At 42.4% G+C, this 104,906-nt stretch overlaps 1 protein-coding gene across 2 annotated transcripts; it reads right to left on the bottom strand.

Moving 5' to 3' along the window:
• Positions 1-18,280: 18,280 nt before the first annotated feature.
• LOC147894233 (pfkB-like carbohydrate kinase family protein) lies at positions 18,281-102,089 on the bottom strand. 2 transcript variants are annotated; one of them, XM_087384783.1, is made up of 12 exons: positions 102,000-102,089; positions 101,257-101,555; positions 101,011-101,087; positions 85,415-85,560; positions 85,063-85,174; positions 52,228-52,290; positions 51,906-52,099; positions 23,128-23,189; positions 22,814-22,880; positions 22,525-22,605; positions 22,306-22,437; positions 18,281-18,657 (listed from the first exon to the last, which is right to left on the bottom strand). In XM_087384783.1, exons 1-12 carry the CDS (start codon positions 102,023-102,025, stop codon positions 18,633-18,635), a joined length of 1,284 nt encoding a protein of 427 aa, XP_087240909.1. In that variant the 5' UTR covers positions 102,026-102,089; the 3' UTR covers positions 18,281-18,632. The 2 variants fall into 2 exon arrangements, with proteins under 2 accessions (XP_087240909.1, XP_087240910.1); XM_087384784.1 differs by having other exon boundaries at positions 18,282-18,657; positions 85,451-85,560.
• Between the last annotated feature and the right edge of the window lie 2,817 nt (positions 102,090-104,906).

Genomic DNA, 104,906 nt, shown 5'->3' with positions numbered 1-104,906 from the left:
TGTTGCTCTCCATGGTTCAAGCTACAAGGATTTCTAGCAGTTGTAAGTAGTCTTGGTCTTCGACAGAATTGAGAACATAATTTTTTGATGTTGTCTAACGTATTTGAATTTGCAGAATATTACTTTCGAAATCCTCATCACGTGATCACTTCCCTCCATGCTCTCTCTAGAGAAATTTGATCCTCCCTATCTAGTGGATATTTCCTCTATTTCACATTCACACCAAGCCTTGACTTTTAAAAGTTAGCCCTCTACGTTTCCCCCCGCCCTGTCCTCTTCTTCTTCTCACCATGAGAACATGACCTTGCACAACACATTGAATTACACATCACATTGAATTGCTTAATTGGAGCTCTAGTAACCCGTTTGATGTGAAATGAGTCATGTCAGACAACTCTCACAATTTGCCTCCCTTTGGACTCTGTGTTACAAACCACCTTGACAGCCTCTCGCATTATGTTACTACAACGCGTAAACCACCCCAAAAAGCGATGAAATGATTTTATGCATAACTTTTTCTCGCAGTACCAAAGTACACCAATGCATGCTTAGCAGTTGCATGTGGCTCGCCCTCCCAAGAAGGGCCAATCAACCTAAATTTAAAACAAAATGTGCAAAGTTGCCATCCCTTTGTAACAAAACTGAGCTAGAGAATCAAACCTTACTAGTTGTCGCATGCATGTTGCTTGCCATGAATGATAGTCGAAACATCAAGATCTAAACACAAACATTGCTATGTGGTGCATCAATCCATGCCACACAATGCCTTTTCCAACATATATTGCCACAAGAGAATCCCCAAACAAGAGTATTTTGCATTGTCCCGACATCCACACTACACTGTGAATAATTCATAACCACATGACCATGCATAACATCCAACAAGTCATCACCCATGCCAAGACACCGCATAACTCCACTGGTCATTGGGCACTACAACTTTATCACCATGAGGTTGGCTCATCTTGACAAGCCACAACATTTGAGGCCACCTCCACAAACATAGATTCCTCGGACTAACCTAGCCCATGATCAATAATGGAAGACACCTCAACAAGCTCCAATTTTGCTACAAGTTGCAATAGCCTTAGATACATCAGCTAAGTGCAAACAACATCCTCCCCATGTGAATAATGCTCATAGAAAAGATCTAAAAGGCACCCAACCTCCAGCATATCATCTCATTGACTAGTATGCATTATGTGCTTGATGAGAGCTTTGCCCTCGCTCACATCATTTGTCAAAGCATTTGGGACTTCAATCGCCTCATAATGCAAACTAGAGTGCCCTCTTGGACACCCACCATCTCCTTCGTTTTCTCACATACAATCACACCATCAACCTCCTTTTCCTCCTCTAGTAAAGCGTGAGGGCAACATAGCATCAACACAATTTGCCACTAGAAAAAAAGGTTTGCATATCCTCATCTTTCTTGCCATACCACATTGCTCAGCCACATTCTACAACTTCCATTTTGTCTTTTAGCAAAATACACTGTTGCATCAAAAGATGCCTTCCCCCTCTTCAAAACATCGAAACTATGGTAACAATGCATTCACAAAGCAAATTCACCTTAAAGTGTTCCAAGCCACCATCATTTGAACAACTGCATCCAAATATTGTGCCCACCCTTGAACTGTAGTGTCTTAGATTACCCTTTAGAGCATTCCCTATTGCCCATTACTTTTAAGCACTCATTCAACTAGTTCACCACATCCCATAATCATGTATGTTTGGACCTTAAAACCCATTCACACATGTTAGCTTATGGATTTCAATAATGGATACTTTGTTCATGTTCATAAGAATTCTTCATATATTTACCTTGCTCTTTAAAAGGATGATACTATTACGTGAAAATTAATTCATGGATTTTTGGGGTGGCCTGTGGGTTTAGTGACACTAGTATGGGATGATACTATTATGTGACAATTTATTCGTGGATTTTTGGGGTGGCTTGTGGGTTTAGAAGCTACACTTGTTGGCAATACCTTGAATCTAGGTGTCGCGGGTTAGGGAGTTTCTGATTTTGAATCTTTGGCTACTTGTGATGTGCTTATTAGATGAATTTGATTTATTTACGTTTTGAATCTTTTTCTTGTTGTCTTACATTCATGTAGAGCCAGCTTGAAAAAAGGAACTTAAGCCCTCATAATCCCCCCATCTCGAAAGAAGAATATGAAACAAGTGAGTACATAATTGTTCAATTATTTCAAAGTTTTAAGAAGGATTTTGAAATGCTTAGCTAAATGAAATTTGAACTCCTTGAATGGCTCATTTATAGATGCAAGAAGAAGCATATGGACTCTACATAGGTGGCTCCACATAGGTGACCATGATAGTTTGGAATAACTAATGGTCAAAGTGTGGGCTTGGTAGAATGACCGATGAATTGAAGCTTCATTGCCTTTGGTCAGAATCCTAGTCGCATAGTGAGTAAGGTGTATGATTTGCTAGTAGCTTAAGTCTCATGTGATGTGATAAGAATTATCATAATTAAATACCTTGGTACACCAGTCATAGTAGACTCCAAAGATTTTCTACAAAGATGTGGAAAACAACTAAGAGAGGTTAATTGTGATCCATCTACATGATGCCACTAATCAATACTTATCAACATGTGAAACTCTTAGACTCATAGCCACTAGTCATGACAATCCCAATGCTCGCAATCCATGTAGACATCGTTGTAGGGTATAGGCAATAGGCAATCAATTGTAGACATCATGTAGACATCATTGTAGGCTATAGGCTATAGGCAATAGGCAATCTCAATGCTTGCAATCCATGTAGACATCATTGTAGGCTATAGGCAATCAATTGTGCTAGCAAAAGAGCTAAGGCTTCAATGTTGTGCTTGTTTATTTGCACAAGAGAAGAGAATGCACAATGTGTTATGAACTTACGAACCAAGGATTAACATAATATTTTGTGGTGCTCAGCTCATTTAGACGTAAGGCTTGAAATAAGAAGATCATCCAAAGCATCAACTAGGGTTCACCATTACTAAAATGTTCCATAGCTATTTTAGTGTGGCCCACTTTGGTATTGGTGGATTTCTTGGCACATACCATGGTTGGGTTAGTAACGGGGGTGAAGTCATAACATTGTAGTCATTTTAAGGCATAGGAAGGGTGTTGCAATCTGTGTTGTGTTAGAGTGAGTTCTTGTTGCCAGAGAGGATGTTTGAGGTGGGTAGAATTATTGGTGAGCAAAGTATGTCGAAGTGTGGATGAAGAGTGCGAGGGTGCTCATGGGAGGGAAGGGTGTCAAAATGTGGAGCAAAGAGGGGTGTGCGAGTATGACAACAACCACTTGTACTCCATTATGTAGAGGGTAAAGCAATGGATGAAGTTCTCTTCCTTCTTGAATGGGTCTTAGCATGGGAAGGTCATAAGAAAAGCATAGTCCGAGACAATGTGCTTTTAGCATGTATTCTAAGCACAAAATAAATGAAAACATAATGTTTAAATATTAAGGATAATTTGAAAGTTAGTTACATGATTATGCTAGGATGACAATACTACTGCCATTCCTATTTTCTTGAACACATCTCTGTTCTGTTTGCTTGAACCCACCCCCCCTCCCTCGAGCTAAGCATGCTATGCTCTAGAAAAGTGCTTGTATGTCTCCCGAATCCAGTTTCTCTTTTGCTCGAAGTCAAGAAAGGATGAAATGCAACCGCGACAACAACACACACCAACACACACCAACACAAAAGAAGCAGCAACTGCTACAGTATACTTTTTGCTCCAAGGTTGCTTCATGTCACTTAATGTAGGAAGACATGAAAGAACTAGAGCTGCATGGAGAGGAGAGTTTAAGAGCTATGAACTAGCTTGCAATTTTTGCGACCTGGTTCACGTCTACTACCACCAGTTTAGGCACAATTTCCTCTATCTATTGTGGAAATGACCACGTTCATTAGGGGAGAAATGGGCTCTCCAAAGGGCCTCCAATTAGTGTTTCCTAATTTCAAGGGATTAGAGAGAGATTTGACGTGTACCAATGAGAGTGCTCCTTTTTGTGGGGCAATGGTATGTTAATGTGTACGAAAGGCCATGTTGAGCATTTATGGGTGGGGAGACCTCTCACCCATGGTTTAGACACATGGTCCTCACTCCATTTACTTTGTCTATTATGGAATCGACCATTTTTTAGCACGAGTTCGACCTACCATTCATGCCAGAAGTATCTGATGAAGATATGGAGGGTCTTGGGAAAGCTGTGGCTAGAGCTTTGGGCCTACAAACTAACGGATTCCTAGTTTCCCCATGAGTTTGAGCTTGCATTTAGGCAAGATGCTATTGATGAAGGTATGGAAGATCCTAGGCAAGCCATGAACTTGAGCTTTCTTAGAGCAATGGATTTACAAATTATGGGATTCAATATGAGAGTATTTCTCTTGAAAATCATGCAAGCTGAGGACAGGGAGGTACAATGTTGTGATAATGACATCTTTTAGCTCCCCAGAAAAGAAGACTATAAGGGCTTGGGAAGTAACAATGAAGAGGGATTAGAGAAGAAAAATGAAACACAAGTTAAATGAAGAAGATGAGTGTAATGAAATAGCTAAGAGTACAATCACATAAGATATTATGTTATTTAGATAAAGAAAATTAGCATCCTCTTCAAAGAAGATGGGTTTTGAGGTAATAGAGCAAGTGCTACGTGATCCATGCCTCACAAGGTATACGGGGGTGCAAAATGCAAGCACAAAACTTCTTTCATGTCTAAAATAATCACTGTAAATCCTAAAGAACCCCAAATCTAAAGATGAATATTTTGTCAAAAGAAGTACTCTCAATTGCTTGTTCAATGCATTGTTAAGAGATGGTGAAATATCCATTGGCTAGGTCTCTAAACTTTTAGATATACATCGAAGAAATTTCATCATGCCCAAGATATCCTCTCATGCAATGAAGTTGGAGAGAAGCTTCCGTTGGATTTATGTAGACATTAGGCTCTAAGGAGCATTTTTGATGGGAAAGTGGAGGAACTTATTATCAAGTTTTGGATAGAGAACACTTGCGTGTCTCCAAACAAAAAGGATTTAGTTTGGCAACATGTTGGTGGAAAGCAATACATTGATCATCCAACTCATTAGCTTGAGGATTTGTAGGCAAGTAATTCATTTCTATACTGTGCCAATATTTTCAAAATATTGTGCTTTCAAAAATTCTCAAGTGCTTGTATGTGCTTTCTATTGTGCTTTCAAGCACTTCTTATGCACTTACACATGCTTTCTATTGTGCTTTCAAATAGTATTATGTGCTATCACTCCCTAGTTGTTGCTGATGTTTGCTTTATGGTCTGCTTTCAAAAAATCCTAATGTGCTTTACATGTGCTTTTAAATAGTCTTCTGTACTTATGCATCTAGTCCATATGCTTTCAACAAGTTATCATGTGCTTCTATGTGCTTTTATGTGCTCTTTGTTCTACTTCCCATTGTGCTTTTAAGTGCTTCTATGTGCTTTTATATGCTTGTATGTTGTGCTTTTATGTGCTACTATGTGCTTTCTATTGTGCTTTTATGTTCTTTCTTTAGTTCTTTTAAGGAGTCCTCCTGTACTTTTTGCATTGTGCTTTCATGTGATTCTATGTGCTTTTACTTGCTTTTGTGTGCTCTCTATTGTGCTTTAATATGTTTTCTATTTAGCTTTCATGTGCTTCAATGTAATTATATGGGCTTTGAATGGTGCTTCTATGTGCTCTCCTTAGTCCTTATGTGCTTTAATGTGCTTTCTATGTAGCTTTTACGTGCTTGAATGTGCTTCTATATGCTTTCTATGTGCTTTAATGTGCTTTATTGCTCTCTTTAGTGTTTTAAGCAGTTCGTATGTGTTTTATGTGCTTTCTATTGTGCTTTAATGTGCTTTCTATTGTGCTTTTATATGCTCCCTTTAGTGCTTTTAAGCAATCCTCATGTGCTTTTATGCGCTCTCTTTATGCTTTTAAGTAGTCGTTACGTGCTTTTATGTCTTTCTATTGTGCTTTTATGTGCTCCTATGTTCTTTTATATACGTTTGTGTGCTTTCTATTTTTCTTTGATGTGCCCTTCTATTGTGCTTTTGTGTGCATTCTATTTGCTGTAACGTGCTTTATAATGTGCATTAATGTGCTTGTATGCACTTTCTGTTGTGCGTCTATGTGCTTTCTATTGTGCTTTTAAGTGATTCAAGGTACTTTCTATTGTGCTTTTATGTGCTCTCTTTTGTGTGCATTCTATTTGCTATAACGTGCTTTATAATGCGCTTTAATGTGCTTTTATGAACTTTTCGTTGTGCTTTCATCTGCTTTTTATTGTGCTTTTATGTGCTCTCTTTAGTGCTTTGAATCAGTCCTAAAGTCCTTTTAAAATTCCTCATGCATAGTTTGAACTACAGACATAGTTCTTCTTGAAGTTCAAATCAATCTTGATGTCATTACCAGGCAACATAGTTTTGACAAGTTCAAACCATATTTTGTGTGGTTGGAAGATCAAGGCTTGTAGTTTAAAAGACATTGGGTGTGGTCTGATAGATCTGCAGGTCAATTCAAGTCTACTAGGCCATTTTAATTTGTTGAAGGTTCCATGCCCTCACAAACTTGGAGATGACATGAAACTTTTTTGCTTCTGGATTCGAAAAAAGTGAGCATGATGGTGTAGGTGCAGTTATAAAAAGATCCCTCACTCAAGAATAGCTCAAGGAAGATGATGTTGTGTCAAAGAAAGCCTTTGATGTTGTTTTTTTTCTTAGGCTCTCACTAATTCTCCAAGCACTACCTTCAACAAGAAGGGAAACATAATTCAATGATTCTATTGGGAGACAAACGTTAGCGATGTAAACATGTCCAAGTAGTACAGTTGTGAATGATTTCCTGGTTCTCGATTGCTTCACAATGTATGTGACTATAGTAAGAATGATCAAACTCAAATCAAATCGAGAAAATTAACTTGCTTTTGTGATGCTTATATGTGCAATGCATGCCGAAGGTGTATTAATAAGACTTATGTGATGAAATGGAAGTATGTACTCCTAAATCTAGTAGAGGATGATGCATCCAATGTTGAAGTCATAGAAGATGAGCCCCTTTTTTAGGGCCTCCTTAGTCATTTGTTGAGAGAAGATGACAAATTTGTTGTTCTTGCAAGGGCTGATAATTGATGAAGGTATAGACTTTTACATTTTGAAATGTACTGAGATAAGGCAAATTACCACACATATTATGAAAAAAAAATGGGGAGAAGAGTGCACGAGAGGCTTTTGCTGTGTTGTTGGTGTGTACGTTGGTGTGTACTTCAAAAGCCATGACTCACATTATTACCATCTCACGGTTGAAGGTCTAACAACAATCATTCTTTCACATCTAGAAGGGCCATTAAATTGTAACGGCCATTCATGAGTCATATACGAAGGGTAAATCTACCCAATGTAGAAGAGCCAGATTCTGGTGCATAGGAATAGTAGTAGCTATCTCACCTAGAGTAACCATTGAAGTCCATTGAGGACATGTAGAGATGTAGGAGCGGTCTAGAACTATTACATTAGCAAATAAAGTTTGTACCTCAGTGTATGTTTCTAGATCAATATTTTTTGCTATATTTTATACTTGGACATCAGTCTATGAATTTTGTTGGGTTGAATATCTATATATTCTATCCATATATGAAGTGTTTCCTCTCTATACTTACATGCACAAAGTTAATTAGGCATTTAAAGTTTTCATTGTCAGATCTCAATACTTGTACTATTCCAATAAGGGTTGGGTGTGGGTGTAGCAAGAAATCCTGGCTAACATTTATGCTACTCTTAATGAGCAAACTTGTTGGTTATGGGAGTGACTCTTGTTGTTAGTGGTGTTGAGTTCGATCTCCACGATGGACGTTCAATGACCCATGAGGGCCCTGCCTTATGGCGTGATGTAAACAAATTTCTCTTCTTCTTTTTCTAGCAAATTTTGGGTATAGAGAAATCGAGCATTGCTTTCTAAGTAAGAAAATTAATTTTGCATCATTATAGGAAGCGGCACATAAGTGTTTCCTTTAGTTTTTATTGTTTTAAATAGTTCATTCATTGTGTCATTCTTTCTTTCATTAATACATGAGAGAGAGAGAGAGAGAGAGAGAGAGAGAGAGAGAGATTTTATTCCTTTTTTTGGTCTCTTTTGTTTCTTAATTTGTTCATTTATTTTTCTTAGTCACTTCCTTCCTTTCTTCTTCATTTCTTGTTTCTTTCTCTTGTGTTTAATTGGCATATTTTAGTAAGCACTAGGTTTGCCCAAGAGACTTTGTGGGCCTTTAGAAACCTAATATGGCTACTTATGCTTGGGCATTGATGATGACATAAACATTACTTTTCTTGCTAGTTGTCTACCTTGGTTTTATTTATTTATTTCTTAGCTCCTTTTTCTTCTCTTTCGTTTTCATTGTAAGATTTTGGACTTTAGAATAACAAAAATATGAATTTGTATGATTAGATATATTCTAGTCTTACAAGGGTATATACAAAAGTGGGTCTAATCTACAAATATCTCCCTAAATTTGGGCTCCCTAATTTTGCCCCCATGCCATAAGTTTTCCTTTATGGACATAGTTTTTGGCATGGTGTCCCCCCAAGTATATGGAGCCTTCTGGCCAATGCCAATCTATTGGTTGAGTAGAGCCATTCATATAACCACACTCCAAGATTGGTGATTTAGAATGTGTGAATATCTTCAAAATTTATGCAAAACTGAATATGTGCCCTTCTTGTTCATTTGGCATTTGTATAGGCTGTCTTCAATTAATAGTGTGTTTGATTCATTATATTGTGGGAACAAAATGTCAGTAGGTTCTTGAAGTAGATAGGCTTTCCATTGTTGAACTTGAAATTTGCTTCATGATAGAGGTCTTGGAACAACTAGCTTGCTAATGTGCTCTTTACTTCACTAAAACATAGTTCTACTCTCCTTTATACATTATGTCCCGTTGCACGACTCCATATCCAAACATCATAGAGCTCATGAGCCAACACTATGAATTGTTGTGCATCCTTTCTGTCGTACAAAATTTTTGCACTTTCCATCTTCTGTGACACTTTTGAATCGACATGTGCACATTGGATTAGGCTCATGACTCCTAGAATCATAGTCGGCATTAGCATGTTAAGAATTAGTGGAGGGCGCCGTTGATCTCCCATAGTCCAGTCTATCATAATTTCTTCAACATCTCCTCAAGAGCCTCAATGCCAGCAGGCACTTGTTGTTCATTTTCCTTTACCTCTTCTTTTTTCTTTTTTGCATTTTCATTTTCACTCTCAGCCTTTTCCTTTTTTTTCTTTTCTAATTCTACCTTGAATTCTTTAAGAACCTCCACAACTGGATCATTGCTAAGCACTTTTTGTGGATTTGTCTTTTGGCCTTTCAGCTTTCCTTTTTTTTCTTCTACGTTTTCTTTTGCTTCCTTTTTATTATGTTAACTTTGTGGTAGCAAGGGCCAGGTGCACAGTCTAAAGAAATGAATATGAGATCATTGTGTGTATAGAGTAGCGGCAAAGCTCTGCGTGTAATATCTTGAGCTTGGAAGATTGTATGATGAATCTAAAAGGATGAGGATAGCCAAACTCCTCTCTAGAAAAGATCCAATGATACTTGCAAAATCAAGATCTAGAGAGAGAAATACTAAAAGCCTACGATTTTTAAGGTTCCTTGAAAAAATGTAGAGACTCAAGAGGTCTCCTACAAAAGAGGTCCCACCCTTGGGGTTCCTACAAAAAGTGGAGAGACTCTTCCCCAAGGAGTTTCCTAGAAAAGAGGTCCCACCCTTGAGGCTCCTACAAAAAGTGGAGAGAAGAGGTCTCCTACAAAAGAGCTCCCACCAAGGTCTCCTACAAAAGAGCTCCCACAAAAGAGACTCTTACCTTGAGGTCTCCTACCACTAAGAAGTCTCCTACGAATTGTGTAGAGACCAACATGTATAAATGTCCCTCAATGGAATGAAGCTCCCACTCTTTGGGGTTCATTGTTCATTGCAATTTGGTGTTCATGGGCTTGATCTCCTTGGGTCCATGCTCCCTTAACACTATCGTGTAATAACATGCTTTAACCTTGCAATCTCGCATCCTTCCTCCTTCCCCCTGTCCTCCTCCCTCCTCCTCTTTCCTCCTCCCTCCTCCTCATCCTCCCTCCTCGTCCTCCCTCCTCCTCGTCCTCCTTGTCCTCTCTTGACCCTCCTTCACAAACCTTTACCCCTTGAAGTCATGAAGGATCTTTGAACCTTGGAACTCCTAGTTAGCCTTCTCAACCCTATCTCCCTTCTAAACCTTGCAACCCCCTTCTAAACCTTTGAACTCCCATGGAGGTGAGAGCCTAAATTCATCATTGTGATCAAGTCTTCTTTCTCATCTAAGTGCGCACGAGACTTGCTTTCCATGGTTTAGCCTACATCTCTCATCAGAATATGACCCAAGGACCTATGCTACACTTGTGAGCACCTATGCTACAACGTGCATGAGACAATTGTAGGTGACCAACACCCTCAGAACCTGGACTTGGAAGGGTCATCGATAACATCATTTCCTTCCTTCCCTCTTGGATCCCTTTCCTTCTCTCCCTTTCTTCTCTTTGTATTTTCCAATTCGTCCTTTTCTCGCTTTGCCTTCCTCTTCTCTGCCTTTTTCCTTTCTGCATGTTTCTTCTCTTCTTTTTCCTTCTCTGCCATTTTCATCTCTTCCCTTCTCCTTGTTTCCTTTTCCTTTTTTGCTTTTTCTTTCTCAGCCTTTTCAATTTCTTCCTTTTGCTTATGTGCCTTTCCATTTTTGCGATCTCCATTTCTATCTTTTTCTTTCCCCTTGTAGCCCTTTGCTTCTCAAGCATTTTCCTGTCTGGATTTTTCATTTGTTCCCTTTTCTTCTCTGCCTTGTTCCTCTCTCCCTTTCTCCTCTTTGCACTTTCCCATTCGTCCTTTTCCTGTTGTGCCTTTCTCTTCCCTGCCTTTTCTCTTTCTGCCTGTTTCCTCTCTTCCTTTTCTCTATTTTTCTTCTCTTCCTTTTCTTCCTTTTACTTTTTTGCCTTCTCTTTTTCGGCCTATTTCTTGTTTGCATTTTTCCTTTCTGTTTTTTCGTCCTCTTCCTTGTGCCTTTCTGCACTTTCCTTTTTTGCCTTTTCCCTTTCTTCACCTTCCCTCTCTACCTTTTCCCTTTCTGCAATTTCCTATTTCTTCTTTTTATTTTGCATTTTTGTTCTGTGCATTTTTCCTTTCTAATATTTAATTCTCTGCATTTTTACTTTTTGCATTTTCCATCCTCTTGCTTTTTCTTATGTGCATTTTCAATTTCTGCCTTTTTCTTAGTTGCATTTTCCATTTTTTTTGTTGTATTCTCTTCCTTTTCTACAAGTTGTGCATTTGCATGTGCCATTCCATTTGGCTCTTTTGCCGCATCATCATCAAACTTTACTCAATCTACTGCATTAAAAGCAAAGCATGTGACTAAGCACGCAGCCAAGGGATACATTTAGCATAAAAACTACCACCGTGTACATATGACATAAAAGAGTAGGAAACACATATTTGGAACGACAGAGAGACTGAACCTATATTTCTAGAATCGTGTTACAATGTGGCTAAATCATTAACTCACACACATTGTTACAAGACTCTCTTTCTCTTCTTGAGCATACTTAATGCCTCATCTGGGCAGCCCCTTTCTCTTTTTGGAAGTACAAGAGATGATAGAGAGATTTTATCCTCATCATCTTTATCAAATACATCATGTCCTTTAACATCTCCTCTAACATTGTAGATGGCTTCCTAGGTGACCTTCGAGGTGTCTTCTTCGGTGAGACATCCTCTTTGGCACCTTCTTTCTTTCTTTGAGGGTGTCCCCTCTGGTGAGTTCTGAGAGATTTCCTTCTTTGGTGAGGCCATAGAACCTACGCTACTTAATTTTGCTGTGCAACATCAGCACCTAGGAAATTGCTTAGAAAAAGCATGTCAAGTAGATAATAGTTACAAGCAACTTGCAATCTATGAATTTAGTTTGTTTAGTGGACCTCATGCTCAACATTATACATTCTAGCATTTTGGACTGTTGCATTGGAAAATTCTTTTGGAAAGAAACACCATTAGGAAATATTTGACAAATTAGTTTTTGGAACTGAGCATCTCGCAGGCAGAATGTTCTGAAACAAATATAAATAATAGAAAACTACAAAAAACAGATAGTACCTTTGTTGAGTACTAACACCCCAAGCATCTTGAGTACCCTTGCAGGTATGGTTTGCATGCAATCGCTTTGTAGGCATTTTCCTTTCACCAAAGAAACATGTAGAAGTGGTACATGTGGTGTCAAGGCAGAGAAAAAACTTGCAATCATGACCCATCAAATGCAAAACCACATGCACATATGAGGTCCAACTAAAATTGTATCATACACGGTGACTGTTAGGAGGTGGATAAGTTCTAAGTTGGCTATTACGTTCAACCCACTCCTTTAGCTGGATGCAATAGTGAAGGTGTTGCAAGTCCTTGTCATACTTCTGTTGTGTTGCTGCCACTTAACTTTCTCCTACAAGAATCAAAATAGTGTACACACTTATTAATAAGGGTATTTAGCTATGCAAATTGTCCCATCAAGTTGTCTCATCGGGTCAAAACTTGTGTTATAATAGCCTTTTTAGTTATTTGAGCACGTAGCACATCTCACATGCCTCTCACATGTAAGATAGGCACATGGAATCAAAAAAATTCTTGGCATCAACTTTTTGAGATTTTTTTGTTGTCTCCTCCCACATTACATCACATTAATATGCCGTCATCAAGGACTCCTTGCACATTCACTCTTCCAGTATTCAAATCCATTTTATGATGAAACAAATCTAAATATCCATGAAACCTAGGCAACTTAGATTTGAAAATTCCAATTTTCACATCCTTTAATATTCCAAAATGGACAAATAATTCTCTTTTATTGCACCAACTAAGCTTATGCACCCTTCTACCCACTAAAAAGGGGGGCGACCCAAAGTCCTAGCGTACTCCATGCAAAGATGGGTGTTTGCTCTAATTGACTATTCTTAATGTTGGTACTATATTTCTCTTTTGAGCAACAAAGTTTGTTACACCCTTCTACAAACTAGAAAGGGGTGTGACCCAAAGTCCTAGAGTACTCCATGCAAAGATGGACATTTACTCTAATTGACTATTCTTAATGCTAGTACTATATTGCTTTTTGAGCAATAAAGATTGTTACTTAATAATGCAGAGCTACATTGCCAACATGTTGGAATAATTGAATGATGCCTTCTCTTTCTAGTTTCTTTTACTTGCCATTCGTTCTTACCAAAGTGATTGGCCTCTTGGGAGCCATATTGTACATGTGACAATATTTCATTGGAGAACAAAGGTAACCCAAGATGAAATGGTATCGAAAGTGTAAGTTGAGTTACTAAGATACACTGTACTCAATCCACTACGTCATGAGCCCTACTACAACACCTACTATTGTAATATAGTCAGCTACGTGGTCCATTGATGCATGTGTGTGTATGAGTGCCTCGATATAGGTAACCCAAGATGAAATGGTATCGAAAGTGTAGGTTGAGTTACTAAGATACACTATACTCAATCCACTGTGTCATGAGCCCTACTACAACACCTACTATTGTAATACAGTCAGCTACATGGACCTAGGACTCGAACGCACACATTGAGGCACTCGTACACACACACACATACACACAGAGGCACTCTTACTTGCACCCGCACCCGCACTCGCACTTTATCTCACGCTCACACTCACATCAAACTCACACTTGCGCTCATGCATACGCACACAAAAAAATGAGCACATAACTAACTAGTAAAGTCGAGCACACATTTACTCTGATTGTTTTCCACTTTTCAGATGCTCTAGGTATTCGTAGTTCTTTGAGTCACATGTATCTCATTATTAAAATCATAGGCTTCTTTACCTTTTTTAAGACATCAATAAGCTTCCCTTTCTTTGGGTTACAACCCTTATGCATGAGGACAAACTATGATGTGAAGATACCTTGTCTACTTGTCCAATGAGTGACCACACACATGGAGTAGTGACGTCTGATAATGTCCACCGCATGTGATCCACTATGGCTCACAATTTGAGACTTGTAAATAGTTTCTACAAAAACGAGCAAATAACTAACTAGCAAAGTCGAGCACACATTTAATCTGTTGCAATTTTTTAGATGCACTAGGTATTCGTAGTTCCTTGAATCACATGCTGTATCTCATTATTGAAATCATAGGCTTATTTGCCTTTTTTTTTACATCAATAAAATTCCCTTTCTTTGGGTTATAACCCTTACACATGAGGACAAACTACGATGTGAAGAGACCTTGTCTACATGTCCAATGAGTGACCACACACATGTAGTTGTGGCATCTGTTATACCTCCACCATATGTGATCCACTATGGCTCACAATATGATACTTTCTACAATATATTGTCTCGGGTACATACCCATTTGGTGATTTGTCATCGTTATAGTTTTCTTTTTCTACATCTTGAATTAATGAAAAGTTTGTCTGACCCCTTTCCTCTCTCTCTCTCTCTCTCTCTCTCTCTCTCACCATGTTCATACTTTAAATTCGAGCATTCCATTTGAAGGTCCTATTTGCATGGGATGCTCTCACTACAAACACACCAAACCCGTCAAGACTTTTAAGAATATAAACTAGCTTTCTTTCCCTAAGTACTACATATCTATATGACTAGTTGTTGTTTTGTCGTACGTATAGGACATGATTTACTTTGTTGTCATTCCACCTAGAACATGTCCATTGATGAATATAGTCCACTGCTATCAAATGTAATAAGATATTTCCATGACTCTTAATTACGACAATCATGCATGTATGTATGCATGCATACTCTCACGCGTACATGTTGTGCACGTGTCTGCACAGGTATACAAATATGAGTGCTTGCATGGATGCACATGTAGAGATGGATTATGTTTGTGTATATGCTGATGAATGCATCGATACCACCAAGGCATAGATGAAGATATGGATGTAGACGTATTGATAGACGTGCACAAAAGTACACTTTTTTTCGGGGAGTGAATCCATGTGTGTTTATATTACAGGAATCAGTCCCCAAAGAGGGGACATGCAATTACAATATCAAAAGATTTCATTGTAAGATAAGGAAACAAAGTAATCTATTTGACAAACCACACAAATAATCATAGAAAGATTGCCTTAGTGACATCTAAAAATAGTAAAATAGAATCTCCAAGGACTCTATGATTTTTGTCTTTCCATAGAGCCTCAGTATCAAACCCATGTGAAAAAAAGATCAAACTGGTGCCTCCGTGGGTAAATTCCGAAAAGCCAACAAGACTTGCCAAAGTAAGCAGTAGAAAACCGAGCTTGGAGACGCTGTTATAGAAAAAGCAAAAAGTAAGGAGTCATAGGGCAATGCCAAAAAAGGTGGAACAAAGATTCCCTTGGAGCTAAACGTCTGTGACAAACAATAGAAGCAAAATATGTCCACATGCTAGGAGTTGGCCAAATGGAATAACCCCAAGCATCACTCAACATAGAAAAAATTGTTGACAAAGAGGAAGTTTGCAGGATCAAAGTTGCTGCAATATTTTACACCACCACTTGACATTATGATTCATAGACCAAATCTAGTTTCCTCGATCTGAAATCCAAGGTAAAGGCATCAAAACCTTGTATAATTTGACCACTGTGACATCATCAATTACTGCGCACGGGCACGCACGCGCGCACACACACATACACAGAGAGAGAGAGAGAGAGAGAGAGAGAGTTGTACAATGATAAACATTGAGATAAAAACAACTACAAATGCATACAAACATACATATAGCACCCATGTGTGCATCAACACCCATGTACTATAGTTTGTAAAAAATGGTTAATATTATTGTGTTTAATAAAATGTGTGCACAGGCAGGAATAATATAGAAGAGGAAGGCATAGGGCTCCATGGTTGAGGTGAAAAGAGATCTCTTTTGCCAACCCTTTCATATGGATGGACCTATTTGTGCATTAACTGGGGCGAGTGTGCATAGTCCATAAGGTAATATTATAGAATGGGGTAAGTAGGATGAGGTAGCAAGCATCTTTGTACTAATCCTCCACTTGGCCGAATAGATTTCTGTGTGCGCATTTTCATACTAGGAAAGGGTCAAATAATCTAGCACTTAATAACTATTATCAAGGTCAATTGGCCAACTTCATGGAGCTAGCGGATTGGTATAATGAAGGTTGTTAGCATATGGGTTTTGTAACCCTTCTAGTCATGAATGTGTATCATCAAATTGTCATTGTGCATTTAATTGGAGGACATGGGGATAGGACATTGATATCACATATTGTGTTTGACGATGACAATCCTTTTCAAAGTAGCCACCATCAGTTTGAGTTCTATCATGTAAACTCATATAAACTAAGTTTGTTGGGAAAGTAGAGGTTATGATCAATTGTAGCCTAGCAAGTGGAATGCAGATGCTTTTTGAACTAGAAGGCGGCCACCATTAGTTTGAGTTCTATCATGTAAACTCATATAAACTAAGTTTGTTGGGAAAGTAGAGGTTATGGTCAATTGTAGCCCAGCAAGTGGAATGCAGATGCTTTTTGGTATGGATTTCAGTCAAGTAGTATATGTAGGAAGTGCAGATGCTAGTGTGAAACACTTATCTTGGATGGTCTTTGAGGAGTTGGACAACTCTTGTGGCAGCCTAGTTAAGGCTCTAGCAATCCACGAGGAGCCATGTAGGTAGTGTGAAATGGCAGCCTATTACGAGTTCACTAGGCAAGATGATCCAAATGTAGGGAAGCATCTTCAAGAGCTTAGGGAATTGACCCAGGTGGCATGGAAATGCTACACATTCTACTTGTAGGGAGAAAAAGTAATCGGTGAAAAATGACTAATGTTATTGCATTTAATACAAATGTGTGCAACATGTTCTTTTTAACCAAAAAAAGGAAGCTTCTCTTGATGCTTGAAAAACATCGTACAACTAAGTTGCCAAAAGGAGCTAAGGAAGAAAAACAACTGACTGTTAGAAATAACCAACCCGTTTCTTGGAGAACCCAGGGGTGGAGGTCTATACACCCAACAGATATCCCTTGTGAAAAGGGTGTAGAAGATGCTTGCAAGCCACGCCTTGCAAAACCGCTCCCGCCGTCTTTCGTATGTAGAAGGAACAATATAGAATAGGAAAGTACGGGTCCCTCTTATGCCAATCTTATGCCAACCGTTCCGTGTGGATTGTCCCATGTGTGCATTAACTAGAGTGGTATGCATAGTCCATAGGATAACTAATTACAGAATGGAGAAAGTAGGATGAGATGCAAGCATCTTTGTATCAACCCTCCAATTGTCATCATAGATGTTTTATGTGCATTTTTCTATTAGGGAAAGGTCCATGCATGTGAGTCACCCAATCTTGACATAGTATTGGGCCTTGATATATGTGGGCTGTTGAACCCAATGAAGGAACTGAATTGTTATGCTCACATGGAAGATGCCCTCCCCACCTTGAGCATGTGGGAGACCTCTTAAGTGATGTCATATTGGCTATAAAAGGAAGCCATGTCAGTGGAGAAGGATCTGCATACACACCCCATACCTCTCCCACAGTCTCTCTCATTATTAGATGCCTCCACACTCTTCACCATCACCTCTCCCGCCTTTCTTCATATTCTCCTTCCCTCCCCTTTTGCTTGGCACCGTGTTTCTTCCCCCTCTCCTTGTGTAATACCCTCCTCCTCTTCACCCTCTCCTTTCCTCATCTAGTAGCTCCTCACTTGTATATAGGACGAATTGAACTTCCATGAGTCATGGTGCCGAGGCTACTCACAGTACACACCACCAACACATACGCACACAAATGCAAGACCACGGACACTCACCTCACATGCAAGTGCATGCAGACATGCATCCATGCAAGCACAAGCTTTCTTCTGTTGCTTGATGGCCTGATACCAGCAGGTGAAAGTGTCTCAAGAACCTTCACTAGGAATTACTGATATACTCTTGCAATGTTGAGTGGACAAGGAATGAAAGAGCCTTGACTGACTTCGAGATGACCTGTAATTGCCCAAGTATGCAAGGCATTTTTCATCAAAATTGGAATTATCTATGCTGCTACAAATAAGCTTACCACACATGTGCAGTTAAGTCTGATGAGAAGCTCATTGCACTCTCCAATTTTTTTCTGTTCAGTATTCTGTTTGACAGACACAGCATAGAATTCCAACTAATTCAAACAATGTGGCTGGAGATGCTTGTCCCCTTGGTGAAAACAACTGCAATTAATTTTAATAATTCTAAAAAAAAAAGGCTGAATCACTTAAAAAATTCAAACGAACCATCAAAGAGAGGCATACTCATACCCAAGCTGAAAGATAATCTAAACCTCTATTTACTTTGCAAACATGATTTTTACATTCAAAATCTCATATTTAACAATAGAAAGAAAACTTGTGGTGTTCTCCAAGGGACATGCCTTGCAAAGCAGCTCACACACATGATTATTCCTCATGCTTGGTTTCAAAGTGTCTTCCATTTGCATAGACTATACAATTTCGTCGGCATGCGAAATGATGGAGGAGAGCAACAGCATCCAGCCCAACAACCTTGAAGTATCTCAAGCTGGGAACAATTCTTCCATGCTGCAGAAACATCCACAAAACCTTGTTCTTTTAATGATATGCATCAACTAAGTAGCCTCTTGTTATATTGATTCTTAGGGCATGCCAAAATGAGCATTTTTCATAGATATACCCAAGCGGGAAAAATGGAGGGAAAAGGAATACGAGTCACAAAAACTCAAACATACAATCCATAAGACACCAGAGAAATGGAAATAATTATGAAGATAGGGAAACAACACATCATTTTTGCCAAAACAACAAGGTAGAAATCCACTATTACCACGGTAGAGGATAATATAAAGTAGCTCAAACAACTAAAATCATTTATTTATTTTTGAAAGGGAAAAATGAGAGGGTTCAATTCGAAGGAGAGGGTACATGGGACAAAAGGGAGTGAAGGTAGACAGGCATGAAAAGCGGGAGAAGGGAGGCGTAAAAGGCAGGAGAGGGGAGGGGTGAAAGGAAGGAGAGGGGAGGGGTGAAGGGGTTGGGGGGCATTAATCAGGGATGGGGAATTACTGGGGACGTGGATCCCCTTCATGCATTTAATAGGCCCCATGCAAACCCTCTAACCCAAAATTTGCAAAATTTACTCCCAAAAAAAGGGCACCATGGAAAGGAAGAACAAAACGGAGGCAGGACAAAAGGGGACGCGTGGAGCAATGCTTGGGGAGAGAGGAAAAGGAGTGGTAGGCCCCTCAAGACAACAAGGAGGGGGGTTGGGGGATATGGACAACGGAAAGCAAGGTCCACACTAGAAACAATAAGAGGAGAGCAGGGCAAACACATTAGGAGGCCAAGGCGAGCAGGGGAGGGCAAATAAAGAAAAGACTTGGATGTACATGATGCCACAAGTCTGATTCCCTCTATTATTTAACTTGTATCAAGGCACACATGGGGAGTTAGATAGGCAGGAGAATTAAGACTGGTGATGAATACGAATCTCAGCTGGTTATTGAATATTGTGCAGGCAGTGGGGGTTTAAAACACAGAATACTACAGCATATACAGCTCGGCAAAATGGTGTGGGCCGTGGCTGAGAGGAAGAACGTGATCATATTGAAGTACACTAGAGCTAAGCTCAAAAGTTCAATGCCCCAAAACTGTTTCTAGCTGAGGCTGTTAATATGCCGGTGTCTCTCTAGAATAGAGCACCTAACAGGGTTGTCAACCTGAGGAGGCTTTTACAGGAACCATGGAATGTAGGGATAAGCCAACAGTCTATGATGATGCAACTTATGACATGGAATTACTAATGCGACTTGGGCAGGGTCAACACATGAGATGGGGTTTACTACATGTGACATTTCAGCGTGGTACATGAGCAATAACCTGGTGCAGCAGAATGCGACAGACAAATGATTTATTGTACGTTGAGGTTGGGTACAAGAGACCCAATGTCGCTCTCAATTGGTAGATGCTTCTACTCATGGAGATTGGGATGCCACAGATGGAAAGTACAATTGCCCTTTGTGACAGCAGACCGCGTATATGCCTTTACAAAAAATCATGTGTTCCATGCTAGGACCACACAGAGGTTTCTTGCATTAGGAAATGTGGTAGAATAGGGAAGGGATCCCATTTTTTGCACCACAAATCAGCAGGTTTCTGACATTGTTTGCAAAGATATGCTAGGTTGCAGAACATAAAATTAAGCAGTAAGGCTGAGTGTTAGAAGTGCATGCTTGGTTTTTCTCACTTTTGATGCTATTTTGGACCAAGTAGTGGTCACATCAGCTAGGGCAGCTTATCAGTATAATGAGCAAATAGAATGTGTTGGACTAGCAAAATTGCACTGCCACAGCATCTCGGATTTCCAAAAACTTCAAAATCGACATAGGTCTAGGCTAATCTTGTTTTGTGTCTCTCTTTTCACAAAAACTCATGTACATGCTGTGCCAGAGTGAGTTTGGAAGGAAGAGTGTCGAGAGACGAGTTGAAGGACTTGGAAGGAGCTCAAGCAGTCAAGAATAAGCCTAGATCTATGTCAAGAGAGCTGTGCACAAACCACACAAGAGAGATAGTGTGCAGACACTGAAAGAGTTCTAGGAGGTTTGTGTGGTGGCCCCCAAGTAGAAGTCATGACAGATGAAGCTTGAAGCGTAGAGACTGAGCTGAAGAGTACTGAACCTTGGAGCAGAGGTTGAAAGAGGCATTGAGATGCAGCTAAAAGCCAAGAAGAAGGCAAGGTGATGGCTGGGTGGTGCAAGAAGAGCTTGATGAGTGGTGCCTTGAGAGGAGTCAGAGTTGCTAAGCATGAAGAAGTAAGGAGGAGCTTGGAGTGTAGAAGGCAGAGGAGAGGAGTTGAAGAGCAGAGGCTTGAACGGAAGATGAAGGAGGCTTGGAGCTAAAAGCAACAACAGCTCGGGTTATGCAAGGAGCCAAGAATGTGTGGAGATGAAAGGCGGCAAAGTAGAGAGCACAAAGAGAAGACTAAGGGTGGCAGTGCGTTTTCCACAAATATACCCTACAATTTTTTAAAGGGAACTTTAAGGTACCACCCCCCTTTCTCTCTCTCTTCCCAATTTCCTCCTCTTTCCTCCACGTCACTTTGAAAAAGTGCTCAAAAAAGTGATTCCAACCTTTGGACTTTGCCCAACCTTTTATACCACTTTCTTAAGCACAATTTCTCCAAATCCCTCTCTAGGGCATTTTCCAAGGCCCTCCTCCATTCGAAGGCATACTTTTGCACTTTTGGCATCAAAAGGAATTTTGTTCTTAGACTTAAGTGGGGCTAACTTTTCCATGGGTTTTGACATTTTGCGAGTTTCGTGAGTTTTTCAATAAAATACAACCACAAACAACATAGCTAGTGGCTACTTATGTTTAACATGCAATCCCAAAACAAATATCTACTTCCAATGCAATCATCTCATCAAATTGCAAAAAACCCATATGAAACAAATAGCTAAGGGCAGAATGTGAAACTGATTAATGAAATCCCATAAATGTGTGTGATGCACTCTAAAATCAGGTGAAAGCTTTATGAATGAAAACTGACTTATTTCTCCCTCTTCTTGCGCCCATTTGCTTCACAAATCATTCCATCACTCCTAGGATGAAAGCATGATCCCAAGAGGATTTGTTCCCCAGAAGAATGCACATTCAAGAATTGTCCGATGAAAGGGTTTTTTTTCTTCATGGAGTCGATAACCATCTGGTCCTTAAAAAAACTAGCCTCCTAAAGAGTGACGAATTTTGTTTTTAAAAAACAGGATGAAATCTTATCGTTTCAGATATAGGTGGACATAGTGAAGAGTAGCAGAGGGACTAGCATACCAAAAAATGATAAATTTTCTTTATTGGAACAGGACAAATTATGCAAATGCTCGTTGTGTTCGGATTATCATCTACGAAGGTGATGAAATATACAACACCACCCAACGACAATGGGTCCCACAATAATCACATGCACAAGCTGTTATAATATGTTGCTCTCTTAACATGGCTACCATCACTTCCAGAAAAACAAATGGGATTGAGCTAACGTGTAGCAGCATTCAGAAATCATGCTGGGGAACCCTAGTGTTGAAACTTTTTCAAAGGTGCATCAACGCCTATTATGTATCTTTAAACATAGAGAAAAATAGGAAAAGAGACCAACAATTATATCCAACTGTCCTTCAAAAGTTAAGATTGCATACAATAAGGCAAATAAATTCTAACCTGTTTCCAAGATATTCGATGATATCCGTGGTCACCATGCTGCGTTTGTTCTGCCTAAATGCTTCTGAAGCAGATTTTCGGACAATAAGAGAGCCAGCTACAGCAGCAACTATTGTTGGATTTTTTGAGAGCCTGACACCAACAAGGTGCTAAGCTCTTTTAACAATGGACAAAATACCGATATTTAAATAAACACCCCATGGATAAAGTGAGACAAACCTTTCCTCAACGAGCATTTTTGCATCATTACGTTCACTTCTCCCATAGAAATCGTGTGCCCATGCCATGAAGACTCCAATACTGAATGCATAAGGTATATGGAGTAAGACTTCCAAAAACCACATATACTAGAAGATTTACCACTAGAGCAAGGCCCCTTCTATAAATTATGTTCATCACTAATGGCCTTCACTCCCACCCCTCTCACACATCCAACCATAAATAACCTGAATCCAGCATAGGACAGTCATAAGACAACAGAAACAGGATCACACAATAATGCTTGTACCTTCCAGATAGTACATCTCCTTGGCCACCACATCGACGAGGTGACCCGGAAAAATCAGATGAGAATACTGTAACCACAACAAATAATAGGGAAAAGTCAGCAGCAACAGGTTTCAGGCATTAAATTTCCTTTTGTGGGATTATGAAGGGAAACTATGAATGGAACCTCTTAGCGGAAGGGTTGTGCAACCAAAAGAGCTTAAAAGCTACATCACAAAGTGAAGGTCAACTAGGAAAAACACAATGGCAAGTGAAAAGCCCCCTAAACATTATAAACTCAGAAGGGGACAAGCAACCAGACAAGTGGAGTGAAACCTGAGACACCATCACTGATATGATCCGCTTCTCCTTTTTGCACAATTGTCACTCCTCCCATCCTATTCCAAGACAAAGTATGGGTTAAGCAGTGTAAGGAAAGACCCCATCATTTACCAGTTTAATCAGTGTTTGGATAGTGACAACTCACATGAAAGTAATTGAAGTTTCTCACAGCAAAAAATTGCCTTTAACACATATTCTCTTACAATACGAGCTCATGAAATTCAAAATCTTCATAGAGCTTTGAACTCTCATGTCCTATCTAGATGATGAACGCACTCCAATAGAAGTATTCTTGTTACCAAATCAATCAAACAGGGATGTGCCTTGGTGCCTTGTCTGCAACGTTGGGATACTTCCTATGTGTCGATTGTTACATTCATGAGTATGTAATATGGACTCGGATTGGGTTTAATGTCATGTATATAATTGGTTACACTGGGTTAAACCAGGTTGTGAAAGAAAGATTGTTAAGGGGTTTTGTGGGATGCAAGCGAACAGGACATAGCGAAGGCTAAGTAACATATATTGGTAATGTCCAATAGAGTTTCTTTATGGGTTGGTATGAGGCAATGTAGGAGGAGGCTGATGGCGGTCAGAGAAGTGTGGAAGGGCTGCTGGCCTTACTCTCTCAAGGATGCCAAATTGCAGGGCATTCATGAGGGTAACCAGAGGCAACTAGCCAGACTTTAGCAGCCCAAGGAGAGTGCAAATAGAGCCCTCATGATACATGTAATGGGTAATGATGAAGCTCATATCTTTACCCAATGCATCAAACTGGAAATGGATGCCATTGTCAAAAATAACACTTGAGAAGTTGGTGACATTCCATAGAAAGAATGTGGTAGGATGCAGGTGGGTGTACAAAATAAAGTCAAAGCGGATGGATCCATTGACAAGTATAACAAGGCAGGACTAGGCTGCCAATGGGTACTCTCAAGAAGAGGGAGTAGATTGTACAAAAGCACTTTCCCCAAGTGCAAAGCCTACCATTATAGCACACTGCTAACAACGGCTGCACAGCTCGCATGGCCCTTGTGTCAAATCTACCTTCTTGAATGGAGATTTGGATGAGGAGGCTATATGGAGCAGCCAACTGACTTTGTGCAGAACAAAAGGTTTGCAAGATTTACTAGAAAAGCCAAAATCATGGTATACCACGATAGATAACTTAACTTCTTTCAAGCATTTAGCATGAACAAGGCCAAATTAGATGCAAATCTCTTTGTTTTACAAGGCTCACATCATTGATTTCATGAGTTAAAATCTTGTTAATATTTGACTTTTTGACATGAATGAAATGTCAGTACCAACGACACTAGATAGATGCCCTAAGCTAGATTTCACACCCTTTATGGGTGGTATGAACACCACAAATCCTATCTAGAGGAGCATCTAGGGTGCTTTATTTGAATTCCTATTAGCCATAGTTGGCAACAAGCCTAAAGGCTCATCATTGGTTGATTTGTGGTAAAAAGGCCTCAACAAATGTTCGGTATTCGAACTTAAAATGGTGGAATTCTATAGCTTCGATTCTCTCTTAGTAGTATGCTTGATTTTTATTTTATGTTTTGCAAGAAAATGAGATTCTATTAAGTAGGGCCATAATACATGAAATCAAGATAAACCCTGTGAAAACCCTCAATACATCAAGTAGACATGAAATGAGGATGGCATAACCAATCCACAGAGTGAAAGTGCCAAGAAGTTCTAGTGGTTGTGAGTGTGAAGAATGAACCTAGCAATTGTTGCACATGAGGAACCCTAGAATCTGCTCCAAGTGGCCATGAGGGGTATGTATGGTATCTAGCCAAATCATTGTGAGCGATTGGAAGGCAAAGGTATGAGTCCCATCTAGGGCCTCTATGCCTCTGGATGTCCAAATCTATCATGTGATGAAATTGACAAGTCGAGTCAATGGGAGGGGGCTTATGTCTGTGCAAGGAGGACGAGATTGCATCTAGATGGATAAGTTGGGAGATCCCCTATTCCTATCTGAGTATTCCCCTTATAAAAAATTTGAGGGATGGCTAGTGTCACCTGAGCCACAAATCCCCAAGTGATGTAAAGGGTGCCTCTCGACATCTTGCCGAGTGGGAGTACAATGTCCTGCCAGATCCTCTGGCCTCTCTGCATCCCCAAATGCAACATTACAATAATTATCTATAGAACTGTTTGTATAAATGTGGGTATATTCATATACCGATGCTTATATTGACTCTCTTAGATTTTAAAAAAAAAAGCTTTCAGCAATTATATTGATGGGGACAAGTTGCAAATTTTTTATAAGATGTAACCAAAGATGCTTTTTGTAAAGCTATAGTTCATAGAATCAAAGATGATGTACCCTCAAAAAAAATAAATGGAAGAATATTTGGAAAACATTGGAAGACAATACCTTCACATTTTCCCCTTTGGATTCTCTTGTATATAAAAACATAGTTCAAATCTTCAACTTTGAAATTGAAGTTAGATTGGGGCTACACGCACGCACACACACACACACACACATCTTCGGCATCTAGGATCTACTCCAAAGATTTTTTTCTAGGTGTACCATGCTGGAAGAGCCAGTAGAACATGGAAACTTGAAATCTACTCCAAAGGTATGTCTCTAGGTGTTGACCAAGAATCCACCGTGCTAGAAGATCCAGAAGAACATGAAAATCTACCTCTTCCAGTAGGAACTCCAAAGTCGTCTCTAGAAGCAAGGTTGTAGGAGCGAGTGAGACCAATGGACTCCTAGTGTGCTCTTTCGGGTGGGTATGTTGTGTAATCACTAGAGCTGGTCTCGTCTGGCATTCTGGATTGTGTATTGAAAGAAGAGGAATGTCGTGTAGGGAGTAGTCACATCTCAATCCATTTCCACTTCTTGGGTCCCATGGAAGATGCTAGAGGGGGGATCCACAATAAAGCTAGAGATGCCATAGATGAAATTGACCCCAAGGCTTCTTTGGGCTTCCCAATCTTATTTGTCTAAGTAAGCTGGCCCAAAACTATATAGCCTCCCAAAAGTTGGACAATACCTTAGTAGATTCTGAAGGGCTTCATTTGTTGATGTCTTGATCAGTTAGGCATTAACTCTACAAATCACAGTGTTAGAACATATATGAAATGTGAAATTTACATAGGGACCTACTAACAGAGGAAAGTGGGTGACCCTAACTCCTAAATCACCCTATAAAAGGAATACCTATACATTCATGCAATTGTGCATGATTAAACAATGTCTAATGCTGAAGAAAATATTGTGAGGTCATACCTGCATATGGCATTAGTCTACAACCCCTACTCTCTTCTGCCACCTTATGATTCTGTTTCTTCTTCGTCAATTCTCAAAACTGGCTCACATCTCAAATCTAGACTTACATTGAGGTGTGCTATCTCAACTATCTAGGGACTCTTATGTTTAGACGCTCGGAAAGAATTGTGAGTGAAGTTGTGATTATCCACTGGTACCCACTAGTCACTTGGTCACGGAACCTAGCTCAATTTTTTATAAGACCACCTAACTTGAATGAGTCACTGGGCCAATTGGACAATAGGTCCATGAGTTGAAACTACACCTCTAGTTACACGCTTGATAGAAGTCAACATTCTCCACTAACATCCACATATTTGAAAGTAGGAAAGTTTAATCACATAGCCTTGATTGATGTCCATCATCTTGTCTATCCATCTTGATCAATGAAGGCTTATCCATGATGCTATTTCATCCTAACACCACCTACACTACTGCTCAAGCTCATATGGTGGCCTTACAAATGACCATCTAAATCAAGTGGATGTCTAGAGGGCGAAGCATTGATTTTTCAATACCCCCCCTCAATGTCCAAACTAGCTCTAGACTATTGCTCTGAGAAAGCAGCATGGGAGAATATTATCTATAAGATCAGAGGCAAAGATAGCATCCAAAACGCTTGGTCGAACAGAAGACTCATAGGGATGATTCATGCGAGGACTGACCACTTCCATATCAATGAGATTGCACTTTCATCTTAGCAAGCACCACTACGTCTGATCACCTCCCCATTTTCGTTCTCATCAGAGGCTTGGTACAAACAACATCATTTGCCAAAGTCAAGATCCCACTTCTATCTATATATGGATATTTGGCACAACAACAGACTTTACTGATAGAAACGGCTCCCTAGCCTTGGCCATTTAGCTCTCTAGCAACCTTTATCACTGGGTAGTGTTAGAGAGGAGACAGGCAGTCCTTCAAAAGAAGGCAGTGAGACTCAGACTGCCTATCCTCCTTTAGAGAGAGGAGGAGAAGCACCTTGTGGATTCCCAGATTCATGACAGGTTTAAGCACAACAGCACAGCTAGAGCAACAACAACAATAACAACGACAAAAACACAAGGAAACACAAATTAACCAACATACATATAAGAAACAAATGAGACACCAATGCAAACATAAGGTAATGATTAATATCATTATTTTTAATTATTTCGTTTTTATTTGTTTATTTTAAAATTTAAAAAAATTATAGAATAAGGGAGTGCGATAATAAATATAATAAATAAATAATATGTGTGTGTGTGAAAGGATTTTTTTTGGGTAAAAGAAATTTTACATTAAGAAGGCATTCACATTCGTAGCTGTCCCAAAGGGGGACAACTACTACTTGTAACTAAATACATACACACTTTTTTTTTTGTAAAAGAAATTTTGCATTAAGAAAGCATTTACATTCATAGCTGTCCCAGAGTGGGACAGCTACTACTCATAACTAAAAGCAGTAATAAAAAACTTCCAATTGGGCTTGAGGAAGGTCTCCAAAGGAATGAGCATCATGTAGAGATCGAAGTAGAGAAGCGCAAAAATATGGGAAGACAGTCACTAAAGAGTGCTCATACAGTCGAATGGTACGAGCACGATACAATGACCAAAGAGCCCAATATCGACACCAAGAGAAAAAAAGATCATACTCCAGAATAGAAGCATATCTTCCCAACAACCAAAACTGCTTCCCAAAGGAAGTGGAAGGAAAACGAGCGAGAAGCCTTGTCATCAATCTGAAAAAGAAATCCAGTGCAAAAGGACAGGTCCAAAGCAAATGCAAGACAATCTCTCTTGCATGAGAGAAATTGGGGCAAGACGAGGAAGCAATGCGCCTAGAGGCCAAGAAAGATCCCACCGGTATAGCCCCAACCAAACAGCGCCATAAGAAGTGTGCATGTGACCTGCTATAGAGAGAGATTGCTTAAGGCGCCTATTAATGGTTCATGCATCAAGCAATACCATCATTAAGGAGAGGATGCATCAATTTTATGAGCAAAAACCTATGAGTAGGTTTATCCAAGCGTGTTTTTCAAGAGATTTTAAAAATTGTATTTCTTTAGGAAACATGTTTTTTACACTTTTATTTTCACTAGAACTACATCCCTTTATCATAAAAATATACACACTAGTCACTCATTCATTCTTACATAACATAAATTTTCTTATTCATAGACATCCCTTTGTACCCCTGTTATTACCTAAAAAAAGTTTTGAAAAATAATTCCTTTAAGAAACATCCCTCATAATCACTCTCAATGTAATAATATTGTACATATATAATTACTTATTAAACACATTTATATCATATGGCAATATCTTTCTAGTGTTTTTATAGCATAAATAACAAGATATTAATGGACATGTTTCTAAAGAAGTTTAAATTACTATAAATAAGTATTAACTTGGGCTTATATGTCACTCTCATAAAATACACATAATATTTAACACTATATATGAAAGATTTCCCAAAATATAACCCCATAGATGTGCTCAAATGGGGTTTTCCGATCAATTTGAGTGGTTGAATGACTATATTTGGACATTGGATGTGAAAGTTATGTCACTTTTAAAAGTGTTATCCAAGGTAGTTTCGCCAACGAAACTACCTTGGAAGACCTACTTCAAAGGGGTTTCGCTGGCGAAACTACCTTGATGGCTTGCTTCAATGAGTTTTCTTTGGAGAAACCCTTTCATGAAGATAGGTTGAGAGAGTTTTTCAATGTCACTCCCTATTAAGTAAAAGTTGTAAGAAGAATCATAAGGGAATTTTCATAGAGAAGTCTACTCTACATGTGGGTTTCTTCAAAAGCCATCCCATTATGTTCTCACCATTCTCAAAGATTCACATAAAGATTTGTGTATAAAATAGGCATTGCTATAATAATTTGCATATTTCTAAGTGAAACTATGCTTTCTTCCGATCCATTTTTGCCATATCTTTGCATAGTTAGGAAGCTTTTTTTTTTCCCTTCGCTTGGACGCTCCGAAGATTTCGCTCGAAAAATGCTCGTCCCCATTAAGGAGACATTACAATTACGGGACAAGAACGCACAAATATGTGCTTTGGGAAGATGGAATTAAAATCAAGGAGAAATATAGTGCAAATATGCACTAAATGGTAAATTGAGTACTTGTATGGTGGAGTATTTTGATAAAATAAAAGTTTAAAGGGACAAATATGCTTTTCAATGCAACCAGTTTGCAATATTTGGGGCACTAAAAGGGGTGAGCCTGAGGTGGAATGAGATAACAAAAGGCCATAGGTAGGTCTTGTGTGGTTTTCCCGTTGAAATAGTCAAAAGGCACAAAAAGTGTGATGAAGGGGCTCCTAATGCAAAATTTTGAAGCCTTTGTCATCCATGATTAGAAAGGTGTGAGTAGCCTCTCATTTCAAAGAGCTCAAAACAACAAGTTTGCTTGTTTAAGCCCAAAGACTCGAGGTAGGGGTGATCTCGTTGATCCACAACTTAACCATGTCCTACTAGGGTCTGCACGGTCTGCACATGACTCACACCACTAGAATCCAACAATAGAGGATGTGCTTGATTAAGAACCAACCATAAAGAGGAGAGCTGCCTGCTCACTACCCAACCATCAATTCTAGGTACTCTGAGCCTGAGGTCTAGACCACAAGAAAGATAGAACAACTGAGGGTCAAGTCATGCATCCCATACCACATGCCCTCGCCTCCAACCTCCTACTCCTAAGGCCCACATGTGATATGGCCTCTAGGGAATCAATCACCTAAAACACCTGTAAACTGAGCCCTTCGCTAAGCCAAGCTCCCATTATTTTTGACATTTGACTCTTAACTTTAGAAGTGGTATCACAAATAGTCTACATTTTTTCAAAGTCAATCTTTTCCCACAAATAGCACTACTTTTCTTGGATTAAATCTCTTGATCATAAGGGTAACTGCTATAACATCACAATGATTATTTAACAGATCAAAACCCCAAGATGTCGAGGTCTTTACTTCTAATATCAAATGATGATAACCATGTTCAATCTAAAATCATGGTAGATCTACCAATTACCCAATTCACCAAGACTGGCTGAATTAGCCAAGGGCCAAAAGGCCATGCCTCTTATTCTAAACCGTCCCCTTGGAGACGCTCTCTAATTATGGGAGACTAGGCCTCCTTGGAGTCATACTTCAATTTTGAGAGACTAAAATATACATGAAGTAGTCAAGTACATACGACTTTTGCCTTACCTTCTAAAATTGTGGCTTGCCCTAAATCCATTTGTTGAACCCCCTGAATGAAGAGTTTCAACAGACGAAGCCGAACAAAGGGTGCTAGTGAAGCATTGGTCCAAGAGAAGAAACCTATTCACACAAGTCAACATCATATGGACTAAGCTTGAATGAGACCATTGAGCTGTAACACCGAGCGGAGTGGCAAGGGGCACCTTGATACAAGGGATTTTGGTGCTAGCCTGAAAGGTACCTACCCCATTGATGGGTGGATACAATTGAATGTAAATGCGGAGGGGTGGTACTTGCCATGCCCTATCCGAAAGAGTTGTATAAAATGGAGTGGATGAGCTAGAGGAAGGGTCCTCCACTTTGCTGTTGTGATTAGTGGGTGTAGTAAGTTCGGTGAATGAACGGTTGTCAACTTTCTGCAGAATATCACTAAGCAAACAAAGAAGCTTTCTCTCTCATTCCATTCGTCTCGACAAAGTGCTTTCCTTTACTTGCATTGTCTACTCATTGCAACCATCTATTAGTACACTCTTTCCATCGAGCGACCGCTGCATTTAGTAGTATGGAAACAACACTACATCACAGAGCCCATAATCAAGGCAAATAACGAACGCAAGACCAGACAAATGAATCGGCAAGTTGATCACTATTCTTAGTTAACACTTGGCGATCCACTTGGGGAATGAAATGCTCTGCACTGGATGAGCCAATGAAGTAGGATAGGAACAAGCAAAACTAACCAAGTTGCAATGAATGTCAGACTAGAGGATACAAGAGCTCGTCAATGACAAAGATATAAGTAGAGGAGAGAATGGATAGCTAGATTGGATGTTCAAGTTAGTGGACTCTAGATGACTCAAACCCAAGAGGAAAGTGGGCAAACTGAGCAGTTTAAGATCGAAAACGATGCCAAGACCAAGAGAGTAAGGACTAAAAGACCAAAAAAGTCAAGATTCCATCTCTCAAGGAGAATCAACCAAATTCTGACAAGAATTAGGAAGTAGATCCCTACCGAACTAAAGCAAGGGAAAAGTAATAGCACAACCAGCAATAATGGATTTGTTTGAAAGAACACCACCAAGTCTAGGAATGAATGCAACAACAATGAGGGGGACAAAAAAAAGGATCAAATTTAAAAAATACATGGGACGAGAGGGTGAGAATCCCCATTCCCACTTGCAAAGTTTTTTGCAAAGGGCGGTAATCTTGCAATGCAATATAGAAGAACAGTGACGGCTGCTTCTTCCTCCTTCTGACGCCCCCCTCCCCCTCTTTCTTGACCCTGACTTGAAGCCCCCAAGAAAGGGCGTGGCCGAGTCCCCCCCTCCCCTGAGGTTGCAGCCTCCTCATCACAGCCACAATCCTCCCCCTCTCATCTTCATGCTTCCTCGCAGAAGACATCCTCAGGCGGCCCGTTCTCCCAGCTTCCAAACCTGAAGCCCCGACTTGTGTAACCCTTGGTGAGGGAATTCTAGAGGATCGGACCACGGAACTACTTGGCGAGACCAGACAAGTATCCCCTTGCCCTGGAGATGATAGTTATGGTTTTGCAACCCCACAAAGGGAGGCTCAATTGGAGTGGTTGGCTCTCGCGATCGCACTTTTTGGGGGTTCAATCTTGCCTCCACAGGAAAGGAGACGTGGACCCCACTTTGTTCGATTGTATGATGAACGAGTAGATGTACCGCATGTTGGAGGAATGGATTGGCCCTCAGAGGATTAACCTTGGATCAACCATGATGACTCTACCACTTTCCAGCTTGGTTTCTCCATGAAGAGGCTGGGCATAGGCTTTGCAATGGGTATAATCCACCTGGGGCCTGAATGGGGGAAGAGGTTTCTTTCATGATGCAATGGGCCCTCAAGATAGGCGTGGAACTTGTCATGCCTTTGGTACGACGACACACACATGCGGTCTAATCCCCTTCTAAACCCCCTTGAAATCGCAGAAGTCCAACGTGGTGGTGCAGGATCCTACTCATAAGTGAGCCTTGTTCTCCCAAGCCTCTTCCCCATGAGCTGGACGGTGCAGTAGGTTGATAGGATAACCAAGTAGCTCTTTCACACCACAGGACTCAGGTCAGCGGGGACGCACTTGCAAAGACTAAAGATGCAGGGGGTCACATGCACTTGGACCCCCAGGAGATTCTCGAGATGACCACGGATTTCTAGAGGAGTTTGTTTCAAGATGAGGGAGAAGTCCCCCCGGTGCTTGTGAAGGGGAGCGAAAATGCCCAGGTGGTGTGCGCAGCGAGAATGGAGTGTGTTCAGCAGTAGAGAGTGCAGAGAGAGAGTAGAGACTTGAGTTGGGTGTGTACCAATGTGGCACACACAAAGAATGAAAGAATGTATTTATGTTTTAGGGTACGGTACACTTACACCCACACGGGTGTGGTCACATGTACAAGTAAAATATATACACGGGAAGTAAAGCGAAGGGTCTTTACACCCAACAACCTCCCACTTAAAGGTCATGAGCGAACCTTTAACCAACTCCCACTAGTCGAATGCAATGCTCATGCTGAGCCTTTGCAAGACTCTTTGTGAGAGCATCTGCAGGGTTATCTTGTGTTTTGATCTTAGTCAGTGTGACAAGACCATCATCGAGAACCTGTCTGATAAAGTGGTACCGTACATCAATATGTTTGGTACGTGCATGAAACATGTCATTCTTAGCCAAGCATATAGCACTCTGGCTATCACATCCAAGTATAGGTGTTTTGGTGGGCAGCCCAAAATCCTTGACCAAGCGACCAAGACAAACATCTTCTTTCGAAGCTTCAGTGGCTGAAATATATTCAGCCTCAGTGGTAGAAAGTGCTACTATCTTTTGCAATCTAGAGCACCAAGAAACTGCCCCACCAGTCAAGGTAAATACGTACCCGCTAGTAGACTTGCGAGTATCCAAGTCACCTGCCATGTCCGCATCACAATATCCCTGCAGATCTAATGTACCCTTTCCATAACAAATACATTTTCTTTGTGTGCCTTTAAGGTACCGGAAGATACATTTCACTGCCTCCCAATGTGCTTTGCCAGGATTTGACATAAACCTGCTTACAACTCCCACTGCATGAGCAATGTCAGGTCTAGTGGCAACCATAGCATACATGAGTGACCCACAAGCTGAAGCATAAGGAACACCCTTCATAGAGCTGGCTGCCTTGTCATCTTTTGGGCAATCTGCTTTGCTGAGCTTAAGGTATGGTGGTAATGGAACACCAAGTGGCTTAGCATCTGCCATAGAGAAACGATCAAGTACTTTGCTGATGTACTTTTCTTGTGAGAGAAATAAGAGCTTCTGCTCTCTATCTCTCGTCACACGCATGCCCAAAATATGTTCAGCTGCACCCAAGTCCTTCATGGAAAAGGCTGAATTCAGCTGTCTTTTTAATGCATTAACCTGGCTCTTATGCTTACCAGCAATAAGCATATCGTCCACATAAAGCACAAGGATAATAAGGCTTCCATCATCAGCCTTCTTTGTGTATAAGCAGTGATCTGCATTGCTTCTTTTAAACCCATGTGAGAGCATGAAGGCATCAAATTTCTTATACCACTGTCTAGGAGCCTGTTTTAAACCATACAAGCTTCTCTTAAGCTTGCACACCAAATGCTCCTTTCCTGGCATAACAAAGCCCTCTGGCTGTTGCATATACAACTCTTCTTCTAAATCACCATGCAGGAATGCAGTTCTAACATCCATTTGATCAAGCTCAAGATCCATAGATGCTACAATAGCAAACAATACACGAAGAGTGGTCATTTTGACAACAGGTGAAAAGACTTCCTGAAAGTCAATCCCCTCTTTCTGTGCATAACCCTTAGCCACAAGCCTGGCTTTGTATTTGGGTTTGCCATCCACACATTTGATTTTGTAGACCCACTTGTTAGGAATAGCTTTCCTATCTTTGGGCAATGAAACCAAATCCCAAGTATCATTCTGATACAATGACTTCATTTCTTCCTGCATAGCTTGCTCCCACTTTTTCTTTAACTCACATGACAATGCCTCTTTATATGTGAGAGGCTCACCCTCATCTGTGAGTAAAATGCAGTCCAAAGAGGGATCAAACCTTCGTATAGGTCTCCTGACACGTGTAGACCTTCTCACCCAATGATCTATGTTATCAGGCAATGGATCTACATCCAAAGGAATGTCAATGACCTCATGATTTGGCTGTTGAACTGCATTTTCAGGTTGCTGTAATACATTTTCAGGCTGCTGTAATTCATTTTCAGCATGCTGATTTTGTTGTTCAAACTGATTTTCAGCATCCCTTTGCTGCCCATTTGCATCTGGCTCAATAATGACACGCTGATTATCATAACCAGCATCAAATGGAGCTGAATTTTCAGTGGCTGATGGCTGTTCATGTGACTGGTCATGCTGAAATTTCATTTTCCTTTTGTCTACATCACTAGATGTGGCATTTTTCAGCAGCTTTGATTCAGTAAATACCACATCTCGGCTGCGTAGCACCTTTTTCATGCTTGGAACCCAAACTCTATAACCCATTTCACCATCATCTCCATAACCCATGAAGATGCCTCTGAGGGATCATGTCAAGTTTGGTTCTGCTATCAACAGGCACATGTACGTAGCATTCGCAGCCAAAGACCCTTAAGTGGTCATATGAAGCAGGTTTGCCAGACCAAACCTCTTCAGGGATGCCACTATCAAGTGCATAATGTGGAGATCGGTTACAAATATGCACCGCGGTTTTAAGTGCCTCTCCCCAAAACAATTGCGGGAGATTAGCTGTGGACAGCATGCACCGAATCTTCTCACATAGAGTGCGATTCATTCGCTCAGCTACACCATTAGATGACGGATTATAAGGGGCTGTAAGCTCCCGTTTAATCCCATTTTCATCACAAAAACTATTAAATTGTTTAGATACATACTCTCCCCCATTGTCTGTTCTTATGCATTTCAGTTTTAAGCCCTTTTGAGTGCTAACAAATGCATAAAACCTTTTAAAAGCATCCAATGCCTCACTTTTCTGCTTAAGCAAATAAACCCATAGCTTTTTAGAGTGGTCATCAATAAAAGACACAAAATAACGAAAACCACTATGAGTTTTTATTGGCATGGTACATACATCGGAATGGACTAAGTCCAAGATACATGCCTTCCTAGAGGCTCCATGAGAGTATGAACTCTTTACATGTTTTCCAAAGACACAGTCATCACAAAAGTCAAGCTTTGAGTTTTTTACATCAACTCTTCCAAGTGAAGAAAGTGTATCCAAACCCTTTTGGCTCATGTGTCCAAGACGCTTGTGCCATAGCTCCATGTGTGACTACACTTCTGCAACTGCAACAAACTTTCCAGGAAGTGCCTTGCAGTGAAGATAATACAGAGTTCCCTTTTTACCACCTCTAGTGACCAGCATGGATCCTTTCTGTATTTTCCACATTCCACCACCACAAGTAGTAAAGTAGCCCCTGTTGTCTAACTGCCCAACAGAAAGCAAGCTCTTCTTAATGCCAGGTACATACCTAACATCATGAAGAATCAATTCTTGGCCATTTTCAAGAGCCAAGTGTATGGTGCCCACTCCTTCAATATCACATTCATGGTTATTCCCTAGGTAAACTTTCCCAAGGTTACCTGCTGCATAAGAAGAAAAACACTCCAAAGATGGAGTTACATGAAATGAAGCACCACTGTCAACAATCCACGATTGTGACAGACCATCATGAGCAGACAACAAGGCATCGATCACATCCCTTTTAGTGATATACATGTCTTCCACTGCCATAGCATGTGGATCTGCAGATGCAATCAGCAAATCGGCATCTTTATCTTCTTCTATCTCCTCAATGACAACACTAGATACCATATTTGCCTTCTCTGTTTCTTTAGGGGTAGAGTTGACATCCTTCTCATTCTTTTTGCCTTTTGCATTAGCCTGCTTCTTGCGTTCTTGCTCCTTTTTATAGTACCTGCAATCGGGCTTTTTATGCCCTTTGCGTCCACACTGATAGCAAGTGACATCTTGCTGTTTTTCCTTGCTTTTGCTGCGATTTTTATGCTTATTTGCAGCATTTGACTTCTTTTCAGTCCGTCCTCTAACATTATAGGCTGATCCACTGTTTTCCCCACTAGACTTGCGTCTAATCTCCTCATTGAGGATAGAACCTCGCACACCATCAAATGTCAAGTTGGGGTTGTTGCTCAATGACACAACCAATGCTTCCCATGAATCTGGCAAAGTCATGAGCAAGAAGATAGCCTTTAGCTTAGGATCAAAAGCTGGCAAGCCTGCATCCTGTAACTGACTCAAAATACCAGTAAATGCAGTCAAATGCTTTGAGGCGGGCTTAGACTCATCAAGCTTCAAGTTGACCAGCTTTCGCATGAGATGAACCTGATTGACAGGAGTCGTATTCTCATACGTAGCCTTGAGTTTTTCCCAAACTGCATATGCGCTGTTGAGTCCCTTGATATCAACCAAGATATCATCAGTAACTGCCATTTTGATGTAAGTAATGGCCTTTTTATTCATTTTAGCCCAATCCTCATCTGACAAACCAACAGGTTTTTGTTCTGCCAAAGCATCTTCACAATCCTTCAGAAAAAGTACGCCTTGCATACGATCTTTCCAAAGATCAAAGCCATTGCCATCAAACTTGCGAATCTCAAAAAGATTCTTTGTGTCAGCAGTGGATGCACTTCCAGCCATTTTCAGCAATAAATTTCTGCAATAAAATGCTGAATACAATCAGCCAATAGCAAGGTTGCTGTATATAACGGCAAATACACAAACTTGCACTTCAAAATGTGCCCAAGAAGCATATATTTTGCTGCAATTTCAGTCCCAAGGGCTGATTACAGCATATACACAAACCAAATCTGATACATATGCATACAAGACAGCTCCCACTTCAATAATACATCACCGTAATGCACAAATGCAATAACCCGAGTGCTGTATGTGCCACTGTTTCACTGCACAATGAGCATTCAGCAATACATGTACCAAGAGAAGCTGCCTTTTCACAACATTTGATACATCCCAAGTCCAAATTTCTCCCACTCAGCAGTGAATTTGCTGTAATTCCACTATCAAAGCACCAATCGGCTCAGAATACATCACCGATGTGAAAAGCCCCAAATTTTCTGCAATAAATCTGCCCCAATTGCATTAATACATGTTCCCGAGAGCATTAAACAGGCAAATTCAGCAAAATTTCATAAAATTTTGCAAAAGCCCCAAATATTCCGGGTCCAAGTGTGCACGAATGTCAGCTAATCTGACTTAGCTGAGCAGAGTTTCACCAATACAGCAAAAGCCCCAAATTTTATGGGTCCAATGTCGAGAAATTTTACTCAAAAGAGCAAAATTTCACCAAATTTGGCGAAATCCCCAATTTAGACGCGCACAATGTCTGCAATTTTTGATGCAAATGTCTGTATTATGCATGAACAGCACTAAATCTGGAAAAGCCCCAAATTTCTGTGCATAAATCTGCACAAATCTGAGAACTGTGCTTCTGCCGTGACCTGCCGACGTCACAAAACGTGACTGCGCTGCTGGGAACGTGTCCGCCTGTGCTGAAACGTGACGTGGAAGACTTGTCGCCTGCATACGCTGATATGAAAAATGACGACTTGGCCTGTCCGGGCAGAATAGGACCTGCGCCTGCTGCCGTTGACTTCTGTTGCTTGTCTGTCCAGCACACTTGCCTGAAATGTGACGACCTGTCTGGTGATTGTCGAAGCAAAAACGAACCTGGAACACTCTCGCCTGCACAAGACGAGACCTGGAAGCTGTCACCTGTCTTGCGCGTGCTGCCGCCTAACCAACAGAGATGACGACTTCCTGATTTCTCGCGAGCGAAGGGCTGGCGATGTCTCGCACAGGCTCCGAGAAGAGCGCACACCTTAGCCGCAGCTCTGATACCAGTTTGAAGGGAAGCGAAAATGCCCAGGTGGTGTGCGCAGCGAGAATGGAGTGTGTTCAGCAGTAGAGAGTGCAGAGAGAGAGTAGAGACTTGAGTTGGGTGTGTACCAATGTGGCACACACAAAGAATGAAAGAATGTATTTATGTTTTAGGGTACGGTACACTTACACCCACACGGGTGCGGTCACATGTACAAGTAAAATATATACACGGGAAGTAAAGCGAAGGGCCTTTACACCCAACAGCTTGCAACGGGGAGGTTGTTTGGGCCCACATCCCAACAATAGTGTCTTTGAGCATGAGCAGACAGCTAGGGATGCCTTTCACAGATGAGGAGCTCTTAGAGGCCCTCAAGTCCCTACCCTCGAAAAAGTGCTCTGGAGAGGATGGTTTTACACCGGCTTTCTTTAGGTGTTTTTGGAAGCACATTTGCACCCCTCTTCGACTAGGCCACAGGCTCTCTACCACACTCTTTGAGTCGAGGATGGATATGTTTGATCCCGAAAAGGGGAGACAGAGTTGACTTAAGACAGTGGAGGCCGATCACTTTGTTGGACACGACATGTCACCAAGCTGTAAATATTCCAAAGTCAAAGGATAAGTTGACCATTTATTGATCATAATTAACAAGTTCTTCATTTATTTAATTATGTTCAAAGAGTCACTTTCATTTGGTTAAAGTCTTGACTTCGCGCATAGATGCTTAACCTCGATTAAGTAAGCCTAACCCCCGTTAGGGAGACTCGGCTTCGACCAAGATGGTTAACCACGGTTAGCCAAAGAACCAAGGCGAAGAGAGAGTGTTGACTTCGGTCAACGAGACTTGGCTTATGCGAAGAGCATTAACTTCATTAACCAAGATGCGCCAACCTCGGTTGGAGAGACTTAGCCATAATTAAGGTGCTTTGACTGATGGTTAAGCTCCTTAATTACAACCAAGAGGATTGATCTCGGTCTTGATCTTGGTCGACCAAGAACTGTGTTCTATGTTTTGTCCACATGTTTGCTTCGTGGGGATGCCCACAGTGACTAGGATTAGTCCATAGATCATTATTTGCATGCAAAGCGCTAACCTTTAATGGGTGCCATGGTTGTGCACTTTAGTTTATTATTGCAGGTATCAAGCGGGCTTGGGAACCAACCGCTTTGGAGCTCTATGCGCAGCCAGGAGGTGTCCATGTAACCAAGGGCTACGAAGACCCTAGAGCTTTTCCCTTTGTGAGATGTAACTATAGTTTAGTTAGTGATTTTGACAAGTGGCATGTTGCCAAATGAATGAGCTTTGAGCTCTTTGTAAAAAAGATTCACGTTTTGGATTTTGTAACTCACAGCTATGAGCTGAGAACGTCTTGTAATCATTTTCTCTCTTCATGGATAAAATCCTTTGGGGGGGTCTAGCCCGATAATTTGTCCTGGGCCCTAGTGTGCGGTGAGAGAGAGAGAGAGAGAGAGAGAGAGAGAGAAAAGAAAGAAAGAAAGATATATTGACGTCCACAGGAGACCTCACGGGTCCATGGGACAAAAAGCACACCAAAATCATCAACATCAATTAGAGACCGAGAGTCTATGGGGAGTATAGCAGCTCAGCCCCAAATTATTATAGCATAACTACATTCAAGTACTATATTAAGGGTGGTCTGAATACATCAGTTTAAGACTCAAAGTCTTTGGGTTTAGGTTTGAAATCTCTAATGAGTGCTTGCCCGTCTTGATAAACTGCCCATTTATCTTCTTTCCTTGCTTCTTTCACTTTGATAAGTTCATTTGCCCTTTGTTTGAGTTAGGTCGGAGTGAGCTCTTCAGATATCCAAATCCTAGTACAGTTGGGCTTGTTGGTTTGTCTAAGGATCTGTTTCTAATGGTTTCAATGAGAGAGAGAGAGCTGTTAGCTGGAATGGAGATTTCAATTGGGGCCTTGTTGGACATCGCGTGGGCATTTAAGCTCATGCCAGTAGAAGTAAGGGGTGACGAATGTGCGCTAATTGCCTCTATGATCAAATTGTCGTTAGGGATGTCCACGATGGACAAAAGCCAAGAGATGCCTTGAGCAAACAATGCACTACGATAAATGGAGAACGCGTTATGGATAGTGTGTAGCCTACGTGGGTAACATCGAAGCTTTTGATTATGTTCATCAAAGCGTTGGATTGATGCTTGCGAATAGCCACACAAGCTGCCCGACCGGAACTCTAAGAAATACGCGTTGCCATCTCTATGTGCAATACAAGGTAGCATCAAGGCACTGAGGGAACACAGGTCTTGCAAGACGTGAACTTGCGAATTGAAAGAAGGCTTGGTCGATTGTGACATCGTTTCGTCAACGACCTTCTACCTTGCATACGTGTAGGTGCTTGCTGCCGAATAATCGACGTGGTGCCCAGGAGATGAAGACCTATTTGGCGTCGCGTGTACTTCCAAAAGACGACACGGTCTATCTGGAATATGGTCCTACAGAGACAATGATGTGGCAGATTCGTGCACGTGCGGGTTGACATGGCACACGTGTGGGCTGACGTGTCATAGCATGTGCAGAATGCTGATGTGTCAGCTGAGGTGGCTGACTTATGGTTAGTGAACCTTGGTTACAGCTAACCAGGCAGTTACAGCTAACCAGACCAGCTTGGCCCAGTTAACCAACCTGTAGTTTGGCTCAGTTACAGGCTAACTAGTCTGTTTGCCTAATCAAACTAGAAACCAGCCGGTTACTCATCCAGTTACTGTTTAAAAAAAAGAAAAAAAGACAATTGTAGAGACAGTTTATGCCATCAGTTGCCACCTACCAGACCAGCTTGGCCCAGTTAACCAACCTGTAGTTTGGCTCAGTTACAAGCTAACTAGTCTGTTTGCCTAACCAGACTAGAAACCAACCGGTTACTCATCCAGTTACTATTAAAAAAAAAAGAAAAAGAGACAATTGCAGAGACAGTTTATGCCATCAGTTTCCACCTACCTGTCAGTCTTGTCCTGTCAGAAAATCAGAGATTTGCAGAAGAAAAAGAAATGCATGCCTTTGTGCACAAAGAATGGGAAACAGATGCATTCTGAGTGCTTTTTGCAGCAGCCAGAAAAGGCGTTATGCTTTGAATTGATAACTTATTACTGGCACAAGTTGTGAATGCAATACACCTCTTGTTGAGGTATCTTCTCTTTGAAAAGTAAAGGCTGAGTGTATCAGTTGCATACACAGTGTGTGTGAGAGTTTACAAATCTAAGATAAGTTGCAGTGATGGCTTCACAGCAGCATGCCCAATCATCCCATGAGGGAATGGCAGGGTCTGATCAGGTACAGCATGCAGAGGGTATGCAGACAAATAAAGAGAATGCTTACAGAGAACTGATTACTTAGATAGCAGAGGCCAGAAGTGACCCTTTTGTTGAGATATGGTGCCATGAGCACATATTAGAGGCTAAGGTATGGTATAGGAATGTATTAAAGTAGCCACCCTAGGATGTGGACTACATGATGTGGAGATGTGGATCAAGGATATCAACAAGGAGAGATTTGGATTAGAGGATCCCACAAGTTTTCTAAGGGCTCTCTCTATATAAGAAGCCTATCATGTATAGTTGAATAGAAGAAATGCACATTCTGAGTCCAAGCTACTCTATCTTGGAACCTAATTGACTTGAGGTACATGTTATGAGCACTCTCTTCATCATGTTTCCACATAGGTCCCATCCACCTTAGAGCGCTCCATAGATCCTGAGGCACGCATGTTTTCTCATGGTATCAGAGCTTAGGTCTAGTCTCCTAGATCAGTTATAGGCTTGCCTTAGGAGTTCATGGGTTCTCCTAGGTTACTTTTACTTTTAGATCGAGAGTGTTGTTCTTGAGTATTCTTTGTGAGAGAGATATCAAAATATAGCTTCTAGTTTGATTGAGAGAGAGATTTTGTTCTACCATGAAGAAAGCCTCCAATTCTTCTCACAATTTCAGACTTCAACTAAAGCTAAGTGGCAGGGAAGGCATCAACGCCTTCACCGACCTCAGGCAGCTCTTCTCTTCCAATAGTCCAATACACAAGCATCTACCGCACTCCAAAGCCCAATGACTGATTTGGGCAGCTATGGTCAACGGCTCCTATGAGCTCGTCACAGCTCTAGCACAATAGATCTAGCGCAGGGCTCCATAAACGGCACATCGGCCTCTCCAATCAACGTCAACAGCCGCTCATCAGCAACGAAACGGCTCCTTCCATCAACTCTATGCTCCACTGACAAGCCAACAAGCCCACAACATTCAGACTACATCCACAACACCACCTCCGACGGCTGCTCCACTGTCAGCTGCGTCTTCTACATTCCAGTGCCAACGGGCTGCTCACGGGCACCTCCTACGACAAAGCAACAACGACTCTCTAAAACAAGCAGACGTGACGGCTCTAGACCTCTCCATCGACTCACAGGCAGCGCCTAAGCTCCATCTACGTCCAACCAGCCGCATCTCTCTAGATGCCTCCACGACCGACAGCAGCGCCCGCTACGCCATGCAACCAGCACTCCCGATGCCAGACCCACAGCTTCATCTCCAAGCAAGCTCAAGCTCCATGCCTCTACTTTCAACAGCTCCCAATCTCTAAGCTCCTACAACGACAACGTGCAGCATCTTCCAAGCGGCTCACGGTCAGCCAACGATTGCCTTAGCCTACCTTTGAACGAAGAGCTCAGAAGAGCTTGTAAACGCCAAAAGTGTCGCGAACTTGCAGCTCACATCCTTCTTCGCGGCGGCGACTCCACAGACATCCCCGTCGCATTGCAGATTTCCACAAAGGTTTCAAACCTTAGGCCACGTGGAAATGCCACATGGCAGATAAGGTGGTCAAATTAATTGTGCTAAAGGTTCACTATGATTAGGTTCAGTTGCATAGTTCAGTGAGACCATGGTTAAGTTTATCCAGCCTTGGGTTAGCTTAGTTGGGTCAGAAGATTGCCACGTGGCAGAGGGCCACCTCAGCACACTAACCCCTTGCCAAGCACAATTTGTAAGCAGCATATGAATCCTTGTGCCACATCATGCCCACTCTCTCTTCATAAAACTTCGACAAGCCATAACTTGCAATCCAAGAGGAATTTGCATTTGCTTCAAAAAGGAAAGGAAAAGTGATCGCCTTTTCGAGCTCTACGTGCCTGTCAAGTCAGAATCATTGTTAGCAATTAGACACTGCCATTGAAGCAAAAGGAAGCTCATGGTAAGACCTTTGCAACAAATGGAAAACCAATGCATGCCAAAAGCACAAATGCGTGAGATGACCATAACACAGAACATGGCATCCACACATATAGCATTAAGGCACATGGTAGAACAAAGCATCATACATCATGCTACATCAAGCAAAGAAGAGAACGCCATCAACATCAAGCATTGAGAAGCAACAACCTTGTCACCTTTAGCCCATACGTTTGTAAATCAAACCTGACCACCTAAGAGTAGCTATGAAAGCACTCAAGGGAGGTATTGACATGTAAAAGCCACACTTGACCACCTTATGTAGCAAGGTATGCACCAAGGGGAGGTGATGGAGTGTAAACTCACATCTGACCACCTTGCGGTAGCCAATGGATCATGGCACCAAGGGGAGGTGTTGAGATATGGTGCCATGAGCACATATTAGAGGCTAAGATATGGTATAGGAATGTATTAAAGTAGCCACCCTAGGATGTGGACTACATGATGTGGAGATGTGGATCAAGGATATCCACAAGAAGAGATGTGGATCAGAGGATCCCACAAGTGTTGACTATTCTAAGGGCTCTCTCTATATAAGAAGCCTATCATGTATTGTTGAATAGAAGAAATGCACATTCACTCAAGATTCTATTTATGAGTCCAAGCTAATCTATCTTGGAACCTAATTGACTTAAGGTACATGTCATGAGCACTCTCTTCATCATGTTTCCACATAGGTTCCATCCACCTTAGAGAGCTCCATAGATCCTGAGGCACACATGTTTTCTCACCTTTGTTTCGTAGGCTGGTACAACCTCTCTTTGAGGAAGAGCCAGAGAAGCCTCCCTCCATGGAGCAAATCAGGAAGCGATGGGCAAAAAGAGATCCTTGAGTCATACTCCTCTTTCCACAGATGATGCATTGGGAAAGAGTAAGAAGTCTCGCTATAAGGACAGCAAAAAGAGGAAAAGAGAAGATTCTCTTTCCAAGAAGAAAAAGGCTAAGCATCATCATAGTTCATCTAGTTCGTCGTCTTCTTCTAGCTCTACCTCTTTATCCTTGTCATCATCTTCTTCTTCAGGATCATCAAAGCCAAAGCATACGAAGAAGAAGAAGTCTGGCAAGAGAGCAAAGACTAAAGAGTTCAAAGATGGTGGAAAGTCAGTGAGATTTGCCACATACAATGGCCAGTATGGTCAAGCCGAGAAGGCAATGCAATTCATAAGGCAATTTGATGGTGCCTTTAGTTTGGAAAATTTCCAATGTGGCTAGTCTTGTGTATATGCAAGATCCTACTACTGTGCCTTCACTACGGGCAAGAAGACTGGGGGATAAAAAGCCAGTGACCCCCAAGTATGAGACGAGAGTTTCCCAAGGCTCAGAAGAGGGGATTTAAGCCTCAGAAGCCGAGGGGAAACCAAGTACAAAAGCCCTATAAGGGAAGGTCACAGTTTACCCCTAAACAGATTGAAACTTTCAGAAAAGAGGGTAAATGCTTTAGATTCGGCAAAGAGGGGCATGTGGCTACCCAGTGCCCAGAAAAACCTTCAAATCCGAAGGGAAAAGAGGCAGAGAAGCCACGAGGACCGCACAAACCAATGGCAGGAGGAATTCCAGATGTACTGGGTCGTGTGTCAAACCCAGAGGAACGGGAATTGTTGCTATCATGGGGCAAGATCAGAGACCAGCAAGTGCTAATTTGTTTGATCCCGGGGCTACAGATAACTTTATATCAGAGGATTTAGCCCTAAGTTTGAGAATAAAGACGGAGGAGTTGGGCAGGCCTTTGGATGCTGACTAGATGTTCTGTGGGCACCCTGTGCCAATCACTCCCCTAATAGGGAAGCTCCGTCTTCATGTACAAAGTTATGTGGATCAGGACGACTTCATCTCTCCACTGAAACATCACGATGTGGTTTTGGGTATGCCTTGGTTCCATCGCAAGGTAGTGAAGTAAACTCTTCTTGAGAGGATGTTGGAATTTGTACAAAGGAATAAATCTTGCAGTTTCAGCTTACATGGTTTTTGTAAAAGAGAGAGACGTTGAAATGCATGCTGAAATAAGTGAGACAGATCAAAATAAATTTCAGTTTCTTGAAAATTTTAAAGATTGCTTTTCTAATGCTTTGCCAGGGGAGTTATCTCCTGAGAGACCTGAAGATCATGGCATAGAACTCATTCATGGTAGTGAGCCATCTAATAGGCCCCCATACAGAGTTAATGCAACTCAGCGAGAAGAAATTATGGCCCGGGTGCAAGACTTGCTGTCCAAGGGGCTGATTCATCTCTTTTTGGCTCCCCTATACTGCTTGTACAGAAGAAAGATGGTTCATATCGTATGTGTGTCGACTACCACGGATCGAACAAAATGACCATCAAGAACAGGTTCCCAATTCCGCGCATCGATGATGTGCGGGATCAGTTAAATGGGGCTTCAGTTTTTAGCAGGATAGACTTAAAGAGTGGTTATCACCAAGTGAGGATATAGCCTCAGGATGTGCATAAGACAACGTTTCGCACTACTTTTGGGTTGTATGAGTATCCGGTGATGTCTTTTGGATTGACTAATGCCCCGGCTACTTTCAATAGAATGATGGATCGCATCTTTCAACCCTATAGACAGTTCACAGAAACCTTCTTCGATGACATTATTGTCTTCTCTAAATCTGAAGAAGAGCACAAGGAACATCTTGCTAGAGTTTTCCAAGAGTTGTTAAATCACCAGCTCTATGCAAACAGCAAGAAGAGTGAATTCTTCCTGGAAGAGATCCATTATTTGGGGCGTATAATATCCAATGATGGGATACGGATGGATCCGGCAAAGAACCAAGCCATTCAAGAATGGCCAGAGCTGAAGACTGTGCATGAAGTCCGTAGTTTCCTAGGCCTGTGTTCTTGCTACAGAAGATTTATCAGGCATTTTGCGTACATAGCAGCTCCACTCCACGATCTTACTAAGAAAAATGCAGCTTTCACATGGGGTATTCCACAGAAGAAAGCATTCACCACACTCAAAGAGAAGTTGACGACAGAGCCGATTTTGATAGTTCTAGATTTGTATCAGCCATTTGATGTAGATTGTGATGCCTGTGGGGAATCTGTTAAGCCTACATTGCATCAGAATGGTCATGTAGTGGTCTGTGAGAGCAGGATACTCTTGGATGCAAAAAGATATTTGGGAATCTATGAGAAAGAGTTGCTGGCTGTAATTCATGCCATCCATACATGGAAGCATTGTCTTTTGGGTGCAGACTTTACAGTTAAGACAGATCACCAAAGTTTGAGATATTTCTTGACTCAGACAAAGCTCTCCGAGAAGCACATGAAATGGGCAAATATGCTGTCAATGTATCATTTTCAGATTGTCCATACTCCGGGAGCTCATAACAGAGTGGCAGATGCCTTGTCTCAATGACCCCGAGTGAACAATGTGACTATTGCTTACCATAGGGATCTGGAAGACATGAGGGAATAATATGCTAATGATGCAGATTTTGGTGAGATTTTACAGCAAGTGCAAGAGGGGCAGTCCACTAGTCACTATTCCCTGAAAGATGGGTATCTAATTAAAGATGACTGCCTATGCATCACCCAGGAGATGAGGAAAAAGCTTTTGGAGGAATGCCATGCACCTCCCTATGTTGGGCATAGAGGAATTACAGCAGCAACTCAAGCACTAGAGAGGTATTTCTTTTGGCGAACGATGTGGAAAGATATACATCAATTTGTCACAGAATGCCTAACTTGTCAAAAGGTCAAATATGATAAACGGAAGGCACCTGGCCTACTTATACCTCTTCCCGTGCCTCTGGCACCATGGGAAAGTATCGCAATGGACTTCGTTTTTTATTTGCCTAGATCAAAGTCGGGGAATGATGGGATTTGGACTATCATTAATAGATTCAGTAAGCAAACTCATTTCATTTCGGTTCGCAAAACTATAAAGGTAGATCATATGGCTAAGCTTTTCATGGCATAGATCTTTAAGCATCATGGTATGCCTAAGTCCATTGTCAGTGACCGAGATCTCAGAATGACCAGTCTATTCTGGAGAGCTCTATTTGATAATATGGGGACGAATCTGAATTTCTCTTCTTCTTTCCATCCCCAAATAGATGGTCAAAGTGAGGTAGCAAATTCTACAGTGTTGGATTTGCTGAAATGCTACGTGGGTGACCAAGGTTCAGATTGGAAAAAGTACCTACCATTGGTGGAGTTTGCTTACAATAATACAGTTCACAGTTCCACATGGAAAGTACCCTTTGAGGCATCTATGGGAAGGTGATTCTGCCACCTATCCTGAGGACCAAAGATGAAATATTTGCAACTGATTAGTTTGTTAGAGATCCAAACAGCTTTCAGCCAAGTCTAGACAGCAATTGAAAGGTCTCAAGAAAAGCATAAAAGAGCTGCAGATAAGCATAGGAGACAGTTAGATCTCAAGGAAGGGGATTGGGTGCTTTTGAAGTTCAAGAAGGCTAAGCTATGCAAGCTAAAAGGAAAACAAAAGGTGTATGCAAAGTTATCTCCCAGACACTTGGCCCTTTCAGGGTTACATAAGAGATTAATGAAGTTGCATACAAGTTGGCACTTCCAGAGCATTAGAGGATTCACAATGCCTTTCATGTGAGTCTTCTAAAGAAATTTCAGGGGCTACCAGAAGTGGACGAGCTGGAGGAGGTCCTTCAGCCAAAGCAGATTGTGTATCATATTGTACGCAAAGGCCCTGAGGGCAAGGAATTTTACAGGTACCTTGTAAAATTCAAGAATTATTCGACATTGGATGCAAGTGGATGGATGAAGACATGTTGTCTGATCATCCACAGCTTTTGGATGTTTACAAGGAAGCTTTTCAGTTGAGGTCAATTGAATAGAAGCCGAGGGGATATCACCAAGCTATAAATATTCCAAAGTCAAAGCATAAGTTGATAATTTATTGATCATGATTAATAAGTTCTTCATTTATTTAATTACGTTCAAAGAGTTACTTTCATTTGGTCAAAGTCTTGACTTCGGTCAAAGATACTTAACCTCGGTTAAGTAAGCCTAACCTCCGTTAGGGAGACTCGACTTCGGCCAAGATGGTTAACCACAGTTAGCCAAAGAACCAAGGCGCTAACTCCAATCAGAAAGTGTTGACTTCGGTCAACGAGACTTAGCTTACGCCAAGAGAGTTAACTTTGTTAACTAAGATGCGCCAACCTCGGTTGGAGAGACTTGGCCATAATTAAGGCGCTTTGACTAATGATCAAGCCCCTTAATTACGACCAAGAGGATTGATCTCGGTCGACCAAGAATTGTGTTCTAAGGACAGGGTCTCGGATATTTGAGTCTCATAGACCACGCTTCCCTATGTAGGGGAGGGGGTAGGTGCCCTACGTGTTTTGCCCACATGTTTGCTTGGTGGGGGTGCCCACAGTGACTAGGATTAGTCCACAGATCATTATTTGCATGCAAAGCACTAACCTTTAATGGATGCCATGGTTGTGCGCTTTAGTTTATTATTGCAAGTACCAAGCGGGGTTGAGAACCCAGGCGCTTTCGAGTTCTATGTGCAGCCGGGAGAGGTCCATGTGACCAAGGGCTACGAAGACCCTAAAGCTTTGCCCTTTGTGGCATGTCACTATAAATTAGTTAGTGATCTTGACAAGTGGCATGTTACCAAATGAATGAGCTTTAGCTCTTTGTAAAAAAGGATTCACGTTTTGGATTTTGTAACTCACAGCTATGAGCTGCGTTTTGGATTTTGTAACTCACAGCTATGAGCTGAGAACGTCTTGTAATCATTTTCTCTCTTCATGAATAAAATCCTTGGGGGGGTCCAGCCTGACAATTTGTCCTGGGCCCTAGTATGCTCTGTGTGTGTGTGTGTGTACCTCTTTTGGGGTTTCCCACACAGAAATATAAGATTTCACCAAAAAAAAAAAAGTGTGTGTGTGTGTGTGTGTGTGAGAGAGAGAGAGAGAGAGAGAGAGCTGTTTGTAATGGTTTCAATGAGAAAAGAAGAAGAAAAAGATATATTAATGTCCATAGGAGACCTTGCGGGTCTATGGGAGAAAAAATACACACCAAAATCATCAACATCAGTTAGAGACTGAGAGTCGTTGGGGGTATATCAGCTCAGCCCCAGTTTATTTAGATGCATAACTAGCTACTAGTTTTATCTTAGAAAAGAAAAACGGCTTGAGCAACATCCGTTCAACTCTAAGAGAGAGAGAGTTTTTAGCTGTAATGGAGATTTCACTAGATGCAAGATCTTAGCCATCATCTTGAGTCTACGGCGGTAGCGACCCTATCTAGTTGACATCATCCATGACATGCAAACAGGGTTTGTTTAGGAACGCAATATGCCGGACAACATCTTCACCTTTTGGGAGGCTTTGGATCGGGCCTGGGAGGAGCTGTAGCCTCTTGTTATCCTTCTCTTGGATTTTGAGAAGGCACACGACAGGGTGGAGTGGTCTTTCCTGGAGGGCACCATGCAGCGTTTAGGCTTTTCAGACAAGTGTATCAGAGGGGTCTCGGGCTTGTATGCAGGAAGCTCCAGTCAGATGCTTATTGGTGGCCATACGGATGAGGCTCTCTCTCTCTCTCTCGCTTAGTTCAATAGGGTTTCCCGCTCACCCCCTTTCTCTTTCTTTTTGTAGCACAAGTGCTAGGCTATTTCTTGCGCTCTCAAGCTAAGGGCCTTACAGGAATGAGGCTCCTAACAGAAGGAGGAGTTTCTCAAGAGGGTTGACTTTAGTCAACCAAGATATTCCAACATTTGGTTATAATTAAGGCGCCTTGACCATTTGCCAAAGCTCCTTAATCGTATTGGTTTGCTTGGTGGGGATGTCCACACAGACTAGGATTAGTCTAGAGATTATTTTTGCATGCAAAAGCTAAAGTTGATGGGTGCCATGGTGGTGTGCTTCATTGAATTGTTGCAGGTACCAAGGGGGGTAAAAATGCCCTATACTTAAGGAGCTAAGAAAGAACCTTACCAAAGCAAATTGACCATGGGAGTTGGAAGGACCCAAAAGACCCAACCCATGGCCTAAGTTTAGATAGTGGCTAGAATCTTGACACTTGGCACTTGCCAAGAGTAGAGAGTTCGTCTTTCCTTGTAATCTGAATTTTCACGTATGTGAATCAGCCTGTGAGCTGCAAATCTTGTACTTTGTAATCTTCTCTCCATGAAATAAATTACCTACAGGGGGGTCCAGCCTGTTGGTTCTGAGTCCTAATGTGCCTGAGAGAGAGAGAGAGAGAGAGAGAGAGAGAGAGAGAGAAAGTTTATTAAAGTCTTCGGAAGACCGATGGGTCTATGAGACTGTGAAAATCGTGACACAAGTGAGCTGTGAGGGTGGAGCTATTAAACAAGCATCCACACCAATGTAGAATGTAAAAAAAGGTAGAATGGTAGTACTAAATACTGAGTACAACATAGTCATGTCGGTGGTCGACTACATAGCAATCATATCACCATCACCAACATCATCATCATCATCATCAAGACATCAGGGGTGGATGAGGCACTGGAAGCATGAAGTTAGTGATAGTGTGTTGTCGACCACTCGATGCCTAACAAGGGCTACAGTAAACCTTGTCGGCCATGCTCTGACGCGAAACATGGAGGGAATATCCCCAAGTGTAATCTGAGCGCCCGTCCTCTGTCTGAGCTGTCGAGTCACTCACTCTGGGTCCCGATCATGTCGAGGTCTCGTCTCAAGGGAGTCCATGTGATATGGCTGAAAGAACTCTATGATAGAGCTCTGAGCGGGGCCTGCCAAGGAAGAGGTCTGCTCTTGTCTCCGTGATCAAAGTATCCTCTCGCGGTGCCAAACTACCTCATGAATGAAGCTTGCCAAGCATCTTTAATCTGGATAGGAGAGGAATCGGGACAAAACCCCATAGCTATCTCTGAAGAGGCAGTAGAAACGCACATAATGTGCATAAGCGCCTCTCCCTGGGTAGACTGCTCTGCTCTGCCACATTCGTGGAGTTTTAAGGAATCGAGCATTGATTGCTTCGTTGACTAAATCTTGCACTAGTGATAAACGTTACAAGCAGAGAATTTCAGGGCAAGGAGCTTCTTTATAGATAGTAGCACTACATCAAGTAACCAGATCCAATATATCTATGCATAAACATGTAACTGCACTTTACTCAATTGAAAGTTCCAAAACAAGTAGTATTGGATTTCTTACTTTCTTGCAAGTGCTTTTAGTTGCCCTGGAAGATCTTCACTTGTAACATCCCTCCAATTCTTTGGATCATTACCATCTTTGGCAAGTTCCATCTTTGCAACCAAACGTTTGTGTTCATTTAGATTGGGGGTTAATATTGCCAAAGGGTAACCACAAACTAGATCCGGATAATTCGTGATGAGAAACAAGCCATCCTGCAAAACATGTCATATTTTACAATTCTGAAATTCTCACAAAGCACACAATGGTTGACTCCATTTGCTGGTCACTATGATCACAAAAACTTTAGGATCCTTCAGTTATGTCAGTGACGAATCAATACCCCATCGATGACTAAAGGGATATTCTTCTGCTTGGCACATCGAATTATCTCTGCTACGCATTCCTGCGATGACCGTAAAACATATTCAAACTCTGAACTGGTCAATTAGTAGGTTAGCAAAATGTAATTCTAATGCACAACCTACCAAATATTCCTTATTCTACTGTTGAAAATCTTAAAAAAACAACACTTGTTTCAGTTTACATAGCTAACCTGTCATGCATAGATAATCCCCAATCCCCACTATCTGTCTAGTTTAGTTTACTTTCTAGCCTGCATATGATATGGACTCAGCCAATGTGCATACACCTGCTAGTTTTAAGTTACACGTCGGAGCTACATGAACGCATAAAAAGATGGTTAGCTTTCTTACTCCATGCATTCATATATTCATCACCATTCTCCTCTCTGTGAGATTTGATTTTACACTTTAAGGGGACAAACATTCTAATTTTATTGGCATCCTTTGTTGCTGTGCTTGCTCTATACCAACACCATTTACTCAAGAGAGGTTTATTGTAATATGCTCATTGAAGGAGAGCCCTTTTGTGTCATGAATTCTTCATTCTATATCTTGCTCCAATGGTTTCTACTGCATGCCAGAAAGATATAGTCTATACACGGAATGGATGCCAATCGTACTCTAATGCTGATATAAAAGAAAACAGCCAAGCCAATCAAAATTAAGAATTTAAGATCCAGCGTGTCTCTATATTAAGGTCTTTGAATTTAGAAAGGTAAAGAAATGGAACTAACTCTCGTGTCAACCAAAACGAGCATGCCTATGGATTTACGAAAGAATTGCTGATCTAATCCATATTATATGCAGAAATTTCTTTGAGCCAACAGATGTAGGACTGATGCATTCCTGCATTGATATTGAGGTATGGCAGCTCAAAGGGAAAGTGATTCTCTGCCAGGATTAAATAGTTTATGGATAGTCTGAAGAGCTCTAAAACGCAGGAGCCTCTTAAAACTCACATGGACGGCAAAACATAGCTTATGGGGACTTAACTTTTGTGGATGTGACCTTGTATAGGAAGCTTGTGGAAAACTTCATTCATAGACTACTAGGCCTAACATATCATATGGAGTATACAAAGTGAATCAAGTTCATGCATCAGCCAAGGGAGAGAAGCCTTTTTTTTATAAAAGATACCTGAAAGACACAAGCACTTAAGCATGTATAACCAAAATCTAAAGACATTGAGTTACATGCGTTTATATGGCAGGCCCTGGTGGTACATATTTTCAACAGGCAGCAGGGTAACTTGTGAAGCCACATGGTTGCGGCTACCACCTAGAACGATTGAGATACCCTCTAATCAGTTTGGGATCTCATAGGTAATTCAGCAATATGCAAGGCGTTGGGCCCACATGGTTGCTGACAGTGTCACATAATCTGATGGCACTGTAGATACCAGCAAGGCCTGATTAGTAGGCCAAGGGCTATCAAGAGGCTAAAGGGTTCAACTATCAAGGTACTTGTGATCCAAATGCAAGATAGCAACAAAGTCAATCCGTTTTTTAGAGTCGATTGCCTTTATTAAATGGATGCCCAGTCTCAGGGGGAGTTTGTGTGGAATGTGCGCCAAGTTTCAATATCCTCACTTTAAAAGGTATCACAATTCAAAAGGCACCTACAGAATAAACACGCTTGATATGACACCATTGCATTGGAGTATTTCTAGAGACGTGAACAATTCAGATGCTAGCTAGCATCTCTCTAATGGAAAGCCTATAAAATTTTATCGTGCATCTGATGATAATATTTCTCTCGCAAGGAAACCGCATCAATAATCTCTCTTAAAGACTGAATCCAAGATGGAAGACCTGCTGGAGAAAGGGTCTACTTGCTGTACCTCCCCTACACAGCGTAAGGATCTCCGAGCTCTATCCAACCTCTCTCGGAATGGTGCATAAAACAAAGAATCCACAAGATGGAAATTGCAGCAGAGTGAGGTACATGTTGAAAGTACAGCCAATTATGAAGGCTAATTGAGACCTATGGAGAGCCTATGGTGGCTCAAACTCTCCCCCTGTGTTGCCTCAAGAAATAACTTCAGTGGGATGAGTATAAGGAGCTGAATGGCTCCTTTATATAGGCTAAGGGGAGCCCAAAACAGGATGACCAGCCTGCTTGTAGGGCTAACCTGACCACATTTGGCTGACAAAGAGGGGCCGATCTAGGTCTGTTATGACCCGACTTGAGTAGGGTCTATTATGACCCAACTTAAGTAGGGGACCTGGCCAACCTCATGCCCTTCTGCCCCCTACCAGCCCTTGCTTATGGCCTTTATATGGCCTATGTGCTCAGTGCTGGCCCAAATTGGGCTACTTTCCAGCAGCCTTAGGTGCACCAAAGAGGCCCTGATCTACTCCCCTTTTTCCTACTTGCACTACCCAGTTCTATGGTAACCTTGCCTTCCTCATTAACAACCGCCAATGCCTTGGCGCATAAAAGACCATGCACAAGGGTTTGGTGCCCATCTCAAGATCTAGCCTGATACAAACTCATTAAAAAATTTGCCCAAAAAAGAGAAAAAAAACAGCAAACATAGGAAGAGCATGATAACGGGACCTCATGGCCAAAGGAAAAAAAGAGACGAGACAAAAAAATCAGCAGCCTAAACAACAAAAAAAGAACAGCAAGAGACACTTGACGATATCAACAATTATAGCACATGCAACAGACTACAGATGGATAGTACCGCTGTGCAAAAGCCTATACCCTCCACCCCAGCAGTCATGGCAGCCTCAGCATGAGCCATAGCTTCAACAATAGCATCAGCCTCAACCTCAGCCACGACATGCCCTTCCAGTCCAAGCTCCACCGTACCCCCTTTTGCCCCCCTATAGTATTCTATGTTCCTATGACCTCCCCACCTTACCCAGAACCCCTTCCCACCTACCACAGGGCTCACCTCAGTCACCTCTCAACATCTCGTCGCCCCCCCTCCTAGTCCTCTGTCATCTCCACTCCTTTGCACTTATCCCCTATACCCATCACTTAGCCCCCTTTCATGACAACTTCCTCCCACTACCCCTCCCACACCCAACTATCAGCTTTCCTGCTCCACGCGTACCAGCAATTCTCATGGAGGTTCACCGCCTTCGTGCACAAGAGGCCGAACATGATAGGCATATTAATATACCTTTGTAAGACTAGAATGAGTCCAATCATACAAATTTAGATTTTTTGTTGTTTTAAAGATAAAAAATCTACACAGAAAATAAAAGAGCAAATGAAAAAGAAGAAAACAAAAACTTTTATGAAAAACAAAAGGAAGACATACTTAGCAAGCAAAGCAACACTTACGTCTTCATCAATGCCCAAGCATAAGCAGCTATACTGGGTTTCTAAAGACCCGCGGAGTCTCTTGGGCAAATCCAGTGCTTACTAAAATACGTCCAAAAAAACAAACAAACAAACAAACAAAGAGAAAGAAAAGAAGAAATAAACAAGAAAGGAAGCAGGTGACTAAGCAAAAATAAACAAGCAAGTCAAGAAACAAAATCTTCCAAAGAACTGGAATCTCTCTCTCTCTCTCACTCTCACTCTTATTTAAAACATAAAAAGCTAAATCGCCCTTTACACTTATGTATCGTTTCCTACAAACAGGCAAAAATACATTTCTAACTTAGAAAGCACAAGCATACTCAAACAAACTCTCTTTTGAAACTAAAACAAAAACAGGCTATTCAGCTCCCCGCTTTTTGTTTTCAGCTTATGTTCAATCATTCTAAACATACCTAAGGCCGATACACCATAGATAAAAGACTTCATATCTAAGATTGTGCGTACTTTTTTCATTATTTTCCTTGGACTATATCTCTTGTGTAATAGTAAAGTGATCAAATTACTACATTGAGCGATAACAGACTCCTTAGTTGTACAAAGGCCAAAAAATCTATGGAATTGGGAAGAAATGACTCCATATTTTGCCAAATCAGAAATGTTTTGAGTCAATGTGAGGCATTTTTATAATGTGTAAACCACTATATTCAGGTTGTTCATGTTTATCGTATATATCAACCTCTAATCCTATGGTAGATTGAGAAAGTCTAAGATCTAAGAAAACGCAAGAATCCCCTCTTGACGTGCCATTCAATTCGCAAGAGTCACGAGGATAGATTCCTTCTCCAAAAGCACTAGCGTCTTTGTACATAAAGTCTTGAAAGTTAGGAACATCTGGTACAAATAAATCATCTATAAAACGCCTAACTTGGCTAAGCTTATGTAAAATGATAGGGCAGGTATTGATAGAAATAAGACGTTGCATAAACTCAAATTCATAAGTGAAAAGATAAAAGTTTGCTAAAAAGACTTAAAAATTAGTGCCCATGGGGATTCCTATAATCTGTTGAAACAAAGAATCACCTATTGTGATGTAAAGATTATCTAAAAGAAAATCTATCCAAGAGTAAACATCTTCCACACTTACTACCTTTGTGTATCTTTTCTTTTTAGAACCTATGTCATGATCTTTATTTTTTAGCCACAAGAAGTCAAAGCATAAGGCTGTTTTCTCAACTTTTAGCACTTTGTATCTATCTTTGTCAAATCTCAGCTTGAAAACTTCAGCCACTAGCTTTTTTATTCTAAACTTCAGGTCTTCCAGCTCGATCTTTGTGTAAAGCGTGGTAAAATCATAGGTTTGAAGGAGAATATAAGACTCTTTTTCCTGAATGCTTCAAGAGGAATTAAAAAATTTTACAACAGGAATCACTCCTACAGAGTCGTTTAAAATCCAGCTTGAGTGTGAGGGGACATCTGCCTCTTTTAATAAGTCCCTCCAAAGTTCATGGACACTAGGCAACATGGCTTTCAAGCAGTAGCTTAGCCATTTAGAGACATCCGTCAAAGTAGTCTCACAAGCAGCTGCAATAAATCTTGGCTTTTTTGGAGTTTTGTGAAACTTCCAAGCAGCACAAAGAAAAGGTATACTTGGATTGCAAACAAACCCAGAAGACTTGCAAAAACTCTGATGTTTTGAGATTAAATCCTTTTGAGAAACTAAGGCAAGGGCGTAAGTTTTGGCAGACGAGTTCACTTCTCTCAAAAGACATTCTAAGTAAAACTTTTTGCAAATAAAAACAAAGTTAATGGAACATTTGTCCATATAAGAAATGACAAAATTCCTATGGAATTTTTGAAAAAAAGTTTCATCTTCTTTAGAAAGATGGTTACTTTGCTTTGAGCAATTAATCGAAGGAACTTCTTCTAGTTTTTTCCAAGAAAAAGACTTCTATTAAGTAAGAGAAAAAACCCGCGAGAGCAAGCTCAAAGCGGAATACATCATGAAATCATAAGGATAAATAAAAAAACCCCCCTCAGAGTGAGGTGGAAAACAACCAAGGCTGAGGCTGAAAGTGCCACCTCAACCCTGTAGTAGTCTCAGAGAAGAAAGGAGAATCCTTCCATTCCCTGAAGAAAGAAGCCCTCCTAGCTGAGGCTGCACGGGAGTCTCCCTGCATACCCGTCCATACGGCCATCAAAGTATGTACGGTGTCTGTCCAGATAGTCTGTCCAGATACTAGCCAATGTGTACGAGGGATGAACCTAAGTACCCTCCAAAGCCTCTGTGCATCTGGCTCTCCAGATATGCCAGGATGCTATGCTTGCTAGAATCTCCCAAGAAGTATCCACAGAGGCATGTACAACTGTAAAAGGAAGGTGTGGTACCACATCCAACGAACAGGACTCAATCCGATGACGTCGAACCGAAATGGCCCGAGAGGAGTCAACTCTCTCATAGAAAACCTGAGGTCCTGTAAGAGAAAGCCAAGCCACTGAGCCCCATGTCATAAAAAATGGGGAGTGGGCAAAGTGATTGAAAATCCTGGCTACCCCCATCCAAATCATCCTCGCCTGTCTGCAATCCCATAAGCAATGCTGAATAGTCTCCGAAGCAGAAAGGCATCGAGGGCAAGTAGGGTCGGCTCCGAACCTGGACCTCCAAAGGTTCACTGCAATCCCACCATGGATAGAAAGCCAAAAGAAGATAGTGATCTTTCTATTCCTGTGGGATTTCCAGAGTCTCCTCCAGAAGCACCTCTGCAGATCCGCAGTGATATCAAAAGTCTCCCAATGAGGAACTCTGGAAGGTCTCCAACCTCTACTACTGAGCTGATATCTCCTGGCATTACTGACCGTGTAACGAAAGAAGGGGATGCTCTTCTCTCGATGCCCTGCATCAATCCACTCCCACTCTCCGGGGTCCCACTGCAAATACCTGATGGGAACTCCCCCATAGAGCCAGAGCCTCCAAGATCCGGTGGAGAGTAGCCGGGGGTCTAGGGTCTAGGAACCACTTTGAATCTGATCCCTGCACCAAAAGACCTACACCCCTGATAGGCTGAAAAGCAGACTCAAGCAAGATGTCCTCTGTGGACCTGAGCAATCTGCCACCATCCTGGACACTAAAAACCAAAGCATCCTCCTCTGCGGAAAGCTTTCCAAGACCCCATAGAAGATGCAAGTCCCCTCTCCCACCTAGACCACTGCATGTATAGTGAGGCACCCAGTGGTCTGCCATGATCATCTAAAATACTGTCATTCCACATGATGGGTTGCCTATCAATCTCTTCCCGAGAGGAAGGAGGAATCCTCCAAAGAGTGCTTCTGAAACTGACCCAAGCTTTCAGAATGGCAACCATGAGAGGGGACGAAGGTGATCTAAGGTGTGCTGTGGTGAAGATCCACCTAACACTGCTCATCCAGTCTCCTCCTGAAGAAGGTGTGCACCTCTGTATGCTGCTGATAAGAAAGTCCTTCCACGGTTCCTGCCCTGGCATAAGTCCCCGCACCACCATCTTGCAAAGTAAAGCTCTGTACTGTAAATCTGGATCAATAATATTGAGACCCCCTTCCTGTGTAGGGAGGATGAGGGTCTCCCAAGCCACCCTGGCTAAGGCATCTGCTGTGCCATCAAGCCCACTCGAGAGAGAGTTTTTGATCGGTCTTCTGAGCTGAATGATGCAGTCCCTAGAACGGCACCAGCATGAACAAACAAACCAGGCCGTGGCCAAGAGGACCTGGTTGACCACCACAACTCTAGAGGCAAGATCCAGCTTGGCTGAGCTCCAAAAAAGAAGCTTCCTTCTGATGCTCTCCAAAACGGGAGCAAACTGCTGTGTGGTAGAAATATCCAAGCCGACCTGGCAGCCCAAATACCTGATAGGCTCACCCCTCTGAACCCAAGTGAATCCTATGTCAAGCCCCCAAACTGGAGTGTCCTCATCACTGGATTTATGCCAATTTATTTGCGCCCCTGCCGCCAAGCAAAATAAATCCAATGCTGTCTTGAAAGAAGTGAGCGTCTGTGGAGTGGCATCCAAGTAAACTGCTGTGTCATCTGCCAACTCACTGTCAAGTAGCTCCTCTTTCCTTCTGATGGGAAGTCTCAGCCCAAAGATGTCAGCTTGAGATCTAACATAGATACTCATAGCTTCGGCCACGAACAAAAAAAGGAAAGGAGCAAGGGGGCATCCCTGACGGACTGATCTCGAAATCTGAAATCTCTCACCCCTTACCCCACCAATAAGTACCTGGCTGTGGGCTGATCTGTACAAAGAGGAAACACCTCTGATCCAAGCATCAGTAAAGCCAAAGCGTAGAAGGGTGCCCTCCAAAAAACCCCAATCTACTCTGTCATAAGCTTTCTCAAAATCCAAAAGTAGAATGGCAAGATTCTGGCCACTCTGCATGGCCCACTCTGAAGCTTCCCAGAAAGAAAAAATGTTATCAAAAATGTTTCTGCCATGCACAAATCCCGTCTGAGTGTCATGAATAAGATCAGGGAGAAGTGGCTGCAATTGGAGGCTGATAGCCTTGGCCAGAATCTTGTAACAAGTCCCCAGAAGTGTTATAGGCCTCCACTGGACACTAAATTTCTGCAACCTCCTTTTGGGATAAGGTGGATGAGACCCTCTGTAAGCGACCCAGGCATCTCGCCAGAGTCCCAAATGGTCTGCAGGGCTGAAGTAATATAGTCTCCAATCATATCCCAAAATGCAATGAAAAAAGACGGGGTGAGGCCATCCGAACCTGGGCACTTGCCCTTGTGAAGGGCTGAAAGTGCAGTCCTGAACTCTGTGTTGGTGAAAGGTGCATCGAGTAGAACATGCATACCCGGATTCACCAACACAGGGATGCTCTGCCAAATAGCCTGTCTAGCATCCTCTCTATCATGTGTCTCAGGATCAGCAGTAAGAAGGGTGGCATAGAAATCTGAAGCTCTGCGTGAGACATCATCAGGCTCTGTCTGTAAAACCCCATGTGAGTCAATAAGCTGGGATACACTCTCTCTACTATGTCTAGGGCCAAGAGTAGAGAAAAAGTGTTTATTGACTCTACCACCCATCTGAATCCAGAAGGACTCCCGTGCATGAAAGGCATACTCTGCTCTCTGATCAAGCGATAACTGCTGATGAGCCCTTGCTGCAGCAAGGCGCTCCTGAATCCAAGCATCTGAAGGCCGTTTCTGCTCTTCCCTCTGCAAAGTTGCCAACTGCTGGCGAACACCAATCTCACGTTTGAAAATATCTTGTCTCCTGGTACAAGCAACTAAGCGGTAGAAGTCGCTAATACCAGAAAGGGCAGCGGCCACTGCCCACCCTGGACATGAGAAACCCATATCTGCAAGGCTGCCTCTGTAAGGTCCTCCTCTGTGTAAAAGGCATCTGGAATCCTGATGCTGGCAGACCGGCCTCTCAAGTGAGGCTCTGAGATAGCCGGCACAACAAAGCAACTTTCTTCAAAATCTTCCCTTTCCATTCTGATAAGATATTTTGAACTCCTAAACATTCTTCTAAATGCAAAACAAACTTTGAGATTCCCTTATTGACAGCTTTTAAAAGGAAAGACTCTTTAAAAGAGTACAAACGAAATTTCGTGCCTTTCATGAAAAGGTCTCTTAAGTTACTAGAAAGCAAAATTGAGGTATTAGCTGTGACTACATGTCCTAAATCAGCATCAATAAAGCTTTGGAATCTCTTACTTTTACAACAACAAGGTTCTCTAAGGATAGAAGATTTTGAATGCTCTGAAAGCCTTTTACCTATCTCTCCATAGTTGAAAGCCTTTTGCCCTAAAGTTTTTAGATACTTCCAAGCTTCTACTGGATGCTTCCAAATTCTTCTCACAAAATGAGGGAGAGAATCCATTACTTCAGGAGACTTCAAAATTGAGTTTAAGCCTATCTTGTCAAGTGAGGGAGAAGTAAAAATACAAATCAAGAGTTCCTTATTTAGATAGACTTCTTTGCTTTAAAAGGAAGCTTTTACTTTTAAGAAGCAATCCAACGAAGTTTTAAGTTGTATATAATGGAGCTTATTTAGATTCAAATCCTCAAAAGAGAAGTTTTCCAAGGTGTATTGAAGTTTAAAAAGAACTTTGACATTATATTTTTTACAAACTTTTATTGAAAAAAGACCCAGAGACATTAATCTATCTAGGTAGAGTAGTCTTCTTTTAAAGTCTTGAGAAGCAAAAACTCTTGGAACTGAGGAAGTTAAAGGAACTAAAGGAGGAGGAAGTGGAGGAAGAGGAAGTGAGGGAGGCAACTCACGAACAACATGTGAGATTGCAGGAGAGCTAGGACAACCCCGTAACATAACTTTAGGTTTCCATACGATGTTAGGTGTATGACTATGTTGGTAATGAGGAATGTTAAAGGGCTTGATATGAGTTCTCCACATCAAAGGGTTCTTTTTAGAGGTTCTTTTATTTTTACGAAGAGTTGATTTTCCTTCCAAATTAAAACCTCTTAGGAAGAAAGTGTGTAAAGTTCTCATCCAAAACAATTCACGAGGACGAGCAGCCTTGTAAAAATCCTTGGCATTATTAAAATGGCCCTCTATATGCTCAATGGGAAAGCAACGAAAAGATTCGAAACCAGACTTTGCCATTGCCGCATATAAGGGTTTTGAATTCTCAATTAAGGAATCCTTCCTATGAACTTTTCTAGCTTCCCTAACATGTTCTTGAAAACGAATAAAAGCTGTCCTATAGGTTTGTCCTACATAAAGCATATTACTACTATGTATGTTATAGACAACATAAATTACTTGTGTGGCATGAATAGGACTAATAGAACAGAAGTCTTGAGATGCTTGTTTCTAGTTTATTATGAATTGTTATGTTATTATTACTTGTGTGGCTGATTCTTGCGCAGCCACCCTAATGATAGATTCCAAATTTCTTAGTAAGAAAGGTTCTTGTGTGGCTCCCAACGTGGATTCATCTTCCGTCTTGGGAGGTTCTTGTGTTAATGTCTCTTTTTTCAAGACAGGTTCTTGTGTTACTACCAGTTGCCTTGAAGATGATATAATAAATTGACATATATAATGAGTGCTAACTAATAAAGCCTTAAAGTTAGACCAATTAATGTTACCTTCCCCAAAATCATGAAGACCTAGCTAAAAAGTTAAACCTTTCTCTATATATGTTTCTTCTAACTTTTTTGTTTTGATTTACCGAGCTAGACCCAACTAAATCACCTACCAAAGAGACAAGACCATCACTAGTATTTCCAATTTTGTTCGGTGAGGTCAAACGATCCAACATTGGGGAACTTGCTTGTACTCTCCCTGCCCATCCTAAGGCAGTTTCTCCCTTGCTATATCCCCTAACTCTAGTAGGAGCGAGACTAGTATTTAGGGGGGGGGGGGGGGGGCTTGCTTACACAGTCGTTACTTGTCCCAAGGTAACTCCTCCGTTACTACTACAAGTGAATGTCATAGGAGCCAGATGACATCCCAGGAGATCACCCTCTTGGTTTCCAAAAGGCGAATTCATCATAGCATATATCGCTAAGCCAATATACCCCCAAACTAGCGATTACAGTTAAGGTTAGCCAGGCCTCAAGGCCACTTTAAGAGCTTAATCAACCTAGAAGCACCAAAGAAAGAGAAAGAAAGAAGGAAAGTTACCAATAATTTAAAAAATAAAAATATAAATAAATAAATAAATAAAATAAAAAATAAAGCGATCATACAGTGAAATAAACCAAGGAGAGCAACTAAAACAAAACGCAAAAGCACACTTTTTAAAGAAATAAAAGTCAATATTTTTAAAAAATTAACAGAGAGAGATAAAAATAAAAAATAAAAATAAATTATTAAACAAGAAGAAAAGAATTAAAATAATAATAAGAATAAATGAGAATAAGTTTAGCTGTTGGGGCTTCTGCACCCGCGTAAGATAAAATGATATAGTTGAACAGCTGATCACCACTTGGACGAAAATTCAAAGAATTTGCATGTCCGCTAAGGTGATAGAAAAATATACCTTTGTAAGACTAAAATAAGTCCAATCATACAAATTTAGATTTTTTGTTGTTCTAAAGATCAAAAACCTACACAGAAAATAAAAGAGAAAATGAAAGAGAAAAAAAGAGGTAAACAAAAACTTTTATGAAAAACAAAAGGAAGACATACTTAGCAAGCAAAGCGACACTTATGTCTTCATCAATGCCCAAGCATAAGTAGCTATACTGGGTTTCTAAAGACCCGTGGAGTTTCTTGGGCAAACCCAGTGCTTACTAAAATACGTATTAAAAAAACCCAAAAAAAAAAAACAAACAAAAGAGAAAGAAAACAAGAAATAAAGAAGAAAGGAAGCAGGTGACTAAGCAAAAATAAACAAGAAAGCTCCATATTTTGCCAAATCAGAAATGTTTGAGTCAATGTGAGGCATTTTTATAATGTGTAAACCACTATATTCAGGTTGTTCACGTTTATCGTACATATCAACCTCTAATCCTATGGTAGATTGAGAAAGTCTAAGATCTAAGAAAACGCAAGAATCCCCTCTTGACTTTTGCAATTCAGTTCACAAGAGTCACGAGGATAGATTCCTTCTCCAAAAGCACTAGCGTCTTTGTACATAAAGTCTTGAAAGTTAGGAACGTCTGGTACAAATAAATCATCTATAAAACGCCTAACTTGGCTAAGCTTATGTAAAATGATAGGGCAGGTATTGATAGAAATAAGACATTGCATAAACTCAAATTCATAAGTGAAAAGATAAAAGTTTGCTAAAAAGACAGAACAATTAGTGCCCATGGGAATTCCTATAATTTGTTGAAACAAAGAATCACCTATTGTGATGTAAAGATTATCTAAAAGAAAATCTATCCAAGAGTAAACATCTTCCACACTTACTACCTTTGTGTATCTTTTCTTTTTAGAACCTATGTCATGATCTTTAATTTTTAGCCACAACAAGTCAAAGCATAAGGCTGTTTTCTCAACTTTTAGCAGTTTGCATCTATCTTTGTCAAATCTCAACTTGAAAACTTCAGCCACTAGCTTTTTTATTCTAAACTTCAAGTCTTCCAGCTCGATCTTTGTGTAAAGCGGGTAAAATCATAGGTTTGAAGGAGAATAGGAGACTCTTTTTCCTGAATGCTTCGAGAGGAATTAAAAAATTTTACGACAGGAATCACTTCTACAGAGTCATTTAAAATCCAGCTTGAGTGCGAGGAGCATCTGCCTCTTTTAATAAGTCTCTCCAAAGTTTATGGACACTAGGCAACATGGCTTTGAAGTAGTAGCTTAGCCATTTAGAGACATCCGTCAAAGTAGTCTCACAAGTAGCTACAATAAATCTTGGCTTTTTTGGAGTTTTGTGAAACTTCCAAGCAGCACAAAGAAAAGGTATACTCGGATTGCAAACAAACCCAGAAGACTTTCAAAAACTCTGATGTTTTGAGATCAAATCCTTTTGAGAAACTAAGGCAGGGGCATAAGTTTTGGTAGACGAGTTCACTTCTCTTAAAAGACATTCTACGTAAAACTTTTTGCAAATAAAAACACAGTTATTGAAACATTTGTCCATATAAGAAATGACAAAATTCCTATGGAATTTTCGAAGAAGAGTTTCATCTTCTTTAGCCTATCAGCTTTCCTGCTCTACCCGTACCAGCAATTCTCATGGAGGTTCACCGCCTTCGTGCACGAGAGGCGGAACAGGATAGGCATATTGATAGCCTCACTCAAGAGGTTACAAAGCTCCATAAGGAGCTTGTAGATGTATATCATCAGGTGGCAATAGCTCGCAAATAGCCACCATGCAATCGGCCATCAAGACGCTACCAGATGAGTAGATATTCTGAAAAAAGGAACCTGCAAAGGCCACCATTTCCCGCCATCATTCTTGAGCAATATCAGAGTGCCAATGTGGCTCTCAACTTCAGAGTCTATGAAATTCCACATAACTCAATGGCCATCAATGATGCTACCATCTTCGTGGGCCTCCAATCTGGGAGTTTAGGAGCATGGGATTGATAACTTGGCACATAGGACACGACCCCACTTGGGACCATCCTCTTGTCATCCACTTTAGAGATACGGACCCTCAGGTCCGTCTTGCAGAATTACACAAATGGACAGTTCTACATGAGCGCCCCCAGGTTCATATGGATGAGGACCTCACACCCCTACAGATGAAGGAGAGGCGTTCGCTCCTATAGACAATGGGACATCGCCCGCCAAGGAAGGAAAGTGGGTAGTGATTCGAGATACGTGTCTCTTGATAGGCCCTTAACGGCAATTCTTCTACATAGAGGGGAGGGGTCTATGAGACTTACAACACTGCAACCATGGTCTGCATTGTTTGGAGTTGTAATGGTACCTTGTAGTCAGATCCATGGAATTTCTTGAAGTCATACGTAGGACGATATATAGCTTTCCACATAGAAACTCATCACTGCCCAGAGCGCCCTTTGCTTGTAGTTTGTGGATACACATGGGAGATAGTGTTAGCATTTAGCTTTGGTATGTGCCTTGTAGGTCAAGTCAACCCCTAGAATTGACTTCATTGGTCAACCATATGGTTGACTTGGGGGCCATATAGGCCATCCCTTTTTATTTTTCTCCTTATCCATTTGAGTAGTACTACGTTTTGCTCCATCTTGTTGTTTGCTTCCTGCACTCCACTCCCGTTCCATTGTGTCCTGCAACCAACAGTGGTATCAGAGTTGGTTATCTGATTTTGGCACAAGCATTGTACTTGCTTCCTTCAATCTAGATTTGGAAGTGTGTGCCATCTGCTACTCCAATCATCCAGTTTCAAGTTCGTCCAAACATTGGTACATCTGCACGTCCAAACATTGGTACATCTGCACTGCACATCATCAAGTGTGGATACGTGGTGTATTTGCATTCTGCGTAAGAACTTGCGTGTCACAACACGTGCTGCCAAACAGCCATCCATCTCCTACGTCAGTGTCATAACGCCTTCAACGCATTTCCATACAAGTTTGCATCTTGTCATCCGTACAGATCTGCAGATATGCGCTCCACCGTACGATTCATTAGTACAAGTGCCGTACTACCGTGTTGTACGGCCCCTGTCCTGTACAAGGCGCCAACAATTTGTGCAGTTTTTTGTCCAACCTCCACACTTGCCCATACAAGCTGTCGTACGCTATCGTTCATCTGCCGTATAGGTGTAGAAGTCTGCCATACGCTTGGATTTTTGTAGTACACTTGGTTCAGGAATTCTTGTCGTACAACAACGTACATTTTCTATACAGCTCCTCATTTCATTTCATAGGCTACATTTGCAGATCTAGTCATCTCATTTGACTCGCTAACTGCTTGGCCTGTCACAAATTGGAGCATTTCACGTACGTTGACAGACATTGCAGGCAGAGTTGGAAATTTGCACATATTTGGGACTTTTCTTACTTTTGCCCTCTTTTGCTGCAATTTGCCATTTAGAAATTAGGGTTTTTCACATTTAGCCTTAAATTTACAAGACATTGCAAGACATTTTGTCACATTTGCGATATTTCAGCAAAATTCAAGCCTTTGGGTCATTTGCCCCAAATTTGACAGTTTTGCCCTCCCAAAAATTGGGGTTTTGTCAATTTTGTTGAAATTTGCAGTGGCATTAAAAAAACAGCACTACTGCTGCTGCCCAGATCATAGTCATGAGGCTGCAAACATTGCTCACGATGAGTGGGCTTTCATGGTGACATGCCAGTACCATCCAGAGAAGCATGCTACAGCCTTGTCTGTCTTAGATTTCAAGTCAGATTGGTGCTTCGACAGTGGTGCTTCCAAGCACATCACTTCTTGCATATCACTCTTTGAGATATTGGGGGTTGTGAATAAAGTGGGATCATGCTAAGCCTAGTGTACAAGAGATCAATGTAAGAACTACAGAGGCTCAAAGCATATAGTGAAAACCATGAGGACAGAGACACCAAATAGGAAACACTCAATCTATTGTAATGTGCATATATATCATCAACAATACATAATAGGCTTCTTATATAGAGAGAGCCCTTTGAATAGTCAACCTCTGTGTGATCCTCTGATCCACATTTCTCCTTGTGAATGTCCTCGATCCACATCCTCACATCATGTAGTCCACATCCTAGGGTGGCTACTTGGTGCCATGATCCATTGGCTACTGCAAGGTGGTCAGATGTAAGTTACAAGATCAAACCTCCCCTGGGTGCTTACATGGCTACTCTCAAGTGGTCAGGTTTGATTACAAGAATATAGGCTAAAGGTGGAAAGGCTGTTGCTTCTCAATACATGTTATTCTTGTCATTCTGCTCATGGCTTGATGATGACTCCACGTAGTTGACCTGCTGGTTCTTCAATCTGTAATCTTCTTCCTTGTGTCCCAGCTTCTTACAATGGTGACATTTTGGTTGGTTCTTTAGTCTACAGTCACTTTGATAGTGACCCATCCTTCCGCAATGGTAACACTTCATTGATGTTTTATTGAACAATGCTTGTTCTTCATTATTGTTGTTGCATGTTGATGTTGATGCCTTCAACTCTCTTTCTTTTTCAAGAAGAGAGGATACACATTCCTCAAACTTTGGATCTGGAAGATTCTTCAAAGTGGTAGTCAGTGTGTTGTACTCTGCAGGCATGCTTTTAAGGAGGATTGCAAGTGCATCTTTTTTCCCTACTTTTGCATTTATGCCTTCTAGTTGGGTCATAATGCTTTTGATTTTGTTGACAAATTGTGCCATGGATTCATTGAAGCTCATGTGCAAACCATAGAATTCAATCTTAAGATGAATTTCTTGGGCTTTGGCTTTTGCACCAAACACTCTGTCCAACTCATCCCATGCATCTTTGGCATGATCCTTGGACTCTCTATGATGAATTATGTTTGGCCTGAAATGCAAACCAATAAGTGATAGCGCTACTTCGTCTTTTTCCCTCCAGGAATCATTTTGTGCAGTGGGTATGTCTTCTTTTACAGTCTTCCAAAGCTTTTGATGCATCAAGAGATACCTCATCTGTGTAGACCAGGTGTGAAATCCTTCCCCAGTGAACTTCTCAAGAGTTGGAGTGCGTATTGCCATTGCAAAGGTCTTACCAGTTGAAGAAACTTTCAAATCTGGCAGTGTCTAATTGCTAACAATGATTTTGACTTGACAGACGCGTAAAGGTGGAAAAGGTGATCACTTTTCCTTTTTGGAGTGCATGCAAATTCTTCCTACATTGGAAGTTACGGCTTGTCGAAGTTTTATGAAGAAGAGGTGGCCTTTGATGATGTGGCACAGGAATTCACATGCTGCATGCAAAGTGTGCTTGTGAAGGGATTGTGTGCTTAGTTGGCTGAGGTGGCATAATTAACTAGCCACATAACTTAACCATGGCTACTGTGGTTAACTTGACCAGAGTTAAGTCTTATATGCCACGTGGCAAAACTTTGATGAGTGAGTTATCTTAACCAGATGTACTCAACCAAGGTTTAGAAACTAAACCATTGTTAGTTTTGATCTTGCCATGTGTCAATCAATTATGCAGAGCCTTTCAAAGGAGGAAGATGCACACAGGCGACGATGGAGATTTGTGGTGTGTCTGCTGCGCACGGAGGCATGAAGAGCTGCAAGTTTGTTGGGTTGAAGATCTCGTTGCCTTTGGAGCTTGTTGCTGTGTCGTTGCTGGAGCTACTCGTTGGAGAGGCTTCCGAGAAGGCCAATCGGTGCAGCAGCTTCCGTCGGTCGGCGCTTGTGCTGTATGCAGAGCCGGCTAGAGGCAGATGAGGCTGGAGGTTGTAGAGGAGCCGTGGCAGTTTAGCCGTGAAGTGAAGCTTGTCGTGAAGCTAGTCGTCAGCTTTGGTTGACGGCTTCTTACAGAGGCTCGTAGGCATCTATTCGTAGAGCTGCAGTTGGAGCCTTAGGTGCTTGTTGAGTCATTGTGATCGTTGGTGCTGGAGAAGTCAAGCCAGGAAGCCACTCGCCCTTCTTGGCCTACACCTTGAGAGGCCGGGCAGCAACAGGGGGAGCAGCAACAGCCGAAGGGGTGGAACCAGAGAGAAAAGAGCTGCTGCAAAGGGACGATGACGAAGGGCAGGAGATGCCCAGGTTGAAGAAGAAGCTGAGAATGATATCTATGCTGAATTGAGTTCCCTAGATAGACGTAATTTTCAATTTCTTGAAAATTTCAGAGATTGCTTTTAAGATGCTCTCCCTTAAATGACCGGAAGATCATACTATTGATCTTATTCCAAGGAGTGCACTGCCCAACCGACCTCCTCACAAGTAAGTGGAGGAACTAATGGCTCAACTGCAGGATCTTCTATCAAAAGGGCTGATTCAGCCCAGCTCATCACCTTTTTGTTCCCCAATCCTGTTGGTTCAGAAAAAGGATGGCACTTTCCGCATGTGTGTGGATTACCGTGCGTTGAATAAGATGACCATTAAGAACAGGTTCCCCATTCCCCGTATTGATGATGTTCTAGACCATGTGGGAGTTGCTACAATTTTTAGCAGGATTGATCTCAAGAGTGGTTATCATTAGATCTGCACACATCCACAGGATCTACATAAGATGGCCTTCCATACTACTTTTGGGTTATATGAATTTCTGGTTATGCCTTTTGGATTGACTAACACACCAGCCAATTTTAACAGGATGATGGATATAACTTTCAAGCCACACAGACACTTTACGGGCACTTTCTTTGATGATATCATAGTGTTCTCTAAATCAATCAATGAGCATAGCCAACATCTAGCAACAGCTTTCAAAGAACTTTGCAACCATTAGCTTTATGTAAATGGTAAGAAAAACGAATTTCTTGGACAAGATTCATTATCTTGGTCATATACTTTCTAAGGATGGTGTGCAGATGGATCCTGCAAAGATCCAAGCCATGCAAGAATGGCCCGAGCTAAACACCCTACATGAAGTACACAGTTTTCTAAGGTTACACTCTCAATACAGGCGGTTTATCCGACATTTTGATAATATTGCAGCGCCACTCCGTGATTTGACCAAGAAAAATACTACATTTAGATGGGGGGAATGTCGAAGAACAGCATTCAACACTCTTTGGGAAAATTTGACCACTGAGCCCATTCTTGTCATCCCTGATTTGTATATCCGTTTGACGTAGACTGCGAGATTGCATTGGAGCTGCTCTGGATCAAGAGGGGCATGTGGTCACCTATGAAAGAGGGAGGTTGCAAGGTGCTGAAAACCATTTGCAGCTTTATGACAAAGAATTGTTGTCTATTATTCAAGCTATGACCATCTGGAAACATTATCTTTTAGGGGCTGATTTCAAGGTCAAGACGGACCATCAAAGCCTTAAATATTTCTTGACCCATACCAAACTCTCTGAAAAACACATTTGTCTATGTTTCCTTTTCAGATTGTTCATATGCCAAGAGTGCAAAACAGAGTGGCAGATGCCCTATCTTGAAGGCCCCATGAAAATACTATTGCTTATCATCATGATCTCCAACAGATGCAGGCCAGATATGCACAAGAAACTTTGGGGAGATTATGCAACAGTTGCAAGTGGTGAGTCAACTAGTTATTATTCTCTGAAAGATGGCAACATGATGAAGAATGATAGCTTGTGTGTAACCAGAAATTTAAGGCTGAAAATTATGGAAGAGTGTCATGCTCCGCCTTATGCAGGCCATAAGGCAATTGCGTCCACTACATAGGCTTTGGAGAAATATTTCTTTTGGCTAGATATGCGCAGAGATATTCATCAGTTTGTTTCTAAATGCATTGTTTGTCAGAAAGTGAAATATGACATGCATAAGACACATGGACTATTGATGCCTCTTCCAGTACCACAAGCACCTTGGGAGAGCATAGCAATGGATTTTATTTTCTTTTTTCCGAGGTTGAAACAAGGAAATGATGGGATCTAGACTATCATTGATAGATTGAGCCAGCAAGCACACTTTATACCTGTTCGAAAAAACATCAAAGCTGATCATATGGCTAGCATGTTTTTAGCACAAGTTTTCAAACATCATGGTATGCCTAGGTCCATAGTCAGTGATTGAGATCCCATAATGACCAGTTGGAGAGCTTTGTTTGATAATATGGGAACTAAGCTGGACTTTCATTCTTCCTTTCATCCCTAGTATGATGGGCAAAGTGATGAAATAGCCCATTCCACTATTTTAGACATGCTAGAATGTTATGTGGCTGACCAGAAGCCTAAGTGGGAAAGATATCTCCTATTGGTGGAGCTTGTTTACAACAATACCGTCCATAGCTCCAAGGGAAGGGTCCCTTTCGAGAGAATTTATGGTAAGGTCATTCTCCCACCCATCCTTGGGAGTCCGGACAAAAGATTAAATTTATGTCCGAGATCTGGAAACAAGTTTTGAGCAGGTTAGGACAGCGATTGCCTCATCTTAGGAAAAACAAAAGAAAGCTGCAGATAAGCATCGAAGGCAGCTAGACCTTCAAATTGGCGACTAGGTGCTCCTAAAATTTAAAAGGCAAGGCTTCGAAAAATGAAAGGTAAGGGATATGTCTATCTAAAGCTGTCCACTAGGTATTATGGGCCATTTCAGGTCGCATATGAAATCAATGAGATTGCTTACAAGCTGGATTTACCTGAGATTCATAATGCATTTTATGTGAGTCTTCTAAAGAAGTCCTAAGCCAACTGAACCTGTTTTGGAAGAGCCACCAGAATTGGATGAGTTGGAGGAAATCCTTCGACCAAAACAGATTGTTTATCAAACGGAGAAGAGAGGACCCAGAGGCAAAGTGTTCTGCCACTATCTTGTTAAGTTTAGGAATTATTCGACGCTTGATTCCAAGTGGGTTGACGAAGACTATTTCTCATAATCCCTACAGTTCCTACAGATGTACAAGGAAACCATTCACTTCGGGACAACTGAATAGAAGCCGAGGCAATGTACTATGATGCCTGTCATTTATAAGCTCCTTGCTAAGATGATTGTGCAAAGAGTTAAGGGGATTTTGCATCATGGATTGCATCCAAGGCAATATGGGTTTGTACGTTAAAAAAGAGTATTGACTTTGATCAAAGTCAGTCGACTTTTGTCAACTAGAAAAGTTTCTATCTTTTTGTTTGTGTTTACCTAGTTGCATGGTGGGGACGCCCACAAAGGACTAGGATTAGTCCAGAGAATTGCATTTGCTAACCGGTAAGAAAAAGTACTTGGTAGTGTTTTATTTGTGGCAGGTGCTTGGAGAGGGCTAAAATCCTCACATTTTAAGGGGAAAAGGCATGCAAATTGGACGTCCAAATTGTCCAAGAGAACCACACGTTCCACATTGCTATTTTTATTAGGATTTGCCAGGATTGGAATTCTTGATGCCTCTAGCAATCTGGAGGATGAATTTTGGAGAGTACTTGCTCGGTTGTATCTTTGAATTGCTCTAGCTTCACCTTTCGGTCTGCATGAGCTGAACTTTGTAGAAGGACTCTTGAATTGTAGAATACAAGCCTTCCGGGGGGGCAGCCCTTATTTCTGGCCCCTAGGGTGTGTTTTCTGCTCCTTTCCCCCTTTCAATTCTCCCTACTCCCTAGAAGCAATTTGATGCAATTCCCTCTCAGAAGAATGATCAGATACATGTTTTCCCTATTTTCCTCTAAAATTCAATTTCTTTATTGGTGTGTATCTGTTGCAAATTGAGCCAGGCTGTTTCCAGTTGTGTTTAACTGCTACGGTCTCCTCTCATATGCTGCAAATTGAGATCTCTAGTTGGAATTCACTAGGAAGTACTGCGCCAGGGTTTTCAGGCTCACTACAGATTCGTTAGGGTTTTCAGGCTTGTTACAGATTCGATTTAGGGTTTTCAAGCTGATTTCAATACATGTACTTACATCATTTACAATGGTCTGGACCGGGGCCCTCCTCTGATGGATTCACCTGCTTTCTACACCTACTAGGGGGGGGGGGTAGTGTAGTTTCTCCGTTTCCCCGCCACCACCCGAAGTTGATCACACTTGTCTTTTCATTAGTATATCAATCCCCCACCACATGACAGGCGCCATGACACTGTTCACACACAGCACACAACATGATTCGAATTCTCTTCTATGCAGACAATGTGGTCTTAATCTCCCTTTTAGCTGGCTTCTTAATTCGAATTCTCCTCCATGCAAAGATCTGGTCTTATCTCCTTTTCAATTGAGGGCCTCCAGTGATATCTGGATGCACTTCACACCTTCTGAGAGACACATGATTTGAAGATCAATCTTGATAAAACCAAGGCTATGACCTGAAAGATCATAGTGGTAGGGAGAGAAGCAAGCTAACGCTAGGAATGGAAAGGAAAGATAACAAGCATAATGGAAATGAAATGGAAAGAAAATGAAAGCAATGGACAAGTACTCACATGATACCAAAGAGCTTGATGTTGACTGATATGATAGACAATAGACAAGTACAACACTATATAGTGTGACACTAGACTCTAGAAAGCCAGTGTATATGGGATAACTCCCAATTGACACAAGGCATGTCTAGGACTCACTAGACTATAAAACACCCCCTAGACACCTAGAACACTCATTTTTGACTCACTTTGGCTTCATATTCCAACACCCCCCCATGAAGGCAAGGTGAGAGACTACTGGAATGGAACCTAGAACAGAACATGACAATGACAGTCATCAAACTGTGCACCCTATGTAACTCAGAGGCTAAAGTCTGAGCGTGTTCAGAGGTTGATCCAAGCACTCTCATGGCTTGATACTCAACATGCTCAGAGGCTCACGTTATAGCATGGCTACATGACCAGCTCATAGGTCTAGGAATACACCAACATCCTGGAACTCGGCCAGGCCTGATAACGAGACCTATCAAAGCCAATACATATGGCTCACACAGTACATCCCCCCTTGGCTTCATAACAGAACATGTTAGGAAGCCACACATCAAAATAGGAAAACCAATACATCTTTTTAGGAGGACTATCCAAGGCAGAGGACCTTTAGACTCAATGAAAACCAAACACTCAATACATATCATTTTAGGGGGACTACCCAGGGCTTAGAACCCCAAAATACATCAAGCTGTAGAAATAATAAAAATAGATCTCTTAGAAGTAAGAGATGTCCTCCAAGTAGCTAATGTACATGTGTGCACATCCCTACGAGTTGATGACGATGTCGATGAAGCGCTAGGCAAGAATGCCCCAAAAAATGTGTCGGTGAAGTCCATGGGTTAGCTAAATGAAGCACTCACATAGTGACTCTCAAAATGGCTAAGGGAGAGTCACCGATGTCGAAGTAGAGGCCGAAGGTGTCACGAGCACTTCAAGGAGCCAACCAATGTGTACCACGGGTACCACGTGTACTCGGAGAGGTGATCAAAGAAGTCGTGTAACCGGGACTCACATCAAGCTCGAAGCAATGCACCAATCGAAGAAGTCACTATAGTGTAGTGTGTCGAAGTAGTGTCGGAGTGCTTACATCATGCTGGAAGCATCTTTTCTTCCAATGCAATAGTAGAAAGTGGAGATTCACCTTGATAAGTTCTTCATGAGCTGGAGCAAGTCTAGAACTTCTCAATGGCAGATAGAAGTAGAAGGACAGCAGCTCCAAGAGAATGACAGGTAGAATATGGGCACCAACTTGCAGGCAGCAGCTCCAAGAGAATGTCGAGCAGAAGGAGCAAATGGCGGGTTGGAGAAAAGGTCAACGATGAAGAGGATGGATAGCTCCACGTTGAGCTGGCTGCATCATGCTTGGGCTGTCAAATCATTGAGCTCCAGAACAAAATTCGCGTGCAGAAACAAATTTCGTCACTTCTTGCAAGGGCTGTAACTTTTCACAAAAAACTTGGATTGCAATGATGTAAAAACGAAATTTGTAGTACTCAAGGTCCTCTACAACTTTGTTGAAGACACAAAGCCGTGATTCTGCTTCTAGATCTGGATAGAAGCATCACATCGTCCGCAGGTCACAGAAAGATGTAGCTGAAAGAAGGAGAAGAGAGGTAGCAGATCATGGCGTGGAGAAGAGAGCTCAAGGAAGGAGAGAAGAGGGCAGTCTTCCAAGGAGGAGGAGGGAGAGTAGCTTCATTGGCCTCCCTCACCTCAACCTCTTGGAAGGGAAAGGGAAAGGGAAAGAGAGAGCAGGACTTAGGAACATGGCTCTGATACCACATGAAAGATCATAGTGATAGGGAGAGAAGCAAGCTAACACTAGGGATGGAAAAGAAAGATAACAAGCAAAATGGAAATGAAATGGAAAGAAAATGAAAGCAATGGACAAGTACTCACATCATACCAAAGAGCTTGATGTTGACTGATATGATAGACAATAGACAAGTACAACACTATATAGTGTGAGACTAGACGCCAGAAAGCCATAGTGTATATGGGATAACTCCCAATATGACACGAGGCATGTCTAGGACTCACTGGACTATAAAACACCCCCTAGACACCTAGAACACTCATTTTTGACTCACTTTGGCTTCATATTCCAACATGACCTTCAACACATCCAAGGCATAGAGAGTAGTTCAACTTTGACGGGTTACTGGTGGAGATCATTACATCCTCCACATATTTAAAAATGTTTTTCTTTGGCCCAATTTTTACGATCAGACCGATAGTGCAGGCTCCATTGAGCAAGGGGTATGATGCGCTTGCCAGGCTTGAGTGACAATGCTTTCATTGTCAGCTCTAGGCTCACCGGACCAAGTCTCTTCTCCTTGATTCGTTGGTCCGCCCAACTGGTATGTATGGCAGCCCATGTTGGGGCCTTGATCTAGCAAAGATGCGCTCGGGTGGAGAGGCTCCAGGTTCTCCTATTGGCATGGATGATCTGTAACGGTCCTATACTAGATCATCTTAGTTGAGTTCGGGCTAACTTAACACAACGTTCCATGTGATTACAAATCTCCACAGAGTCCGGGATTTTGGTTCTTGAGCTCAGGCCAACGCAAGTTATCATGGTTTGCCTTATCTACATCCATGACATTAGCACCTGAGGGTTATCAGAGGTGTTATGTATGCCCATACATGCAGATGGTTTGCAAGACTTGGACTACACATGGATAGATTACCTCCTTTTGCATATAGCATTGAGGCCCCCTCTATTTCTGCTGCCTTATCACAAGGCTAACCAGGTCATTCGTGAGGATCTCATAAAGCTACACACATACAGGACCTGGTTAGCCCCTAGTGAGCTTCTTGTGAAGCTTAGCTTCTACAGATATCAAAGGAGGGCTTCATCAACCCGCTAGGCTACACACGAATCCACCTTCCCTACTCCTTGAAGATCTCCATTGGGCAATTTTGTGTTTCTCACACCAACTATGTATTGAGACACGAACGGCTAAGGGCATACCTAGTAGAGGGATGCACTTGCATCCTATGTAATCTACATGAGCTTGAGTTAGAGGAGCACTTTGCTTTCAGAAGTCCTCTATACTATGAGATCCGAGGTGTCACCACTGTCTTTTCAGAGATGGATTCGGACCCCTCTCTAGCTTCTTGGTTCGTCTAGATTAGCGATTGTAGTCCACTTTGTCTGTTCCCTTTGGAGATGATGAGCATTAAAGAGACACAAAGGAGAGAGAGGGTTCTCTCGATGATAGTATGTCAAGACCAAGCCTTCTCAAAATCTCACAGTCAATTGCTGTCACCAACCAAGACCTCTAGTCCTCAAGCCTTCTAAAACCTTCCTTACAACTCTGGACTTCAGCCCCAGGAATTGGGCTTCTCTTCGATACTCACACACTGTTGAATGGACTCGTAAATCCAAAAAGAACCTTCCACATCCGTATCAAGCTTGCTTCCCTCACTCTACCCGACTGTTGTGATCTTGGTCTTACACTTGGAGAGTAGATGGGCACCTGAGCAACCAAGGACATGGGCACATGTGCCTCAACCGTGGCCTCCAACGTGTATAAGATAAAATATGAAATCCAAGTCGTCCAAGGTTAAGACATCCTAAACCACATACAGAGACGTTTAGCGACATTCATTAATGAGGCTATATGACACAAAGATCAACGGCTCAAAGACATAGAGACGAGATCGGGAGGCTCAACCAAACATTCACTGGGAGAGTGATCACCAAAAATTTTCAGCTGGCTGGTACAGACCAATAGTCCCAAGGGGGAGGCACAACTGAGACCCAAATGGAGAGACACAACAGACTTGCCAACGCGTTGATACATAGATGAGGCTTGGGGATCTTCCCTCCATGTTTGTCCAACCATACAATGAGCTAAGGGTTGGAGCCACTAAGTGGGCATCAGCACCCAGAACAAATACACAAGAAAATCCATAATCATGATAATAAGGGCATAGTTACATAAAGAGAAAACTCTTTGAGCTAATGAAGTGGAAGCCAACGAGAGCATCAACCCTTAGGCGGGAGGCGTCGATGTGTGAGGCTGCTGTGGTGGTATAAATCTGGTAATAGAGCGCCAGCAGCTGTAGACAAATGCAGCCTGTTGTAGTCTCTTGGCTGTATCCCTGCAGCGATCAAGTGCCACAGTCACTCCTAGGGGTCGTGCATCCGGTTTGGTAAACATGGAAGGAAGGTTCCCTAATGTGATATGTGCCTCAGTACGCTGGCAAGTCAAGCATGTCTCTGACTCTGGCTCGGGTCCTTGCAGCCGCCGCCTCCGTGAGTCCTGCTGGTCGGTGTTATCTGCTTGGAAAAAGTAAGTGATCATGCTCTAAGTGGAGTCTATCTTTGTGTAATGATCTCCCCCACATGCCTTGACCAACCGCTCCCTGTATCGTACGGCCTCATGGATGAAGGTTGCCAAGCATTTTAGGTGTGGGTAGGATAGGAAGCTGGGTAGGGATCCAAAACTGTCTCTGAAAAAATAGTGATACCAACCTCTAATCTCTTAGGAACCTTGAGCCTCTCAACTCAAGCCCACTTTGTCTCTGATAGCTCTCACCGCTAACAAGGGCTGCCATACATACCTGCTGGTCGAACCAAAGAGTCGAAGAGGAGAGTCTTGGTCTGAGGATCTTGGAAGTGAGAATGAAAGCACTGTTGCTCAAGTCTGGCCAGCGCGGTGTATCCCTTGCTCAGCCTATAACACTGGCCACATTGTAAAGATCGGCCAAAGTTGTGTAGGATGCAACTACCTCCACTGGAAACCCATCCAAGGTAAAGTGCTCTCTGCACATGGCTGCCGGATATGTTGAAAATCATGAACTTGGTTTTACCAAGGTCGATGAAACCAGCCTTCAATAAATTTAAAGGGCAGCAAACTAACAAGTAACCAGCCAACACTGTACATTAACAATTCAGCAAATATACAACTAGCAGACTGGGAGCTAGAGTGCCCTTGCTCAAAAACAAAGACACAGATTGGCCCCACCTTGGCGCCCCTTTCGTTATTTCTTTAATTAAATGAGAGGCCCTGAATTCCAAGCTACAAAAGGGATACATTCTTTCTCATATTTAGGGAATTCCACATCCCATTAGGCATGCACATACCTCTACAATTCATTGCTCTCACTAAACTTGGCAATAAGCATCCATCTCTATTCCAAATTAATTGCACTCAACCTAGAGCTGTTACTAGCAGCCCAATCAGCCACTAGGTTCCCCACAGCTGTCACTAGTGCCCAATTAGTCATCCATCTGCTCAATGCAGAGAAAGAAAGCATACATAGGCTTTCTCCACTGTCCAGGACTGCCACTACCTATAGTCTCTAACCCTATGGGCAGCAAATATCCTGTTACATCAACTTGTTTCCCAAAAGAGAGCTGGCATCACAACACAGCAAACAATATGGCAGTCATACACGTACCACCCCTTTGGCATCAATGATATTACACAGCCCATTAGGCACCCATGGCCAAAGCATAATCTTTGCTGCAAATAACTCTTACTAAGCATGGCAGAAAGGCATCCATTTCAGTTCCACAACACTAGTTCTCAGCTAAGGACTGTTCCTAGCAACCACTACTACGTCACACAGCCTCCCTTATCTGCCTCAAGTGCCCTCTTGACGTCTCACTGCTCAGAGCTCAGTTAGAAAAGCATAAATACCCAGCTACCATCCATGGAATCATGAACCAGGAGAAGGACTTCACACTGAGAGTTCTTCTGCTCAGCAAATGCATTAAAATGTTTAACCAGCTCTTCAAAGTTCAGCCTACGAATAGGCTGAGATGCCCTTTGTGCCCTGCTTGTTCTCCAAGAAGACTCGTAGCTACTGGAACAGCTCATCTAGACCAGCCCAAGTCCCAAGACTACTTTGCTATATACCACTTAAGCCTTGTGACCAGCCAAGGGTCTCTCTTCCCAGACGATTTATGAAGGCGTCAGCAAATGGCTGGCCATGCACGTACAACAGTTGACGACAGCCATGGTGAGCAGCCTTGCTCACCCAGCCTATGACCAATAGTGCTAGCTTTTATGCCTAGCCTAGCCCTCCCAAAAGCACTCGCTACCTATAGGTGCAGCCAAACGGACAGCTCGACCTCCAGCCCTAGGTCACGTACTCCAGCTACGTATGGGCCCCACATCACCAACAATTTCATCGACTAAGGCTTCAAAGGGCATCGCCTCCACCTAGCAAGCTCCCTTGCAGCAGCTCGCCATCCTGGGAATTCTCCAAGGCCAAGATCTCTTTAGCTAGCGCCCACCACTCGCGCGAAGCCAGCGAAGCAATTGTACGCGACTTGCAAACTCCAGCCATCCCACAACGCACTCTCCCGTACGCTATCTCTAGCAACCAAAAATTGTTGTGGAGGATACCCCCCCAAAGCCAGCCAGCCCCGTCATCCCTTACGCGTTCGCCATCCCACTATTGTCCAGCCCGCCTACATATGTCGACTTGTCCAACCCGACCGACGGGGGTCACAGTAGCCCTGGTTAGACGTAGAGCTACAACCAGGAGATGTGCTAGGACCACACCTCTGAGTGGCCGACAACACTCTATTGCCGACTTCTGCCACTCTGCATTTTTGCATTTTGCATTGGTAAGGATGCTCGTTTAGTAGCTCCACTACCACATCTTGTTGCATCAGGATTTTCACAGTCTCATAGACCCATCAGTCTTCCGAAGACTTTAATAAACTTTCTTTCTTTCCATGGAATTCCTTTCCAAAAAGGTTTGCATGGGCTAGCCACGTGGCAGCCCACCATTCATTTGCCCTTTGGACCTTAAATTGCCCCAAGTCTTCTACACCAATGACCAACTTAAGGTACATTTGCCCCTTGCCCCTTCTATGGGGACCATTACAATGACCAACTTTGGATCCTAAGGGTTCTTTTGCCCCCCTCTTGGACCGAAACCCCAAATTCACCCCAAGGCACAATTCCTAGGGAGACTTTTGCACACTTCGCAACCCAAGTCCCTGCCCTAGTCCACATGCAAGCCAACATGCATGCTTTAAAACTCACGCCCTTGTGACAGTCAACCTTCAAGTCGTGTGCCTTACAAAAGGTATGATGTGCATCTAGGTGTCGCTAGAGTCCCTCTGCTGAGGAAGATAGTAGGACCACATCATCTCCGTACAGACAAATCTAAAGCAAGGATCCAACTAGAGAACAACCGATCCCTCCTAGGTTCCCAATAAAGGTCTCAAGCTCATCTTTGTAGAGACCGAACAAGATCGGTGATAATGGACAACCTTGTTTGACCCCAATGGTACTCATAATCTCCTCTATCCACCTTGCACTAGTCCGAACCCTACCCGAGACACTGTCATAAAGTGCCATGATTGCCCAGATGATCTCGTGATAGTATCCCAACTCCTTTAGGCGTTTGCTGAGTCAAGCTCTCAGCACAGTGGAACTACATCGATGGCCTCATCCAAGGGTGGGTCTAAGGCATCGCTGGCCGTGACCCTCATGAGCAGACTCATGGGCACCATTAGCCATGACCAGGACTTGCAGAGTCCAAGGCAAGACAAGTGCCCTCCTATTCTGCCGGTCGAGTAGGAGCAGCAACTCGAACTCCCACTCAATGCAGGGCTATCAGTGCGAGACGAGCAAGTGGTGCGATAGGTGGTGGACACGCAACTGGTGTCGGATGTATAGGAGGTGCCATAGGAACCTCCAGATACAAGCTAACGTGTGTGCTGTCTGGACCTGGGAGGGAGCTGATAAGTCGGGATCTTGGAGCTGAAGATTTGAAAGCACGAAACTAAGGCTATTGATCGTGCAAGCCTTGGAACAGAAGTTAGTTCTTGAAGCTGCAGATTGCAGCTTTCCCTCACCATGAAATATGAGCGGGTACCAAGTGAAACTGAAGAAGAGTTTGCAGCTTTCCCTCACCACGGAAAACTGAGCGGAACGGCTCGACACACTTGTATAGGCATAGGGTGTTGGAATGGTCACCTCCCCATCTGTAAGCCCCCATATGAGAAGAGCATGGGGGAGGTAGACCTGGAAATATTGGGGCTGCCACATGGGCAGCACATGAGCTGCCATCTGGGCAGCTGTCAAGGCAAAGGGCAGGCCATGGACCTGCAATTGGAGGCGCAGCATGGCGACCTGTTTGGGGAGGCTTGTGCGCACGGACCTGTACGGCTTCATGGCGGGGGGTCTATAGGCAGGCATAAGGCCTGCAAGCAGGCCTGCAATAGGCGCAGGAATGGGCAAAGGCAGCAGCCCAAAAAGGGGCTGCCAAAGGCCCTTATATAGGGCTGGTTGGACCAACCAACCAGGTCGGCCAGCAAGCAAACTGGTCGGCCAGTCTGGTCGGCCAGGATGAGGCTGGCTGGTCGGTCCAATCAAGAGGGCCTTGAGCCCTATAAAACGAGGGCTTCCATGCCCTCATTCAATATCACTTGGAGCAGCAGTTGGGGAGCAGACAACAGCAGCAGTAAGCCCACCCTTGGACCTACACACAGGAGGAGAAGGAGGCTGACATAGGGCTGCAGACTGAGCTCAAGGTGCTGCCCACCTAGGCTGGCTTCCGAACAGCAAGGTGGAAGGGATTTAGACAGAGAGTCTACATATGCTCGAGGTGGAGCATGTGGGCTCAGAGATCTAGAAGTGCTTGACATCTAGTAGGAGAACCTTTTGGTATTGTATCCTGTCCTACTTTGTGGATGGACGGAAATATAAAGAGTTGCTTCTATATTTGTTTATGAGCATTGTCTATTTACTGGCTTGCACATCTATGCACATTAAGTTAAGAAGTTTGTGATTCCACACCCCACACACACACTGTGTGAGCTCCTGGGCATTACTATGAGTCTTCCGCTGGTGTGATGCATGTTCACGATCCGTCCATGCTAGATGTGGTTGCCATGAGCTATGGCGACCCTTTGGATCAGCATCCGGATCATGGATGAGCTCCTAGTGGATGTAGGAGCTTGTGGCAATCTTCGAATAGATTGGTGTAGGTAAGTGCGGCGTCCGATGCCCCTTTCTGCCTTTTGGGGATCCCATTGGTGCTGTGTGGTTCATGGCAACCCACATTGCTTTTGGATAGTCCTGAGGCTATGCCATTACATCAGGAGAATGTTATGTCCATGTATGGCATGTTAATAAAACGGAGAGTGCTCAAGAAAGAAGATGCTCACAAGAGGGAGAGGAGAGAGATGGAGGACCACAAGAGAGATAGATTCAACACATCAAGTCGTATTGGCTATCAGCCTCATCAACCAACAAGGCGGCTAAGGTGATCCACACATACAATGGGGGGTGACCACCCACTAAATAGAACCATGTCCCTATCCAAAGCCCATCCAATATCCACTTCCACCAATCTATGTGAAGATGGATTTAGACCCCTCTAGACATCTTGATGTACTAATCTCAACACTCCCCCTCAATACGAGCTGGGTAGAGTATTGCACTAACATAAGATGATAAAACGAGAAAGCCTTTATCACTAAACATGCTTTATTCCAAGGTTTTGGATTATTACGGAGACATGGTATGAACTTACAACACACTACATAATGAGGGTAGTGCACTGGTTACAATATGACTCTATAAGGTTGTTGCTAACCTTCTTGAAATCTTTATACATTTCACCTTGATCATTCTCACACAATGACCAACGCAAGTTTGTCACCCTCGCTGACGTGACATGCACATGGATATGAACCGCTACTACAAGCATGCATGCTATTTCTCTGGGTCTTACCAATTGCCTTTCATGAAGGTCAAGGGCAGTGTGTACTCCTTTAATAAAGTATGAGACCTGTCATGGTAAAAAACGTCATAAAAAAGAAGGTACAAGCATGAGAAGAGTCATAATAATGAGTCAAAAAATCATCTGAGAACCATTATCAGCATAGAAGAGAACTCCAAGGCCTTCAACCTTCAGAACTGAGCATACACTATGCAGTTGCTATCATGATGCTTTTGGAACTACCCACAAATTCGAAAGGAGCCTGAAGGGCTCTCCAAACATATGGCAAACCTCTTTTCAGCATAGAGCAGGCACACCAAATGGAGCCTGGAAGGAGCAACAATTTTGTATTAGGAGCGTCCACAAATAAACTGCGAGAGAAAGTCACACCGAAATCAGAAAACCAAGAAATCTAGTAAACCAACTCCAACCGCGATATTGAGAGAGCCACCGTTGACTCAGAGGCTCAAAACAGCAGCCAAATAACCTGAACCGAGCAGAGAAATGTGCTCTAGCAGAGGAACATGCTCTAGCGGCCTCCTTGTGGAAAAACCAGTCTCTACTTTGCCAGTAATAAAATGAGTCCTTCTATGAGAGAACCTCAAGACCAACAGCATATGAAGTCTTCAATGTTGTGTGTTGAACATACCAAAGCTTTGCTTCGAAGAAAAAAGATGACGGGTTCATGAAGGCAAGGAGGAAGAGAAGGTTACGAAATGGCAAGAGTGTGAAAGTGGGAGGAGAGCCTGTTGCTCTGATACCATGTTAATAAAACGGAGAGTGCTCAGGAAAGAAGATGCTCACAAGAGGGAGAGGAAAGAGATGGAGGATCACAAGAGAGATAGAGCCAACACATCAAATCGCATTGGCTATCAGCCTCATCAACAAGGAGGCTGATCCACACATACAATGGGGGATGACTACCCACTAAATAGAACCAGGTCCCTATCCAAATCCCATCCAATATCCACTTCCACCAATCTATGTGAAGATGGAGGTGGAGCATTAAACTCTTGACAAAACATTCTATTGCAATCTTAATTTTTGTAAGTAACCAGATGTCAGAAAATTTTATGTTGAATACCTAGATCTATGTAAATATCCACAGGGTAGAACATTAAACTCTTGACAAAACATTCTATTGCAATTTTTTGTAAGTAATCAGATGTCAGAAATGCCTTAAGGCGGTAGTCTTAACCAGGGCTCCACGAGGTCATCCGATAGGGTAACCAAAACTGAATTCTCTAAGGATGTGAAAGAGGAAGGATGGTGCAATACATTAACTAGGAGCAGAAGCCTGCAAAAGAAGTAGACATAACTGCCGAGGAAGAAAAAGGGTTAGAATGAGGGGAAAGGCAAGCAAGAAGGTACAACAATTGTGTATAATGACAAAGAAATGAAAAGACCAACTGGTGTCAGAGATAGTATCACACCTTGACTATAATTAGCTGCATCTAGCTTCACATCTAATTGAATTCCTTCAAAGTTCATTTAAATAATACAACGCGAGAAAAACAGATTTCCTACCAGTAAAAAAGGGTCTCTGCCAAGACCAGGTCCAATGACCAGGCAATCGAACCGTTCCAGCCATTTGCCTATTTCTTCTAAAACTTTATCAAAAGCCTCTTTTTCCTCACCCCTGCAAATTTGTCGAAAATGTCACACCAGAACATGTATCTTCCGTGCCTCCTAATAAAAAACTTTATTATTAAAAAATAAGCATAAAAGCCCTGCAAACATCAATAATATTTTGGAAATACATGCTTCTTGCAACATCATGATGAGGAAGACCTTCCAATTTTATTGACCACATGCACGTGTCAGCGATTGTATCTGTATCTCGCGATAACATACAGTAAACAGCACATACATGTATCACCTCAAACATGACATAGAAGAAGGGGGGAGGACAAACTTCACAGCATGAGATTCTTCAAGAATGGGATGTACAATAAGTTCAGGACTGTAGCTTTTAATAACTGTTGCTGCTCCCTGGGTACAAAACACATGTGATAAATCTGCTCCCTGCAGAAACGGTAAAAGAAATCAGGAAAAGCATAAGTCATCAACTCATTCCTTGCTCTTCTGTACTAACATTATAGATAAGAACTAGGTTGGTTTCTAGGAGGGGATATTTCATACTAACAGTACTCAAACAGAGAGACTGTAACCTAATCAACTTCCTTTCAGAAAAGACTGTGACCTAATCAACTTCTGGGAACGTGAAACATCAAATTCATTATTCTCCTAGAATGAAGATTGAACACACATTTGCTTGTGTCAGAAGCCTAATGATACAAAGAAAATTTCCAGCATTTACCTTTTTGATACAGATCAAACTGAAAGAAGGCATCAATTCTCTCCAGAGCTCTAGGGCTAAAGGCTTTCAACTTAATCAAGGTAAGGAATCTGCATATTAACTTACTACGTGAGCTTCATATGTTGGTGTTGAACCATAGTCACATGGAGCAAAAATGGTAGCAGAAATGTGTTTGAACCCCTGAAACGAAGGGCTTCAATGAAGCATAGCTGGAGCAAAGTGAATGTGGCACGAGGTGACCCATTCGCTAATGTGTGAGTCGACCAAGGGTGTGTCGAGTGCTGATAGAAGCCGTTTGTACTACCTTGATGAATGGACAACCCCATTTTCTCCAATACAATGTGCAAGAATTTGAGCGATTGTTGCATCATGCCATCGCTTTCCATTTCAAATTTGTCCAACACACTGCTCACTCATGAATGAGAATTCTACATACGGATTTGGAAACGTGCTGAGTTCATCTTGAAGTGAACTAATACTTTTGTTAGGTGTACTCCTATGTTTTCAGTTTTGGCACTGCATCGCAACAACTTTTGTTTTTGTTAATTTATCGTGAACAGCGACAAGGAAGATTTCATGGGCATATTTGAGCAATAGAGAAAGTTGAATTGACAATCTTTCAATGGCGCATTGTGGACATTTCAAACATTTGTGTCATGTATTGTTTAAGCTTTTATCCTTAAATAAAATAGTAGCCACCACATTCAAAACATTTATTTCTTGTGATGTTTACGAATTTATACTAGGGTGTCTATTTATGCTAGTATTATTTAAGCCAATTTATGCTAGTGTATCTGTTTGTTCTTCTGTACAACAATGTGGACATTCTAGACATTTATTACTTGTGTGGTTTAAACGTAGCATGTATGTTGTCAACATTCTAAAATTTAACATGGTTTCAATTTGTTTGCCTTGTTGCTACTCTTATATACTTTAATTTCACTCTCTTAATGTCACATTTGCCCATATTGAAGGGCGGTGCTTCCGTGCACCCATGCACCATGTTTTCATAATATGTTGAGTTTAAGAAGAAAAGTATGTATTGAGTACGTGAGTTTTATGAGTTTGCTCAGAGGGTTCTAGCGCTGATACTTCTCTATTTACCATGTTTTTGGTACATTTATAGATTCTAAGTTCCTTTGTGGATACTAACTTAAAGATATTGCTATTTGAATCTGACTCTGCATTCAGAAACATAGTCTAAGAATCATTGATTTGTTTTTCCTACCTTGATTCGTGTCAGCATAAATCAAAATTTAAGGGTACGAGAATATTATGTCCATAATTGGACTAACAAGAGCCTAAGCGAGACTAAACTACCTTGGTTCAAGGCTAGGTTAACCTTGGATCTTGGATTGGATCTAGGGTTAGGGTATTGTCTAACCCAAGGTTTTGATTAACCTAAGATTGAGACTAGAGCTAGCGTGGATGACATTTAGATCCCGTGGATTGAGCTAGCCTAAGATTGCCGTGGCTAAATAGATTGGCCTAAGAAAGGTGTGGTTGTTCCCAGATTAGAAAGGCTAATTAAGGAAAAACGTGGAACCCAAGTAAAGCAAAGCTATTTTGGGACATGCAACCTGTGTTAGGGCATACTGCTAAGGCTAGCCAGTACTTGGCTTATAAGTATGGGTCACATGCTCGGGTATCACCAGTCCAGGGCTGGGAGGTGAGTTGCTAGCTCGAACCCCTATGGGTAGTTTGCACGTTTATCCTAGGGAGCTTGGGACTCTAGTTCAAAGTTGAATTCCTCACGGATCATATAGTTACTTGATCAGGTTCGAATCTAGACCACTCGGGGTGGCTCGATGTACTGAGCCTAGGGATGGGAGGTGAGCTGCTAGCTCGAACCCCTATGGGTAGTTTGCAGGCTTATCCCAGGGAGCTTGGGACTCTAGTTCAAAGTTGAATTCCTCACAAATCATATAGTTACTTGACCAGGTTCGGGGCTTTAATACCCAAATCTGGAAAGAACGTGGGTGACTTCAACAGTTTGAAACAGAAACCGTGCCAAGAACAACAGAGAGAAAGGAATGGAAGAATACCAAAAGAGTCGAGGCTTTGCCTCCCAAGGGAAACTCAGTATAATCTGGTAAGGGTTGGAAAGCAAAACCCCACCGATTCACAAGGGCACAAGAGAAATCCAATTTCAATAGCGCTCTCCGCAAGAACGAAGTCATTAGAAGGTCCACCTCTATCACCATGAATGAATCCACAAGCAATGAGAGGATCGAAGATAAAGGTCAAATTTCAAAAGTACATGGGACGAAGGGTGAGAAAGGCCATTCCCACTTGCAAATTTTTTGTGGACGGTGGCAATATTGCAATGCAAATGGAGGAAGAGTGCTTGATGCACTTTCCTACCACGCTTGTAGACAAAGCCATTAAGTGGTTTGACCAATTTCTAGATGGCCATTTTATGACATGGACAGCATTGATTGAAGCCTTCCTAAAAAGCTTTAAGCATGAGTTCAGCAAGGGGGATGTGATGCTGAAGCTCAACAAAATCAAGAAAAAATCTGGGAAATCGATGCAACACTTAGCAGCCCGCATGAGGGTACTCACGAATCGACTGACCACCGCTGAAGATGAAACAACGCTTCTTTCGTGGTTGTTGAAAAACCTAACAAACGGTGCAGAGCTAAGAAACATGGAGATCATGCTTCACAAGGCAAATGTGATCGAGAAGGGGGTCACCTATGAGCCCAAGCCCAAAAGAAGGGCAAAGATGGTAATTGCTGATGTGGATAGTGAAGAAAGATGTATTGGCTGTCAAAAAAGACACAGTCAAGATATAAAAGGAGCTAAAAAGCTTCTAAAAGAGTTAGAAATAAGAGCAGCTCTAGAAAAAGGAGAAGTCTCGTGCCACAAGTGCAAAGTGGATGCATATAGTGAGAAGTACCTAGTGGTCTGCCATGTTCATCAAATTTTCTATCATTCCACATGACTAGTTGCCTGCTATCTCTTCCCGAGAGGAAGAAGGAACTTTTCAAAGAATACTCCTGAAGCTGGCCCAAGCTTCTAAAAGAGTTAGAAATAAGAGCAGCTCTAGAAAAAGGAGAAGTCTCGTGCCACAAGTGCAAAGTGGATGCATATAGTGAGAAGTACCTAGTGGTCTGCCATGCTCATCAAATTTTCTATCATTCCACATGACTAGTTGCCTGCTATCTCTTCCCGAGAGGAAGAAGGAACTTTTCAAAGAATACTCCTGAAGCTGGCCCAAGCTTTCAGGATAGCATCCATAAGAGGGGAGGAAGGAACTCTGAGATGAATTGATGTAAAGATCCATCTGGCACTATCTTGCCAATATCCACTAGTGGAAGGAGTGTAAGATTGTATGCATCTCAAGAAGAAATCCTCCCAAGGTTCTTGCCATGGCAAGAGTCCTCTCATCACCACCTTGCATAATAAAGCTATGCTCTTCAAGTCTGAATCTAAAATATTGAGGCCACCTTCCCACTTAGGTGGATAAGAGTCTCCCAAGCCACCCCAGCTCTAGTATCTGCTGAACTATTTAGACCACTCCAAATAAAACTCTTGATCGATCTTTTGAGCTAAGTGATGCAGTCCCTAGAATGGCACCAACAAGAACAAATAAACCAAGCCATGGCTAGCAAAACTTGGTTGATCACCACTATCCTAGAGGCAAGGTCAAGTTTGGATGAGCTCCAAAAAAGAAGCTTCCTTCTAACACTCTCCTGAACAGGAGTGAATTGCTGCGATGGAGAGATGCCCATACCACCCTGGCAGCCCAGATATCTGATAGGGACACCCCTATGAATCCAAGTAAAACCAAAATCAGCCCCAGGCTGGAGTGTCCTCATCACTAATCCAAGTTCTGGCTGTTGTTTATTGGCTGTACAACTTCTACCTTTGTTGTTTTGGAACATGTACAAAACACATACGGACAAAAACTTTCACATGCATGGCAATGACCGAGCTTCATAGGGTGTCATCTTCTTCACCACTGTGGTGGGACCTATTAAGCATATATGCAGCTGTAAACATTGCTTTTGCCCAAAACATGTTCAGCATACCCATGTCTTTGAGCATGGACCTGGCTGCCTCAAATAGATGACTGTTCTTCCTCTCTTCCACTCCATTATGTAGAGGAGTGTAGGCACTAGTTAACTGTTGCTTGATGCCATTGTTTTTGCAAAATCTTTTGAACTCCTTGCCTTTATACTCAACCCCCTCTTCAAAATTCTGATCTTCTTCCCACTTTCTTTCCGAACAAGAGCCTTAGCCTTGAATGCAAGAATTTGCAAAATCTTTTGAACTCCTTGCCTTTGTACTCAACCCCCTCTTCAAAATTCTGATCTTTTTCCCACTTTCTTTCTGAACAAGATCCTTGAATGCAAGAAATTGAGAAAAAGACTCTGATTTGTCGCTCAAGAAATACACCCAAAGATTTTTGAAATAGTCATCTACGAAAGTTAGGATATAATTCTTTCCACCAAAAGTTTCAGTGTTATAGGCCCATCCAAGTTTGTGTGCACAAGATCAAGAGGGGCTGCGCCCTTTTCTTCTCATATCTTTGGAAGTCTACCAATGCATCTTCCCATAAACATGGCCCTCACAAAAAGAGATATGTTTTAGCATACAAAGGCTTTTGGGATTGAGGCTCTTGTGCCAAAGGTCACTAGTGAGTTATTTAGATGTAGATGCATGCCTGTTCCGGCTTCATCACATTGCCATTAAATTATAAAGGTCTCCATATCTGCCGACAGATGCATTTTCCAACGACGACTGTTTTATGCAATAATGCACAGCCATGTGATGTTTTGGATGCATGTATGGAACAGCCATCTGATGCTCTTGAGGTAGGTCCTAGCTATCACGGGGATGCAAATTCTCAAAAATTGTGATGAGGATAAGCAGCATCTACATGTGCAGCCCATACATGAGCATCTCATGTTCGCAGATGAGAGCTACCTACTCTCAAACACCACCATCTTTGATTTACGGTTGATAGACTCATGTGCCAGCAAGCACATGACAGGTACAGGAGAGTTGTTTTAATCTATGAATCACTCCACAATCACATTGTGGAGATTGCAAATGCCTACAAGTTCAAATCAAAGGCCATGGCACAATTTCATTCTTGGCTTCATATGTTGAGTATCTGAAAAACGTCATATCTGTGCAAGAGAACTTGCTTTCAGCCTTTCATGATGATGGGAATGATGTTCCTTTCACAAAGATAAAATACACAAAAAAGGATTCATTTGCCAGGGTTGTTGGTGCTTTTGTTAGGCAGTTTGTGTTTGACATCTCTACTTCAGCCTTGGCTGCCCACAGCCCACAAAACCCTCTCGGGCCTTGGGCAAGTCCTTGCAACCCTGTAAATTACAATACATGCAAACATTGACAGTGCAAGGCTATATAAGCAAGCAGGCTGCAGCATTAGGCTATAAGTGAGCAAGCTCTAGTGCAACGAGCAGTGCTGCGTGGATCCTGGACAGCAGCACATTGAAGTACAGAACGTGGATAGCTACGTTTCTACAGACTGGTGCTGCACACAGTGTGCTAGTTTTTATAATCCAGTTCCCAGCTACTAGGTATCTTATCAATAGTATGTACTATACATGTTAGTTGTATCTCTATAATCCAATGTATTCACATAATCTCTCTCTCTCTCTCTCTCTCTCTCTCTCTCTCTCTCTCTCACAGCAGGTCACACTTTGTTTTAGTATTTCCACACCCACATCACACACTAGAACACCATTCACACACACTACCTACTTGACATACACTTTGACCACAAATTAAGACCAGCGTACTCCGCTCACCTTTCCAACCTGCTCAGAGACATTGACCGTATAGGATCGGGCAGCCTTGATCACACGATCCCTCCATGAGGCTGCCCTACACACTTTCCCACACCACTCATTCCACGCATTCTCCACCTCTAGGCGTATGATGACAAGTGTAAGGTTTTATGCCCACAACTCCAACTCGAAACCAAGCATCATCTTCCGGATAAGACAAAGATGATACGCGAGAACCGCCATCTAGTTCACCGGAAGAAGCAGACTTTCATCTGTCGCAACAAGGAGGAGTTAATAAGCATTTTATTTAGTAAAACTCTAAAGACTTTTGGAGGAGGTTCCTTGAGCGGAGAGCCTCATCCTCTCTCATGGACACCAAAATCTGGCACTCCAATGCACGTACACTATATGATGTTCCTAACCAGCCAGCACCCGATCTCTCACATGTGCCACGCCCCACTTCATGCACGCTTTTCACAGCCGGTGGTGTCAAACACACAGCCCATAAGCTTCACTACGGCTGAGCGAAAGATCACGAGGACCTCCGCACTGAATTCATTGCATAAAGATCATGAGGACCTCCGCACTGAATTCATTGCATATGGGATAGATACCTTGGCCTTCATCTTAGCAAAGCCCTTCAATGAAGCGGTTGCACAAGCTTCCCAGACAATTGGACCCTTAACACCATCACACCCATACACAAGGTAGGAGATCCCATGAGCCCGGAAACCTACAGGACCATTATAATTGGACATCTTATGTCCGAGATCTATGCATCAGTACTTGACACAGAGGTTAGCATGATCAGAGAGCTTTGGGGATTCAAAGCCAACATGGGACAGGCAGGCTTCCGGGTACATCATGGGGCCATGGATCATATACTTATACTCAGGGGGATCATAAAGGAGACCAGGGCACGGAAACAGAGGTTGTATTGTTGCTTGTGGACTTCCACAAGGCTTTTGACACAGTACAGAGAGCCCAACTCATTAGACGAAAGGCTTTTGACACAATACAGAGAGCCCAACTCATCAGACGACTACAGGAGTTGGGATACAATCAGGAAATCATATGGGCTGTCATGGCACTTTATGAGAGAGTCTCAGGTAGGTTTAGACTAGTGTAGGGTGGATAGAGGAGATCATGAGCACCATTGGGGTCAAACAAGGTTATCCATTATCCCTGACATTATTCAGCCTCTACACAGAACAGCTTGAGACCTTCATCGGGACCCTAGGAGGAGCTGGTTGCTCTCTAGCTGGATCCTTGCTCCAGAGATGATGTGGTCCTACTATCTTCCTCGGCAAAGGGACTCTAGTGACACCTAGATGCAATTCATACATTCTATGAGATGCATGACTTGAAGGTCAACCTAGGTAAAACCAAGGTCATGACCTTCAATACATCCTAGGTAGCCATGCACAAAGAGCACTTTACCTGGCTAGGTTGCCAGTGGAGGTAGTCGCATCCTACACATACCTAGGAGTCTTGTTCTCTGGCCTGATCTTTACGATGCGACCAGCATTACAAGGTGGACGGGGGTACGCCACATTGGTTAGACTTAAACGACACTGCTTTCACTCTCACTTCTCGGACCCTCAAACCAAGACTCTTCTCTTCGATTCTTTGGTTCGACTAGCAGGTATGTATGGCAGCCCCTATTGGGGGCCAAATCTGTCAAAGATAGAGTGGGCTGGAGTTAAGAGGCTTCACGTTCTTATGCTTCCATGGATGATCCGTAGAATGCCTTCTGCCCCCCATCAAATAGTTTTGGCTGAGTTCGGGGCACCCCACTACAGGTCAATGTAGCTTTCTAGGTCATCACATATCTCTTCCCCATCAGGCAGCAGTGTGGTTCTTGCACCACACGATGACGCAGGCTTCCTTAGATGGCTCTATCCTCCTCCATGGCATTGGCAGTAGAGGGTGACCACAAGTGTTGGTATTGGTATGCATGTACTTGCAGAAGGTTTGAGAGTCTGGGGCTCCACAGACAGGCTACCTCCCTTCCAGTATACCGTCAAGGCCCCCTCTATCCCGCTCACATATCACAAGGTGAACTAGGTCATCTGAGAGGAACTCCTACAATTACACACATTCAACCCTTGGTTGGCACCTCATGAGTTCCCTGTGAAGCTCAACTTCTACAGAGACCACTGCCTATGGATTTCAGCAAAGGGCTTCATCGAATCACCACAATACACAAAGATTCACCTCCCCCACTCCATGAGCATTTCGATCAAACATCACAGGTCGGTATCACTACCTTTTCAGAGACGGTTTCGGATCCTTACCAAGCTTCCTGTCCTTCCTAGACCAGAGATGCTTGGCAGCCTTCATAATGAGGCTGTACGACACAGGGGAGCGACTCCTCAAGGCACATAGGGAAGATCATTATGCACAGCTAGACTCTACTCAGAGCATGATCACTGAGTTCTTCTAGCCAGACAGCACCAACCAGCATGACTCACGGAGGCAGCGGCTGTATGGACCCGAGCTAGAGTCAAAGACACGCCAGACTCGTCAATGTATTGACGCACATATCACATTAGGGGACCTCCCTTCCACAAGACTGACTGTGGCACTTGTCCGCCACAGGGCTACAGCGAAGGGACTCCAACAAGTTGCACATATCGACAGCTGCTAGCGCTCGATCACCAGGTTTTTGCCACCACAGCAGCCTCACACATCACACCTCCCTCCTAGGCTCGACGCTCTCGTTGGCTTCCACTTCATGAGCTCAGAGGGTGTTCTCTCTTCATGTAGTGAAGCCGTCATGATCAGAACTATGGATTTTGTATTTGTTCTGGGTGTTGATGCCCGCTTAGTGGCTCCACCCCTCAGCTCATTGTATCAGTTTCTTTTAGTCTCATAGACCCTTTTTGGTCTTCCGAAGACTTTTGATAAATTCTCTCTCTCTCTCTCTCTCTCTCTCTCTATATATATATATATATATATATATAATCCAATGTATTTGGATCACTTTTTTTTCTTTTTGGTGAAATTTATTTGTCATAAGAACAGTCCCAAGGAAAGGGACAACCAGCTACAAACATTATATGACAAGAAGGCAGGATAATTTGGATCATGTCAAGAATCATAAAATGATGGTCGTAGAGATGCTCGGAAGAATTGATATTTAGCCAGAGAGGGAGATCATATTGATGTTGATGATTGCGGTCTTTCCATATGGTCCATAGTGCCCAATAGCAAGCCCAATAAAAAAGAAGATCATATCCTAGCCTCATAGGATGAAAACCAAACAGCCACAATTTCTCCAAATGGAAGAACCCCAAGTATAGCCCATCATAAGAAGAACTTCTACCGAAGAGGGAATTTAAAGCCCAAATGTGCTGCAATCTTTGCCACCACCAACGAGAGGTGGGTATCATAGACCAGATGCAATTGGCATGAATGCCACGAGAAGAGATAGGGCCAACGAGGGCATTGAGAGAAGGAAGGAGAGGTGCTGCTAGGAGGTGAGAAAGAAAGAAAGATGTATTAACGTCTGCGCGCTTATGGGACTAAGTGCGCAACAAAGGTAGACTCATACAAGCCTCAGTGGGGCTGGAGCAAAGGGCGCGCTAGGACCCTTGCTGAATACTAGTCTATGCTAGCAAAATCATAGTCAATCAAACACCAGTCAAGTACAAGCTGAATCAAGTCGACCTCGGAGTTGGGGCTCAGAAACTAAAGCCCAGCACGGTAATGGCTCTCTCGTGAGCTGTGAAAATATCTTGTATCTGCGTCTGTCGAGCCATCTCGCGCTATGGTGGGAGGCACAGTCTCCTCAATCTTTGAACTCTCTAGGCTATGTCCAGGGTGACCCCTCGTCTCTGTCACTCCCCCCTGAGGAGAGTTGTGATAGGTCGGCGGACCTCAATAGAATGTGCTATGGGCACTCTTAGTCTCGTGCGTGATCTTTGCATCCCTCTCTCAGTGGTACCGCGTCGGCTCTCTCTACTGATCCAAGTTGCCCTCATATCAGCTAGCTCCTCCTCCTCTACTCCACTGTGTCTTGGGGCTGACTCATATGTATAGAAGTCTGTGACGCGTCGCTATGTCCGGTTAGCCTCCACGGTCTAGCTATCTCCTGCTGCTCTCTGATCCGTCGCAATAGTGTTTCCATGTGCCAGCGAATCTCCTTCAAATAGAGCCCAATACAGACCTAGTCATGGAAATGGATCGGTCGTGATAGTGGACCGAAGCCAGGTAGAGACAGTGGTAGCGTCCCCGTATCTCATAATAGGTTGGGAAAATATAGAGAAAATGCTCCTTTGTCTCAACCACCCCCAGCATACATAACATTCAAATCCTCTGCTCTTTGGGTATACCTGTAGCTCTCCTTGCCTCAATCCTCAGCTAATGGGGACGAAACCCGCATCTGTCCAATGGCAATCCTCAGTGCATGTGAGACTCCTCTATCCTCGAGGTACTGGGGTCTAATGATGAATCCCTTCTCCGACACTCTCAGCAAGTGGTCGTGATAGAGCTCAATCTTGGTAGGGAACTCCTGGTTCCCTCCCCAAGTCTGAGATGTGTGGAGCTGGAGGAGATCTAACCGTATGATACGGTTGATCTCATCTCGTGGGATCAACTCAGGAGATGCATCCATGCTGTACTGAAAGGGAGGAAGTATGTCCATCAAGATACCATGCCTGGCCAGGTGGATATACGTGAATACCATGTGTCTTCACTGCCCTCTGCTAGTCGTTTGGATGAGCCTTGAAAGTCTCTAGTGAGGTACGTGTTAGACTCTGTGGATGAAATTCAATGTCTGAAAGATGGCATCAACCTGGAGAGGTGTCATGGCGAACTCTGCTTGTACTATCTCATCTGGGACTGAAGGCTTACAACGAATCATCCTGAACCCCATGATCACTTGTAGCCGCTTAAATTTCCTCCACTCTGGCTTCGAGAGATCGCACCCTGAAAAGGACGCTGCATACATGGCAGTTGGCCGCACTAGCGTATCCAAAAGCCAGCCCTTCGTCGGTGGATCTTGGAAGTGTGCCTGGAAGCACTATTGCTCTAGTCGAGCCAAAGCACCCCATCCTCGTGTAAGTCGTGCCTAGGCTGCATGGGTCATTGTGAAGAGGGTTTCTGTGAAGACTGCTCCCAAATACGTGTATGACTGTACTATCTCCACTAGGTCGCCACGATAAGTGAAGCTGAGTCAGTGGAGCACTGCTCGTGAGGTGTTGAAGACCATAACCTTGGTTTTTCCAAGGTTGATTGTCAAGTCTCTCTCTCTGCAAAACACCTCTAGGGCCTCCGGATGTCTCTACAGCCCTTCCGCAGAAGATGATATAAGCACTATGTCATCAGCGTATAGCCATATCTGTGTCATGAGGTCGGCCAATAATGATCCCTCGCCTCCTGGGCGGTCCATGAAGGATGTGATCTCATCAATGTGAAATCCGAAGAGAGTCGGTGAGAGGGGGCAACCCTGCTTTACCCTGATCGTGCTATCAACCCAAATCCGATAGACCACCTGGGGCACGAACCCTGCCTCTGACTTACTCATATAGGCTCATCACCCCCTAGATCAGCGTCTCTGGAATCTACATCTCTTGTAGTCTCCAGATCATGCGGGACGTGAAACTGTGTCAAAGGCCTTCTGAAAGTCTACGAAACATGTGTAGACTTTTTGGTGTCTGGACCTCGCATCGTCAATGATAGCCCTCAGAGTGAAGATGTGGTCTAGTGTAGAGTGTTGCCTCCTGAATCCTGCCTACCCTAGTGCCCACTGTCCCTGTGCCTCTGTACGATTGCTGATCTCCCTCTCTAGTACCGATCCATAAAGCTTGGCCAGTGTGTGGCCAATCATGAGGGTGCGGTAGTTTCCTCCAAGTGGAGGAGGGGGTATTGTGAAGTCATGTATCCGCAAAGTGAAAGCTAGGGGGCCCAACAGGTAGTCCACTATGCTTTTCCCATCACCATGTGGGAAACACGTGAACTCTCCAGATGATGGCCATCTCTGAAGGCCATTGTAGATGATGAGATCATGTACTGCTCCCAATCAAGTAAAATGCCCGTATACTGTCACATTATTCAGGGCATCTGCAGAATGTCTCAGGATCCCTAGCTCTGCTGCATCTAGCTCCAGGACCACGTGGGGATCTCTCTCGTATGCAAAATCTAGTAGACCCACTTGCCTATCTGCTGTCATTGCATTGAAGTCCCCCAAAAGGAGGGTGTCTCCCTGCCTAGAGAGCTCTATGATGTCATCATGTATCGTCTCAAATGGGCTGTGTCCCTCTGTAGTGACCTCATGAGCATATGATGACGTGTCCGGGGGGAAGTAGCATACTGCAATGAAGACCGGTGGGGTATGTGGCAGCTGTATTGGTATCTACATATGACGTGCATGTTCCTCTTTTCGTACCACAGATACGAATGCTTGAAGAGAGCAGCCACTCCTCCAAAACCTCATACCCCACTCTCTCTCCTCAGCTCTCTCCTGTGAGCTGCTGACTCCCAGGTGTACCCTGTCACTGTGGGCAGCCCTCTCTCTGGGCTCTCATGTGTCTCAGTGTAGAAAATAATGTCTCTATCTGTATATGTCTCTGAAAAGCTGCCTGGATTGGACCAAAGAGTGCCATACAGCCATATGCAATCTGCCCTGTGTCTCTGTCTCAGAGGCTCGACACCATCATGCACTATCTGTGTCTCCTCCACCTCTTTCTATCCTTTCTTGAATGATAACCTTACCATCTCAATATACAGCCCATTTTCCTTCCTGCCTCGCAGCCAGCACTCGGGTTATCCCCTCCCTTCTGTGCTCTTGTTGTTGTAAGAGCGTGAGATCATCATCCAAGTATGTTCTAGTCCCCTTCAGAGCTGCCCTCATGCTCATGAAGGTAGAACGGTCTGCTAGTGTCCAGAACCTCACAATCATAGGTCTCGTTGGTGCATCATCCTTTCCTATCCTCAAGCTGCCTCAAAGGTGAGATTGACCCCAATCTTAGTGATCAAAACTTCAGCATCTGCCATGGCAGTGTTCCCAACTGCTAGACCTCTAACGAGGACGTTTAGTGCTCTACTGTTCCTTCTCTTTTCTTCTTGTAAGGCATCAGAAATAAACTCTTTCTTTATTGGCACTGCTTTGCAGAACTCCTCATGCTTCCCTTGTATTGCCATTTGTAAGGCAGCCTCTTCCTTGAGTTTTGCATTCTCTGTTTTCAGCATGTTCAACTCCTCATTGAGAGGTGGGTGGATTTCCCCCTCTTCAAATGGGTTATGTGCTTTCAAAAGTTTTTTCTCTTCCTTGAGCTTGGGCAAGGGGACAGAGAGAGGAAGGTCTGAATCAGAGAGCGATTAATTTTTAGAGAGGGGGGGTAATTTTCAGCTTCATATCATTAAACTTACTTTAATTTGTGGCTTCGAGGGGGAGGGGGAGAGAGAATTAATGCAAGATTTGAATAAAAGTTGAGTACGGGACATATTGGCGTGCATTATTTTACCCCCACAGTTTTTTAGACCATGGATAGTGTCACTATATAAGAAATCTGACCACTCACTATCATTTGAGTTTTTGCATGATTTATATCTATTTATACTATCTATTACCCATGGATAAGGGGAGGCAAAACCTTATACAAAGACACAACTGAGATATCAGCTAACAGTATCACACAGCAAACACGATCATCCGATTAAAGAACCCAGTCTTTGAGGCGGTCAATAGTCTCAAGATGAGGTACAGGCTGAAAATCATGGAGCATTTGTGACAATAAATACCATATAGGCCTATCATGCTGTCCCAAAGCATACTATCTGACAGCTGCAGGAAAGAGATGACCATACCAGCTGCATCAAGCACATCAGAAGATTCCTTTGGACCAAAGAAAATAAGAGCTATGCAATTCCTTTGGATCACACACACAGATATAGAGAGAGAGGCAGATATGTCAACATAACTTTTCTAATGTTTCTTAAGTTTTAGGGACTTTAGGTACTCGAACCTAAAACACTTCCAAAAAACTTGTCAGCAGATGGACCCCGGTTTATGCCCAACAGATGAGACATCATTTCAAGTATGCCCACCATGGTTTAACGAGTCCTATTGTTAAAGATGCTCTATCGTAAGGCCCCACACAAGATAAAGAAAATAAAGTGTTCCCCCCCCTCCCCTTTGTCACCTTTGGTTGGATAGTCTTCAATCTTCCGCAATCTGTTATCCTAGTATCGCATCCAGTTGCTTGCCCACAACCAAGCCACAACCTGAGTTTTTTGTCTATAAAATGTTAACGTTTGTAATTAGCTTGATATGTTTTTAATCTAATAAGGGTTATCTATCTCGATACAATATAAAGAGCCAAGTTCTCATGCTTGAATACATACAAACCAACTCAAAAGCCTGTCTTCACACAGCCAAGCTATGCTATGGGGTATGGAGCACACTTGTAGGTGGCAACACCCAAGCCTCAAAAGGTCGACTGCTATGTGTAAACTTCGTAGCTAATAACATTCTACTTAGCTAGATCCTTTTCTCTAGATGGCTCTAAAGTGTGTAATTCTGAGAACTGGAGCTCTCTAGATATAGGCTAATCAAGGTTAGAATATTGTTAGACGGCCACGTGGTATTATCCCATATATGTATTACTTTTATGATGGGATGCCACGTGCCATATGTAGGATTATCCCTATAAGCATATGTGCTATTTGTCATGCACCCCATTGTAGCATTATCTTGGAAATTACATGCTGAGCACCGCAGTCTTCCTACACAAGGTCACCCAACTCAAGTCTAGACTAAGGAGACCCACCATAGTTCATGGCCCAGACAGCAGGAGATCACAGACTACTTCACGGGTACCCCAGATCGGTGGGAGACTAGAGCATCCCCCATAGCTTAGAAGCCCTGCACAGAAAGCACCCACCTCATTCGGGGTACCATCATTGTGGCATCTTGATGCCACAAAGAGGAGGTGAGGATGCCAAAGGCAGATCTTGGACATGTTCCAGAAACACCCAGACTCCTGATTGGACCACCCTTGACCGACACAGGAAAGGACAGTACATGACAGGAGCTACTTCCGAAATATGGAGTTTCTTTCAGTTCATGCTGTTTATAGTTTCAGTTTACCAATAGTTTCTTGGAGGTGTGATAGACACCTCTAATTCCTCAATGGGGGGTGTACTCTCGTACAAAGTATCTTTGTGATGCCACATAAGCAAACACTCGGATCCATGTCCTACTCTAAGCATCTGAATTTATTGCAAGCCCTCTGAAAAATCTGTAATTGATACACAGATTGCTTCTCCATAGATAATCTTCATATCGAGCATGTCCAGTTTTACAGCTGTGATTAATCAAATCAGTCGTATACAGAGAACTAAAAACAATGAAGAAGGGCAGAAGTGAGTTAGCCCTACCACTTTCAAAGCAGATATAGCTGCGAAGTAAGGTGCCCCAGTGTACTCTCGGCAGCCTCCCACAACTGCAATCTTACCTGCTTTCAATTTCAACATCTTAATTAAAATTCAGCCATGAGGTGAGTTATTATTTTCAAAATAGCGACGTCATGCACCACACTGAAGAGTTAAAAACGCAGTTCCGATAGCAGTGACGACATGCGACCATAGAGATCCTGAGAAGAACGGAATTCGATGTATGCATACCCGCTTGACCCTTGTGACGTGATGCCGAAAGTGCAGGAACAACGGCACGCAAAGCAGGGAGAATCTGGTCCAGTTTCGGATTCCCCATGAGTTCAGGGACGCTTGGATTATAAGAATTTCCCTGCTCCAGAGACGAAATCGCACGAATCCCAGACGTGCTTAAAGGCCTGAATGTCAAACAGTGTTGTCCTCTTAGACCACCGTACTTGTCCAGGGACACAGGAAATCGTGTAATGATGCCCAGATTTAAGAGACGATAAATTGCCGTGTCAACACTGGCTTGCATTTCGTGTTTGGACCTGAGATGATTCATATGATCCATTATTCCAGGAAGCTAAATTACAGATCAATGCAACGAAATCGTCAAATTCTCCTCTCTCTCTCTCTCTCTCTCTCACACACACACACACATTTTTGTGAAAACTCACGCTCACTTTTTTTGGTGAAGAAAACTCTCTCTCTGTCTCTCTCTCACACACACACACACTTTTTTTTTTTGGTGAACATTCACACACACAAATCCACCGAAAAGAAAAACAAAAGAACGAATTAAACAACGCAGCAAACTCCATTGTATCGTGTTTGGACTGATGGACATCGAGAAAACTTTGATCAAGCTACAATTATGCAAACCAAACAGGCGAACAAGATGATCGAAGTCTCGTTAAGATACAACCAAGAAATCAGAGCTTCTAAAGAAGAGAGAGTGCAGAGATAGAGGCATGAACCATGAGAAGCCATACCTTGAGAGCAATGCCGAGAAACGCATGGGAGTCAGTAAAGAAGGCTGGAGACGAAGAAGTACACGGTGTCCATTTCACCTTCCTCCACTTGTCATTTCATCCTTAAACTTTAATTTAAACAATAAGAAAATCCCTAACCGCCAAAGGGTTTGCCCAACCTTTGCGCGCACATAGTTTCTTTTTTTTTTTCCCCGGGCAAAAAAAGAGATTTTATTCACTTGAATTTTTGAGGGCGCACATAGTTTTAGCAGGTTTTCCATCCAGTTTGAGCCTCACCGGCATCAAGGGTTGCATTTGCCTTCGGGGAACTCGATATGCTCACATCTATTAACAGCTCATGAATATTGTTGCTTTTTCGGAAGATGATCAAGGCAATGTGGGGAGCTTGTTTGAGAAATCACATAAGCTTTGTCTAGCGTCCGACTCCAAATGCAGCTTGTCTAAGACATCTGTGCTATGGGTCAATCAAGATCCCCTCTCGGGCTAGGCAAATGATCTCCCCGTGTAATGGATTCACTGAGCGGAGGTAGTCAAATACTTGGGGGCCCCCTTAGGCTTAGGCTTGTCTATATGGTAGAGATTTGATTGGTTCAATGATAAAGCTAAGCAAAAGAATTGCTCTTGGCACAAGTTGTTTTGGGCTAGAATGCCTAGGTTCTAGATATACAGCATGTCCTGGTAATACATGCTATAATTTTGAATTTAAAAGTCCCCTCCTTACATGTACATATCATAGTTACATTAGATATATTTTTTTAACCTCTTCTGTCCGCGTAAGTCCCCCGATTTAAAATCCCCTAACCTGCTACCTTACATGTTTATAGAGTCACCACCCCGGGGTAGAGGATGCTCTGAAACACTTGCATGCAAAAATATCAAGACATGCTCAAGAAGTTCCTCGCAAAGAGTGGTATGAAACGGGTTGGAAACATTCGGCGGTCTGCAAAGGGAATATATCATGCCAAAACTCAAAAGACTTTCGAACGGCAATGTTTACTTGTTCTTTCCCAATCGTGTTCCTTCTATGGCTAAATTGGAGCAGTTTATGGCCTATGAATGCGAGATTCTTGTCAATGGTGGCTACGTGGCAAGATTTCGAGGATTCCTAGACTCCGAGAGAAGTTTTTCGAGCAAAGCAAATTTCGAGCGAATCCCTCTAAAATAAGTAGTCATTTACATGAAGACAATCATATAATATTCTTAATGTTTAGGGTTTATGGATAATCAAACATGTTTTCCTGATTAGCCATATGACTTGAAGCTCCTATGCCATGATTCATTTCATTTCAGCTAAAAAGTAAAGGCAATGCCTTACCCATGTTTTGCAAGATAGTTTATTTGAAAAAAACAATCACACTCATGATGGCCAATAATGACACTAGAAGCAAACAAACACATCATCTTATACACAACACGTGACTTTAAGATTATTGCATAATGAAACATGATTGATTGCTCAAACTAAATCAAATAGATCATTACATTGTCCTCATAGAGGGAAAAAGCAAGCAACAAATTGGCCCACAAAAGGGATCCATGTTCATCAATAAAACATTTTCCTGCACCAATCGCAAATGTGATCCCTGGTCAATATTCACTCAGAGTCACACTCATCATCTATAAAGATGTTTCTCCTTAGCAAATGCTTTCGTTGAGTCTCCTCGCAAGGTGGATCATTAACCATAGCCCTTGCACTCGCCTCTGCGTAAACTAGTAACAAACTTTGCCAAGACAACATTAAAAAAACATCCACACTCAGATATAAAATTAGACAAACAAATGGTATATTTAAAAGAATAAATAGTCATGCATGTTCTATGTTTCACGCACTCATAATCAAATTTTAGAAGAACACAAAATGGTCAAGTTCCAATATGAAATGAAGCCTCAAAGCAACCCCAAAAAACAATGTCCATAAATAAATGAAACACCTTCCAGTGTGATAGAAGGTGCTCACTAGTCATCAAAAGGGTTAAGACCAGCATTGGTGTCCACCTCATCATCACCCTATGCTGTGGTGTCCTCCCTACCCTATTTGCTAGCGCTAAGTAAAGGAATAACGTACGATCGCATTAGTCTATCATCCACATCTAGGGATGCACAAGCACGTCGTCCTGTGCTAAGGCATGCCTTTAGCAATGGGGCTGTGCCACATACGTGGTCCTCCAGCAAAGTATCCCAAAGTGGACGCAAGGGGGGCATGACATGGACCCCACTAAAGGGCAGATCCAAGAAAATCAAATCAGTAGCCCAACGGATCTTCCCTTCCGCACATAAGATCATCCTCTCGGTTTACGTGAAGACATATGTGCATGTATGTCCACAAAGGATGGGCTTCGCAAACTAGCTACAAAATCGTGGCCAATGGCAATGTAATCTACCACCACCGCTATGCATCGATGGTCCCCAACAAGGGGTGCACCATGACATGCATGGTCAGCCAAGTAAACAAATCTAAGTTGTTTTTTTTAAACAACTCTGGCTCTGACTGCTGCACGATCTGTATACAAATTTGAGAAGCATACTCATATTTTAAACACGCACCCCTCAATTATCACAAGCATACACTTCAACAGAACACAAACTATAAGATGCAATCTAAAAACCTCACTTGAACTTTTTTCAACTTAGTAAAATGTAACTTTATACTTTTCCACTTAAATCATATGAACATATATCCAATCATAAAAATGCAAACTGAAAAGTTATTCACCTCTCCTAAAAGTGGACTCCCCCACCTCTCACTCGCTAGAAGCCGAATCCTCTATCTCCTCCTGCATTCTAGCTCCTGTGAGTAGTCGACGCTTTTGAGAAGAGCAACCACTAAATGGAACCCAAATAAAGAAGTAAAATAGATTACCTGCATATGGGGATACTGTGATAGACGGAGAAGCAAGACTCTCCTCT

The sequence above is a fragment of the Dipteris shenzhenensis genome, chromosome 14, assembly GCF_047967505.1.
Source record: "Dipteris shenzhenensis isolate YYH24624 ecotype China chromosome 14, Dip_SZ_1.0, whole genome shotgun sequence".
In the NCBI taxonomy this organism is placed as follows: Eukaryota; Viridiplantae; Streptophyta; class Polypodiopsida; order Gleicheniales; family Dipteridaceae; genus Dipteris; species Dipteris shenzhenensis.
The sequence above is the reverse complement of the archived record's forward strand: the minus strand, read 5'-3'. Positions and strand labels throughout refer to the sequence as shown.

Excerpts from the sequence above, each read along its gene's own strand:
- LOC147894233 (XM_087384783.1), bottom strand. The coding sequence starts at position 102,025 with ATGCGTTTCTCGGCATTGCTCTCAAG. Across the intron at positions 101,556-101,999 it reads TTCTCGGCATTGCTCTCAAG|GTCCAAACACGAAATGCAAG; the intron begins GTATGGCTTCTC and ends GAATCATCTCAG. Across the intron at positions 85,561-101,010 it reads CTATATCTGCTTTGAAAGTG|GGAGCAGATTTATCACATGT; the intron begins GTAGGGCTAACT and ends CCGTTTCTGCAG.